At 35.2% G+C, this 127418-nt stretch overlaps 1 protein-coding gene across 2 annotated transcripts; it reads right to left on the minus strand.

Moving 5' to 3' along the window:
* Positions 1-58431: 58431 nt before the first annotated feature.
* ETNK1 (ethanolamine kinase 1) lies at positions 58432-121282 on the minus strand. 2 transcript variants are annotated; one of them, XM_074194267.1, is made up of 8 exons: positions 120977-121282; positions 104511-104770; positions 87586-87726; positions 85765-85907; positions 73973-74056; positions 71514-71674; positions 64603-64676; positions 58432-64267 (listed from the first exon to the last, which is right to left on the minus strand). In XM_074194267.1, the coding sequence occupies exons 1-8, from the start codon at positions 121130-121132 to the stop codon at positions 64195-64197; spliced, it is 1092 nt and encodes a 363-aa protein (XP_074050368.1). In that variant the 5' UTR covers positions 121133-121282; the 3' UTR covers positions 58432-64194. The 2 variants fall into 2 exon arrangements, with proteins under 2 accessions (XP_074050368.1, XP_074050369.1); XM_074194268.1 differs by lacking the exon at positions 120977-121282 and adding an exon at positions 120493-120759.
* Between the last annotated feature and the right edge of the window lie 6136 nt (positions 121283-127418).

A 127418-nucleotide genomic window follows, 5' to 3' on the forward strand; every position in this document is an offset into this window, starting at 1 on the left:
GTTAAGCGTTCAGAAATGACTTTTATCTTTCTGGAGGCAGCCCAAAGCTAACTGAGATTGTGGCTCATACAGCAGCATTGCTACATTTAGGTATAAACTTGATGGAACCAATCTTCTGTTGAAACAGCCAGAAGTTTGAGTTCACAATCCCTAGAGATTAAGGAATAGATTTAGTGGAAAGCATTCCCCCAAAGTCTGCATGAAGAAGAGATGGGGAGAGTGTTTGTACTTCTGTTCTTAATTGTTTGAAATAAATATCCCTTTTGTAAAAATATGAAAAAATATTTAATAGATCGATGAATAAATTATGGAAACAATATGAAAACAAAATGATGAGACTAGATACCAAAATTTCAGGGATGTAGTCAGTCAGTAACCAGTCATCAAGCATTTACCAAATTATTTACTAAATACTAACTATAGGTACTATATAAAGTTCTGGAAATAGAAAGCTAAAAAACAAAACAATACCCTGTCCTCAGGGAGTATTCATCCTGGTAGGACTAGAAACATAGAATTTTTGCATAGAGAAAACATTTGAAGTTATGGAAGCTGATTTGAAACCACCGAGAGAGAGAGAGAGAGAGAGAAGTAAAGCAGTCAGGACAGAAATTTAAGCCCATAAATAGGGAGCAGTATATGTATTCTATTTCAATAAAAGAATCCTATAGAAAATGTAGAAACTTAATAAATGTGTATTGAATGAATGAAATGTTTCAACCATGAAAATAATTTCATTCAGACACTTACTATAAGAATATAGTCTGTTCTAATGTGAACTTGGTATTATTAAAGGTTTTGAGAATAAGGGTTTTTTTGTTTGGTTTTGGTTTATTTTGTCCTTCATTTTCAAAGAAGACCATGACATCAGGGAAGTGATACCATGATAAGCACATCGATTGGATTTGAGTGAGGGGTTCTTGTGCTAAGTCACCATACTCACTTCCTCCTCCAGAACCACTTGGGTGCAATGGCCAATTATGAATCAGGGCAACTGGAGATGATCCTAGATGTAAGGCAGAGTTAAGTGACTTACCCAAGGTCATCAGTTAATGAAAGTCAAATGTCTGAGGCTAGATTCAAACTCCCATCCTCCTGACTCCAAGTCCAGTACTCTATTCATTGTGTCACCCAGCTACTATATACTATAGCAAAGTAGTAGAACAGCTAGCTATCTATAGTATAACTAAGTGTGATTTTGTATAAATCCTATTTGATTACAAGTTCAGATGAATTCTAGTATTGCTTTTACTATTAAATAGTGGCATGACCTTGATTAAATTAGTTAATTTCAATGTATCTCAGTTTTCTTATCTATAAAAATTGGTATTTAATCAACCTATTTTAGTATTATCAGAATTAAATATTTGTAAAAATCTTTGAAAGAATATAAATGCTCGAACAAATGCAAGTTATATCCTCAAAAAGAAATTGTTTTTAAATTTTTATTTAGTTTTATTTTCCCTTATTACATGTAAAAACAATTTTAATACATTTAAAAAAATTTTTGAGTTCCAAATTCTCTTCTTTTCTTCCTCCATAGACCCCCATTGAGAAGGCAAGCAATTCAATATGTTATATATCTGTAGTCATAAAAACATATTTCTGTATCAGTCATGTTGTAAAAGAAAATATAGACCAAAAAATACTTCAGGAAAAATAAAGTAAAAAAGCATGCTTCAAACTGAATTCAGACACCATCAATTCTTTATTTGGGGATGGTTAGCATTTTTCATCCTAATTCCATCAGAGTTACCTTGGATCATTGTATTGTTGAGAAAAGCTAAGCCATGCACAGATGGCCATATTACAATATTGTTGATACTTTGTATACTGTACATTAGCTCAAGTAAATCTTTCCAGGTTTTTCTGAGAGCATCTTGTTCACCATTTCTTATAGCATTTCTTATATTCCATTACAATCATATATCACAATCACAAAGCACAATTTGTTCAGTAATTCCCCAATTGATGAGCATCCTCCCAATTTCCAACTCTCTGCCACCAGAAAAGAGCTGCTATAAATATTTCCGTACATTTTCCCTCCTTTTTTTTTTTTTTTTGTTTCTTTTTGGATACAGATCTAGTAGTAGCACTGCTAAGTCAAAGGATATGTATGGTTTTATAGACCTTTAGGCATACTTCCAAATTGCTCTATGAAATGGTTCACAACACTGCCACAGTGCATTAATGTTTCATTTTTCCCAATACCCTCCAACATTTGTCATTCTTCTTTCCTGTCCTATTAACCAATCTAATATTTATTAGGAAGTTTCTCAGAATTGTTTCAATTTGCATTCCTCCAATCAATAGTAGTGATTTAGAGCATTTTCCCACATGGCTACAGATAGCTTTGATTATTTCATCTGAAAACTGTTCTTATCTCTTGATCATTTATCAATTGAGGAATGACTCCTATTTTTATAAATTTGATTTAGTTCTCTACATATAATTGAGAAATGAGATCTTTGTCAGGGATTCTTGCTTCAAAACTGTATTTTCCTACATCCTATTTATCCCTCTGTTTATTTTATCTCCTTTCACTTTGTCCTTCCTCAAAAGTGTTTTGCTTCTGACTACCCCATGACCTAATCTGCCCTCCCTTTTATCACTCCCCCCTTCCCTACTTCTCTTATCTTCCCTCTTCTACTTTCCTGTAGGGTAATATAGATTTTTTTTAATACCCAATTGTATGTGTGTTTCTCCCTTTTTGAGTCTATTCTGATGAGAGTAAGGTTCCCTCACTCTTCCTCACCTTTCCCATCATCCCTTTCATGTAGCTTTTTTTATCTCTTTTATGAAAGATAATTTGCCTCTTCCATTCCCTTTCTTCCAGTGAATTCCTTTCTTACAACTTCATTTTATATTTTTAGATATCATCCCTTCATAGCCAACTCACACATAGGTCCTCTGTCAATACACACACACACACACACACACACACACACACACACACACACACACATATATTTCCATCTAACTGTCCTAAAAATGAAAAAGTTTTTAGGAGTTACAAGTTTCATCTTCCCCATGTAAGAATATAAACCTTATTTTAAGGTTTGCCTTCATTAAGTCCCTTATGATTTCCCTTTCCTGTTTACCTTTTTATGCTTCTCTTGAGTCTTATATTTGAAAGTCAAATATTATATTAAGCTCTGGTCTTCTCATCAAAAATGCTTGAAAGTCCTCTATTTCACTGAATTTCTATTCTATTCCCCCTAAAGGATTATACTCAGTTTTGCTTGATAGATGATTCTTGGTTGTAATCGTAGTTCCTTTGCCCTCTGAAATATCATATTCCAAGACTATCATTTGATGTAGAAGATGCTAAATCTTGTCTTATCTTACTTTTTGGCTGTTTACTGTATTTTTCCTTGACTTGGTAGCTCTGGAATTTGGCTATAATATTTCTCGAAGTTTTAATTTCATTTTGAGATCTCTTTCAGGAGATGATTGGTAGATTCTATTTTACGGTCTGGTCTACAATATCAAGACAGGTCTTTTTGATAATTTCTTTAAAAATAATGTCTAAACTACATTTTTTATCATGATTCTCAAGTAGTCCAATAATTTTTAAATTATCTTTCCTGGGGACGGATAGGTGGCACAGTGAATAGAGCACCAACCCTGGAGTCAGGAGTACCTGAGTTCAAATCTGGCCTCAGACGCTTAATAATTACCTAGCTGTGTAGCCCTGGGCAAGTCACTTAGCTCCATTGCCTTGCAAAAAACTAAAAAAAAAATTATCTCTTCTGGATCTCTTTTCCAGGTCAGTAATTTTTCCAGTGAGATATTTCACATTATATTCTATTTTTCCATTTTGGGGTTTTGTTTTACTGTTTCTTGATTTCTCATAAAGTCATTGGCTTCCATTTGCTCAATTCTAATTTTTAAGGAATTATTTTCTTCAGTGAACTTTTATACCTCCCTTTCCATTTGGGCAAGTCTATTTTTTATAGAGTTTTTTTTTCAATGAATTTTTGTGCCTCTTTTCCCATTTGACCAGTTCTGCTTTTCAAGGCATTCTTCTCTTCATTGGCTTTTTGTATTTCTTTTACCATTTGGTCTAGTCTATTTTTGACAGATTATTTTCTTCAATAGTTTTTGTGTTTCCATTACCAAGCTGTTGACTTTTTTCCATGATTTTTTTGCATCATTTTCATTTCTCTTCCCAAGTTTTCTTCAGACTCTCTTATTTGATTTCCAAAATCTTTTTTGAGCACTCCTATGGCCTAAAACCAATTCATATTTTTCTTGGACACTTTGAATGTTGAAGCTTTGACTTTGTTATCTTCTCTTGAGTATGTTTTGATCTTCTTTGTCAACTGAGTAACTTTATCTGGTCAGAATTTTTTCTGTTGTTTTCTCATTTTTCCAGTCTATTTCTTGACTGGTAATTCTTTGTTAAAGTGGGGTTTTCCTTCCAGGGTGGAAGGTAATATATTCTAAACTTCAGGAGTTTTGTGAAGTTATTTTCAGAGCTACTTCTAGGAATCTGTAAGTTTTCATTTCTTTTAGGGTGGTATGATCTAAGCTAAGGACAGTTGGATTTACCACTATCCTGGCCTGTGCCCTGGTCTGTGAGTAACCACAAGTAACCACTTTTCTGCCTTGGAGCTGTGACTCCACTATGGCTACAACCTCTGGTCTACTAGTGTTCCTCTTCACCTTGAGACTGCTGCCCAGGACTGTGACCCAGATCTGAGTGTGTACAATGCAACAGTCCTGCCCCCAATGCCAGCAAAGAGACCCCTGTAATCTCCTTCTGATTAGTTGTTTAACCATCTTACAGAGTTCCAGAAGGAGCCACTGCCACTACTGATTCAGTGGCTCCCAATGCCTGCTCCTGGTTTTCTGGGGCTTGGTCTGTGCTGGTACAGACGACACTCCACTCTCCCCAACTACAACAGATCTTTCCTGCAAATGTTCTAAGTTGTCTTTGCTTGGAAAACTTATTTCACATCAGAAATTGTTTTATAGTCTTATTTAAAGGTGTTCGGAAAGGTTTTTGGGGAAGAGCTCAGGTGAGTCATTGCCTTTTCTCCATCCTCTCGGCTCCACCTCCTTGCTGAACCTCAAAGAGAAATGGACAAGTCACTTAATCTCTCAGGACCTCAGCTTCTTTACTTGTGACATTAATAAAATATAAAAAAGAAGATTAGTAAACTGGGATGCTCAATTAAAAATTAGAAAGTAAAACAAAATTTAAAAAGCAAAAAGAGAAAACTTTGAAAGCCAGAAGAGAACTATATAACTTGGAACACAAAGATTATAGAATTGATATAATTTAAAGCTAAAACTTTAACCCAATTTAAAAGGAATTGAATGAAAATCACATTTATTTTTTTTTAGGTTTTTTTTTGCAAGGCAAATGGGGTTAAGTGGCTTTCCCAAGGCCACACAGCTAGGTAATTATTAAGTGTCTGAGACCAGATTTGAAACCAGATACTCCTGACTCTAAAGCCAATGCTTTATCCATTACGCCACCTAGCCACCCAGAAAATCACATTTATAAAATGAAAAATGAACAAGGTGAAATGGCAACAAAAAGAGAGAAAATAAAAATAATATCAGAACTTAATATATATATATATATATTTAATAACAATAAAACTAAGACTTTAAAAGAAAGTTATCTATAAAATATAAAATAGTAAAATTAACAGAGCACCAAATAGAAATGTTGAATAACTCAGTTTCAGAAAAGAAAGCTAAACTAGCAGAAAAGTAACTACCAAAGTTGGGGGTGGGTGAAGGGGAGAACTCGGTTCAAATGGATTTCCAAGTAAATATTAGCAAACTTTTCAACATGTTATACATATGATACACAAATTATTCTCAAAAGTTAAAAAGGAAAACATTCTACCAAACTCTTTCTACAGACAAACATAAACAATATACAAATAAATAAAATTATAGACAAATATCATTAATAAATATTAATTTTTAAATAGTAAACAAATTCCTGATAGCAATTTATTCAAAATTCAAAAAAAAAAATCCAACCAAAGTTAGTTTTATACTAGGGAATCAAAGATGGTTTAATGTCAGGAAAACAATTAATATAATCATACTTTAAAAAAATCCCAAACCACAAGATACTATTAATAGATGTAGAAAAAAGCCTTTGACAAAAGCCCAACAAATCTTTAACGATAAAAATCCTACAAAGCATGGGCATAGAAAGATTTTTTTTAATATGACAAAAAAAAGTATATATCTAAATCCAAAAAGATATCATTATAATTGGTAAAAACCAGAAGTTTTCTTAGGAAATAAAAGTATAAATAGAAAATATCCCTTTTCCCCATAGTTAAGCAGCTTTTTTGTTGTTTTTGTCTGGTTGTTTTAGTCTTAGTCACCTCTTCATGACTCATTTGGGATTTTCATGGCAATGATACTGGGTTTTGCCATTTCCTTCTCCAGTTCATTTTACAGATGAGGATACTGAGACAAATAGGGTGAAGTGACTTGACCAGGGTCATACAACTAGCAAGTGTCCAAGGGCAGATTCAAACTCAAGAAGATGAGTCCTTCTGACTTCAGATTTGGCATTCTATGCACTGCACCACCCAGCTGCTCAAAAGTTAAGCAACTAATTTGCACAATGGTTAGAAAACTGGGCCTGGAATCAGAAAGCCCTGAGTTCAGATTTGGTCTCAGACATCTGGTAGCTTTGTCATCCTGGGCAAATCACTTTACACCTGTCTGCCTCAGTTTTTTCACTTGTAAGATAAGAATAATAATATCACCTACCTCAGAGGGCTATTGTGAAAATCAGAGATCATTTTTTTTAAAGTGTTTAAACACAGTTACATAGTACACTAGCAAGCACTTAATAAATATTTGTTTTCTTCCTTTTCTTACTTCCTTTTATGTCATATGATTCTAGAAATTGTTAACAATAAACAATAAGACTAGGAAAAAAATAGAAGGATAAAGACAAGCAAGGACACAAAGCTGTCCCTTTTTTCCCTAATAAGACAATGTTTTCTTTCGAAAATACTAAAGAATAAGCAAGGAAACCATGTGAGGCAATTGGTAAATTCAGTAACATACTGAGATACAAAATACCTGCCCATCCCCCCCCAAATAGGATTATTTTTCAGGTATAAAGAATTCTAGGAGGAAATAATAGGAAAAAAAGAGACAATGTCCTAGAAAATAGCCAGTACTAAGACCATAAATACAAATAACCCAGCTTTAGGCAACAAACAATATAAACTGAAGATTCTAATGTTAGGAGGCAAATTTGATCTGAAAGATATTACTGAGATTTAATGAGAAAATAACCTAGATTTGAAATATGATTCTGAATAGATACACCCAAGAATGTTCTGGATCCAGTTCAGATCAGCTCAAAAGAACAAATTGTTAAATTTTCAGTGTATTGTACACCTTGGAAATTAACAAATGTTACAATTCAGGACCTGATTTATTTTTTTCTTGATTGTTTAGACTTAAGAAAGTGATTGGAGATAATGTTAATAATGCAGATTAAATTTAAGTGTATGCTATGCATACATTTTTCCCAGAGAGCTGGTGTTGACCATTTATTGGCACACTGCTAAATACATCTTATTCAAAAGAAATAGGATCATTGAAGAGCTGGGTAACATTATCTATTAAGAAGATAGACTCATTTGAAAAAATCTAGAATCCACAGAAAAGAATGATTAGTGTGATGACCAACAGCATTAACTTATTGGACCAATCAAGTCTTGGGACAACTAACAGGGAAAGCTAGTCTACAACCTATGTGTAAGAAAAGAGAGAAGGCCAAAAGGCTTTGGCCCTATCACACTTACAAAATGGGAAAAGGCTGAGCAACATGAATTGCTATGTTCCCATATCTGAATCCTGTAGAAGGGAGATTGTTCTGTTTTGTCTCTAAGGGCAACACTCAGAACAATGAGTGAAAATTGAAGAAGCAGTTAGGATTTGTGTAAGGAATAACTCATTAATACTTAGAATATAAGGGACTGTCAAAGGAAGTAATAAGTTCTTCCTCTTTGCAGGTCTTTAATCGGAGGCAGTATGATGAATTGAAGGAAATGATGTCAAGGGGATTCCTTGTTGGGTATGGGTTAAACTAACATACCTTCCAGCTCTAAGATCTATGTAAATTCTGTCTCATCTTCTAGCACAGTACACCATGGATAGAAAGCACTTCATAAATATTTATTGAATGACTTACTAGATGAATGAAATCCATTTTAGGTAATTTACCTAAAAAAGAAAAAACAAATTTAACATATTTTTAAAAATGGGACAGGATGTCTTTGTCATAATGGATGATATACTAAATATGTTAACTTTGTAAATAGTAGAAAGTTCTCTCTTTGCTTAGAGCAGAGAACATATTTTAGAAGGCTATAACTGAAAAAAATGAAAAAGACTGGGTTTTGGAGAGGATCCAGGGAATGCCAATAATGATTGAAATTTAAAATACAAGTTCTAAGAAGAAAGGATAAATGAACTGGCTTTATTTATCCCAGAAAATAGAAGAAACTCAATAAAATTATTCACTTACAGAACAGTATCTTCCTCTAACAAATTCTTCTATATATTTTTGGAAGTGACCCTAAATTGTTATAAAGTCATGATTTTCTACCAAGCAAGGTAAGTATGGAGAGTTTCCTTAGAACAAAATTAAACTACAGCTGAAATGTATACTAGACTAAAAAAATTTCTTGACTCTAAATATTTTTGTCAATAGTGGACACTTCCAAAGGAAGCTATGAAATCTGATTGAGGCATTAAAGTAAAAATATAGATCTCTCTTTTTGAGCTGTTTAAATATAGTTCTAATGATAGAATTGATTCACCTTTTAAACTTTATAATTTCCTGTGAGCTCTGTGACATACTACTTCACCTACAAGTTCACTCCAGGTCATAACCCTACCATTGTGATGGGCCCAATGGCAATCTTAGCACCCAATCCTGGGGAGATAAACTGATGCTCCTATCATACTACAGGTTTGGTAACTTCACTGAACATCTCTCTTCCCTTATATCCTAACTCCTCCATTTCATCCTAATTCCTCAACTGTTCCATATAAGAAAAATCCCATCAGCTAGTAACTAGCATGGAATGAGTTTCATAGTATCACAATTCATAGAATCATATTTTTAAACCTGAAAGGGACATTAGAGATAAGTTAAAGTCCAGAAAAATCACTTTTAAGTGTCTGCGGAAAACTTGGAATTCAGATCTTGCAGACTCCAAACTCTATGTTTTATTCCCCATAATCCCTATGAAGGTCTCTAACCTCAAACTCTAATTTGAGGATAGTAGATCAATGTTTTGTCCTTTTCCACTATCTACCTCCGATGTCTCATGAGAAGGACAGGACCCTGAATTCACAGTTCCTATCTTGAAGACTATACCTGCAAAGTACAAGCTCCCCTTACCCAAATATCAAGGTTAGGAGAACAGTCCCATTGAAGGACTGAAGAAGCATGTCATCACTTGGCTGCATGGTGCTGAATTTTTGGCCACAGCAGCTCCTGAAGATCACCTACTAAGTAAAAGACAGATTGACATCTGGGTTTTTGGAGGAGATACCCAAACAGGTCCTTGAAATAACATTTAGCATTTAGAAACTACTGGACCAAAAAAAAATAACATTTTCTCAAACTTTAAATTGGCAGTTGCAACTTTACCACTGTCCCTGTGTTCTTGGAATGATTCAACTATAGATGGAGGTCTATCCCTAATTCCTCAGGATATCATTTCTCATATTTCCTCCATTAAGTACAACTGGCTCTATTTTTATATGGGATTTCCACCCAAGTAAATAAATAAAAGTAGCCAACAAAAACCCTCAAGAGGTTCACAGGAAGCAAGTAGTTAAATGATAAAAATGTGAAATGTTATGCGGCAAGCTGTGTACAATTAACTAGAAATCAAATATACACCTTGTTCCAATCCAAGCCATTTATCAGATAAAAATAGTCTGCTACAAGAATGTCATGATTAATGAGGTGAGACTCCAGCTAATTACTGTTTCCTCCAGAAGTAATTAGGTTGGCATTGCTAATCAAGATGAATGAACACTCTGACCTGCTTTTTTTAATGTAAAACTATGAGCTGCTATTGCAATAACATCACTTAGTTCAGGCAATGTAGTCTTTATTAGGCTTGTAGTTTGATTAAATTCTTTTGTTACACTAGGCTTTCCACACATGAATAGATGAATGCTGTGATGTTCAAAGAGTTTTTCACTCTTAATTAAAGACTGAAAAGGCTTGTTCAATTCACAGGGCAATACATAGGACAGCTGTAAATTGATAGCTTTTAAGTGGAGAATAACTGAAGGAGTCTTAGGGCTTGCCCAGTTATAAGAGGTTTCCTCCTACTACTGTAATTTTGCTTGTAATGGTTGGGAAATTGATGTGAGATACTTTCATTATATTTTATTAAACAGATTTTTCATTTCATCAAAGCACTTTCCATATACACAAACCATATATCTTTACTTACTTCTTTTTTATAATGCAATCAATACATAGTGTTGGGAAGGAGGACTACACAAGAATTCAATAACATTAACATAATAAGCCACCACTGTCTAGAATCGAAGTTTTATACAAAAGTAAGCAGAAATCAACAATGTAGATATCAGCAGCTTGTGTACATACTGCCAAGGCACACTTAAAACTCAATTACTGTGGTAAATGGAAATCTATGATTTTTCAGGTGCAAGCATAATTTTTTATCCCATAACAGAAGTGGCTTATTCCATTATTCAGTGTGAGATGCATTCACATAAACCCTGAAAATCCTAACTATTCATTATTTTTGCATAAAGCAAAAGATGTTTCCGCACATGAGTGAGTTAACAAGAGTCTTACATTCTGTCTTAATGGTTTGATCATATGTACACACCTAATAGTTTATAGGATTATAGATTTAGAGCTAGAAAGTGTTTTAGAGGTCATCTTATTGGACCCCTTCATTTTACAGATGAAAAAAATGAAGACCCAAAGAGGTAAAATTGGAATTTTTAAACTCAGGTTCTTTGATTCCAAATTCAACATTAGTTTCACCTTACCTTCATTCTCCCATCCAATTTCCATTTTCTCACTTTTTCTATTGTTTTAGGAAGGGAAAAGATCATCTTCTATATCCCATTTTCCCCATTTGGTTGATATTTACACTTGTCAGGTTAGGGAAACCTATTTTTATATCTTCTACATAATTGTATTCCTATGCAAGACTATGCTGTCTCCTCTTTGATTGACATGTTTGAACCTCCTGCTGCTTTGTTTTTCTCTTCAATTTTGTACATAGGGGATAAAAAAAATCTCTAAAATCTGCTACCTTGTCTAGATCTTAAAAGTCAGAATTTCATTTTCTGGGTTTTACTCCATGTGGAATTTTAAGTATGATTTTCTGTTTTAAGGATTCTCCTTACCAGTTTTTTAAAAAATGTTTTTAAACAATTTAGGAAGAGACTTTAGTTGTTCTAGATAATACCTGCTTTCTGTGGACCTCATTTTAACAAGTAACAGAAGCTAGATACTTCAAATCCCAGACTCACAGACACATAGGGGTGAGAAATGGTTCTTAATAATATAAAAGGACTTAATGCCCAAACAAGAAGGAAGTCTTTTCTTTTCCTCACTTCAAACTTCCCTCTTTTTTGATACTCATGTCTTTTTGCTGACCATCCACCTTGCCTGAAATGTGTTCTCTTCTTACTTCTTCCTCAAAGAGCCTCTCTCTTCCATTAAGGAGCAACTCAAGCACTATCTAAAATATGCAATCCCCTGCAACCATTAGTGCAGTCCTCAAACTAATTTGTATGTACATATACATATACATATATATATATATATACATGCATGTATATGTATATATATCAATTTGGCCCATATATTTATGTTGATGCAATAATTATATATTTATATTATATGTATTTTTATCTATACATAGATAAAAATGTGTCCTTTGTCTTCCTCATTAGAATGAAGTTCATTGTGAATATTGCTTCTTTTTTTTTTTTTAGCAAATGCCAAAGAAACCCCAAGGCAATAGCAAAAAGCAAATACATAGAAGAATATATACCAGAGAATAAAGAGAGAAGGAGTTAGTCATTGGGAGTGAGGTAACTCAACTCAAATAAAGAGAAAATCTCAGATCTCATCCTGAAGTCTCTAGTGACTCAAGTCAGGGATAGGGACATGACAGAGACAGCTAGCTCCTCTCATGTCACATTCCCAGAATCTTATTCTCCTTTGGCATCACTCATCTTCTCTCTCAACACTGGAAATCAGAAGTACCTAAATCAATTGAACAGCCTGAAAATACTAAAGAAACCTAAAGTCAAGAGCCTTTCTTCTCTCCACCTCCTCCCTCCTCCCTCCTATAGGGGTAGGGCACTCAGATCCTTTATCATTTTTTATATATTTGCACCCCAACATACAACACAGTGCTTGGCTCAGAGTAAGAGCTTAATTAGTAAATTTAGGTTGAATAAAGCCTGCAATGTCAGAATATATCCCCAATACTCTAAAGTAATTGTCAGAATGTCTTTATAAACAATATTTCATTCTTTTCCCCAGTTTTCTACCCAGGTTTTAAATTTGTCATGATTTTATGTCATTTACTTTGCTAAATCTTCATTTTGTATTGGGCTGCTTTTCAACCAGTCAAAAAACATTTATTAAGTTCCTACTATCTATCTGTATTAAAAAGAGACAAAAGACAGTCACTCCCTAAGTGTGTAGTGAATATGGTGGATTTTGTCCAAAGATTTATCAAATAACTCCAGAACGTTGTTAGACTTGTCTTTTGGGATCTCTCTTTTCCTTGGAACGTCTGCTTAACAAAGAAAGCTGTTAAACCCAAGCTGGTATCTTTTTCCTTAGCTATTGTAACAGAAGACTGATCAATCAGCCCAGTCTTTATGAACCTGCTCAATGTTCAACTGATACAATCCCCTAGTGAATTTGGGGGAATGCTAAAAGTTCTGTAACTGATTCTGGTCAGCTAACCCACAGGTGAAGAGGAGTCTCTTGGATTAGTTGCAGCCAGAATTGGCCATACATTCAAAAGGCACTAGTCCAGATTCTCTTGATTGGACTTTTTCCTGTATGATGATATTTCTGTGAGAGAAAAGGAAAAAACCCTGTAAGGAAAAAGGCCTTGGAACCTCCCCATCAAAAATGTGATTTTGTGAATAGATATTTCAATATTCAACCTTTCATATTAGGTAAAGACTGGAAATGGAAGCTTGAGAACAGAATCCAAGCTGGGTTTGTATTTCATCAATGAGACAAGGACTCATCAAAACTTGGTGATATCAATTCTATGTAAAAACTGAGCCAAGAGGTCGGCTAGGTGGCACAGTGAATAGAGCACTGGTCTTGGAGTCAGGAGTACCTGGGTTCAAATCCGAGCTCAGACACTTAATAATTACCTAGCCATGTGGCCTTGGGCAAGCCACTTAGCCCCATTGCCTTGAAAAAACAAAAACAAAACTGAGCTAACAGTTCCCAAGGATCAAGGATGAATATGGGAGAATGTGCTCCTGTATCTGGGGGGGAAATGTTTGTACCTCTGTTCCTGTTATATATTCAAAGTAAATATCTTTTTTGAAAAGTCAATTGATGTTAATTGATAAATGGAACTGAAGTACTAATCTAACTGGAGGTCAACTGTAGAAGAAACACATTGGAATGATGGTGAAAACAGACAGCATTAGAGAAAGATAACCCTAATTCCTCAGGGGTTTCTCTAGAACCTGAGGGGAAAATGCATTTTATCTCACTCTGGAAGAGAAAGAGATCTCAGTAATTACCATACTATGATATGTTTAATTAAAATGTATGTTTTATTCTGGACTGTCTAGTTCTGGCACAGTAGTTAATAAGAACTATAGATATAATATAGATAGCAAAGGGACCAAATCTAGAGCTCTTGAACTTGATCAAGCCTCTCCTAATCATTCATAATTTATCTTTTATTTGGTTTCATGGCCTTGTTTTCTCAATGCAATGAGAAAATTCTTGCGGGCAGAAACATTTTTATTCTTTTTCTAAAAAATATCACATATAGTTGAAAATACTCAATAAATAATATAACACAAAGCAATGGAAACACAAAATCTGAAGAGTTTGAAAAGGATATTGGAGGCTATCTAGTCCATTCTTACATGAATGATTTCTCTCTACAACATCTTTAATAAGCGGTTTTCAGCCTTTGTTTCAAAATTTCCAGTGATGGAGAATTCATTTCTTTTTAATATGGCCCATTCTCCTTTTGGACAATTTCAATTGTTATGAATTGCCTAAGAGAAAATTCCAAGGAAAGGGCACATTAGCGATTATGTCACCTGTAGATTAATCCAATTATTAATTGCACTATTGATTCACTGGTTTTGCCTATATAGATAAATTGAAGTAGAGAATTGAATAGTTATACAGAAAAAAGTTATACAGTTATACAGAAAACTCATCAAGATAAAAAAGAAAACTGAGACCAAGTACTTTTTTTGATTAATTTTTACTATTTTGCTCAAGAACAAAATTGTCTGAATTATTTAGATATTTGCCTAAATTCTGTTCTTCACTTTATATTATAGAAATGGCCATTTAGGTATAAGTTATAATATGACATATTGTAATATAATATACATTATATTAGGTATAATACAACATGCTAACATAAATAATCTAATATTAGTCTAGTCATAAAATTTTCTATGGTTGCATTCTTTTTTGTCCAGATTTCTTTAATTGCAAAACTATGTCACAATATCTGTCTTCTACTTAGCTATTTCAGTGCTTATTTGAAATGGGGTGGAGTGAAAAGATTGAGTAAATCAATCCACACCACCTTTACAATTAAAAAAGAATTTAACCTAACTATCAATTTAGGAAGGACCAAGAATAGGAAGAATTTCTTTTGCCCATATTTTAATATATATTTGGATAAACAAACTATAGAACTGATCCATCCCTTTCATAAACTCAGACTTTAAAAGAATATATGTGCAAAAGATGAAAAGAATTTAAGTATACATCAAAGTTGGCCAATGAGGACTACAAAAGTTCAAAATCAACCCAAGTTGTTAAGTATCCGTACTTGAAACTTCATTCAACTAAGGAAGTTTAGGGAGTAATCAGAGAAGAATAAAATTAGTCCCTCCACATTCTCTTTGCTCAGAATAATAGCCGACAAAGAAATAAGAAGTTTGTAGTTATGGTGAGGTTTAAAGAGCACTAAATTTAGTGCCAAAGGACCTGGATTTAAATTCCAGTTTTGTTATTATTTATGTGACCTTAAGAAAGTTACTTGATTCTTCCATTCCTAATGCTGTTCTAAATCTCTTCTACCTTTTATGAATAAACTACTTAAATAGATAATTCCTCCACTTTCTCTCCTTTCATTTTCATCATAAATCCTTAAAGCAATTAGACTTCTGACCTCGTTCTGACCTTCTGAAACTGCTCTCACCAGTTACTAATGATCTTTTAGTTGCCAAATCCAACAGTCATTTATTTCTCAATGTTCATTTTTCTTGATCTCTGAAACCTTTGACACTGTGGATCACCCTCTTCTCCTTACTACTCTCTTTTCTCTAGATTTTTGGAGCCAATTCTCTCTCCTAGTTTTCTTCCTACTTATCTAAACATTCCTTCTCTATATCCTTTGAATTCTTAGCCAGGTTATACCTTCTAACTGTAAGACTCTGTCCTGGGCCCTTGTCTCCTTCTATGCTACTTTACTTAATGACCTCTTCAACTCCCATAAATTTAATGATCATCTCTATGCTTATATTTTTCAAATATGCCTATTCTGCCTTAAACTCTCTCTCTGCCAATCTCCTTGTCTCACGTTTTCAAGGAATGAAATGCCTTTTAGACATTTCAAACAGGATGTAAAGTAGACATCTTAAACTCAATATGTCCAAAACTAAATTCATTATTTTTCCCCAACCCTTCCCTCTTTCCCAACTTTTCTATTACAGCTAGGGCACCACCCTCCTTCTAGTCATGTCCAACACAGAATTTGATTTCTTTACCAACAAATTCACCACTCTCCTGAATTTTCTTTGGAAGGTACCATTTTCCTTCCAGGCAGGCAAGTTCAAATCCTCAGGGTCATCTTCCTCACTCTTAGCTTATTCCATATAATTCATTATTTATCAAATTATCATTTCTAGTTCTATCACATTTCTCACATATCTTCCCTTTTTCTCCATGTACACAGTGACACACTCAGTTCTCTTCTGCCTGGACTATTGCAATAATCTCCTAATTGTTCTCCCTTTCTTAAATGTCTCTCCCTTCCAATCTAATCTCCACACAGTTGTTAGTTTGATTTATCTAAAATCTGGATCTGATTATGTTCCTTTCTTCCTTAACTCTAACCAATAAACTCTCACAGCTTTCCATATAATCAAATAAAAATTCCTTTGTATGGTAGGTGATACTCTTGATAGAGTCATTAGATGATGCAGTAGATAGTGCACCAGGCCTGGAATAAGGAAGATTCATCTCCCTGAGTTAAACTTAAAACCCTTGCTGACTATGTGATCCTGAGTAAGTCACTTCACCCTGTTTGCCTCAGTTTCCTCATCTATAAAACGATCTGGAGAAGAAAATGGTAAACCACTTTTGTATCTTTACCAAGAAAGCACTGAATGGGACCACAAAGAGTCTGATATCACTGAACAAATAACCAAGCAACAACAAAACTTTACAGCCTGGTCTCTGTCTTTCTACTATTCTTATACAACACTTTCTTTTACATACTTTATGGTCCAATCAAAATGATCTACTTGCTGTCCCTTAATATACACTACTTACTGGTTGTCCTCCATGTCTGAAATTCTCTTCACTTTCATAGCTGCTTCTTGAACTCTGGTTTCCTTAAAAATTAAGTTCAAACCCTACTTGCATAGGAGACTTTTCTTATTTCCCCCTCACACTATTGCCTTCTCCTCTAAGGTTATCTTTTTTAAAATTTTTAAAATTAAACTTTATTATTTTCTACACTAAAGAAACATCAAATAAATAAACATTCACATATACATAATAGAACAAGAAAAAAGATTGTGAAGCTGAAAATATATATTATATACAGTTTGATTTTCTTTTTAAGTATTTAATTTCAACCTGTAGCTTTCAAAGCTGCTTGCTCATTTGTACTTCTTTTTGGCTTTACAGAATTATCTTCTCTTTACACATTTCCTTTTTATATACTAACATATGTATATATTATGTCTCCCAATAGAATATAATCTCCTTGAGGTTAGGGAGTCCCCTTTTTACTTTTTCTTGCATCCCCAGTGCCTGGCACAATATAAACATTTAATCAATACTTGCTGATTTGATTCCAAGTTATGCCTTGCTTATTACCCAACTATTCTCCACCATGAACTGGGAATTAATATTAAGATGTATGACCTTGAATTGTAGATGCTCCTCATCTGACATCTTCACTTCACTCAAGTTCATGGTACGTCAAACACAAAATATTTGCCCAGTGACCAACAGGTAGACATATTAAAGGAGGAAATGAGACTTATCAATCTTGATATTCTTGGTATAAGTGAAATCAAAATAAAGAAGGAAAATGCTGATAAATGGAAGAGAAGTAAATAGAGGGCTTGAAATAATTGGTTTTATTGTGTATTTAAAGAAAAGAGACATTAATTCATAGGCTATTCTGAAATCATTTTTTTCAGTGCTCTTGATTAGTATGTTCAAAAAGACCATCATAAAAATAATTGCATGTTATGCCCCAACATCTGTTGCAGAGGATGAAAGGCAGAGAAATTCTATGAAGAATTTGATAAGATTCTTTTTATTAAATGAATACATCTTAATATGTGATGACTTCTATGCAAAGGTAAGAATAAGTAAGGGCAGAAAAAAACATTTTGAAGAATTCTGTACAGAATGAGACTCAGGAAAAAAAGGACCCAGACATTTAGAGAGTACCAAGAAGTTTATTGTCTATGCAACATAAATGCTTTCTGTGAAAAAGAATTAGAAGTACCAGACAGGGGGAACACCTAATAACATTTCAAAAATGAAATTGGTTTTATTTTAAAAGGAAGAAAATGATTCATTACTAATGTGGGAGTCATTCCTGAAATAGATGTCTGTGGACAGTATAACCAAAATTCTTTTAGAACAAAATAAAAACTAGAATAAAGAAAAAATTGAGGAAAAGGTTTGGTGTGCAATTAGCTAGAACTTCATGTGTTTACACAAGTTATTGAGAATTATACTTTTTAACTGGGTAACTTCTGTTAAGTCACTTAGCCTGTTTGCCTCAGTGTCCTCAATTGTAAAATGAGAATAATATCATCACTTACCTTGAGGAATTGTTGTGAGGATCAAATGAGATGATATTTATAAAGCGTTTAACATAGTGTCTAGTACATAAGTCCTCTATAAAATGCTATCTATTGTTATTGTTATCATTATCATCATCATCCCACCACTTTCCATTCATTTGTTTAGAAAATATCAAAATAATAATTTCTATAACATGCAACCTGTTCTAATGGTTTATTAAATTCAGTTCCACCAATATACTTATGCCTATTCTATGCAGAGCATAGAGACAGCAAGGTAGTAGCTTTATCAATAAGTCCCATGACCTCTAATCAAATACAAGGTGTTCCCAAATTCTCGGTGCAGCCACATGTAGGTGAAGGAAGAGGTCATTTTGATATGAACCTGCAGAGATAGCTGCAGAGCAGAGTCTGGTTGAAAAGGAATTTCCCTTCTGGAATTTCCCTTCTGGTAAGACTCCTATTAGACCTCACAAGTCTCCTCCTTCCACTGGGAACAGCTCAAGACTAGCACCTGTCTTTTTGGCCTTAACCTGTAATACCCTTCCCTCTCTTCAGTATTTAAAAGATTTCACCTTAGAATACAACCAAAGACCTGATGCTTTGAGGCTAGAAGCAGTACCTTTGACTTCCTCTTGGACTCCTCACAACCTGTCCTGACTTTTCTTAACTTTACTCGATATTACTCTTTTTGTATCACTCTATGCTTCAATCAAACTGGCCTTCACACAGATGCTCCTCCATGGTGAAACCCTTTCCTTTCTCTGAACCTTTGCACTGGTGATTCTGACAGCCAGGAATGCACTCCTTTCTCATTTTCAATCAATTAAACAATCATTGTTTATTAGGTGCTTCTCAGAATGTTGCTAATCTCAGGTTCCACCATCTTAACCCTTCTAAGTCTTATGCAACTCTCTAAGACTATGATTTATTGACAGGCAGAACTCTCCATCAGTGATGAGAGTTCCCACACCAAAAATATCACATGTCCTTGACAATGGTGAGTGTACAGAGCACTGTGCAGAGCCTTTTGGGAGATACTAGTCCTATCGTTCCTTTCCAAGCTCCAGGCTCTTCTGCCTTGTCTAAAATGCATTCCTTCCTCACCTCTACCTCTTCAATTCAAGAGCTACCTTTTTCCATCTCAGTTGCTAATGACTTCCTCACTCCCAAATTATCCTGTATTTACCTTGTATTCACTGTTAGTTATTTTAATCTACTAAAATGTGTGTGTAGTTTATTGTTTCCCCTGAATAGAATGTAAGTTCATTGAGGATAGGACTTGTACAGAATTTTTTGTTCTTAAATCACCAATGTCTAGGACAATGCCTAGGTCAGAGTATGCACTTAACAATTGTTCATTAATTGATTATTGACAGATCAATAAAAGATTAAATGAGACAGGTTACCATCCAATATTCTATTATTCTCATGTAACAATGGTTATTTCAAAACCCTCTTACACATAGAAAACTAATGCTAAATTTCTAACAGACAGGAAGAAACAAATGAAATCTTTATTTTTTATCTTAAAAAGCCAAGTGGATTTAATATATTAGACATTTGGGTCATGAGTACATTTCTAAATGGGTTAAGTAAAATAGCTAAAGGAATCTTTTCCAAAGAGTTAGGAATTTATTTACTAAAACACTAGCATAAGCAATCTTGGGTAATTTCATTCAATGACATACTTCACAAGGGAACCAAAATCCTGATATAGAAGCAACTTCTCTTTATAAATCATTAATACTGTCCTAAAATCAAGTCAATACTTGACCAAATGCTCCTGTAATTTCCTCCACATCAAGGGAACATGCTGAGTAAGGAGACAGCTACTCACTTTTCCCTGAACTGAAGTAACTTGCTGAGTCAACAAAGTGACAGTTATAATTCTGGCAACCAGAATAAAAAGAATTCAGAATAAACAAAACATTGCACCTGCCAGCCAAGATAGGCAAAAGATAAAGGCTTTTGCTCAAGAATAAGTTTCCCTGAAAGGCTAAGTATAATCGGGGGAGGGGGGGAGATAAGGATTTTGAAGTATTCCTGATAAAAACAAAAATCATAACTAAGTAGAACTTTTGAAGTGGAAAAAAAAACAAGTATTAAGACAAATCTAAGAAGGCTGTTCAGTTGTGTCCAATGTTTTATGACCTCATTTGAAGTTTTCTTGATATTGGAGTGATTTGCCATTTCTTCTCAAGCTCACTTCACAGATGAGGAAACTGAGGCAAATAGGGTTAAGTGACTTGCCCAAGATCATACAGCTAGTACGTGTCTTAGGTTGGATTTGAATTCAATGCAGCCACATGTAGGAGTACTGACTCCAGGCTTGGCATTCGAGGAATGCAACTTAAAAAATGAAAATAAAAATGTCAACAAAACATTCTGAAAATGAAAGAGTTAGCAAAACTGAGAGTAACTTCCCTAAATTTTTTTTTAGGTTTTTGCAAGGCAAATGGGGTTAAGTGGCCTGCCCAGGGCCACACAGCTAGGCAATTATTAAGTATCTGAGGTCGGATTTGAACTCAGGTCCTCCTGACTCCAAGGGCTGGTGCTCTATCCACTGCACCACCTAGCCGCCCCCCAACTTCCCTAAATTTTAAAGTAAAACTAGAATCTATTTTTTTACAAGGAAAATAACATAAGTTAAATATATAAAAGTCATTTATAGTCATAGTCAAAGAATACACAATTTTCAGAGAAAGAAATCCAAGCTTTCACTATCTATATGAAAAAATGTTCTAAATTACTATAATCAAAGAAATGCAAATTAATTTAACTCAGGTACTACTTCATACTCATCAGATTGGGAAAAATAGGGAAAGGAAAGGAAAATATAAAATGCTAGATGGGCTGTAGAAAAAAATAGGCACTTAAATGTATTTTTGATGAAAGTATGAACTGATCTAGCTATTTTTGAAAACAATTTGGAAGTATGCCCCCAAAGCTATTAGACTGGAAAATCAGTGTGCCATAAGAAATGACAAAGGTGTTGGATTTAAAGAAGTTTTGGAAGACTTATATGAAATAATGAAGAGTGAAGAAGAGCAAAGAGAAGAATTCACAATCTAAAGAAAAATGATTGTAAAAAGACTTAAGCATTATAATTAGTACAATGACTCATGCCACCTACTTCCTGATGGAGAGGTAATGACTAGAGGTGCAGAATAAGTTGTATATTTTCCAAATGGCCAACGTGTGGGTTTTTGCTTGACTGTGTTCATTTTTATATGGAAAGGGTATTTTGACTTTTTTTTTTAATGGAGGGAGATTAGAAAAAGGCAGAAAGTGGGTAAGGAAAGTGATACCTCCCTCTCCTAAAAAAAATAAAGGAAAAAATGGAATGCCATTGAAGCAATTTTTAGTGCCAAATAAAAGAACAGAAGGTCTAAAGGAAGACATAAAGAAGTCAGGTATCTTTGAAACTAATTTGTTGAATTTATCTTATATTTTTTAAAAAGTATTATATGTGATAAATATTCATGGTTTTATTATAATATTTTCCATTATTTTAATAGAGATGTTCATGGAAAAATTCTGGATAACAATAAAGAATAAAATGTAAAATTAAAACAAACAAAAGAAATTAAAACATCATCACTTAGTCCTCTTTTTGCTCACCTTTTGAAGTTATAATTGCATAACCATTGGGCAAAAGTAGCTCTAAACTCACAGAGACTCAAATTAATGTCTTAAAGATATTAAAATAATCATTATTATTTATTGTTCATTTTGACTTTACTAATGGGAAACAAAAATGTGGTTCATTGTTAGAATTTATATATTTCAGGTACCAAGTTAACTAATTATAGAGCATAGAATAAATTTATTACACATAGTAAAACAAAAGTAGATAATTTTATTAAAACCCCAAATCTCTAAAAAAAATTAAAAAATTAAAACCCTTAAAAAAAGGTCAAAATTTTCCTCACTAATAGGCAAGTACCTTTTTTTCTTCAGATTTAGTTGCTCCTCACTTTTCTCCTACTATTTTAGGGTCAATCCCCTAAAATGGGGGGAAAAACCCCAGCTGATTTAATATTGGGCTTAAATTGGAACTGATTAGTCCAATTGGCCTCAAGCTAAACTGCTCTCTAGGAGTGATTTTGAATGACTTCAGGGCAACAGATTAACCTAAAAAGATTCTTTTAACCCCTAAATGTGTCTAACTTCCTTTTATGAAATATCTTAAACAATTAAGAAAATCTAATTCCTTAAGTAGATTTCTCTGTTCTGTGCTTGTATCTAAACTTTAGACTCTAAAAGTCTTTCAAGCTATAAAATTTGAAACATCCCATAACAAAAATCTGAAATTATCCAAAGTTATCCTTCAAATCTGAGCCATGTCCAAGGATAGAACCATATTAACTTCATCACCAATTTAACTGGGCATTACAACAGAACCAACCCCACCCAAATCCATCTACTCCTATGAAAAACATTCAATATTTCACCTATAGTCACAGACTGAGTAAGTGTCTTAATCATTTGGCAAGAAATTTTGATGGCATTGTAAGCTTGGCTCAGGACCTATCTACTTGTGGTCATTAATAATCCCTTAGTAATGAAATCATTAAGAAGTGAGGTATTGATAATGGCAACCCAACAAAACTTTAACTTGCAAAATTTTAGCTTACTCATCTCAATTTCTCCCAGAATGTGTCATTTTCCAAGAGTCTCTTTCCCTGAAAGTTCGTGGAAAACGGTAGGCAACTATTTTTCTAAGTTGTCTTGAATATAAATGGGACAGAGTAAATGATTTCTGAAGGTTTCTAATAGTTTTATGCAATTCAGTTCAGCAGTATTGTTAATGTACCTACCATACCTGAGGCACCATATGAAGCAATGGAGGCATAAATCTTTAAAAGACAAGTTTCGTGATCTCAGAGAGCTTTCAAGCTAATAAAGGAGATAAGGTGAGAACTATGTAAGGTGCACAGCCATTAGTTTATAAGGGAAAGTAGGACAAAGGCCATTAGCTCCATTCATTTCTTTTGGGTTATCTCTTAAGGTAAAGTTTCTGGACCACAGTTTTTCACCTTCAAATGAGAAACAAAATTTAAAAAATTCTTCTACGATCCCTGGAACATATCATATTTCTCCATGTATAAGACACACCTTAATTTTGGGGCTAAAAATTTGAAAAAATGTATTGCAAAAAGTCATTGAACTTAAATTTTATTCATCATGAAATTGAAGGACCTTCTGCTCATAGCTTTCAGGCATCTCTTGAGCAAGTCTAGTGCATGGATGCATGCTTAGTCCATTCCATTTCATGAACCTGAAGCACCAACTGTGTCCTCCTTTGAAATCAGTCCCTTCTTTTTCATCAGCAATTCTTCTGGCTTCCTGCTGAACCTTCTTTGTGGACACAGGAATTCCAATGGTCCTTTGCTCTTCAATCCATCGCTCTTCAACCCCCTCTCTCACTCAGGCCACTTTGTTACCTTGGCTCTCATGGCCGTCTTCTGCCCGGGAGTTTTCAGTAGGGTTTCTTCCTTCTGTAGCTAGTCTCCCATTGTGTTCTCAGTAGCAGAAGGACCAAACTGACATTCAGCAGCATGATTTCCATTCACTTTTCAAACTGGATCACTTTGAACTTGAATTTAGCACTGTAAGAAAATCTTTTCTAAGCCATTTCTGGGCAGAACATGTCAAAATGTAACAATATACTGGTAACAAATGTGAAACAATAAGCACAAAGACAACAAGGGTGCAAAAGCGAGAAACATAAGTAAAAAAAAACTACAGCCACTATATAAGATGCTCCCAGTTTTTAGATGCCAAATTTTTCAAAAAAGAGTGTGTCTCATACATGGAAAATACAATACATACAGTCAGCTATATTTTTCCCCAACAGATTCTCTGCAACATATAGGGTGATCTGGAAGTCTGGACAAAAAAAAATAATTTCACTCTAATACATGTGAATTTTTTTTCCTAAGGTTGCCTGCCAATTCATAAGGCAATACAAGTGCAGTTCTGATATTGTCCAATGATAGGATGAGAAATCTTAGCTCAAAAAGAAAGAAAAAAAATACAATGAATTGCAAACATATGTCAGATTGGATTGGAATCATCTCCTCAAGTCTTAGATGAACCCCAACTTGTAACAATGGTTACAGGTAAGATGTAGGAGTTGTTTGGTTTAACAAGAAAGTTTACTAGCTTGGATGGTTCCTATACTCATGCTCTGGGAGGGAGAGGAGAGGAAACTTTATTTTTTTTTTCAATTGTGCTTTGAAGGCACTCTATACCCCTCCCATGATAATTTCTCACTTCTAAAATGTCATTTCCTCCACTCTTCTAGATTAAAGGTAGGGTACCTCTGTCTTTTCAGGGGTCCCAAAGGATACATGTGGACAAACTTTAAGACTTGATTTCAGATAGAAAATACTTATCTCCCAAGCACTACTACAAGTAGACATCAATTTCTTTAATTGTTTTTTGTTTTACTAGTGTGCCTTTATGCAGAGCAGATCTTAATACTCAAATATTTGATGGATTTGTGATTTCATTAATTTGCATGTTGCCTCCAGTGATCACAAACTATCTGTGCGTTCCCATCATAGCAGCCTGCTTTTACCTACCATCAATCACTCCAGTGATTTCTATGTGATATTCATTTTCAACTCTTCAGAGCCTGTTGCAGTTCATGTTTTGCAGCCATTCAATTGGTAGAATTTTGGAAAAATGGATGAACCTGTTACAAGAAGAAGTTTGGGATTATTAATTGAGCTTTACAGTTGTTTAAAGACAGTCCAGTCTGACCTCCTCCTATCTAATTCTTGGACCAAATCATTTTCTGTTGTTCTTTTTGACCCAAGTCTACATACTGACTGAAAAATTAATTAAGGTGTCCATCCAAATCATTTGAATAATAAGACTCCATCATGTACTTGGTCCTTCCTGTGTGGATAGCCAGGCTAAAATATTTTAAGTGATATAAATCATTTTCATGAGATTCTAAAATATTCTGGAGCAAATTGAAACCAGTATACCATCCACAAACAAGAACACCTACTAAACCTCACCATCCATAAGAGATCCTCTTCAACTTGGACTTTGCACTAGATTTCCTCCATCATAAGAATCTTTGGTGACTATTCATCTATCTTCCTGTTTATGCCTTAGAGTTATAGAATGAAGTTATGATTCTTGTCATAGTTTTCAAGGAATCTTGAATGAGTTTGATGAATAACTTAATGGGAGACATTGTTGGAAGACAGTCTTTTATGTAGTATTTTGTTCTATCAAATCAAATGCTTTATCAGAAACTCTAAACAATAAATATAGTGAAATCTTGTATTCGCTATGTTCTTTCAGTTACATGAATTGGTAAGGATGAACAGTATCACATATGAAAGCTTGCTTATTCTCTCCTAATTCTTTTATTATGGATATTCTCAATGGGCAAGTTAGATGAGTCTCAGGAAGATTTTGAATAGATGGAAAAGAGATTTATATATTCTCTAATGTTTCTGTTCATACAGAAGACGTCATAAGTTTTTTTCTGAAATAACTTCTCCAACAGTTTGTTCAATTCTGTATTTTCCTTTTGTGTTTTCATCGTTTATTATCCAATTCTTAGAGAAAAGCATTAAATCCACCTAAAATAATCTTTGCAATTTTCAAGTCATTTAACTTTTCCTTTGTAAATTTAGAGGCTATGCCAGTTATTGAATAGATGATTAGAAATGATAATATTTCATTTTCAATGATACTTATATGCACAAAATAGCTTATTCGACACCAGCATCTTTTGCCCACATCTTCCATTCCTTTCCCTTTTTTTCAAGTTGTTGGACAGAATGAATGTCTAATGACTCTTGTGAGGTGAGAGGGGTTATCAGTTTGAATCAATTCCATAAAGAGACTGGTAAAGGACTTCAAAAGCTGGTCCCTTTCGGTGCATGTAATGAGTTGGGTTATGAGGACGGTGAATAAAGGCTCTATTTAAGTTGTTCAATGTTAATTAATAGAAATTTTATTTTGCACAGCATCTTATTTTGTGGATACAACTGAGGTTATTCTACACCTAGTGCATAATTCCTTTTCTTGGAATTTTTGAGTTAAAGAAATTTGCAGAAAATACATACTCCACTATCTTTTTAATCATATATAATCCATAGCATTTTTAAATGATTTTGTATTTTCAAAGTTACTCCTGGCTACCATATCTCTCATTTTGTTTAAATGATTGAGTCTGGTAGATTCTGGACATTTTTTTAACCTCCCTAGGACAACTATTGTACATCACTTAAATTTTCCCAGGAACAGTCATAATCAAGGTCAAAGCATTGATCTTTGCCATTTCTCCTTTCTAGATTTATGCACCAAGGGTTCATTTGAATAGGTCAGGTTGAAAATGTTGTAATTATTCAGTCTTCTTTCCATCTTTAGTCTATGTTGATTTTGACTTTTGCTCTAAGTAGGTGATGGTATGACTACACACAGATATTTGATTATGATAGTTTCCACATCAGGGACTAATCACATTTTTGTGATGTCATTTGATCTATTGTGTTCTTTGGAAAGAAAGGATTTTTAAATAAAATTAATTTTTTCTTCAATCATAACATGGCACTAGAATCTACAAAGCCATGGCAGCAAAGACCAAGTTCTAGTAAATCCTTCTCAAATGGAAGGATTTCAAGTACAGGCATAGAAATGAAGATTATAAATAATCTCTATATTACCCCACTAAATTTGGAGAGGATTATCACCAAAGGTGGTGTATGTGATATTCAGGAAGGTGTGAAGGCTATCTGAGTCCTTTCCAGGGTTGCTCATCCACTGTTGATATCCTTTGGTCTTATCAAGAAATCGCATACATAGTGGCTACACCCTGGTAAAACCATCTCAGCAGACAAGCTAATAGATGAAGAGGCCTCAAACCCACTAGTGAGTTAGAGGGATGTCCACCCTAGCATTATGACTTCCCCTGGCAGAATAAGCAAATAAGAACAATTTGTTCCAACAGCCATGAAGGTGATTGAAGAGAAACTCTGCCTCACTTCAATCCAGTCCGTGAGCAAGTCAAGACATTATCCTGTAATGTTGCTAATTCTCTTCAAAAACATTAACCAGGTGATACATGACTTTGGATATAGCAACTCATAAAGACTTTCTGCTGAGGCAGGGAGGAGATTATGATGGATTATCAACACTAATGAAATCAAAAATCTATGAACAAATTGTTTTTTAAATATTTGTAGCAAAAGAATGTTAATAAAATTACAATAAAAATTCTAAATCACGACTATTTCCCATTAGCATTACTGTTGTTGTTGCTATTGGTCATCCTTTGTTTTTCAAGTTGTCTTCAACTGCCTTCACGACGAGTAGGAAAAAAAAATGTTTTTATGTATGCATTCCAGCAGGGGAATTCTTCATGTTTCTACATTCAAGTTACCCATTAGCATTATTCCTTTCTAAAAGTATAGAGACAGCAAGATGGTTCAATAGATAGCGCTCTAGGTCTGGATTTGGGAAGACCTCATTTCAAATCCAGCCTCAGATATTCCCTAGCTGTGTACTTTGGGCAAGCCACTTAATCTCTGTCTATCTCAGGTTCCTCAAAATGGGGATAATAATAATAACTACCTCCCAGAGTTTTTGTGAAGATGAATGAGAAAATAATTGCAAAGCATTTAGCACAGTCCCTAGAATATAGTAGGTACTTAATAAATGCTTGCTCCTGATGTATATACATAAAAATTATGGACATTGTGCTCATTTATGTATACAATCATGGAATTCCATATACTTGACATATATATCATATCTAATATAGTTACTCACTGTATATTCTACAGCTACATATGCTAGACCATCTGGGCCCAAAACAATATCACAAAATTATGAATATAATTTTACAAAGAGTATACAATTATACATTTAATGTTATACATATAACTATTTTCTGAGTATATATGTATCTGGTTAACTGACTTCATATTTTCTTTACTTAACAAATTACTTTCATTAACAAATCCAAAAATAAATCAAAGTTCACATCTGAATTTGGAATTTTTAAAAATAAAAAGTAATATGGGAAAGTGACTACAACTTGTTTCTTCACTAAATTTTTTATGCCACGAAGCATTTAACACTAGTGCAGCTGTCAATACCCACTCATCTGCTATCGGGCAGCTTTTTCCTTTCATTCACTGTGACATTTTTGAAGTGGTGAAAAAATACAGTTTAAAACAGCATATTTATCATTTCGTTTCCCTATTGGTGACCTTTTTAAGCACTTAAAAAAACACTTTGAAATTACTTTATGCAAGCCAAACCCTTTAATTATTACATGCAGATATTACACAATACCACCATACTTTAAGGTGTTACTTAATCAAATTTAAGAAAAATTAAACTGTTCATATGGGTTGCCATTCACTTAAACAGTCAAAAAATTATACATAAGAGTATCCATTTAACAATAGCTCCTAGCTATGGCAACCATGTAGTGTGATTGTAGTTTATATGAGTCAGAGATAAAAGTGGCGCTTTAAAAAAATTTGCTGAAAGTCAGTAATAACATGGCTACAACCACAAATTGGAAGTGATGAATTCCAGTCATTATCCATGTTGAACATTTATTTCTTCATCTTTCTTTTCAGTTAATATAGGTGGGAGATTCACTTAGTTGTGGTAACAGATGTTACAGGATTTTCCTGCTACATTAGGTAACAATGAAATGTGTAATGCTAGCCAACTGCTTCTTGGGGTACAATATCCCATGCTAACAGTACATACCAGTTTTCTATTTAAAGTCAATGTCCTTTCTAAATGTAGAAACAGCCGTGCTGCTACATCTGTTAGAAGAAGGCTGGTAATTCTGGTTTTCCAGTCATTTTTTTCTTTGTCCTTGTCTCTTTAGATTCGGTTAACTGATTCTTGGTTTTTCTTTATCATTTTCATATAACTCCATATGTTTAAAATCTCTATGATTTTAGTATTTGTGGTCCAAAGTTGAACTGGAATCATACTGACTCAAGTCTCATCTTAGAATCTTCTCAATAATTATTTCTTTTATTTGTTTTGTTCTCACCCAAGGTCTCCTCTGAAAACATAAGAATCATTTCTAAGACCTTCCCAGAGCCTTTAGTTTCCTTGCAAACAACCCACATTACCAAGTCACGGAATTATACAACAATTCTCTTATGTACAGCAAAGAATATAGAAAGAACCTGTACCAAAGTCCATAGTCAAGAAAATTTCCTCATAAAGACCTATAAAGTCATAAAGTATTTATAACAGCACCCTGAGAGTTGAGTTCTCTCCCTCTCTCTACCACGAGATGTGAAAAGAACTTAAGGATACTGATTAAAACATCTTCCTCAGAGCTGAATGGTCCATTTGAGTCATGATGCTAATAAATAATAAATAATACCCTGTCATTTCACTGACACCAGCTTTGGGTTAGAGACTCCTTACAATTATTTCACTGCTGCCATTTTGTTTGGCAATCCATCATGTACTCCTAGGTATCTCTCTATGACTGACACCCAATGCTACTTTTATCTCCATCATTGCTAACCCTTTTCCTTCCCTTACAAAGTGTTAAAGTTCTTACAATGAGATGAATTTAACTGAATATTCTTGCTGTTCCTTATTCAAGACATCGCATTTCTTATTACTTTGTTATGTCCTGGGCATCCTCCAGGTCTAAAATTCACTAACTGCTCACAATGATCTCTAAGAATTCCTAATTTCCTTCCAAACTCAATTCAAGTGCCACTCCTTCCAGGAAGTTTTTAACTGATATTCCAAGTTCCTAGCGACCTCCCCAAATTACATTAAATTATATATATATATATGTATATATATAAAAATATATATACATATATATATGTGTGTGTGTGTGTGTGTATACATCATATGTAGATATATATATATGCATATATATGATATACATACATATGTAGTATATATAAATAAGCATTTTCATGTTGTCTCCCCCAATAGAATGTAAAAAGGGATCTGTTCCTTTTTTATTTTTGTATCCCACAGAGCCTATCATAGTGCCTATAATAGTCCTAGTTGTCACTTAATAATTGCCTGTTGATTTGTTGATTGTTTCATTGGCCAAGATCTCAAATATAAATACAAAAAAGGAATACTGGTAGCACTTTCTAAGATCAATCTGCTACTATTTCTAGAAGGTAGCATAGTTTAGAGAGGCCAGAAAGAGCTGCAGATAAGTAGGATAGCTTTGAAAGTACATTTATTATACATTTATACATTATTATACATTATACAATTATACATTTAAAAAGAAAAGCAAGTTGTATATAAGATGGTTTCATAGACAATATTCTTTCTCTATTCTACTATATCCTTAGGAAAAAAAAGCCTTGATAATCTTAAAAACCACTTAAAACTGACAAACCCCTGGGTTAACTTTCTCTAGACCAAAAACACTTATTTTTGACAGTTTCTGGCCATCAGAGGTGTCAGTATATCAGTGAAATCCATCAAATCTACCCATTTTCCTTTGAAATATGCCAACTGAACTTGAGGGACAGTGGTGAAATTTCAATTCAATTTAATGAAACACTTATTAAGCATCTGATATGTTTGGAGTACCATGCTAGGAAGTGAGAAAGACACAAAATTAGTGCCTACTGCCACAAAAAGTAGAATTTATGCTCTAAATCATTACATATTAGAGAAATGCAAATTAAAACTTGTCTGAGGGACCACCTCACACTTCTCAGACTGGCCAATATGACCAGAAAGGACCATGATCATTGTTGGAAGGGTTGTGGGAAATCTGGGACACTATTACATTGTTGGTGGAGCTGTGGACTCCTCCAACCTTTCTGGAAAGAAATTTGGAACTACATCCAAAGGGCAACAAAAAATGTGCATATTCTTTGATCCAGCAATACCACTACTGGGTCTATACCCTGAAGAGATGATGAAAAAGGGTAAAAACATCACTTGTACAAAAATATTCATAGCAGCCCTGTTTGTGGTAGCAAAGAATTGGAAATTAAGTAAATGTCCTTCAATTGGGGAATGACTTAGCAAACTGTGGTATATGTATGTCATGAAACACTATTGTTCTATTAGAAACCAGGAGGGATGGGAATTTAGGGAAACCTGGAGGGATTTGCATGAACTGATGCTGAGTAAGATGAGCAGAACCAGAAAAAACACTGCACACCATAACAGCAACATGGGGAAGATGATCAACCTTGATGGACTGGCTCATTCCATCAGTGCAATAGTCAGGGACATTTTGGGGCTCTCTGCAGTGGAGAATACCATCTGTATCCAAAGAAACAACTGCAGAGTTTTAACAAAGACCAAGGACTATTATGCTAAATTTAGGGAAAAAAACTGATATCTTATTGTCTGATCTTGATATGTTTTATACTCCATGTTTCTTCCTTAAGGATTTGATTTCTCTCTTATCACATTCAATCTGGATAAATGTATACCATGGAAACAATGTAAAGACTGGCAAATTGCCTTCTGTGGGGGGGTGGGGGAGGGAAGTAAGATTAGGGGAAAAATTGTAAAACTCCAAATAAATAAAATCTTTAACAAAAAGTATAATTTAATAGGGAATATGGCAGATGCACATAAAAAAATTCTAAGGATACTTTATAGTCTGAGAACCTTTGGTTTTCATATTTAATCTTTCTCTGCCTAATAGTCTGCCTGTTCCCTTGAAGCATTCTTCCTTTACCCTCCTATCCCCTTACTTCTGTCCTGTCCCCTTTCTCAGGTGTACATTCCTCTTTGTATCTGAATTTTCTATGTCTGGGAGTTTCCAGGCATAATTTATTTGTGTCTTCTTGACTTTGAGCTCTGGTGGGGAAATCTTTGAGATATACTTTAGTAGAACCACTCTTCTCTCCTTGTGAAATAGTTGAGCTTCTGTCCACTAGTTCCAATCCTAGAGCTGTCATGGCCCTTACTTGAGTAAGTTGTCCTGAAGCATGGACCCAAAGGTTCTAAATCATCATGACCTCCCTTTTCCTGCTATGACCAGAAGAGCCATCATTCCCAAGACTCCTTGTCTGACCCTTTTCTCTACCCCTTCCCAGTCCTTTTTGGAGCTTTGTCCTAACTCCAATATAAGTACTTTGAGGAGCTGCTCTGATAAATATGACAGAAGGGACTTTAGAGATAATTTTACACAAATATTTCATTTTCCCACAAAAGTAGAATTTTAACCTAGGTCCTTTGGCTCCAAATTCAGTGCTTAAGTTTTGTCCCTCCATTTTGGGAGTTGAAGGGCTTCTCTAGTTTGGAGGTGAAGTATCAGTACTGGCACCTGTGGAAAGGAAGATTCAATGGATGGCCTAGTACCCTTCCTTTGATATATCTGAGTCCTCACCCTATAGTGTCTCCATTAAAGCCATATATCCCACTCTTTTGGTCCTTCCCACACAAGCTAATGGAGTCTGCAGTTTTATCAGTGACTGCCTCATTTAATTCTTCTGTGAAGTCCCTTCAACCCCAGCAGTGGACCTTGTTCTTGTTGTTCAGTTGTGTCTATTTCTTCATAACCCCAACTGGAATCTGCCTGGTCGTCTTTCTTTTTTTTTTTTTTTGTCATTTTATCCAATCTAACATGAGTGAGGTGATAACCTCAGAGTTGTTTTAATTTGCATTTCTCTAATCAATAATGATTGGAACATTATTTGGGATCTTCCTGGCAAAGATATTGGAGTGGTTTGCCATTTGCACACTATCCACTGTACCTCCTAGCTGTGAACTTTGATAAAGGGAAAGAGGAAAAGGGAAAGAAGGTATGACAAAGAAGTAATACTGATAATATTTCTCATATAACAATAAATAGATATTCTGTTCTCACAAAATCTTCTTAGGTATTGGTGTTGCCATTTTATTAATATAAAACATAAGGTAATGATGAGGTAAATGAATTTAGTCTAAAATCTAGACCCAAGATTCATATCTGAGAGCTCTTTGTTTTTCACCTGAAATAGTTAAATGTGTTTCTAATATGGAAATATGAGTCTAAGCATCTGAGACACCATACAGTTGACTACTTCTAAAGGCTCAAAGTGATTTAAGGTGGGACAAGGAAGAATAAATGAATTCTAGTTTAGTTGGACTGAATTAAATGTTGGAGCTTTTAGACACAATTTGTATATGTGTGTATGTACAATTTGTTAGTGAGGTATCTTTTAAGTTAAGCTATATTAAATCATTCAAGTCACGCGGTGACATTTATAAAATTTCTGTTTTAGTGCAGTAAGATTTTCTTTTTTGCTGTGTCAAATTTATCAGTATCATATCACATCAATTTTGATGCTGCTTCTCTATCATATCCCCCACAGCATCTGTTCCAAACCTTCTCCTCTTTCTTCAAGCCCTCTAACCCTCGCCCACCATCTCTCAGCAAATGACCTTACCTTCTACTTTACTGGAAAAAAAAATGAGGCCATCTGTCATAGCTCCCCGGCTTGAAACCTCATCATCATCCTATACCATTGCCCAGACTCTCCCCCATTGCTCCAGTTGCTGATGAAGTGATGGCCTTTCTCCTTACCAACTCCTCTACTTGAGCCCTTGGTCTCATCCCCTCCTATTTGTTTCAGAAATGATTACATCCCTCTCCCCTAAATTATTCCCATTCTACTGACTTCTTTCCTGTCTACAAACATACCAGATCAACCTGATAAAGTCTTTGCTCAACTCTGACATTGATTCAGGAAGTCATATTGTAGCTCCACCCTCTCACTTCTCAAACTTTTACAATCTGGCTCTAGGAATAGAAATTTCAGCTCACCAAGTCCAAATTTCCAGTGTTACCTATTATGTCTTAACTATTAAATACAATGGCAATAGAAAGTGACTTTTCTCAGTCATTCTCCTTGACCCCTGTGCAACTTTTGACAGTGTTGATAACCCACAGTTCCTCTTCCCTTGACTTCACATATTATCCTCTCTCTCTTTTTACCTGACTGTATACTTTCAGTCTTTTATACTGATCCTCTGTCCTTTGAGTGTGGATCTACCTGAAAGTTCTGCTTGGTCCCCTATTTTATCATTTCTCTCTTAGGGATTCCATTATCTTCCATCTCTTCAATGAACATCTTTGGCAGATTTTGTGACTAGATTCTGGATTTAAAATCAGGCTTCAGACCCCTACGATATGTGAACCTGGATAAGACAGCTAACTTCTCTCAGCCTCGGTTTGCTCATTTGTAAAATAGGGGTAATAATACTATCCATTTCACAAAGTTGATATAGAAATCAAATAACATATGTAAAGTACTTCAAAGACCTTTGAAGTTTTATGAAACTATTGCAGATGATTTACAAATCTTTATATTTATCCCCCCAAAAGCTCTCCTGAATGCTTTCCCATATTGCCAGCTGTGAACTAGACACCTCTGCCTGGATGTCTGAAGCCATCTCAGCTCAACACATTCAAAACAGAACTCATCTTTCTCTTAATCTAAACAGATACTACCATAAACTTACCTAATTCTATAAGGAGTCATTATCTTTTATCTGTATCCTTAAAGGTTTTCTCATTTTTCTCCCTATATCCTTTCTTGCCATTCAATTACTCACCTTTCACTCAACTGCCAGTCTACCTCCATAGCATCTATCATATCCTTCTCTCCTTTTGTACAATAGCTACTGTAGCTTGGATTCTCATCGCCTTTCATCTGAATTGTTTTTAAATCCTTCTAACTGGCCTCACTGATTCTACATTTTCCCTTCTATAATCTATCCTCGATAAAACTACCAAAATAATCTTAAAACACAGTTGCTGTATCTTGCTAAAAGCCTTATGTACCTATCGCTTCTTGAATAAATTATAGACTCTTCAGATTGGTTTATAACTCATCCCCTCAACTTGTCTCTAATCTACCTTTCCAGTCTTATATCATTTTATTCCCATAATATATTCTGTGAACTAACCATTTGACCAAGTCATTCCACAAGTCTACAATGCACTCCCTTCCCCATCATCTCTCAGAATCCTTAGTTTTTTCCCAAGACTCAGTTCATGGGGAGACCTCCTATTAGAAGCCTTCATCAACCCTTCAACTTTTGGAGGATACCTCCTCAAATTATCTTTTATTATTCTTTTCTGGGTACAACTTGAATGAATCCTCAAGATAGACTTTAGAGCCTTGAGATCAGGGACTCTTGTTCTCAACTTTTATCACTTGGGTTTAGCCCAGCTCTTTATACTATTTTATTGTTGGTGTGGAGGCATTTTAGTCATGTCTGACTCTTTGTGACCCCATTTGGGATTTTCTTGGGATACTGGAGCAGTCATTTACTTCTCTAGCTCACTTTATGGATGAGGTTACTGAAGCAAAAAGGATTAAGTGACTTATCCAGGATCACACAGCTAATAAGTGTCTGAGGTTGAATGAAATCTTTCTCATACCAAGTGTAGTACACTACCCACTGTACTACCTAGCTGATCATATTGCATAGTTCAATGTGAACAGTTTAATACTAGTTGAGTTAAATTATTTCCTTTCATTGAGGCTGATATACTATGATAATACTGGAAATATCTTTCTTATATTAATTATAATGTAAGAAGCAAAATTATAAAAAAATGACAAAATCTATATCTTCTTCAAAAAGAAAAAGATTATTTTATTGAAATTCAATGCATATCATATGAATATGTGTATGTATGTACCTCTACATTAACGGAAAGGTATAATTCAGCTAGGAGGTACAGTAGATTGAAGAACTTGGGAGTCAGAAATCCTGAGTCATTCAATCATTACATATGCTAGCCCTACAAATACAAAAAAGAAAGACAGTCTTCTGCCCTCAAGGAACTTAGGGGCAGTCTAATAGTTTAATAAGGAAGTTGAAAAAAAGTGGGGGGAAGAGGGTGGGTGCCTGGTGTAGCTGATGGAGATGTCCAAAGGGACTGGGTTTAATAATTGCACCTATCTCCAGGGTTATTGTGAGGATCAGATGAGTCAACATATGTACATATTTTTTTTTTTGCAAATCTTGAAGAGCTATAGAAATGCTAGCTATTATTGTTAAGTTTTGCATATATTTCTACTTTGTGGGAGAAAAATGTAGAACTTTTTTTTCCCTTCTAGACCACTTCCCACCAGGTAGCTGCTAAATTATCAATGTTGCCAACACATTTACCTAGATTTATTTGAGTTTTAGACTAAGCCTGCAGGGTTTTGGTTATAAGTTATGTAGAATCTACTTGTTGGACATGCTTAACCCTCCCCCAAACATCATTCAAACGTTGGTCTTGATGAAGCTATTTATTCTATTGTAGTTAGTATTATGGTTTGTATAGCCTTGCCCATGATCATGCTCAGGCCAGGCTGAAGGTTCCTTTGTAATCCTGGTCACAGTCCCATTCCACTTGCACATCCATGCCTCAAACCAGCCTCGGGCTGTCTTCACTTGATCTCTATTGGTAATACATAGACATATGTAGAATTCTGTGGTTTTCATGTAATTATCTCTTCCTTTTAGTATCTGGCATAAACTGTAAATCTTAAAAATCATGGGGTCAAAATAAAATGACAGAAGATACAGGTTAAACATGAAGTTTTATTCTCTAGGAATAAGCAGAAAACTGACAGGTGGAGACCATCTATCCAAGGTGACCCCAAACCAATAAAGAAGGGAGTATTAATCCATAAACAAATGATAAAGAAAATCATTAACCTCCCTGGAGGCCTGACTATGAAGTTGCACAATATTATTATCAAATTGATAATCAGGGGCAGCTAGGTGGCACAGTGGATAAAGCACCGGCCTTGGAATCAGGAATACCTGGGTTCAAATCCGGTCTCAGACAATAATTACCTAGCTGTGTGGACTTGGGCAAGCCACTTAACCCCGTTTGCCTTGCAAAAACCTAAAAAAAAAAATAATAAAAAAATTGATAATCAAAGACATTCTTATATAATATTATTTGGTCTAAATAAGAATGTGTTGTTATGTCTTCCTGAATTTAAAGTATAAAGAAGACAGGACAAGTTTTCCCGGCTTCCTGATTTTTGTCTTTCTGAGTTTGTAATTAATATATGGGGAGATAACATTCTTTTCTTTCAGTAAAAAGAAATCAGCCTTTTTTTAAAGACAGGACTATAGTTTGAAATACATATTAAACTTTCTCAACCCCAAGCATCAGACCTCATGCCCAAAGGCCCCAGTCTCTTCATCTATATCCTTAAGGTAATATGCTTACAAACAGCATATTCTTAAAACAACATTAACAGAATTACTGTAATTATCATTGAGAAGTCTTTTTCTTAAAAATTTCATTACTCCAGGTTTATCCATTTGTTTCCATAATACTGCCCTACCTTTTAACAAACTGACATAATAGCATTTTAAAGATAGGATACTTGACATAGATTCAGGAAGGTTTGGGTTCACATACTACTTCTGGCATCTCACCTGCTCTGTGATCATGGACAAATCACCTAATCTCTCTGGGACTCAAGTAATAGCCTTAGACAATAATTTGCCAAAAGTCTATATCCATACTATGCTCAAAGGGCAATAAAACTTCACCTACCCTTTGATCCATCAATACCACTACTAGGTCTATATCATAAAGAGGGGAAAAGGATCCACATGCACAAAAATATTTATAGCAGTTCTTTTTTGTAGTGGCAAAGAATTACAAATTGAGGAAATGCTCATCAATTGGGAAATGGTTGAACAAGCTATGGTATATGAATATGATGGTTGTTCTGTAAGAAATCATGAATGAATAGACTTGCATGAATTTATTTGGAGTGAGGAGAACATTGTACACATTAAGAGCAACATTATGAAATGGATCAACCATGATGGATACAGCTTGTCCCAACAGTTCAGAGATCAAGGACAATGCTAGGAGACCTGCTATGAACAATGCCATCCACATCTAGGGGGAAAAAAATAAAAAAAAAAACTATGAAGTCTGAATGCAGAGCAAAGTATACTATGTTCGCTTTGAAAAATTTCTTTAATGTTCATTCTTTCTTTCTCATGGTTTTGTTTCCCTTTAGTTCTAATTCCTCTTTCACAATATGACTACTATGGAAATATGTTAAACACTATTATAAATGTACAACTTATACCAAAATTTTTGCTGCCATGAGGAGGGAGAAAGGAAGGGAGGTGGTTGAAAAATTTGAAACACAAACTTGAAAATAGATGAATATTGAAAACTACTTTTGCATGTAATTAGAAAAAATAAAAATAAATATTTTTAAAAGGCTACCTCCAAGTTGGTGGACTTCCCACAACATCAATCACAAGTCCTTTATATACTGATATAGCACTTAAAATTTGCAATAGAATACATATTCATTTACATATAACTTTACCTCATTGACAAGAAGCAGAGATGAAATGGGATGTTGCATTACAGTCAGGAAGTAATGGGTTTAAGTCCTAACTCTGGTATGGAACATACAGTGTTCCTCTGGGTGAATCTCAGTCTTTCTATGTCCCTCAAGCAACTCTCTAACACTCTAAGTTACAATTTAATCTTCACTAATTGGAGGAGTTTCTACCCTGGCACTTTTCTAAACCCATGAAAGTAGGCATTTAGATAGGGAAAAAAAAAGTCTCACCCCCCCCCCCCAATTCATTCTTAATGAAAGTAAAGCAGATAAAACTGAAAGGCTATTTTCCAAATGAAGAAACTGGGCTTGTTAACGTCATTTACTTTAGGGTCAAAGGCAGAATTTGAACCTGCCTATCCTGACAAAGTTTTTGAAGCAACACTAGAGAGATTAGTCTTCCTTTTCAGGTGGTAAAAGAGTTATTTACACATACATGTCTCGTGATGGGACATCTCATCAAGGAAATATGTTGATAACTCTGCTCTATGGCGGTTCATTCTCTAGGAATATCCTAGTGGAAGTGATCTGAGGAGCCACAGAAATATTGAGAATGGGAATGGCATTCCTAATAGTATGTCGCAACCTGCTATTTGTCTGGAAGACAAGAGAACAGACTGAATGTTCCCCTAACTCAGGGGCTCCCCAACTCAGTGGACATCTTAGAGGAAATAAAGATTGGCAACAGTAGAATGAACTTCACCAAATAGAGGAATGCAAAAGGAAACTAAAACTATGAAAACACATGTTCAAGAACATCGAGAGAAGGAAAGATGCAGAGTACAACCTGCACCTATGACCAAGAACAAAATGAGCTAGAGTCTGAATACATTCCTAAAAGTCTAAGTGATGGGTCCCTGTGACCAAAAGGCTGATTTCCACAGGCCACACAAGGAAACATTTCATTGTTTTAGTCACACCTGTACCAAGTACATCTGAATGTGTAGGTAGGTAGGTGTGCAGTTATATGCATAGGGACAGGTAAAGAAAATCCAAAAAAAGTCTGAAAAATATTCACAGTCTGGAATCTTCTGGGGCTACTTTTATACCATATGTCTTTAAAACATAGAGGATTAATTATGTTTAAGTGAAGTGAAGGCATTCTCTTAACATTTCTGATCTCAACTATCTACTTAAAGCTGAGTTGATAAATACATTTCTCTTCAGCCTACAGGTATTTACAGAAGCCAAAATATCTTCCCGAATGTGGAGTTGTCAAGAAAATATATTAATACTTCTAAATCAAGAACAAAAATAAAATCACTCAGAAATAAAGTTTAACATTCCATATTTTTGGCACTTAAAATACTCTTCTATTTGTGCTATCCTAACACAAGCATATGACTTGCAAAATGAAGTAGCCATAAATCAAACTACCCTAACACCCTCCTCATAGACACTTGTCATAAGAAATGAGTACACTCACACTAATACAGAAGTACATTTTCTTTCATTTCAAGTTCTAAATTTGCAGAGTTCAAAGCATAAGACAAAGGAAGACATAAAAACATATATCTCTTGCCCAGCCTTATTAACATGGCTCATTTCTCCACACTGACAGATTTCTTAGTCTGAATTTGTATTCTTGAATAGTTAATCTTTTTTCATCTTTGACAAACTTATCCTACCTAAAGGGAGGACTTGGCAACTTGGTATGAACAGAACAAACAGGTTATAAAAATAATATTTAATAAGTGTGTCTGTGCACCATCATTGCACTAGGTTCTTGGGGATCTGCAAGGTTTTGATATAACACAACTCCTGTCCTTATGGAGCTTATAGTCTAGAAAGGAGATAGTGCACATACAAAAAAGTGATAATTGATGCCTAAGAGGTGTAAATAAAAGAAGAAAGGTCTTTATCTGGGAAGACTTTGTAGAAAAGGTAGCATTTGAATAGGGTTTTAAAGAGTGTGAGAAAATTTGATAGGTGGGGATGGAGAGGTTGTAGGTACCAGGAACAGAACAAAGGCCCAAAGACAGGAAAGTACAATGATTGTAGCAGGATGATGAGTAGTCCAAATTGACTAATATTGTAACTTAGATTAGAGGAGAGTAGTATGAGATAAAACTAGAAAGGGAGGATGATCCTAAATTGTGCCATAAAAAAATGAGTTTAGATTTCACTTGTAGACAATACAGAATAACCACTGATGGATTTTAAACCTAAGGATTTGGCAGTGGTATGAAGGATGGATTGGATTGAAGTGAGCAAGGAGCAGAAGTGGGAATGCCTCTTAGGAAAGTATTGCAATAAGCCAGAGAACAGGAATGAAATCTTGTACTATTGGGTAAATGGTAGGAAGAAAGGGTTGGGAGTGAATAAAAAGAAATATATTTTATTTCAATGGTACAAGGGGTAGCTTGGTGGATAGTGTGCCAGACCTAGAGTCAGGAAGATCTGAGTTCAAATATGGACTCAGACACTATTTGTGTGACCTTGGGTAAGTCCTATTTTCTCATCTGTAAAATAAACTAGAGAAGGAAACAGCAAACTACTCTAGTATTTTTGCCAAGAAAATCCCAAATGGGGTCACAAAAAAGTCAGAGAGACTGAAATGACTGAACAATAACAACAAAAATACAAGACATGATAACCAATTAGACATGAGAAGTCATGCAATAAAAATGGATGTGGGTTATCCCTTATTAGAGGTCTTTAGTCAAAGACTGGGTAAGCAATTGGCAAGAATATTATAGAGGGGACTCTTTTGGGATTATGGGTGAAACCAGATAGTTATTTAAATCTTTTCTAAGTCTGAAACTTTGTGATTCTGCTATATCCCCACTGGATCTGGAGTCAGGAAGACCCAAGTTCAAATCTAGCTTTCAGACATTTATTAACTATGTGATCCTGAATATAATTAATTTTTTTCCCTTGGTTTCATCATCTGTAAAATGACAATAGCACTTCTCAGGGTTATTAAAAAGATAAAATGAGATGGTATTTGTAAATACCTTTCAAACTTTAAGGTTCTATAGCTGAAATCAGGGAAATAATATGAAAATCTGTATGCTTCCTCCCTTAGTATTTAATTTGTTCCACCAAATATTTTTGGAACATGGAAGGGATAGAGGATGGACAAGAAATTAAGGACTGATGACTACAGAGAACTAAATAGAAATGTTTATAGTGACAAAGAAGGTAAAAGGACATCAAGCTTGTAGAGTAACAGTGCTTTTTATTCCAACTCCTGCTAAAGAGAATCATGTTATCTAGAAGACAAAGGAAGAGAGGCATTCCTTTTCCAATGGAAGGAATTAGTACCAGACTTACTCAATAGCTACTGGAGCAAGTTATAGAACAGTCCATTATTTTTTCAGAAAAGAAAATAATGTTGATTAATTTCTAAATTTCCAACCTATTCCTACTCCCTTAATGTTCTTATTTAAGCTCTAACCTTCCATTGTCATTTGTTCTAGTATTAATGAATGAGTGAAGAAAGAATATTATTATTAGAAGCTATTTTACCAGTAATAAGTTAATGAACAGACAACTTAAACAAAACAGAAGAATATTTACCAAGCTTGTAAATGCCCAGTTTAACCAAGCAAAAAATAGAGAATTTCAATAATCCGACCTCAATGAACACATCACAAGGAGAGGGGACTTAGACCCAGAAACAAAAACTGCTGGAAAAACTGGAAAATAATCTGACTGAAATTAGTTATAAATAAAAAACTCATGGTATCTACCAAGATAGCTGCAAAAGTTTGTTCATCCTTCATTTTTGAAGAGGAACAACAATATCATGGAGATGTCTTGACTTGCATGTGAATTGGATTTAAGGGAGGCAAAGTTGCACAAAGTTGTCAGCCTCACTCTCTTCTACAGTCATCAAAAACCAGTGACTGGACAAAAGTCAATGTGACCAGCAATGGTCTGAAATGTAGTGGATGACCTTGGTAATCTGATGTCTGACTTAAGCTCTAAAGCTTCAGTCACCTTTAAGGCTACTGGAACAAATTGTTCTCATTCATCCATTCCGCTGAAACTCCTATCTTCACAAGCTAGAGGTTGACTGACAGGTTTGAGGCCTTTTGGTTACCCTCGACCTGATTAAGACCATTTGCCAAGAAGGTTTTTCTGGGATGTAGCTGTGGTGTTGCTACAGCTTCTTGGAACCAGAGGTGAAAGTTGGGTGTCAGGTAGATGAGTAGAGTAGAAGCCTTGACAAGGGTTAGACAAGACCTCATACCAGAGGAGCTAGTTCTTCTTTAATAACCCATATACCCCTCCAAAAGGATACAAGACTTGGAGTGAAAAGGTGACACTATAAACAAATTAGAGGAGCAAGGAAAGCATATCTATATAAGTTCCAGATAGGGGAAGAATTCATGACCAAATAAAGAATCAGGAGGATCAAAAAAAGATAAAATGGACAATTTTGACTTCATAAAGTTTGAAAAGTACAAAGACAAAATTGATGTAGTTAAAGTTAGAAGGGCTACATTTAATGGGAAAAATCTTTGTGGCAGGTTGGAAATTGAGGGGATGTTCAGCATTTGGGGAATGACTGAACAAGTTGTAGCAAAAGATTGTTGATGAAATACTATTGTACTATAAGAAATGATGAGCAGGATGATTTCAGAAAACCTGGGAAGGTTTATATGAACGAATAGAAAGTGAAATGAGAAGAACCTGATTATACACAATCACAGCAATATGAATAACTGTAAGTGATTTAGCTATTTTCAGCAATACAATGATCCAGGATAATTCCAAGGTATCATGAAAAATGCCATCTACCACCAAAGAATGCAGATCAAGAATGAGGGATGATGTAAACAAAACATAAAGAATCACAGGCTTATTCAGTCATCTCCAACTTTTCATGACCCCAGTTAGAGTTATCTTTTACAGATGAGGAAACTGGGGCAATCAGGATTAAATGTCTTACCAGGATCAAACAGCTAATGTCTGAAACCAGTTTGTCTGGAAAGATGGGGAGTGATATAGTTAGCATTAATGACTAGAGAAAGTCATTTTCTCTCTGGCTGATTACTAAATATCTTTTAGTCCTTATAACTTCCAGAGAGAGACAAATGCTATGAGGAGAGGTCCTGTGCTCTCTCCCATTTCAATCTGCATTCATACATCAATTCTTTCTCTGGGAGTAGACAGCATTTTTCATCAGAAGTTCTTTGGAATTGTCTTGGATCACTGTATAGAGCAGCCTGCGGGTCATATTGGTCTGGCAATGCCAAGGTAACCACAAGTAGGACTCAAAATTCAATAAATCTAGGAGCTTTTTAGGGGTGAATTAATTAAATTATTTAACCAAATATAGCTTGAGAACGATATTATAAATAGCCAAATTGCCCTTGGCAAAAAAAATACCCCACTCTGATATAGCATATGAGAAGGGCAATAAAATGGTTTGACTAGCAAGTAGGGCGGTGATATATTTCACCTTAAATTTTTTAAACTACAAAACTAAATGATTTCATGAATTCAAAGTAATATATTTCCCTAAGAAATTTAGTGGTGATCTTTGTTCCTTTGTAATAAATATAAATGTAGCCATCATTTTTTTTTTCTCTATGAAGAAGGGAAAATATCTAGAAGGAAGCAACTTCTCATGGAAACACAGAATATTAGTTATGGAAGGGTCCATGTATTTCACACACACACACAATCCTTTTACAGAAAAAGAAACTGAGGCCTTGAAGAGCAAAGTGACTTCCTGAAGGTCACTAGAAGTGAAACTAGCATTGAACCCAGGACCCATGACTTAAGCACAGTGGTCTTTCAGCCTCCCTTAGTTCAAGAATCTTATCCTGGTTCATTTTCAATAGGTTCATTTCATTACCTATCCCTTGTGTGACTTCTGATTCTAACATAATTATAACATGCATTTAGAAAGTGCTTTAAGGTTTACAAAACACTTTTTTCACAACAACCCCATAAGGTAGGTAGTGCAAATGTGACACTTTGGCTCAGCATTGCCTCCCTTACCCATACAGGGAGCCAGCTGTCACTGTGTTAATTATCCAGGCAAGTGAGTTTAAATTAGCTCCAAGTGCAATATCTAAGCTAGCGACCAGGTGGTGCTCAAATGACGGAGTCTATGTCCTAGCTAGTCACTTTCTAGCAGGACTGGAACTTCAGCAAATTGCTGGGGGTACCCCTTGTTTCTACATGGCAGTAGTAGTCTCCCCTTTGGCTCTGAAGTGGCATTTATTTTAACCTCTTGCTGGTCATGTTCCAGTTTAGACAAGGAGACAAAATGAATTGCTAATCAAATGTTTTAAAATGAAATCCACCATCTATCGGTTCTTCAGAGTTCTTAACCTCTTACGGGGTCCTTAACATTTTTTGTTGTCATGGATTCTTGGGCAGGTGCATAAAATAAAATGCTTTGGATTCCATATTAAAATTACACATTAACCATATAATTTTCCCATCCAAACCATGGACTTCCTGAAATCTATCTCTGAGCCTCTTGGGAGTCCCTAGACCCAAGGCTAAGAACCTCTGAGTGGATATTCCACTCTCTCAAGTCTCTTTCCACTTCTCTCATACATTTGAAAACTGAGTATGCTGTGACTGCATAGTTTTTAGTAAAATGGAAGTGGATGCAAAAGAAATATATAAAAATATCACTTGCATGTCTGTATGCTCCCAGATCATCTTCACAGATCTCTGGTGTGAATAAGAAAACTTCTGGCATACATACCTATGGGTACATTGGGAGGAAGGGTATCTTCCACCCATCTATCTTCCTCTCACCTCATTCTCAGGCTCACTCATAGATTAAAAGGGAAAGTGGGAAAGTGGTATTTCCCCAGCTCAGCAGTCTGTAAACCAAAAGTAGTCTGCTGATACTGGGTGCTGCTGATTTCAACTCCAATTGTCTTCTAACCCCCACCTCCTCAGCCTGAGTGCCCCAAAGCCTCCCACTTATGATAGATGCTCTCATGCCTTCTGCCACTGTCACATCATGTCACGTCACATGAACACAAAGAGAAGAAAAGAGAGAACGCTTCTTTTGATCTTGTCTCCCACTTCTGTTCCATTCACGAGAGAGAATACTGAGATTCCTCAAAAGGAAAAAAGCAATCTTTTTTATTTATCATCATCAGAAGTCATTATGCCAGTCCTTTGTGAAGGGATACAAATTAGTTTTACTTTTTATTGCTATTGTATTGATTTTATAATGTAATTAATTTTATGCTGTATTGATTTTTTATAATTAGTATGTTACTATCTGTTTGAACTCACTTCATTCAAAAATGTGATCTGTCCTAGTTAGAGTTTAAAGTAGTGGTTGAAAAGAAATGCTATTATCGCTCATTGTAACTAGCCCCTGGAACTTTTGCTTGCTGTCTATAAGCCTCAACCAGCTTAAGCTGGGGCATCTGCTTGTTGTCTGTAAACTTAGTTTAACCTGGTGCCCCACCACCCAAAAGATAATTCTTCTGTCTTTTTCTCTCCTTAGGCATTTTGAGGAGGTTTGATCTGCTCTTGATGGAGATCAAACTGTATGATTCTGGTCTCCTAGCTAAACTCACCAGAGGCAGGTGAGTCCCATAATATAATTAACATTCTTTAATTGTCACAGAGGGGCATGATCATCCACACCTGAATGCCAACCCACTTTCTCCAACTGTAGCCAATTGTAATTACAATTTCACTGACCCTTTCCTTTCCTATGTATTTATAAACGGGTTCCCCACCTTCTCATAGGGGGGTCACTGACTTTACTGAGGTGGTCAGTTTTACTCACTTTGTTACCTGTTATATGCATCACTATTAATAAACCAATTTTGCTTGGAGAATGTATTTCAGTTTACCTTTATTGCAATTTACTCGACACACTCTTTACATCATTTTCTTGAGTTCATAGGAATAAGATTCATAGAAATAAAAAGGTCAGGGAGCACTGTTTTGGCTAGATTACCCAATAGGAGACAGGACCTGACAACAAATAGAGGATAGTGTTGCTAAATTCTTGCTTTCCATCTTTTTTCTCTTCCAAGATCATCAAAAAAGATACAACAAAACTGGCTAATAAAGAAATTATTGATATGAGGTTTGAGATTATCAATGGCATTAATGGCTGTCTAAAATAAGTATAAAGATCTGCTGACCCAGAGGAACTGGTGAGTACCCTCTCTCACTGTGGAACCCCATTTTGGGCTCATATAGACTGGGTTCCATCCTCTCTAAAGAGAGAGGTCAGGATTTTGTCTTGTTGACTCTACTTCATCTTTCATCCCAGAATAGAACTCTGGGGACAATCTCTTAAACAAAACTTAGATTTTATTTATATCTAACTATTCCCAAAAATGGATTTTTAAAGTTCTTTCACTTTGGATTTGCATTTCATTAATAGTCCATATCTTTTGGCCAGCGCAGCATACCTAATTCTCTTAGTGGTCATCTCCTTTGAGAAGTTCTAACTATAGGGAGCACTTTCCAAAGGGTAGTTAGAATTGACTGTGGAACCAGGAATTCCTAAACTCCTGAGGCTGAAAAATGGATGTCTCAATGATCATTAATCTGTCACTTGAGCTCAGGGAAACACATGTAATAAAAATCTCTAGGGTTTCTGGAGCCAACCTACTTGACCTACACAGGACCTACTTTTACTGCCATTCAGCCTTCGTGACTGCTGGGATATCCCCTTTCTCTCTTTTCCCCTCTATCCAACAAAGAGAAATCCAAAGGAGAGCACAGAAGCATTCCAAAATATTCAGCTGATTAAAGAAAAAAATTCAAGAGGTATGTAACTTCTTTTAGCTTATAAAGTGTCTCTCTTCCTGGCACAGTGGCCAAATTTTGATATAACTCATACCCACTCCCATTGTGGGGGGACTAGAGGGCCAACCAAGGAATTGCTGTGTGGTAAAATAAAAATCCTAAAGGGCTAAAGCAGAGCATAAATCACTGCTAAGTGGTCAGGAGAACTCAGCTTAAAATATGAAGAGTCATTTTATTTTTACCACAAATCCAAGCAACTGACTAAAGCTCCATATAGTCTGGTCAACAGGAACAATATATATGTATATATATTATATATATATATATGTATATATATATATATAATATATATACATATATATATTCCATTGAGCATGTTCTAGCCAGAGCAGATGGAGGTAGACATTCCCTTCTAGTTTCACTAAATATTAGGCAAGCACCTAATTGCTCTAAGAGTTCAAAGCAATTGCCCAAATGAAATGTTTTCTTAGATACTAAAAGAACTGATAGGTTTCTTGAGCAACTGTAAGTGATCTGAAAGACTGGCAATCAGATTAGAAAAAGGTAAAATTTATCCCCAAAAAAGATGTTTAGGCACAGTGGATAGAGTACTGGCCCTGAAGTCAGTTGTACCTGAGTTCAAATCTGGCCTCAGACACTTAGTAATTACCTAGCTGTGTGGCCTTGGGCAAGCCACTTAAACCCATTGCCTTGCAAAAACCTAAAAAAAAAATGTTTAATCTATATCTAGAAAAGGATATGATGCTCTCAATGAGCCAATAAAGTATCATCAAAGACAGGCCAGTCATACCAGACTAACCATATTTCCTTTATTTTGAAAAAATTACTGGCAAATCATAGAGATTCTCTAGATATAGTTTGTCTATATACATGAGCAAAGCATTTCAAAAAGTCTTTCATGCTTTTGATAAGATGAAGACAGAACTATTAGATCCAGAGAGTATGTCAATTGCTAAATTTTGGGTGTGTTTATACCTTAGAAATAGGCAAACACTATATAACCAGGCTTGATTTATTTTTTTTATTGATAAATGACTTAAATAATAGTAAAAATGTTAATAATGCAGATTAAACTTTAAAATATATATCCATTTGTTTCAAAGAAATAGTTGTTAAACATATAAATAACTTCCTGGTTCAATTAATCAATCAATACACATTTATTAAATGCCTATTATTTATCCATGATAGCACAATTTAGGGTAATTCAGAGCTTGTCAAATGACCAGACATAAAGAATTGTCATTATATTGTTTGATGCAAACTTGGTAGCCAAGGAAGGGGGTGGGGAGAGGTCCTCTACTAGAATTCCCTAGACATATGTGTTGGGTTCTAGGTTGTTAAAATTTTTTTTCTTAAATACTTACATAAAGACATTGATGATGTAGTGGCAGAAAAAGGTCACTGTTGTTTTTTGTCTTTCTTCACATAGGTAATGTCATTTTAGAATAAGCCACTATCTCAAATATAAATATGCAGTCATGTCTATTCCTTATGTTTTGCCTTCCTTTACCCCAGATCTTATGCAAGGATAACCAAAACACCAAAAGCATAAAATCCTGGATCTCCAAGGTCAATCACAGACTATCATTCCCAAGGTCAACAATAAATTATCAGATTATACAGCCTGAAACACAGAATATTACTGGTCTCCAAGTCTGGGGACTGACTAGCTCTTACTTAGTTGCTGTATACTACCCATAAAAGTGACTCATTCAGAAACCGACATCCAATAGAAACAAACTTTTCTCATGTCAATATAAGGATAAGGGAAGGATCTTTATCTTTAAAGATTTCACATGATGTGAAATTGGGTTAAAAGAACTAAGAATGTTTAGCTTAAAATGGCAAATCAAAGAGCATTTGACAAGTATATGAAAGGCTGCTAATGTAGAAGGAGGATTTACATTTGCTTTCCTCAGTCCAGGTGCTGAAGTTACAAAAAAAGGAAATTTTTGACTTGAGGTAAGAAAAAATTTCCAAACAATTACAACTATTTTAAAATAGAACCACCTTCAAGATCTTCAAGCAAAAAAACTACTCATTCAAAGGATATGAGTCATTTATCAAATGAAGACTTGCAAATCTTTTACTACCAAAGGAACAAATGAGCCAAATCACTACTAATACAAGCAAATGAAAATCAAAACAACTCTGAGGTATCAACTCACACCCAGCAAACTGGCAAAGATGACAAAAAGACAGCCAGGCAGGTTGGGGAAACAGTTATACTAATATCTTGTAAGTGGAGCTATAAATAAGCATAACCCATCTGTAAAGCATTTATTATTATTATACAAATAATGTGGCTAAAATATACATGCCCTTTGGACAGAGATTTCATTTTTAGGCTTAACCTCAAAAAAGGTGACTGACAAAAAGAAAAATTTCATATGCAGCATTGTTTATAGCAGCACTTTTTTTGTGGTAGCAAAAAAAACAAAACGAAAAAAGAAACAAAGTAAATGCCCAATTGAGGAATGGCTAAATACACTGCAGCACATGAATGTAATGGGATATTATGAGCTAAAGGAAATGAGAAATGTGATGAATATATAGAAGTATGAAAAGGTTTTCTAGTTTAGGAAACTAAAGTTTAAATGCCAAATAAAGCAAGCTGAGACAATTTTGTATACAACAATGTAAATAGGCAAAAGTTGAAAGTAAATATCGTAAAATTATAATCTTCCCCCTTATGAAAAAGATAGGAGAGGATATCTCACCCTATTTTTGTAGAGTTGGGGGGGAGAGGATCAAAGTATGGAACATTTCATATGGTTTGATAGGTTTAGCTGAAATTTTCATTTTTATTCATTTTTTTTTGAAAAATTCTTAGGTTCAACTAAACTTTTCTTCTTTCCTTTTTTGGGGAAAAATTTTTTGTTATAAGGGATGGTTTTTTTGGGAAGGGGAGGGGAAAATCTAGGTGACATAAAAATAAAAGTTAAATAAAAAAATCTATTTAAAAAATGAATACTTGTTAGGTATATTGTAGATTTTTTTCTGATATGAATTTAAATAAATAGCTACTAAGGTTTCTTCCAACTTTGAAATTCTGATTCTGTGAACAAACACTGAGGTGTCTAATGTATATACAAAATAACTGTGCTGAGACAAAATATTATACATTCCATATCCTCAAAGGGTTTATAATCCCCTGGGAGTATCAACATCAGTAACATGGATAATTAGAGACAAGATAATTTGAAGGGCAAAGAGGGACTAATAATTGAGAGGATCTGGAAAGCCTGGGTACAAAGAGGCATCTGAACTAGCCTTGAAGACAAGATTTATAAATTCTAGAGATTAGGGCAGAGGGAATTCATGCATGGGGGGGGGGGGATATTCTGTAGAAATAAATGTATAGAGAAAGAAGACAGAATTTTGAATTTGGGAACAGCCAGTAGGTTAGTTTGAAAGATAGATCGCATGAACATGAAATGTCTCAAGTGGTAGGTTGGAGTCAGATTTTGAAGGGTTTTAAATGACAAGCCAAGAAAATTTTATTTTGTTTTAATTTTATTTTATTTTAATCTATAGGGGGAGAGCAGACAAGACAGGGGTCCAGACAGGGAAGTGCTATATTCAGATTTATCCCTTAGGAATACAAATTTAGCAGCTCCTGCTTGGTCTTCAGTCTCCACAGGGAAGAAGAGAGGAGTAGGGACAGAGAAGAGAGAGAAGGGAGGAAAGGAGAGGAGATGGGGAGGAGAGGAAAAGAGGGGAGGGATGGTAAGAGGAAGGAGGGAGGAAAGAGATGGAGGGAGAAAGAGAAGAGGTGAACACCTCTCATTGTACCCCATACATATTTTGTCTGACCTCCAGCCTCCTATGACAAGTACCATTCATCACCCACTGGCTGGGTATGTGTATGTGTATCCACTCCCACCCTTGATGTAAAGACAATTTCCAGACTGGTGCCCTGCCTTAGGGAATGAGAGTATTTCTACTTCTTATCCTTCAGTTTTTTCATTCCCTCATCTGAACAAGGCTCTGAAAAGATTCTACCCTACTGTCATACCACCTTGACTTCGACAATCTCATAAATTTTTTTACTTAATAATTAACTATCTGGTCATAGTCTCCCAATCCCAGTGAATCTGAACCTCTATAAATCAAACCCCATTACTTATCCCCAGTATGTGATTCCATATTCCCATTCCTCTTTTATTGAAAGTTTAATGGTAAAATTCCTGACTTACCCCTAAAAATGACTTTGGCTAAATCCCACCAATTTTGGAATGTCTTGCCATAAGTATATGATTTGTTTTCTGACCCATCTGTTCTTTCAGATTGTTATCTCCAATTAATTGAAATCCTTTCTTTAATGGTCCTTTAGTGAATAATTTTTATTGTACTGTTATCATTAAAGAAAGTTATTACTGCATGTTTGTAAGGTTTGATATCCATATGCATGATCAATTTTTATTGAAATATCCCTTCCTGAATATCTACTCTCTTTTATATCCACCCTCATTTCTGTGTGTGTGTGTGTGTGTGTGTGTGTGTTTTGGTGGAGAGGATAGAGCACTAGCCTTGGAGTAAGGAGTTTAAGAGTTAGAATCCAGTCTGAGATACTTGCCACTTAGTAGCTGTGTGACCTTGGGCAAGTCACTTAACCCTGATTGCCTCATTCAGGGCCATCTCCAGTTGTCCTGATTCATATCTGGTCACTGGATCCACATGATTCTGGAGGAGAAAGTGAGTCTAGTGAGTTAGCACAGCCCCCTGCCCCCCACTCAAATCCAATTCATGTGCTTGCCATGGCATCACCTCCCTGATATCATGATCTTTTTCAAGAATGAAGGACAAATATCATCTTCCCTTTGGTGTTCATTGTTTTTCAGTTGTGTCTTATTCTTTGTGACCTCATTTGGGTTTTTCTTTGAAAAGATACTGAGGTGCTTTGCCATTTCCTTTTCCAACTCATTCTGAAGAGAGGTATAAATGACTTGTCCAGGGTCACAGTGTCTACTCTGCTTAGACTAATGCAAATGAAAGTTCAGGTGATCTATTTGCACTTTATTCCCTAGTATATTCCCTTCCCCCTTTTCTTTTCAAAATTCCTCCTATTTAAATTCCTGTATGATCCCTGATGATTTCTCCCTATTAGACTAATCTTTGTATAATCCCTTCAGATTTCCTACTTTTGTTTCTCTTGATTTATTTTTGTACTTTAGATTTTCTACCCAAATCTTTTCTATTCTTGTTTTTCCATCAGGAATACTTGGAATGCTCTAATTCATTCATGATCCACTTTTTTCTTCTGTAGGATTATACTGTTTGGTTGAAAAAATTTTTTGTAACCCTTATTTTCCTTTTGAAATATTATGTTGCAAACTCTCCTTTCCTTTGCAATGAAAACTGCCAAATCATACTTCTCAGGATGGAGCTCATTCTGGCTTTTTGCGACAGTTTTCTTTGAGTTCATCTCTGAGTATTTTCATTTGGAGTTTCTTTTAGGAAACGACTGACAGATTCTATTTTTACATTTCCTTCTAATTTTTAATTATCTGGGAAGATTTTTTTCCCCATGATTTCCTTGTGTTCAAAAAAAAAATCAATTTTGGAGTTATGCAATGGGAGACAGTCTCAAGATGGCAGAATAAAAGAAAGTCACTTGAGCTCTCCCATAAATCACTCCAAATATCTGACTCAGAAGACTGTGGAGTGATAGAAACCACAAAAAGACTGAGTTAAAGAATTTTCCAGCCCAGACAACTGGGAAGATCAAGGGGATCTGCTGCGCCAGTGTGAGCAGCAGAGAGCAGAACACCGGCGCAGAAGCAAACCCACCCCAGCAATTCAGGAGTAGGAAGAGAGACAACTGGGTCGGTGGCAGGGGTAGTGGCTTCAGACTTCTCAGCCCAGAAACTGCCAAGGAAAATTGGAAGGTTAGCAGAAAAATTCTGCTGTACTGGGGTGAGAGTGGAGAACAGACTGGCACAAGCCTCAGTAATGCAGACCAGACCCCAACAGACCAGGAGCAGGTCTCAGGAGCATGAATCAGCAGAGGCTTCACAGATGGTAAGGCGGGTTCAAGGGTCTTTCTACTATCATTTGAAGCAGGACTTTGTTGCTTTGCCCATACTCAGATCCAATCTTGGCTCCAGGTCCAGGAAGAGGAGCAGAAAGGGACTCACCTCATGGTTGCAGAGCAGTCACCCACTGACCAGAGCACAAGTCAGTAGAATAGTCATAACCTCTCTGATCATAAGACCTTAGGAGAATTGGAAATTTGCAGGTCCCTAGAAGTACCTCTGAAAACAGCTGCAAAACATCCTAAAAGTTTGGGATACTGCACTCTCTACCTGGAAGCAGAGCCCCACCTTAACAAAGAGTTAAAATCAAGTCTTAAGTTGGGGAAAGGAGCAAACAACAGAAGATAAAGAATCTAACCATAGACAAATACTATAGTCATCAGAAAGATCAAGATATACACTCAAAAGGAGATAATACTTCTACAATGTCTCCAAAAAAATATGAATTGGTTTCAGGCCATGGAAGAATTCAAAAAAGATTTTGAAAATCAAGGAAGGGAGATGGAGGAGAAATTGGAAAGAAATGAGAGTGATGTAGGAAAATCATGAAAATCATGAGTCAGTTTTGTGAGGAAGACATTAAAAAATACTGAAGAAACTAATATCTTAAAAACCAGACTGGGACAAATTTTTAAAAAGTCAATGAGAAGAAAGCCTTAAAAAAAAAAAACCAAACAACAGAATTGGCCAAATGGAAAAGTAGATACATAAGCTCACTGAAGAAAATAATTCCTTAAAATATGGAATTGAACAAAGGGAAATGAGGACTTTGTGAGAAATCAAGAAAGGATAAAAACCAAAAAATGAAAAGCTAGAAGAAAATGTGAAATATCTTGTTGGAAAAACAACTGACCTAAAAATATATCTGGAGAAAAATAATTTAAAAATTATTGGAATACCTGAAAACCATGATCACACAAAAAAAGAGACTAGGCATCATTTTAAAGCAAATTTCCTAGGAAAACTGCCCTAATATTCTAGAAGCATAGGTAGATATTGAAAGAATATCCCAATCACCTCCTGAAAGAGATCCCAAAATGAAAACTGTCAGGAATATTACAGTCAAATTTCAGCACTTCCAGATCAAGAAGATCTTGTAAGCAGTCAGAAACAAACAATTCAATTATAGTGGAGTCATAGACATAACAAGATTTAGCAGCTTCTTACATCAAGGGATCATAGGACTTAGAATATGATATTCCAGAAGGCAAAAGAGCTTGATATACAAAAATTAACTACCCAGAAAAACTGAACAAACTCTTTCAAGGGAAAAGATGGACATTCAAAGAAATAGGGGACTTCAAACTTTCCTGAGGAAAAGACCAGAGCTGAATAGAAAATTTCATCTTCAAATATGAGACTCAAGTGAATCATTAAAAAGGTAAACAGGAAAGGCAAATCAGGAAGGACTTAAAGATGTTGAATTGCTTATACTTCTGCATGGGAAGATAATATTGATAATTCATATGAACTTTCTCATTTATCAGGGCAGTTAGGAGCATATATAGACAAGACACAATAGGAGTTAAATATGAAAGGGTAATAAATGAAAAAGATGGGAGTTAAAGGATTAAAGAGGGATGTACTGGGAGAAAGGGAAAGAGGGAGGTAGAATGGGGTAAGGTATTTCACACAGAAGAGGCAAAAAAAGCTTTTACAGTGGGGGCGGGGGTTGAGGCAGAGGGAATGAATGAAATTGGCTCAGTGAGGGAAAAACAAACATTCAATTGAGAATGGAAAATTATCTTACAGTAGAAGAAAATGGGAGAGGAATGGGTTAGGAGAAAGGGGTGGGGGACGTGATAGAAGGGAGGGAAAATTGTAGGAGGTAGTCAGGTGCAAAACATTTTTGAGGAGAGACAGGGTTCAAAGAGAGAGAAAATAGAACAAATAGGGGGAGGAAGAGGATGGAGGGAAATAGCAATAGTAACTGTGGGGAAAAAATATCCAAACAAGTTTCTCTGATAAAGACCTCATTTCTCAGAGAACTGAGTCAAATCTACAAAAAAAAATAAAAGCCATTCCCCAATTGATATATGATTAAAAGATATGAACAATTTTCAGATAAGGTTATCAATACTATCGATGACCATATTACAAAAATGTCTTTAAAAAACTCAATTTTGTTTTACTTTTAGGTCTACATTCTCTACCACTTTCCCTCTAGCTTAAAACAAAATCTCCAGTAGAGTCAAGCAAAACAAATTCCTACAAGGGCCATGTTAAAAAATATTTTTTAGGGGAGGCTAGGTGGCGCAGTGGATAAAGCACTGGCCCTGGAGTCAGGAGTACCTGGGTTCAAATCTGGTCTCAGGCACTTAATTACCTAGCTACATGGCCTTGGGCAAGCCACTTAACCCCACTTGCCTTGCAAAAGAAAAAAATTTTTTTAAATGCCTCTGTGCATTGAATCCATTACCTCTTTGAGGTAATCCATTACCTCATCATGAGTCCTCAGGAATTATGATTGGCCATTATGTTGCTAAGAATTTCCAAGTCTTTCAAGGTTGTCTTTGCAATATTGCTGTATGGGTCTCTGATCCTCGTTCTATTTACTTCACTTTGTATCAGTCATACATTTTCTTTGAAACCACTCCCCTTTTTCATTTCTTATAGCACATTAGTATTCCATCATATAATATAAACTATAAATTGAGTCATTTCCTAATTGATAGGCATCCCTTTGTTCCATCAAATGGGATTAATAAGCTTGTTTTTACTCCAGTCTCTCCAGCACTTGCCATTTTTTTTAACTTTGCCAATCTGATAGGTGTGAGATGAAACTTTTGAGTTGCTTTGATTTAGTTCGCCCAATTGCAGGCACACCTTTGTTACCAAGTAATACGATGGAGAATGCTTTCTGCACTTAATTTCACTTCAATAATTAATTCAGCCAAGCTCTTGCTCAAAAGCATTACAAGCCCCACAAGTGGAAAATTTCTTTAATCTGACCTTTAACTTTCAGTCTCATGTTCACAATTTTTTTTATACATATTCTAAAAACTCAGCATTCTATTGCCCATCTCCTGTTAGGGGAAGCTGCATGGCCCTGTGGATAAGGCACTGACCTTGGAGTCAAGAGGACCAAGGGGAAGCTGCATGGCCCTGTGGATAGGGCACTGACCTTGGAGTCAAGAGGACCAGAGTGCAAATCTGGCCTCAGACACTTAACTTTCAGTAGCTGTGTGACCTTGGGCATGTCACTTAATCCCAACTGCCTCACACCCAAAACCATCTCCAGTTGTCCCAATTCCTATCTGGCTACTTAGACCCAAATGGTTCTGGAAAACCTAAGGCTGATGACTTAGCACAGCCTCCCTTCAACTCCAATTCATGTGCTTGTCATAACATCATCTCAAGAATGAAAGACAAAACAATCCTGTGTCCTGTTACTAGCTTAGAATCCTTGTGTTTCTCAGTTTAGGTGATGAACCCAAATGAACCCATCTCCTTAGATAATTTAAATTCTTTGAGGGTAGGGGGCTATTTCTGTCATATCTCCAGTACAAAGGCATGGCACCTTGTACATACTGTTTAAGGAGAAGCAGCCTGATTCCATGGATAGAGACCCTGAAGACCTAGATTCAAATCCCATCTAACATTGACTTTGTTACTTGGTGCCTAATCTGTACATTTGGAATCTATATGAAGTCAGGTCTAAATAAAACAAAGCCATGGAGGATTCATGCTATAATTTTAACATTCAAAATGCTTCAATCTATAAATGTCTATAGCACTGTTTAATGATTAGAAATCTGAGGTCTATGTACCTGAAAATCCCTTGATACCACCAGAACAAACGAAATGATCTATTAATGATCCATTAATTTGATTAGTTTTCTTTTACATTTCCAGATAATTATTTTGTTTTATATAAAATATTGAAATACTTTATTAGGTCTGGGAAAATTGTAGAATAAGGATTAGAGCAGGAAAGGGCCCTAGAAGTCATGTTGTCCATCCCCTTTAGTTTACAAATAACTAAGGCTCAGTTTTAAGGACTTGCTCAGTCATAAAAGTATAAACTGAATGCAAAGAAAATCATTATTTACCCTCAAGGAACTTACATAGTACTTGAGGGTAGAAGTGGCAGGGAGGAGAAGGTCAAAAACTGATACAATAAATTTATGCAAAATAATATACATATTACATACATACATAATAAAACATATTTTCAATAGAAGATCAAAAATTGTATAGGAGGTGGTATCTAAGCTACTTTGAAAGAAGGCAGGCATTTCAGTCATGAACAACCAGAAAAAGCATAAGGATGAAAATGAGAAGTTATGTACAGGAGACAATGCCAGTTTTGCCTGGACTGGCAAGAACGTGAATATGAGAAATGTTTCATAAAGGGGTCAGAGACATTATAGAAGTATATATGTTGCCACACAACTAAAAACTATACTAGTTTGAGGTATATGATCAGTATTATCAATGAAATAGTAATTATTAACAGATTTATAAAGTTATCTTTCTAATGAAAATTTTTAGGCTACAAGCTTTTAGCTTCAGGGTAAATTTGGAATTTTTATTCATTAAATCTTTTTCTTTCTACTTCCTATTAACCTCCCTTACAGTAGAACTTGTCCTACACTCAGCCCTAGGTGTTTATGTGTACACTTTATCCCTTCCATTAGATTCTAAGCTCTTACAGGTATGGAATACATCTCACTTAGCTTTGTAACTCTCTTCATAGTTCCTTATCTGCCACATCACAATTTTAAACTATGGCAACAAGATTTGAAAGCAATTACAAAATGATGGCTTATTTATGGTTTCTACTTCAATATTCTATTTTCCATATGATCTCTAAGATGTATTTTTTCCTATTATCTGCTAAGCAGGGAAATTATAAAATGAATGAGAATGATTAGTTCAGAAGACTTTCCAAAATCATATTTGCTTTATGTATATTTGTTAATTTGGATTATTAAATGCATATTTTAAGTGATCTAGAATAAAAAGTATCAACAAAAATCAATGAATACATGGAAGTTAGAACCTAACTTTATTGTTACAACCAGTTTTTATTTACAGAATATAAATCTCTTCAAAAAGATACATTCCTTCATTTAATCAATCGTAAAAGGATTTATACAACAAAAACAAAGTTTAAACATCACTTACTTTTTAAAAAGAAATACAATCAACTCCAAAATAGCTTATAAACATATAGCCAAAACATATGAGGTTAACTTCTTAAGTTGTCTTCACCAGCAACCCCACTGTAACCACAGAACACACCGACAAATAACAGTAGTAAAAGGATAAAAATTAAACTTTAAATTAAGTGAAACAAAACAGGAAGTATCTTCAATTCCAAACAGATTAACAGATTCTCAGACACGCACATTACTGAGGCATATCAAAACACCTACACTTCAAGTTGAACTCATTTGAGAGGTATCAATACAGTTTCAGTGCTGAGACTATGTGTAGCACTTACAGTATATACAAAGCAGCATCACACTACTAACAGTTCACATTCAATAAATACAAATTTAAGCCTTATGCCACAATTTCCAAATCTAACTAACACAGCTAATACAATGACTTTGAATCACTCAGATTCTCTTTTTCCATCTGATTCTAAGGAAGTTGCCATTTAAGCTCTTGAAGCAATAACTTTTCTTCTTCCAAAAATGTGTATTTTAAATTTAAACAATACTTAAGATATTATGGAAAGTGACTTTGATGTACAAAGGCTTTTGAAATTTAGCACAGTCAAAAAAAAGTTTTGACTTGGGCTTAGTGGATTTAATTTTTCTAGAGTTGTAAAACTCTAGGAACAACTCATTCAGAAAAAACTGCTTTAGATGATCAGAAAATACAATTTTCTGTGTAGCACCATATTAACTATATATATGGCAGCACACAACAGATAGGTGCAAAATAATTTTAAGCATTTTTGTTTTTCCATTCCAGGATCTTTTCCAGGCTAGAGGCCAATCCTCTTAGTTGGTTTATGCCTTATAATTTACAATTAATAGCCAATAAAAGTTCAATGTCAAAAGTAAAGAAAGTAATTACAGCATGGGATATCTCCTACCTGCTGAAATTATTCAATATTGCAAAATGAAACATCACTATCACAAATTGTTACATTTTTAACAAGGAAAAGAGTGCAAGTTCATGAATAATTTTTAATAAGTTTGTGGCTAAACAAGATTTTTAGAATCAGAACTAAAAGGGAACACATCTTGTCTCAATCTAATTCACAGGCTATCATATTTTTAATATGAGGAAAAGGTCAAAGTAGATCAGGGTAGAAATTAGCAAACATGTTAAGTTTATACAAGTTCATTTTCTACCTGCAATTTCATCATTTTTCTTTCAGAGAATTGGAAAGATTCAAGTAATGTTTAGTTATTTTTAATAATTTAAATTTAAATCTTTAAAAAAAGATCTCTAATGAAAAAATGTTAACTAGTAGAAACAGGGTTATTTTATTTTGCCCTCTGTTTTAATACATGTTATTGGTTTCTTCAAGTATTAAGTAGAAAAAAGTTATTTTTTTAAAATTTCACCAGATTCTGTGTCAATTAAACATGATGGTAAACGAACCTTCATAACTCTGCTATTCCAACTCTATCTGAAAACCAATGGTGATGTAAATCAAAGTACTTTCTTTGAGAGCAACAAATTGAGTCTGAGCTTAAAATATTAGGAAAATTTCATGTTCTTGGAAAGTAAATATTATAGCTGTCTATTCACCTAAGTTTACATGATATATGTAACACATATATACACGTTTATTTATATTCTAATCTTGTGGGAAGTACTTTTAAAAATGACTAATCACACTATGAAATGGTTGGCCAAACACTATTCTAATTTCTTAATAAAATGCCAATTGCTTTAAAATGTGGCATAGGCTTCCACATAGTCAAATGACATTACAATAGCTGGTAACCATAAGTGAAAATGGAAAACAAATGAGAAATACAGTACATAAAATCCCAAAAAGCAACTTTCAAAAGAAGATGTGGCTCCTGTAATACTTTCACATTGGCTTATAACTCCTTCCTTGAGGAAAAATTATTTCCTTTTAGTTTAAAGCCATCAAAGTTAATGCCAACATCACCCTTTCTCTGATTATTTTCAAAAAACTTACTGACTAAAGTCAGTTTTTCCGCCAAATAAAAGCTTGTCATAAAGATTTAAATGCTATCAAAGGCAGTGAGGAAGTAGAAATTAAGACAACCAAATTGCATTCTGAACAAGTCAGGATCTACAAAAAGTTAGAGAATGAGAATAAACTAAGAATAAACCAAAGGAATAAAACTACGTAGAAACTTAAATGGAATGGTTTCTGTTTTACCTGACACTCTAGAGTTAATTTATCTTTAAATCAGGCAATACTTTAAATGTTTTATTTAGAAGATTGGACTAACATCTTATTCTTTTCTACCATCTTAGAATGAATAAATCTATTTGTGACATTAAGATAGATGGCCTATATTTGTAGAGACAAAATTTTCAAAAAGATATGAATATTAAACTCCTTTTTGTGTAAAAGAACTAAATCCCTCTAAAACAGACCAGAGTAATAAAAGCTTCCAATCATGTTTAGTATTTTAAACTTATAATCAAAACTAAACTGTATAATCAAAACTAAAAAATCAGTTCTATTTACCTAAGATTATATTGAATTAAATCATTTTTTCCAGGAAATCTTTATTTCACAAAGGCTAAGTGCCAACTTAAAGTTAATAAAGGCTATAAACAAGGTAGTGAGAAATTAAATAAGTACTACCCTTAATGTAACAGCAATGAATTATAATTTTTCATAAGTTTCCAAATCTCTTAAACTTCCCACTGTATAGACATGGTCATAAAATATGCCAGATTAACAAAAACAGCAGCAAGAAGGATGTGAGGAGATAAGGAGCTTGATTATTTATAGAGAAATTTCTACAAAAGCATAGAATACAAGGCAATGCACAAAGCTCATAAGTGTAAGATACAATTCACACTAATTTACACATGTTTATTTACACTGCTTTATATACATGGCCAGACCTGGTTAATTAATTTTATGCTCCAAGTAAACTTAAATAAACTTACTAAAAAGTATGTATCTTATTACCACACCTTTTAGGTTTCCAGAGATTGGTGATAAAGGATCAGAAAAAAATTAAATATAATTAACCAGGTCTGATTTTACAAATAGTGACAGAAAAAAAAATAATTTATTCAATGTTGCTTTTTAAAGCACCCAGGCCACTATGGTCTACTGACTAACATTGTGCATACATGAATGTCACTTATATATAACCCTCTTTCTATTTCAAAACCAGGTTAACTACAAGTTGAGTTAGTATGTATGACATTCAAGCCCCTTAACTTAGCATAGAAAAAAGGCAACAGAATGGCATCTTAGCAAGTCACAAAGAAAAAAAAACCCTTTTATAAATGTATCTAAAACTCTGAAATTTTTCTTTTTTGTACAACTGCTTAAATGGTTATGAAGGAAATGTTTCTAAAAGTGTAAGCCCTAGCTACACTATGATCCCATAAACCAGTAGACTAAAACAATCATAATACCCCATCCCCACTTCCTCCTTCCTTTCTTAGATACAATATATGCCTACTCTGCCCTCTATCTATATACACAACAAGATATGAATTAGGCATATCCTTGTGGTTGAAGTGATTGTCTCCTCAACTCCTTCTTCCCTAAAAAGTAACTAGAATAGAGAAACAGCTGGTAGTTGAGGTTCTACTTAGTTTACCAGCAGTGGCTCAGTGAGAACAGTCAAGTCTATATTAACCAGCTTGAGAAGACAATCTGAGAAAAAGAGAAAGGTCATTTCCTCCCATTCTCAATGATCTAAAGGGTACAAATTGTTATTCCCCATTTGGCCAGAAGGCAAAAAAAAAGTATTTTGTATTTTCTCCATAGTACTTTTCAAATATTCCCTATGTAGATGGAAAAAATCCACCAAAAGAACTTTCATAAACTCAAACATCCCTAATAGTATAGAAAAACTTTTTTTTCCATTTTCATAGATATTTTTGAGTCAAATGAGAAACTATTGATTCTATTATTTTGTAGGTTTAAAATAAAATAAAACCAAAATATGATTATTTGTAATAAGATTGAAGGGGAAGTAGAAAAGTGAATCTTGGTCTAATACTGTTATGAAAACAAATTCATTTTAAGAAACTATTTAATTTTACAACTTTTTTCTACAAATTGCTTTCAAGAATCTTGAAAGTGCTTGTCTGAAGGTAAGTACTCTGAAAATTAATGTTCTTGAGAGAATGAGAACAAGAAAGAGAGAGCAAGAGTGTTTCCCTGCAATATTTATTTGTAGGATATGTTTGTGCTTGCACATTCTGAATATGCAGGCACAGTATGTCAACTTTACATGGGCACTTATGTGACCAAAGTGCAAAGCTTGTCAGACTAACTGTTAAAAAGTTGACTATTAAACCTCACACAGCAATTTCAAGGCTTAAAGAGTAACTCCTACTTTAAAGAAGCCCCTTCTTCCCTTCCCCAGGGTTACCAGCCCCCACCCTCTATATTTTTTTAAAAAATAAACATTCTAAAAGACCAATACATGTCACATTTTAGAATTCAAAGATTTCTTGCCATAACAATTTAAGGGTACAATGATCAAATCCTCAATCTTATCTCAAAAATATTTAATTCTTCACAGCTTCCACATATCACTTTGAACTTTAATAGACATTCATCAAACCACAACCCTAAGTCTGTATTTTTTCTGATTTTTTTCCCTAGTACTACTAAATCTAAGTGCTAAAGAAATGAAACCAAGTTAGGAGCATTGAGGCTGAGTGATTGATTAAATGTTTTCTTTTCCATTCTTTTTTTTGGAGGGGAGGAGGCATTTAGGGAGGAATTGCTCATTGACTCACTATACTTGCAAATGGAAGAGTAGAATGTTTTAAAAAGATTATAATGCTGTTCCATACATAGAATTACACATAATTTAGAAACAATTTTATGTAGCAATTTTTAAAAATGGGAACAGTGAAAAATATTCACATTTCAGATGAGAAAACATCTTCTATTATAAAGATTTTGCTAAGATTCAGTCAGCAAATCTATTCCAGGATTAAAATGGGAAGTGAAAAATTTCTATTCCCAGTCAATGGAGAATTAAAAAAAAAATTCCCAGGAGCAAATTCATTACAGTATTCAACTCAGAAAATGTACCATGAAATGAAAGGTTTTATCTCCTAGACCAAAATTAAAAGTAATAGTCTAAATTTATTATACCTGTTCCTGACCTTTCAAGAATAAATGACTCATCTTCACATATAGTACAACAAGATTATTTATAATGAATACCCCCAAAAAACATTTACCTAAATTAATGTGAAAATTTTAAGTTAAAAAATGACAATTTCATTGCCTACACTCAATCCTTATACAGAAACAGATGAAAGCAGCAAGGGAATCATGTTAACTCCATAATAAATAATTCACATATAACATAGATGAAATGATCAAAGAAAGGATTATATTGCCATTTCTACTGATCTTTGCAGATTTAACAAATTTCTAATCTATCTCATACTGACAACAGGTACATTTCTGAATTAGTTCTAATATTTAAATATATAAGTTGGCTGTTTAGAGGCATTATTTATAAAGCAAGATAAACAAATGAAATTACAGAATTTTAACAAATATTAGCTGTTCAATATCTGTTTTCAAAAAAAAGATTCACAAGGATGCTTAGTCATATTGAGATTAACTAAATATCCTTCCTTTACTCAGGTAATTTTAATGCAGTGACCTCAGGCTTCATTTTGAAATACTGCTTAAAGCGAACAATTGCATACCTAGTGAGAAAAAAAGAATTTTGGCAAAATTAGCAAAAGGTGAAAACATGTAAAATCTTTTATTTCAAAAATCTGAAATCTATACAGATTCTATTTTTTAAGAAAAGGTTTCAGGACTTAATGAGAGATTTTTAAGTTTATTGTGCCATCTACTGGATTTCTAAAAAATTGCATCTCATGTTTAGGGAAAGAGACACTCATAAGATTTCTTTCACTATCCAAAACCTGTATCATCAATTTTAAGAAATATAATGTCTATATTTTACATCAGTTCTAAATATTAGTCTAAAGCAAACCTAAACAAAAAAGGAATTTTTAACTAAATCAAAACTTACCCAAGGAAATCAAAATCAATGGTAGAATATTTGGCTTGAATTAAAGCCCACAATCCCCAAAAGAAATGAGAAGCCTAAGGAAAAGAAGAATTTCATGAAATTTAACAAAACATTTTTTATGAGACAAGCAACAATTTTTTTTTTAGTTTTCCCATCTTTATAAAAATTGTTTTTGCTTCTACAGTTATCTATAGTAATATCATGGTTTTATATCTTAGCTTTATGAATGTAAATTCTAAGCACTTGAAGATTATGTCTATTTCCTTTTATTTTCCTTTTTCAGCATCAATTGTTTCCTTAGAATGAAGGGATGAGAAAGCAAAACAAATGGCTGAGCTGGACTGGGTTTCAAGAGATCTGATTTTGAATCCTGGCTTTACCTGTGTGGTCTTGTATAAATCACTTCTCTCTGGGCTTTTTTCTGCTAGAAGGTGAAGAGGAACTAGATTAGTCTAAGATTCCAACCAGCCCTAAATCTCAGTTTCTAAAATCCTGCTTATTCCAAGAAATCTTATCTTTTTTCCAACTTGGCCCTAGAAGTCAAAACTAGGAGCAATGAAAGAGTAGAAGCTGCTTTGTGGGTAAATTCCAGATTCACATAACAAAAAAAATTCTTAACAGTTATTCCAAAATGGAATAGACTTCCTTGGAAAGGAATGAAATTAACATTCATCATTGAAGTCGTGATGACTTATCTAGGATGCTTTGCTCTATGAAGTTTCTTCAAATTCAGATTCTCAGACTTCAGAGGAAGAAGAAAAAGGAGATCCCTAAAGATAGATCCCTATCTTGTTTTAAAAAAACAAGAGTTAGATGCAGTCAAAAGACTAGGGTGCTAGGCATAGCTCTGCTATTGTGTGAACCACAGATAAATCCATTTCTTCTGATACTCCGTTTCAGTAATGACAGAGGTGTACTGGAAATAACTAGTTGTTATCATGTGTACGTGTAAAAATATATCTTCCAAAGTTCTCTTCAAACCATCTGCATGCACCAGCCATATTCCTCTCTCTCAGCCAAGAACCACATATCATACTTCACTTAAAAAAAGTAAGGTCTCATGTCTCTAGTTCCCTCTTCTCAATTCCACACATAAAATATTTCAGTACCATTCCTGTTCTCCTTTGTCCTTCTTGCCAATTTTTGTTTTTAATCCCTTATCTTGTCCTTTCATCCATTCTAATTTACAATTATTTCCTTATCTACTGGTTCCTTTCCTGCTGTCTAAAAAGATGCCCAGTTTTCTCCTATCCATTAAAAAATTTCATTTGATCTTTCTACTTTCTCTGGCTATCATCCAATATGTTTTTCTCCCTTTTATGATCAAAATTGTCCTTGTCTCTACTTGTACACTTTCTACTCACTTCTCATTCCCTTGAAATCTAGCTTCTCGGCCTACCACTGGACCTACTGTCCTCCCCAAAATTACCAATCTTTTTTTATTGATAAATTGTTCCCCACTCCAGCTGACATTGGTGATCACCTCATCACCTCCTCCTCCTAAAATACTCTCTCTGAGCTCTAAGGACCCTGTTTTTTCATGCTTCTTGCCTTGTACAATCAATCATTCTTGTACAATCTCAGTCTTTTTGGAAGAATCACTACCCCTTTGTGTAGGCTTAGAGTTCTATTTTGAGCCTCTTCCTCTTTCTTTCTACACTTCCATATTTCTCTGTGATGACTCCAATATCCAGCCTCTTCTTCTGAGCTCTACACTTCTGACATTTCAACCTGGATGTCTTGTAAGCAGCTCCTACTCAGCATATCCAATATAGATTGCAAAGAAGATTTCCTCTAAATTTCTCCTCCCATATAGAAAAATGGGAGGGGAAATTTAGAGGTTCACTCTTCCAGCAAACCAGGTTCATGACTGTAGTCATTGACTCTCCCTTCTTTCTCTCATCTCTAGTATTCAGATAGTCTTTGCTCTCCCTTCTTCAATTCATCTTCCATATAGCTGAAAAAGTAATATTCCTAAAACCTAAGTCTAATTATGTCACTTCCTTCTCAAAATGCTTCAGTAGCTTCCTACTGCCTTTAGAATAAAACACTCTTAAACAAAATGACTTCATATTAAATATCCTTTATGCACAGTACATTCCATTCAAACTTCTAGTTCCCAATCTGGCATTCTACATTCTATCTATGCCTTTGGATTGGCTATCTGTCCATGAGGTTGAAGGCTCTACCTCCACACTTGTACTTCTGACAAAGACTAAGGTCCAGGGCTTCCTTTATGAATACTTTCCTTATTCTCCCAGCTATTGGTATGTCTCCATACCTCAATAGTATCTGCTTTTACAATGGGTATTCTCACCATACAGTGGTGAATGTAAGCTCCTTGAGGGTAGGAAATTTAGTTTAACTTTGGTATTTGTATGAGAATTTGACAACGTGGTATTTAGTAAATGCTTATTGAACTGAATTAAAGAATTCATTCAGCAATGACATTTATGAAGGATTAATATTAAACTGAATACCTCAAAGAATTTGTGACTCCATCATCATGGATCCTCATCCTTCTACACTTCAGTGGATTACCTTCAAGTGTCTCCCAAAATTCATTACCCAGTGGTCCATGATTTTGGAATATGCTTTTCTCTAAGATTAAGGACCAAAGAGCTTTATTTCCTAGCATAAGCCTTACTCAAATGTATATTGGGATATCAAAATGCCAAAAAGCAATGTGTATTTTGGTATATGCATGAAATGAGTGAGGGGGAGGGGAGTAAATAAGAGAACTGAAATGTCTGATAACTCACTGCTAAGAGTATAATAATTAGTCTTTTCAGTTCACAAATATAATTTTACAATGAAGCAATATAATAACAAGAATGAACATTCACATAAAATACTTCACAGTATACAAAATGCTGTCCTTGCAACATTATAAATATAAAAACACTATTAAATCTATTTTATAAATGAGGAAAATGAAGTCACGGTCACAAAGCTAGTAATGGGGCAGCTAGGTGGCACAGTGGAGAGAGCACTGGCCTTGGAGTCAAAAGGACCTGAGTTCAAATCCAGCTCAGACACCTAGCTGTGTGACCATGGGCCAAGTCACTGAATACCACTGTCTTACCAAAAAAAAAAAAAAGCAATTTTTTTTAAAAAGCTAGTAATGAAAATTTTTTTGTCAGAAAAAATGAAACAAGAATTTTAGGGAACAAATCAAATATAGATATGAAAAGATTATGTAGATACATAATACTCAAGATTACAAAAATTTTTATATATCAACTATGACTTTATTATTATCACCAAATAAGTTTGCTTCTACCTAAAACATCATCATTCTAACTGAAATTCATCAAGTACCCCCTTATCTAATAGTAATCTCTAATATTTTCTTCCACCCTACCTTCTAATCCTTTTATTTTGCAACTGTCAAAGAAAGTTTCTTCCTTTACCTCATAAACCTTCCCTGTTACACATCCCTAACCATATACCTACATCTCCCATCCCAAAAATGCAGGTTCTTTCTGCTTTTTTCCTGGCATTATCCTTAATGGCTTCAAAAGCCTTATCTGACTTAATCACTTCATTTAAACAGCTCTCCTCTACAATCTGTTTTTCCACTTCTGCTGTGTATTCCTCCCTTCATTTCTACTCTGTTCTTCGTCTTTTTTTTTTAAGGTTTTTGCAAGGCAAATGGGGTTAAGTGGCTTGCCCAAGGCCACATAAGCTAGATAATTATTAAATATCTGAGACCAGATTTGAACCCAGGTACTCCTGACTCCAGGGCCAGTGCTTTATCCACTGCGCCACCTAGGCACCCCCTTCTTTGTCTTAATATCACTTTTACTCTGTCCTACTCATGTTTCTGTCTACCACTACCAATTCCCCTAGCTTTTATTATATTCACATTCACAGAGCTCTACAAGTTTTGAACTCCTAGCTTGTTTTGGTTATTATATTATATTACATTTCTGACTCATGGTAAGCATGTAGGCCTTGAAAATCCAAGATTATTTTCAGATAAATTCCTATTAAACTATACCGCTCTCCCCATAATGTGTAAAATTGACTTCTGGAACCCAAGACTTTATATTTATTCCTATTAAAGTCATTATTTAGCACCCAACATCCTAGCCTGATTATCTTTGTTTGGAGCCTATCTTTGTCACATAACTTATTAGCTCTACCTACAGTTTTCTATCATTTGCCAATTCAATAAGAATTTATTTTAGGCAAATCACTGATTAAAAAAAATCAAATAACACAGCACTAAGCACATAACAGGGTCATTCTTCTGGAGATCCTTTCAAAGAAGACAATGAACTCTGGTTACAGAAATTCAAACAGGTCCAAATTCATCTAATTATTCTATAATATAATACAAATCTACCCAACTTTTCTCTACAAATCATGAAAGTCTTTTGACAAATGTTTTACTAGAATCTAGGAAAATTATATCTACTAATCTATCATGCAAATAGCATGGAGCTCTGGGTTGTTCCCTGGGCACAAGAGAATAACAAGCAAGCTGAAAAAAATCAATGGATCTGGGGACTTCAAAAGAAAGAACTGGCTATCAGGAGAGCAAGATGGTGGTTCTGGAAAGAACAATTTCAATGAGTAACAAAGGGTACAAATCAGACTTCTTTTAGGATGTTCTGGGGGGTTCTATTCCACATAGACTCATCTTGTAACATTTTATGTCATATAATCCTGTCTACTTTCTCTGAACTCCGAAATCTTCTCTAATGAAATTATGTCCAGCTCAGACACCTAGCTGTGTATCAACACATTTAAGGGAATGATCACATTTTCCCAAAAGATCCCATTATTTCCAACCCAGGATAGATTTAGAGATGGAAGAGACCTCAGAGTTTACCTAGACCAACTGCTTCATATTTCAGATGATGAAACTTGAGGCCAGAAAGTGACATGCTTAGAGTTACACATTTGAATTTGAACCCAAGTCTTATGAATCTAAAAATTAAGCTCTTTTCTATTCTACCATTAACAAGTTGCCCTGTTAATTAGAATTGGATTTATATATTCCCTTACTTCATTTCTCTACCTTTTGAATAATGACATCATTAAGGAATGTCAATAGTTGTTCTATGTTAGGCAGAAAGAGCTCTTGGGATTGAAATAAAAAAATCTTTATCACTACTGAAATGTACCTCCCTCCATGCCAAGCTTATGGCCCGTTTTCTAAACTTGAAAATTATTGCCACTTTCTATCTAGGATGCCCACAAGACATAAATAATCCAAATGGGGTTAAGTGGCTTGCTCAAGGCCCCACAGCTAGGTAATTATTAAATGTTTAAGGCCAGATTGGAACTCAGGTACTCCTGACTCCAGGGCCAGTGCTCTATCCACTGTACCACCTAGTTGCCCCTATTTTTCACTTCTGAAGTGGAGAAGAAACACAAATCCCTCTTCTCCTGCTGAATTCTCCTGTTTAGCAATCTCAATTCACTTACATGATTGCAATTATCTCTACCCTATCCAGAGTTCCAAATCTGAATATTCAGGTAAATACAACCTACCCATACTCAAAGCTCACAATATCTGAAAATGAATATCACTCCTCCCCCCACTCCAACAACTTTCCTATTCTAATGATGAGAACACTATCCTCCTAGTCAACTGGTTTAAAACAATAAATCATATTGACTTTTCCCTCTACTATCTCCAACATTTTTCCCTCCCAAAAGTTACCAAAGTCTTGTGGATTCTACCTTGGCGGCAGTTCTCATTTGACAACACCTTCATATTTACACTGTCATGTCAAACTTCTTCTTAAACTGCCTATCTCTCAAAACCGATCTCCCCATTTCTAGTCTTACTTCTAATCCATCCTTCACACTGCTGCCAAAATAATCTTCCCAAAGAACAAGTATGACTATACAACTCTTCTTCTCAAAAGCCTTCAGTGACTACCTTTAGGACAACATACCAACTTCCAAGCCAGGCATTACAGGCTGCAATATATTTTATTTTATACCCTTCCGTGACACACTAGAAAATGTATTAAATGCTTGCCAATTTCATGTTACCCTTAACTACCATCAATATATCCACAAAAATCATATCCTCAATCAGATCCCATGTTCTTATCTATAAAATGGACTAATAATTACACTGCATCTATCTCTTCAGCAGGCTTTCTACATTACATCAGTCCTAGGTATCCTGGCTCTGATATAGGCAAGCTTTTACCTTCTTTTGTCCCACTTATCCTACTCTCACATCCCTTTCCCAAGTCCCCTTGATATGTTTATGTCTCCATTATTGGAACAATCTTCTAAAGAACGAGGAAGGTCTGGCTGGCTTATATTTGTGTCCTTAAGATGGTGCATAGTACTAAGTGCTTGATATATATATATATATATATATATATATATATATTCTCTTTCTTTCTGTTCACCCAGCTCTAAATGCTACAACTACGACTAAAATTGAATTTAGTTAAATTCAACAATAGCTTTATATATGCCTACTAAAGGCACCAAGAATTTAAAAAGTGAACAAAACTCATTCCAGTCTTCAAAGATATTACATTCTACTGGAGGATAAAATATGTGTACATGAAAGTATATACTGAGGGGGCAGCTAGGTGGTGCAGTGGATAGAGCACTGGCCCTGGAGTCAGGAGTATCTGAGTTCAAATCCGACCTCAGACACTTAATAATGACCTAGCTGTGGGGCCTTGGGAAAGTCACTTAACCCCATTGCCTTGCAAAAAAACCTTAAAAAAAAAAAGAAAGTATATACTGAGTAAAATATACAAAGCATGCTCAGGAAAGGAATAGGACTGCTACCAAGTGGGAAAAAAAAAATCAGGAAAAGTTTACAGCCAATCTACAAAAGAATTATTAGCAAGATAAAAACATTTACAACTATTAACTATATCTGAGAAGAATCATTAGCAACTATTTATATTTAAACTTACCAATGCAAACTGATTGACCTGAATAAATAATACTTCAACTTCCTTCTCTGTAACATCTGTCCCAAATCCTTTGTATTCCTTATAGGCTTCAAGATAAGACCTTAGCCACTGGCTTTGTAGTTCTCTATCTGGATAGAGATTATAGTCTACATCACTTACACCTAAAATGGGGAGAGAAAAATAAAATATTAAGATAAAAGAAAATTTTATTCTGCCCACCCTATTTTTTCCTCAAGAAAACTTTTAAATGCCACTAAATTTTCATTGTCAAATAGAGTTGCATTTAGTGACTGGTAAAACTCTAGAAAAATTATTCAAGTACTTCATTTAAATTATAATAATTTACACTGTGCCAGAAATGCCCTCTAGCAACTTTTATTCAAATCCTACATATCTTTCAAATGCATCTCTTCTACAGCAATCTCTCCCCTCCTTTGAATTACTGGTGCTGCTCACCATCTATGTCATTTAGTGAATGACATCTCTCTTGTCCCAGACAAGGCATGTTAATGGGTTATGCCTTATGGCATATGCATTAATAGGCATATTAGAAAATAGGGAATGTAAATAAATTGGGTGATAGGAATACAAGTGAAAACTGAAAAATCACTAATAAATTTTATAGATTAAATTTCTCCCTAGATTAATTCCAAACTACTAACAGTTAACAAAAACCAACACATCTGGAGCACATCATAATTTAAAATTTAATGCTGACAAACACACCGGTTAACGTTATTTATTTTCAAAGAAACGACTCATTTGGGAAAAATTGTTGGCAGACTACCCTTTTAAAGTTCTTAATTTCTAAAATGGACACTAAGGTACTTCTTGTAGAGTTATGAACTGATCCAATCATTCTGAAGAGTAATTTGGAACTATAAAACTATGTAATCCCTTTATCAGCAATGTCACTACTAGGTCTGTACAAAAATATTTATGGCAGTTTTTTTTCGTGGTGGAAAAGAATAAGAAATTGAGGGGATGCCCACAGACTGGAGAATGACTGAATTAGTTGTGGTATATGAATGTAATGTGGAACACTATTGTTTTCTATTAAGAAATCATGAGCAGGTCCATTTCAGAAAAACCTGTTAAGACTTTAATGAGCTGATGTTGAGTGAAGTGAGCACATCTAGGAGAACATTGTATATAATAACAGTAACATTTTGTGATAATCAACCGATTGATCACTATTGTTCAGAAAAGCTAAGTCCAAGACAATTTTATGAGACTTGTGATAGCAAATGCCACCATACACATCAAGAAAAGAAGCATACTCTTCCATTTTTTAAAAATCTATTTTGTTTTGTCTTTCTTGTGGTTTTTCCCCTTTGTTCTGATTTTTCTTTCACAAGATGACTAATATGGAAATATGTTTAACATGATTACAACAATCTATTATCAGGTTGTTGCTGTCTTGAGGATGAGGAAGGGAAGAGGAAGAGTTAGAAAAACTTGATCTCAAAATCTTAAAAAAATGAGCATTGAAAACTATCTTTACATATAATTGGGGAAAAAATAAAGAATACTAAACATTTAACTTCTACTAGAATAAAACAATACTCATTTCAAATCCCAAAATAAGTGTTTTACTTGAGGGAAGAGTATCCAAAACCTGAGACCACTAAAACTGTTTTAGCATACACTACACCTTTTAAAATTAGTGTTTCCTAATATAAAAGTTATGTTGTCAATTTTTTTTTAAGTTTTTACAAAGCAATGGGGTCAAGAGGCTTGCCCAAGGTCACACAGCCAGGTAATTAAGTGTCTGAGGCCGGATTTGAACTCAGGTACTCCTGACTCCAGGGCCGGTGCTCTATCCACTGTGCCACCTAGCCGCCCCTATAAAAGTTATGTTGTCAATTTTTAAAATTTGCCCAAGTTCCAAAGTCTTGCTTTAATTTTACATTAGAAATAAATTGTATGTTTAATATTTTCTCATAACAGGTATAAAATAAACATGAAATTCTAATATTTTCTTCAGAAGCTTTACAATAAGAATTTGTAATCCTTTTGTAATTGTAAATTAAGTCCTTTAAAAAAAAAGGAGCCAGGGGCAGCTAGGTGGCACAGTGGATAGAGCACGGGCCCTGGAGTCAGGAGTACCTGGGTTCAAATCCGGTCTCAGACACTTAATAATTACCTAGCTGTGTGGCCTTGGGCAAGCCACTTAACCCCATTTGCCTTACCAAAAAAAAAAAACAAAACCCTAAAAACAAGGAGCCTGCTGCTTTTTACCATTATGATGACCCCAACACATACACACACACACACACACACAACGTTGAAGGAAACACAGGATAAAAAAAAAATCATTACTCAGAACCCTTGGTTCTGTCTTTTACTTTTAATCAAATACTAAGTAAGTCTGGGGTCAGTGAACTATTCCATCAGTCTGCTAGATGCTAATTTTGTTTGGAAAGAATTATAGTGTTAGAAGTTAAATTCAAATTTACCTGCAAATTCATTGAAATGATTTCCAATATCATATGCCAGGTAGTTGTAGCCAGAATATTCATAATCTATGAATTGCACATCACCTATGTGAGACACAAAAACAAAGACATAAGTAGTCACATATAAGAGGTACAACCCCTATGCTATTTGTGCCTAAGTATCCTGCAATATTTGTCTCATTGTTTGTGCTCAGTTACATGCAGCTGAGACAATACCAGGTTAAGGCTGTGAATTTTATGGCACTGAGCTTTACATTTTTTTTTATTATTTATCTTTTCTAGTCAATAGCATATTTGTTAATGAGAGCATTTATTATGTCAGAAAAAGTTCAAATATAAACAGAATAAATGAAATGATTCTAAGTTTTAAAGAAAGATAGGAATTATTTTTCACCACATGAGGGCAACAGATACTTCAAAAAACAGCTCTAGCTAGAATGTTTAATTCCATGGATATTGTTATTTGGGAATGGTATTCTTTAAAACTACCAATGACCTTTAACTTATTTAAAGAATGTTATTTAATCCAGTAATTTAAAAAATAAGTTTAGTGAACAAATACTAAAAAAGTGCAAGAGCCATTTCTCAAGGAAAATATTTTTCTAATTATTCTAAAATTCTTTTGGCTCTAATTCCTACATCAAGGCTTCTTGATTTTTAATGGTGTAAGAAATCCCAATATGTAAACTTTGCTGCAGATCACAGCCTGTGTGTGTGTGTGTGTGTGTGTGTGTGTGTGTGTGTGTGTGTGTGTGTTTGTGTATGTGTGTGTGTGTATAAAACTTGACCATATATAATTATGGTTATAGGAAGTCTCTAAGAGCTCTAAAGTTATATGGGATTGTGCATGTTTTTAACACATACATATAAGAAGTGAGATTTGATTCCCACATCTTATTGCCCCCATCTTCAGTATTTTATGTCCTATGCCATACTATCTCTCCATTGATTTCAATTATAGATTTGCATATAAAAATAAATTCTAAACTAGATCTTCCCAAAATTATTGAGCTAGTAGATCTAAAGAATTAAAGCATCATAGATTTAGAGCTGTAAAACACCTTAAAAGACCATCTAGTCCAACTCCCTCATTCATTTTACATATAAGGAAACTGAGGGCCAAAGAGGTCAAATGACTTGCCCAAAGTCACAGAGGTGGTACAAAGCAGAGCTAAGGTTGGAATTCAGTTCCTATGACTCCAAATTCTGTGCTCTTTCCACTGTACCACAATAACTTTCTCCAATATATTAAAGACAGAAAGTTTTTAAAGTAGGCTGATTAAAAGATTTGTTATTTTTGGAAGCCTATTAAGATTTTGATCTAGAGGAAGCTGCTAAGAATTCCTTAGTAATTTTCTATTTTATCATTCATTTCTACTAAGTCTACATGATGGTTGTTGAAGTGCTTTTATCATTATATAGTTCTAGGAGTCTAGATGTAGAAGTGTTAACCACTGCAGTATTCCCTAAAGTTTAAACTTGTTGCACAAGATCTTTACAAAAGATAGCTATTTATGTACAAAATAATATTTAGTATATAGCATATTTCATTAATGCTTCTCCATATAAGAACCCACAAAGGTACTAAGCTCCTAATTAGAAATTTTATTTTTCAATACTGAAATAGATACAGCTTTAGAAAGCCCCCAAAGGGCTACTTAATAAGGCCAGGTCAAAAAATATCAGCCAACAGTTTGACAATTTAATCAAAACAGTCAAGCTACACTGACACAAACCATTCACTGCATTTTCCAAATAGCAATAGATTTAGCAAATCTTGATTTGTGTTTAATGTTGTGAAGCCTCTCTTATCAAAGCCAACCAGAGAAGCAGAAATGGTAGGACGAAAAGTTTCAAGGCAGATGGCAGTCCTTTAAACAAAAGCAGAAAAAAATTTAATTCAAATGCATTTAATACAAAAATTGTGACCTTATTTAAGCAATAGTCAAGTCTAAATTCAAATGCTAACTCAAGAGTAATTTACACTATGAAAATTCAATATCACAATTCATATTAAATGTATACTTTCTAGATTCAATGTATAAAAATCAAAATATTGTGTGAATCTGCTACAAATGAACTAATTTTTCTACTACACATTATATTCTTCAATAGGTTAAATATGCCAGAAAAGTTGTAATGCTTAAGCAAGTTTAGTTTTATATTCAGCATTTTTCTGATAAGCAAGAGAATGGATGATCAAAAGAAGTTTAACAAATCTCCTTTCCTAAAAATAAGAGGTTAAAACAGTACAGTGTAAAGAGCATAGGACTTGAAATTAGAAGACCTGTGTTTTAAGTCCTGCCTGTGACATCAAAGAGTTGTGACTTTGAACAAATTAATTTCTTTGCACCTAAAATTTCCCCATTAGAAGTAAATAATATTACTTATTAATAGTAATACTACTTTACAATTTGCATGTCATTTGATCCTAACAATAGTCCTGTGAGGTTAGATCTCTAAATATATTATCATTCCAATTTATAAGTGAAGAAACAGACTCAGAGAGATTAAGTTACTTTCCCAAAGACACATAGCTAGTAAATGGCAGAACTGGGTTGGTCAAATCCAGGTCTTTTCATACTCCAAATGTGGTGCTTCTCCAACTACACCACAATATCACTAATATGAACTTTTACTGACCTACTTCACAGAACTATTGTGAGGAAAATACTTTGCAACACATAAGAGTGGAGAAATGAATGTGAGCTATTAGCTAAAATACTAGGGGTTGTATAAAAAATGATTTTGCTGCCTATAATGGTTTAGATTAACCCGTTTGTAGTGAAGGAATCAAAACAAAATCAAAGTACCTTTTAACTCTAGCATTCCATAATCTGGGTAAGTTATAAAATTGAATCAACAGGTAAAATAAATGTTATTTTTTTATGCAGCTGTTGATTGCTTTTAACTTTCAAAGCACAGGCTATTCTAGAGCTCATTTAACTGTTTCATGCCAATAAAAATACACAGCCCAGTCCTGACGTTTAATTTTGCCACAAGTGAATTAACTAACAAAAAACAATTTCATACGTGTACTCAAAATTTGGCATGTAAAGTTAAAAATGGCAGGTAAAAAAACAACCCCTGCTTCCACAGTGGATACAACTTAATAATAAAAACATCGATAATTTAAATAAAAGTTAAAATCTATTTTGATATGAAAGTTTTAGCATTGACTTGTTGTAGTGGCATTAATTCATTACAATTAGCCTTTATTTTAAATGCTATGTTGCTTACAATTAATGCAATAAAAATAAGAAAATGAAGCTAACAAGATACAGATGAGGCTGTTACCAGGCTCCGTGCATGTGAACAAGTGATGCGATAAACCTCCAGTCAGTGCGTTTAAGAAGCACGGTGTGCGCCGCCACATGGCAGCAACAATGGCATACCTAATCTGTAGCAGATGAAGAAAATTTGGCAAACTCACATTTTACAAGACACAAAGCTTAAAAGGAAAAAAAAATGTAAAGAAAAAAGTCCGCATTAACTATCTTCTTTTCAAACTGTCACAACCTCAAGTGGAACTCAACTTTAAATTTAATCTTTTACAAAAGATTAAAATTGAAGAGGTCTACTTCCCTTGTTTCATGTGCCAGAAAATCAGAGTACTGTACTGGAAAATGTATTCCCAATAAAAAGTTGTACTAGATTTCTACTTTTTTAAAAAAAATCAACCTTCTTTATATTTTTACATTTTCAATAGAAAACACCTATCCTTTTGGAATTTATAAGTCATTTTGTTAGTGAGCTAAGAATTATTGGTTTATATAAAATGACCAACATTGAGATTTTCCCACACAAATGGTTCTAAACAAAGGACTCCGAATTCTTAAAAGTTATTTCAAATTGTATTTTATATACTTCATGCTTTGAAGAACCTATGAAAAGCTCAGAATAACTTAATTGAACTCATTTGCTCTAGGAATATTACTTTATTTCAAAACACAGAAAAATTTTAAAACCACTAAATTAGAATTTAGTCATTAACTGTATAAATATAGTTCCAGGTTTCCTACCCAAAATAAGAAAAAAAAATAAGCCAGAAGAGGAACAAGTTTAAGTAGGAGGTAATATGAATATTTTAGCAAAGAACTGAAAATCAATGAAGTATTAGGATAGATTCAGTGGAACTGTACACTCAAACTTATAAGATAAAACTTAATGGAGGAGTGATGTGAAAATAGAATTTCTAACTTGAAAGACCTCCAGTGGTCACACAGTCCAGCTCATACTTGAAAAAAGAAGCCTGTATTACATAACTGCAAAGTTGATTACTCAATTTTTGGAGAAGTCCAAAATTTAGGTTCAAAAATCAAACAGCACAAGTACAGGAAAAGGGGATTTAATTACAAAGCAGTTCATGCTAAAAGTAAGAATTCTACTGAAATTATAAGGGCAATGAGCCACAAAAATAACTTAATATGAACTTAGGCTGAGTGTTCCATAAGAGAAATAATGGTTTCACTACCTGACCACAAGACATATCAGGTATTATATTTACAGGCAAAACATTTTAAGGATGACTCAGAAGCATTTACAGACACGAGAAAGTGTCTGTAAAGAAAGAAAACTGAGGGTTTATCTAGGAAGAAGAAAACTTGACAATCTGGAAGGACATATAAAAGCATTATTCAAATATGCAAATAAATTATCAAGAGAAGGCATCAGATTATGGGGAAGAACTAAATGGCAAATTTTAGCTTAACCTAAATAAAAACTTGCAAATAGCTAAAATGCAAAAATGAAATGGGTTGTTAAGAAATGTTAATTTTTCTACCACTAGAGGTCATCTTCAAGAAAAGACTAGAAGAGAACTTGTAGGGAACATTGTAGACATGATTCAAGATATATGAGGTTGGATTAGCTACCTCCTGAGCTTTCTCCCAATTTTAAAAATTCTTTAACTCACTGCACATCAGTTTTAAAAAGGTGTTAAGCTTCTTAGAGAAGTACAGAATAGAACTGAGGAATGATATAAAGAGACTGAGGAATGATATAAAGAGACTAGTGAACACAGAAATCATAGTACCTTGTTAATAAGTAATTACTTCAATTTCCTAAAATATAAAACACATGGAAGTAATATCCTGCAGCATGGAGATTTGGAAACAATCCTGAACAGGAAATATGCAACAGGCATAATTTTCCTGGCTACTGATTCATCAACTAAAAACAAAAGGATACTTTTAAAATTGCTAATTATATATTTCAAACTACAGAGTATAATAATTTAGAAATGATTGCTCAATTATAATGATTCTAATTTATTAGTTAAGTAGAAACAAATAGAAACACTAGAACTCATTTCATTAAGTACAAGAATGATAGTATCTGTTTTCTCATTTCTAAAGTCTATACACCACTTATACTGTATCTTTCTCTGTTTTATGATGATGAATAGCTATTCTAGAATCTTATTGGGATTCTGAACAATTGTGAGATATGGGTTGCCATTGTTTTTACAAAGGATGGTTCTTTTCATCGAGATGGCATTTAAAAATAATTTAAGGTAAAATTAATTAACCAATTAATTGTTAACCAGAAAAATGTAATAATTCAAGTCTCATCTCCATTTTCTATATACACTGTTGGAACCTAGAAATGTGATTATCTTTTCCTGGCAATTTTTTTTATTTTATTTCACATATATTTTCCTAATACAAATGTCTGGTGCAAATTAAGTGCTTCGTGATGTTTTCTGGTTTGAATTGGAATTAAAGATACTTGCTCTGGACATGGTATTGTCAAGAAAAAAATTGAGGTAAAATTTTCCAAAAATTTAAGTTTCTGGATCTTCTAACAGTATCAGAACCCATCTCTTCATTCTGACAATATAGTTCAGAATAACTGCAACAACAATCAGTAATTTATGACTTGTCCAGAAAGGAAATGTTTTTAATGGGAAAAAAATTTGAATTGGGAGGCAGACAATAATCTTCATTTGTTAGCTATACAAGCCTGAGAAAGTCACAAAAGTATAGATTCAGAGTCAAAGGGAACCTTAGAATCATCTTATTTTACAGATGAGAAAACTGAGGCTCCCAAAATATTTAAATATTTTAAATATTTAAATGACTTAAACATAGAAGCACCAGTAAGAACAGGCTCTTTTTAACTTTAATCTTCAGTTACCTCACCTATAAAATAAAGAGGATGCTCTTATACTATCATCTCAGAGATGTTGCTAGCTAGTAAACAATGTAAATTCAAGTTAGTATTACTGTTAGCAGTTAGGCTGAGCATTAAGGATATTACTAGAGTGGCACAGTATGTCTGTCAAAAAAAACCTCAAAACTAGGAAAAATAGGCCCTAAGTAAATCAGGAATACAATAAACAAAATGATTATAGCATGTCTAAATGCCACTTTCAAATGTGATCTAAACAACTAAATTAATTTACTTCTTCAAAAAGGAAAAATAAGATCAGTACACAACTAACAAGGTATTGATTAAAATGGTCTGGTATTTATATAGAACTTTGTCTGCAAAAGTTCTCATATGCGTGCACATAAAAATGTATAATTTAATATAATATAATGTAATGTAATGTAATGTAATGTAATATAATATAATATAATACAATACAATACAATATAAATCTCATTTATGTTTTGAAGGGGTTGGTAGGGTTATCCCCATTTTATAGACTACGAAACTGAGGTTGAGGTGTTAAATACCTTGAACCAGGATCATACAGATGAATGGCCAAGGCAAGGTTTGAATCTATTTGCTATCATTGTATGCTATGTTGATTGTCTCTCAAGTCCTAATCAACTTACTTCCTACTCAAGAAGCTCCAAAATAAAACAAAAACTATTATTTCCTAATGTGGTTCTTTTCTTGTCTGTTCTTTAAGACAAATGTCATAATACTTCCCTATCACAAAATCTGTATTCTGACTAAACTGTCCTTGCTGTTCCCTGCCCATGACATTCTGCAGTCAGCCTCAGTACCTTTGCCTAGCTCATTGTCCTCTCATGAATACAATATTCTCCCTCATTTCTTGGAATCCCTAGATCCATTCAAGGTCGTGAGGCTTTTTCTGATTCCCCTAGTTTTTAGTGATCTTACTTTGTTTTTACATATATTTTCTAATTATTTTTTGTATGCATGCTATATCCCCTCCAAGAATGTCAGGTCCTTGAAGTCAGGAACTATTTCTATTTTTATCTTTGTATTCCCAGTATACATAATGCAATGCCTAGCACATTGCAAGTACTTAATGTTTGTTGAATTAAATTATACGTCATCCTCTGACTTTATACAAAAAAGGTTTGGTAATATATTTAGACCAAAATGGCACTTCTAATTATCACATTAATAAATGAATAAGTTAAGTATGCCTATCTTACCTTTTCAAGGAAGAGAATATCATTTAATAATGACTTGCTAAAGTCTTTGGGGGCAAGGCAACAAATCTTAAATCTCATCATTTTTCAATGCATTTTCCAAGGGGGGGAAGATCTCCCCTTTTATCAAATCCCATAGTCATTTTTCATTACTCATTTTAATCTTTTCTAAAGCACTCAACAGTGTTATCTTTAGCCTCAGTTTTCAATACTCCATACTCTTCAGGTTTTCCTCCTAACTTTCCATCCTGTCTCATACATAGATTCATTATTGATGCACCCTTAAGAGTCTGTCTTTGGTTCTCTTCAGTTGTCCTGATTCATATCTGGCCACTGGACCCAGATGACTCTGGAGGATAAAGTGAGGCTGGTGACTTAGCACAGCACCCCCCTCACTCAAATCCAATTCATATGACCTCCCTGATATCTTCAAGAACAAAGGAAAAATATCAACATCATCAACATCATTACTTTGCTTGAATCCTTCAACTCTGCCTGTTATGCTAGACAAGTCACTTGATCTCTGTGGGGCTTAATTTCCTCATCTATAAAATTAAATATAGGGAATCTGAAGACCTCTAAGATCCACAATTCTACAGTTAAAATCTTAAAATAATTCTACCTCCAAGATCCCCTCCCTAGCTGTGAATGCCTCCCAGGCTCCCAAAACTTCTTTGTCATTATTTTGTACCAACATTTCTATTGGTAGATGTTGTTTCCTCTAACATAATATGAAATAAATTGAGAAAACGAACTACTTCACCTACCAGGCAAGCACATAGATTTAACACCCACAGACTGATTCTCCTTTCCATCATACTATATTAACTCTAATCTAAACTCAATCTTCATTATTATGAGAGTTCATGGCAGCATGATATAATAGAAAGAACACATAAGACTTGGGAGTCTGATGCTTCCCCACAAATAACTGTAGTGTCAAGTCCCCTAGTACTAAGTTTCCCAACTGTAACCTAATTATGTTAATATATGTTCTGTGCTACAGAGTCCACTTTTGAGGAAAGTGTTTCGTAAATCTTTTAAGTTTTATATAACACCGAACTATCATTATATTTACCCTGAGTCAGACCATAAGTCTAAACCAATACTTAAGGGCACAGCCAAGATTATCAGATGGCAATGCCAGACTGTCTTCCCTTCTCAGTCATCATCTCTATTGCTACTACCTTTTCTTATACTAGGAAAATTCAACATGCCATGTTCATATTCTCAAATCTTAGTTCCTCTATCTCACCAATCACTGATGACATTCTCCCCTTCACCTCAGTCACACATCAAGAATAGTCAGTTGTTTGATCTCACCACCACAAGTATTCCATTTCTAAAACCATAAACTCTAATAATCTTAACTTCATTCCATCTCTCTTTCTCTGCCTTGTTACTCCCTTCACGTATTTTTAATCCTCATTGTGATATATATTTCTTCTATTCTTCATGACTCTTTCAAGTCATTATTCTTGCCCTGAATTTTCATTTTCCATTTTCCAATCCTGACCTATAGAGTTCACCAGTTCAAACCAATAACTGCTCTCTATCCTCAAATCCCTTAATCCATCAATCTATACTGTAACTGCTCATACTCTGCAAAATGATCTACATCTGATGCCCCTCCTTCATGCTACTAAATAACTAGAGGAAACCATTCCACCAAGCTGATCAGGTCAGGTCCACTAAATTAATTTATAACTGAATCTCACCTGGGCCTTCACTGTAGCAAAGCCAATACTTTCATTTCTAGTCTTCCTCCAAACTATCTCTTATTTTTTCCATTTTTCCCCTCATGCATTCTTTATCCAGTCATACTAATTTATTGACAATACCTTGTATCCAACATTTCATCTCCTATCTTGGGATGCCTGTGCATAGGACATTCCTCAGATTTAGAATGATTTCCCATTTCATCAAAGTTGAATTCAAGGCTCAAATCAAGATCAATTTCCTAACAAACCTTTTCTGACCTCTTTCTGCTCATTTCACCCCTCACCATTCACCCACTCCCATTACCACTCTTCCCCCCATCTACTCCAAGTAAAATTATTTGGCAATTGTTTTGTATTCATTTATCTGTATGTATTTTCCTCCTTAAAGATCAGAACTACTCTAATCTTTGCCTTTTTAATCCATAGGGTCTTGTATATTACCTGGCACAAAGAACTTACTGCTTGTTGAATTACACTGGTAATGTTAATCTATAAATTTATCACATAGAAGATCATAAATGATCAATAATGTTATAAGGTACTCCATCATTCCTAGTATCTAGAATTCCCAAACCCTGTGACACTTTGTTAAGGACAAAGTAGACATACCTTTAGATGTAACGCATTAAGACATGCAACAAAACAGGAGAGAGAAAGGACAACTTTTGTAGCAGGGAGATGGAAGGGAATTTTAAAATGGTTATATACAGTTCTGTTGCTAGTTTGTACTGTGAAAGTTTTATTGCTATATAAAAGAAGTAAATAAAAATATTAATCTAGAGTCTTTTGCTTGTGAGAGAGGAAAATGGTCTCATACTACTAATCTTGAAATTCATCCTCAAGGCAAAGTTGTAAGTATACCTTCAGAGTGATGCCTAAAGAAAACTTTATTCAAATCTAAGAGTTTTATTATTATCTGGCAAATAAATAGGGACTGGGTGTTTAAAAAAGCAAGGGAAACAATAATTTAGTATATAAGAAAAAGTATTCTGATTTTTAGCTCAGTTATACTTAATTTTTTAAATTTGTTTTGTGGAAAGAATATGCAGCACAAGAAACTTGGAAAATAAAAATACAGAAAGGTTAAAATAAACCTCTATTTAGAAACAAATATTTTTTTTTCAGTTAACTTGTAGTTAAAAATAAAGCTGAGTTTCCACTTCAAATGTTAAGATGAAGTCCCCTTAATGTAAAATCTACTATGTAAAGTATGGGTTAACAGACCTTGCACTAAATTTAAAAAGATAAGACACTTTCATTGCTTTCAATGCATACCAATGTTCTCATTTGCAAACAGCACTGAGATCCGATCATTAGCATAAAGTGTAATATAGGTGTAATATATACGTGGTAAATAGGCAATATAAAATTTTAAAGAACACTGTCAGGTGTGTGTGTGTGTGTGTGTGTGTATATACATACATACATATATATATATATATATATATATGTATGTATGTATGTATATATGTTAGAAACACCCCTCTCCCCCTAGTAAAACTGTAATTTCATTTTCCCATTATAATAGCTACCAGAATATTTTTTAAAGGTAAATATGTACCTCCTCCCTCCTTCAAGGGAAAAACTCCATGTTTAGAAGAAACAAGAGTCAAATATCTACTTTGAAAACTATGTAATAGTATCAACTAACCTTGACAGTGTTCCTTTGATTTCTTTTAAAATTATCTAAACATCTTTAAACTTTGGATTAGTACATTCCCAACTTTAAAATGACAAGAGATGGAAAGAAATATTTTTAAATTGATGACTTTTTTATACATACAGTTAATATCATCTTACCAGGAAGGCTCCCTAGGTTGGCAGTTTCTGACAACTAAAAAGCAAAGTAGCTATCTTCAAAGACATTCTTTTTAATAAAAAAAAATGCAATTAACTGCATCATTACCCAATATAATAAAAATATGATCAGAAAGTTTCTTTTGCCTAAAACATTTTATTTTAAAATACTAATTCCAAACAACATGGTTCAAACTATATGATAAAACTATACTATATCTTGGAAGTTTTGTATTCAAACTTCCATATTAGCTTTTAAAACATAAATATTATAGGAGTTGGTTTTTGTGACAAAAATACAGCAAGAACCAAAACATCCTTCACCTCCAAGAAGTGTAATGTCAACCTCACATATATTCAAAGGGGGCGGGGAACTATCAAATATCTTTAATGAGAATACTTCAGAAGATGGGAATAAAATGTTCCACTGCCAGAAGCATTAGTGAATTATTTCACTTCTGACGACTCTTTTCCTGGCATCAAATTAACTGACAAATCAAAACAAAAACTGATAACAGAAAACCTGAGGAGGCATTTGCTCCTGAGTCAGCTGTCCTTTTCCATTATTGAAAATAAACATCCATGAATTAATACTAGGCAATATTACATTTTCAAAAACCCTCTTTACAATCATAGACACTTCTAAATCATGTATCTAACAAGTTTTACAACTAAATTTACAGTATTAAAGATTTAAGTACCTCTTAAATTTTAAAAATCTGACTAAGATGCAAATTAATTATTAACTCAGTTCAATTCTGATTAAGATATTATATACAAATATAAACAGAAAGATGCTAATCAACTTCTTGTGTTTTATATCCATGCATTTCAATTAAAATCATGTGCACTGGTAAGAAAGTCAAAGAATCAGTCTATAAAATAAGTAATTTTACTTACTGCTAGGTCAGATACCTACCTTGTTTCTCATTGTAGATTATATTCTTACACAACAGGTCATTGTGACAAAGCACAACTGGTGAGCCTAGGTTTGAAAGTATCTCTTTCATCCATGTCATCTCCTCCTGAAGAACATGAGGACTTGGCACATCCTTTAGGAACCTTTCATATTTAAAAGACATTTATAAATTATATCTATTTTATCCTTTTATTTTCAAAATTTAAATTTAATAATCATTAAATATATTATTAAATTTTTTTCTGAGCACACATGAAAATCTATTGGATAGCAGTTTAGCAACTCCTAAAATATGTACAAAGGACAAGAAAAAAGTAGACTTCAGTATGAAATACAGCACTATTATAAAATTATACAAAATGGGAAGGAGTGTTTAGATTATCTAGAAAACAAAAATGTTTTTAATCCTATGACATGCTATATTTTGTTAGCTATAACACAAAGTCAATGATGGACAAAGATTATATTTATACAGTGATTTGAGGGTTGCAATGTGTTATATATAATATTGTATTTAAGTCAATTAACAACCCAGTAAATAAAATCCTGAAATTAGATAGCATTATTCCCATTTTATAGCTTGCCTCTGAAGTTATTGACTTTAAGAGATGATGAAACTTTCACTCAAGTAGGTTATGTAGCTAACCATGAACAGAAAGTTCTGGGAAGAGGAATTAAAGCCAGATCTCTCCCCTACCATGTTACAGTTGTCTCTGTAAGATATGCTGTTAATAAACACACACACACACACACACACACACCCCACAAGGTTTTTCTGAAGATGTGAAAAATAAAATAAAGGTTTCATTAAAGTGATTACAAAATAAAAATATACCAAGTAAAAGAGAAAAGATGTTTTATTATTATATTTCATTTTAAAGAATCAATTTCATATCTGAATTTTAAAACTCCAGCCTTATATCTTATTCAGATTGTATTTTGTATGAACAGTATGCATCTATTCAATTTTAATACTTTTGAAAGAGAAAAATATATTTCTTGCTATTAACCATAAGGTTTATTACTCTGAAATATGGAAACATAAGTCAAAATAGTAGATATAAATTTATATTTAAATTCAATGCAAAATTTTCTGAATTATTAATATTACTCAGAATGTCATTAAAATATTTGTATTGTCTTCTATATTCTTTTTTTTTTTTAGGTTTTTGCAAGGCAATCGGGGTCAAGTGGCTTGCCCAAGGCCAGATAGCTAGATAATTATTAAGTGTCTGAGGCCAGATTTGAACTCAGGTACTCCTGACTCCAGGGCCGGTGCTCTATCCACTGCACCATCTAGCCACCCCTTATCTTCTATATTCTTGATAAAAATAAAAATATATAGAAAAAGTGGTTTTGAGAAGAATATTTTAATTCTAAAAAAAATAATACAACCAACTGAAAATTAAGGAAACACTTCTGTATCACAGTGATTGGGTACAGTGTCTCAGAGTAATTAAATCATTATGGAAAACTCTCTATTCCTAAATATCTTTTATCATAAAATATTGTATTTTGCTTATAATTATACACACATACACACACACACACGTATATGTAGTATATGTAATATATATATATGGTCATGTCACTTTTTCTTCCAAATATATTTCAGTATTTCTATATTAAATCATTGCACCTAAGTCAAAACAAAGAGAATGCAGAACATCTAATTAGGAATTACCATTAATCTTTCTTAAAAGCAAAAGATTTCCTCTGTGGGACACATAATATTTACTTTTGAAAAATTTGTCTACTACAGGGAAGCCAGCACAAAAATCAAAGAATAATTACCAAAATTTTAAGGACACCACTTTTTACCTTTGATTAATATCTTCATCAGCAAATTCTGTGGGAATAAGAGAAAAATATTTCCCCATCTTTAGCCATAGATTAGATTTGGGGATCCAGCCATTGTGTGCATGTATAGCATGAATTTTAGCGAGGTGACGAGCAATTAACCTGTTTAAAAATAAAAAAAAATTTACACATAAGTATACAAAAGCTTAATAGAGGATTTGTTTTTAGACCATTCTCACTGTCTTTCTGCTTTTTCAATATGACTATTAAATATTTACATATATACCTACAAATTCTATGGGCTAAAATGTTATAGATTATGGTAAATAAGTGACATATCTCATCACAAGTAACTGACTTCACAAGACAAAAAGTTTGGGCTGGTGAAGAAATGGATCTTTTTAATTGTCCAGATCTTAGGCAGATGCTGTGAAAGAAGTAGTGGAAAAGAACACTAGAATCAAAGTTTGAGTTTCTGCCATTAACTTGCTAAATATTTTTAAGGAGTATATGGAATGTTCAGGGAGGGCTAGCACCTCTGGTCTGAGAGCTTGTTAAATCCTTTTCGAGGATGCTTAATCACGTCTCATCCGTGGCCTCCGGAAACTAACGTTAAAGTGCAGAGACGATGCTAACCCTGGTTGAAGGTAACTAACAGGCCTCAAAACCTGTCAGTGAATTAGAGGGATAGTCTACCTCAAGCATATGAAGACTTCCCTAGTAGAATGGGTGGATGAGAACAATTTGTTCCAATAGCCATGTAGGAGAATGAAGTAGGTGTCATTTGGTCAGAAAGGGGCAGAGCCAAGATAGAGGCATGAAGGCAGGAATTCCCCAAAACTTGTCCCCCTAAAAACTCCAAAAGTCAAAATTTAGAGGGGCAGAACCCACAGAAAGATCAAGTAATACAATTTTCCAGTGCAAAACAACTTAGAAGATTTGCAGGAAAGGTCTGTTTCATAGGGACCAGAGCCCTGGCCCTTAGAGTAACCCTGTGATGGGAATCTATGGAGCCTCTCAGCACTTCCAGAGCACAGCCAACAGAAGGTAAGGGGGTGAGGAGAGACTGCAGAGGTCTCTCTGCTACACCTGGGGTAGGACTCTGCCATTTGCCCACACTCAGGTCCAGTTTAAAAGTCTGGGCCCCCATACTACCATAGCCAAGCAGGACCTCTCCTCACAGCTCCAAGGCAGAGGGGAGGGCCTATGGTCATCCATATACCTGAGCACAGGCAAGAGAACACGTCAGAGCCTCCCATAAGACCTTGGAGGAATTAAGGTACCTGTGGGGCATCACAAAACCCCTAAATGAGGGTTTGGAAATGAGGAAATGAGCAAACAACATAAAAAGAAGAATCTAACCATAAAAAATTACTTTGGTCCCATGGAGGATCAAAATACACATTCAGAAGATGACAAAGTTGAAGCTTCTGAATAAGGCCTCCAAGAAAAATAGGAAATGGGTACAGGTTATGCATGAGCTCAGAAAAGACTTTGAAAAAGATGTAAGGGAAGTAAAGGAAAAACAGAAGAGAAATGAGAGAGATGCAGGAAAAACATGAAAATCAAGTCAGCAGCTTGGTGAAAGGAATACAAAAAAAAAAAAAAAATACTGAAGAAAATAATATGTTAAAAACCAGTTAAGGCCAAATGGAAAAAGCAACCCAAAAAAGCAAATGAAAAAGAATGCCTTAAAAAGCAGAATTGGCCAGTTGGAAAAGAAGATTAAAAAAGTTTTCTGAAGAAAATAACTCCTTCAAATGAAGAATGGAGCTAAAGGAGGTTGAAGACTTTGCAAGAAATCAAGAAACATTGAAAAAAACCAAAGGAATGAAAAATTAGAAGAAAATGTGAAATATCTCATTGGAAAAACAACTGACCTAGAAAACAGATCCATGAGAGAGAATTTAAAAATTATTGGGCTACCTGAAAGTCATGACTAGGAAAAGAGCCCAGGTTTCATTTTTCAAAAAGTAATGCAGCAAGATTGCCCTGAGATCCTAAAAGCAGAGGGTAAAATAGAAGTTGAGGAAATCTACCTATCACCTCCTGAAAGAGAATCCAAAAGAAAGACTCCCAGGAATATTATAACCAAATTCTAAAACTCCCAAGTCAAAAAATACCACAAGTAGCCAGAAACAAACAATTCAACTACTGTGGCTCTATAGGCAGGATCAGACAGGATCTGGCAGCACTCATAATAAGGGTTTGTAGGGTTTGGAATATGGTATCCCAGAAGGCAAAAGATTTTGGTTTACAATCACAAATCAACTACCCAGCAAAACTGAACGTTCTCCTCAGGGGAAAAGATGGACTTTCAATGAAAAAGGGGACTTTCAAACTTTCCTGTTGAAACAACCAGAGCTGACAGAAAGTGTGATCTCCAAATACAGGACTCAGGTGAACCGCAGAGGGGGTGGATAAGAAGGACGAACTATGAGAAACTTAATGATACTGAACTGTGTACATTTCTGCATGGGAAGAAGATACTGATAACTCATGAAACTTCTCATTTATAAGAGCTGTTAGAAGGAGCATATATATAAGGTACAGGAAGGAATTGAATATAAAATATAGTATAAAGATAGAGTCAATAGATAATAAATGATAAATAAAGGAAAGCACTGGGAGGAAGGGAAAGAAGAGGTAGAATGGGCTATAAGAGAGCCAAGAAAAAGCTTTCATAATGGAGTGAAGGGGGGGCAAGGCAAGGAAGAATGAGTGAGCCTTCACTCTCATTAGATTTGACTCAAGTGAAGAAATAATACACACACTTTAAATAGAGTATAGAAATCTATTTTACCCTAGGAAAAAAAAGAGAGGAAACGGGATGGAATAAAGGGCACAGGGGAGAGGAGGGAGGGATAGGTCAAAGAAGAAAGGGAAGATCGTGGATAAACATACTTCTGCGCAGGGACAGGGTGAAAGGGTGAATAGAGAGTGGAGAGGAATAGAATGGAGGCAAATAGTAATAGCAACTGTGGGAAAAGATACTGAAGCAACTCATCCCAGAGATAAAGCCTTTGGAATCTGAAGTACAATAATACAATAGAAGACTGAAGTACACTTTTTTTCTCTCTCACTTCATTTCTCTTGAGATTTCTCTATCTTTTTTGGGGGGGGAAGGGAGGTTTATGTTTACTTTCACAATAAGACTACTGTAATGATATAAAATAAATAAACCATAAAAAAAGAGAAAAAAAGTTTGGTTAGACATAGAAGATGCTGAAGTCATCCACTGCACCCTGGGCCACCCCTAGTCACCTTGATTTTTGTCTTGTGATGAGATGACTTGAGATAACTCTGGAAGCAGAGGCTTAAGACTTTTGTGTGACTCTGCCTTACTTAAGTTAATACATTCCTTGTGTGAGTTCTCTTTAAAAATGAACCATATAATATATAACAATATAATCTTATGAAATTAGGCATAGGCCTTAGCCTATCTCAAAGATCCTAGGGTTATAATGTACCTTTCAGATGATTCTCAAAGGTACAATTTAAAATTAAAAAGACATTCTTAAATTTAGTCAGTGTCTGAGACCAGATTTGAACCCAGGTACTCCTGACTCCAGGGTTGGTGCTTTATCACTGCGCCACCTAGCTGCCCCCATATTCTTTCAAAAATAGCTACTTTAAGTGAATCTTGTATTTTGAACCCACACCAAAAAATGTTCGATTCATAACATTATACATTGCCACAAACTACAGAAGGACCAAACACAAACTAGTAATGAGAAAAACTATCATCTCATCCTGTATGTGATCAATGTAGGCAAACACATGATCATGAACATTTATTGCAAAGTATGAAAAACTAGAGAAGAGTCCCCAAACTGAGTCAACATTAACCTTGATATTTATCAATGTTTACATAAAAAAAACATGATTCAGGATTAAGAAATGAATAAGGCAAAAAAAAAGTTACTGAGAAATATCACTCCTGTTTATTATATTTACTTTTTTCAATTTGAGAGCTGGTAAGTACTGGATGTGGCAAGTACCTAATTTCATAAAAAAAAATAGCTTAAAGAGAATAGTTAGACCTTTATGTACAAAAATATTTATAAGAGCCATTTTTATGGTGACAAAGAATTGGAAACCTAGGGGATGATCATCAATTGGGAAATGGCCTATGATAGTGTTGGTGTAGAATTGTGCTAAAAGAACTGATAAAGTGAGGAGGAGGTTTCAGAAAAACATGACAAGAACTATATGAACTGATGCATAGTGAAGTGTTAAGAACTGGGAAATCATTGTACCCAGTAATGGCAATGCTGGAATAATTGTGGAACAAGATAGTTCCAAAGAACCCATGATGAAAAAATGCTGTCCACCCCCAGAAAGAGAATTGATCAGCTCTGAGTACAAAGTGAAGCATAATTTTCTCACTTTTTAGAAATATGGATAATAGGGAATTTTTTTTGTATTATTCGTAAGTATAATTGATATGATACTGCTTTGCTTTCTCACTGAGTGTGGAAGGGATTTGGAACTCAAAAATGTTTAAAATGTCTAAAAAAATAAAAAATTTAAAATAGGGAGAAATATAAAGTCATCTTCACTAACTTCAAAAAACAAAGGTAAAAACCAAATTAGAATCATTTTGAGACTAAGAAAAAAATTCAGATACTACTGTTTATTCTTAATTGCTACTTGTCAAAAAAAAAAAGAAATAATACATTCTTCCAAAGCCCTAATTCATGAGCCTTTACTAATTTCTAACTTGTAATAACTTGGATAGAGCTAAGCTTAAGTATATATTTTCATGACATATGAAAAAGGAATGTGTCAGGAAGCTAAATGACAAGACTGCAAGGATGTTTAGCTACACAAAAGAACAAAACTGCTTCTCCTCCTCCCCTTGCTCCACAGCTCTTCATTAAGTAAATACAGCAAGATGTTGCAAAGTACATGTAGAAATATATATAAAAAAATGAACGAATGAATGTTTGAATAGGCATTTACCATGAGTTAATAATGCACTAAGTATAAATGGAAGACTACCTGTTCTAAAGGAATGCATTCTAATTGGAGAATGCAACACACATAGGAGAGTTAAACTACAGAGAAGTAAAAAACCTAAGATATCCTGAACAACAGTTTATTATTAGACTGAGGGCTGTGTGAAAAATGGCAGTGAATTCCTATTCCTCAAAAAAGCTTTAGTGAAGAGCTAAGCCAAATCAGACTTGCTTATCTAAAACAGCTGTTGGGGGGGGGGGGTAGAATCACAGTTCCAACTCATTCAACATTTATCTAGAAAATTTCAGAACTCAAAAAGAGAAAATATTTACCTCATGAAGAAGGTAAGAACACCAAATCTTATTTACGTTAAACTACCATGCAAAATATTTAATATGAAGAAATTAATGGTCTATTTAAGCAACTACCTACCCTATTATCTAGATCATTTCCATAAATAGAACACAAAAAGATTATACATATAAAGTCATAAATCTCTATTTCACATAACTGCTTTAAGACCCACAATTTATTTTTAAAACCATAAAACCTTTTGAATTTTCTTCAGGTCTCTAGGCACATAAAGTTATTTGTTTTTCTGGGTTTGTTTTTGCATAACTCTTACTACCTTGTTCTCAAATCCTTAACCCCATCCTCTAATTAAAAAGAGAGAGAGAGAGAGAGAGAGAGAGAGAGAGAGAGAGAGAGAGAGAGAGAGAGAGAGAGAAAACCCCTTATCCTTCCTTCTAAGGAAGAGTTAAGTATAGTCAAGCAAAATGAATCCATGTGGTGACCATGTCCAAAATATATATCTCTTTATGCACCTTGAGTCCATCACCTTCCAAGGAAGAAATTTGTTTCGTCACAAATCTTCTGGAGATATGGCTGGTCTTTCAAAATAGTTTTTACATACAATATTATATAAAATACACTCTCAATTCTTTCTGCTTATTTTACTTTGCATCAGTTCAAGATTCTCTACTTGATTTGTGAGTATCAGAACCCAGGTTATTTCTCTATCTTCCAGGAAGTAACAGCCATATTTTTTTTTATTATGTGCAACTGAAAGCCTAAAATCTCTCATGACTACAAATACAATTTTTAAAAAAGTAAACAGCAAACCTAAACTTTTGGAACATATTAGACAAGTAAACTTTACTCAACTAACAGTCCATCATACTTGAAATAATTTATTTTTTTATGATCCTTTTAAGATCCTGGGAAACAGTTCCATATTGCTTTCTAGAAAAGTTGAATCAATTCATAGTTCCACCATTAGTGAATAAATGTGTCTCTACCATGACCTTCCATAACATGTCTTTTTTCCTGTTGATCATCTTTGTCAATTTGTTGATACTACCAATATCCTTATCAATTTCATTCCAAAAATGTTGAGAGAGTGAAATAATATAGTGAAACGATTATCTTCCTAGTTCTGGACAATATTATGCCCACTTTAATGTAGTCTAGGATCAAACTAGTCTTTTCTGGCATCCATATGATATTCTTTACTTTTATGGCACTATAAATCATTGAAGATATAAAGCCATGCTTCCTTCTCATCTCTTATTTATGTGGTTCATTTCTTTTTCAAACTAAACTAACTTACATCACTCAAACCACCAAAGAAGTATTTTATACAGCTAGATGGTGCAGTGTCCTAGAGTCAGGAGGACCCGAGTTCAAATTCAGGCTCACATACTTAATGATTACCTAGCTGTGTAAGCTTGGGCAAGTCACCTAACCCCATTGCCTTATTAAAAAAAATTTTTTTTGATGGTTTTTCAATACCTGATCCTAAGTTGTACAACCAAAGTAGTAATCATTAAAAAGATTTGGTCTTGATTAAAAATAGAAGTCAAGCAACAGAAGAGATCAGGCTAAGGAGTCACACTATTTGACAAAAACTGCTAATGAAACCAGACAATAATCTGATAAAAAAAAAGATTTAAACTATCATCTCATTCCATTTACCAATATAAGCACCAAACGAAAACAGGACTGACATAAAAGGTTATACCATAAATAAAATTATTAAAAACAATTTTCAAATCTATGTAACGGGGAAGAATTCATGGCCAACAAGGAAAAGGATCATAAAAGATAAATTTCAATTACACAATTTAAACTATTTTTTGCACAAACAAATCCAATGCAATTAAGATAAATAGAAAAACTGGGAAAAAATCTTAATAGTAAATTTCTCTAATAAAGATCTCATTTCCAAGATATTTGAATTAACTCAAATTTATAATGTGATTCCCCAATTGATAAATGATCAAAAAAATATGAAACAAGTAGTTCTCAAGGGAAAAAAATTCAAGCTAGTCAAAATATATGAACGAAAAAAGTTCCAAATTATTAATAATTAGAGAAGTGTAAATTAAAACAACTCTGAGATTGTACTTCAAACTTAACAGATTGGCAAAGGTGATCAACAGGAAAAAAAACATGTTGGAGGGTCATGCATGGTGAAGAAGCATATTTATTCACTATTGGTAGAACTATTAATTGATCCAACTTTTCTAGAAAACAATTTGGAACTATTTCCCAGGCCATACACTTTTGATCCAGGGATCAGTGTGGGAATACTGGGCTTATTTCTCAAAGAGATCTAAGAAAGGAAAAGTCTTATGTACAAAAAATTTTGAGATAGCTCTTTTTGTGGAGATAACAAAGTGCAAATTAAGGGGGTGGCCATCAATAGGAAACAGCTATATAAAGCATGAGTAGCATGCAATATTTTCATGCACTAAGAAATGATGAGAGGTTTTTCCAGAGAAATCTCTTAGATTTGCATGAACTGAAACAGAGTTAAGAGTAGAAGATGGAGAAAAAAACTATTACAACATTATAAAAATTAAATTATAAAAAGACTCAAGGAATTCTGATAACACAATAATAAACCAAAATTCCAAAGGATACACAATAAATAATACTAACCACCACATGGCTATGCAATGAGGTGATGGATAAAAATGCAAAAGAAGACATACTTTTAGACATGGCCAATACAGAAATTTGTTTGGCTGGACTATGTATATTGTTTTCAAGATTGTTTCTTTATCCCCATTCCACTCACCAATCCCAGTTGTTCTGTGGGAGAGAAAAACTAAATATCTGAACATTAAAAAAAAAAAAATTAGAACATAAGAAATTCGAAAGATCACAGAGACAAAATGATAGGATAAGGTCAGAATATCTTGGTTCTGCTTCAGCGATTAAAGCAAACTACAATCTGCAGCCACAATTGAGATTAGTGATTTGTATGGGGGAAACTTCCAATAACTCATCTTGTAATATTTGAAGACAACCGTTTTTTTGAGTTGGCAAAGGTAATCAACAGGATTCTTTTACAGTACCAATTTAATAATTTTTGAATGTCTATTAGTCAAGCATTGTGTGAGATGTTTCAGATACATAAGAAAAAATCTCAACTGGGTGCTTTGCCACTTGAAAGGAGCCTAATGGCATTCAAAACCTCTTCTTCAGTTGGAACTTCAACTAGGTACTGATTGACTTCAACTTGAGGTAAATGGTCAATCGCTTCTGCATTGATTGATGAAGGTCTGTTAACAACACTATGGAAGTGTTCAGCTCGTCTCTCTAGGATCACGTCCCAATGTGGATCCATCAGCACTGAGTAGTTGAAATGCACCATATGTCTTTGGCCCAATAAATAGCCTTCAGGGCATCATAAAAGCATTTTGGTTTGTTATTGCCTGCATAAAATTGAATTTTCATCTGCCTTCTTACTGAGCCAAGAGTCCTGCATCTAAGCTTAGCTTGGACTTTACTTTTGAGGAAATTAATTGCTGCCTTCTTAGAAATGGATGAAGGATCCTGCTGGTAAATCCTGTGGAGTTCTTGTTTTTCAGTTAGCAACTTCTGTATATCCCCATCATTTTCATTGAACCAGTCTTGGTGTCTGCAATTGTTCTGTCCCAGATGAGCAAATGCAGCAGTGCACACCAGATCTCTGAAAGCTGCCCATTCCTTTTCTGGTCCACTGTTGCCAACTGTGTGTTGGTTCAGTTTTCCCTCCAAAAAAACTGTCCCCATTCAGAGAGACACTCTTAATCTCTTGACATTAATTCTTCTAGTATCCATTTTGCCTTGGGGTAGTTGCTTTGAATGAATGTGAATATTTAGCTTAGAGATAAGTCTGTAATCAGTCCAGCACTCTGCACCACACATCGCCTTTGTCACTCTCACATTCTGTCTCCTCTTTCCTCCACCTCCCTTAATTGCTTTCCAGAGTCTTTTTTGAGCTCATCCATAGCCTGAGCCCATTTTCTATTTCTCTTAGAGGCTCTGGATACAGAAGCTTCGAATTTCTCATCTGAATCTTCCATGGGACCAAAATAATTTTCTATGGTCAAATTCTTTTTCTTTTGTTAGCTTATTTCCTCTGCCTAATTTATGGCACTTCTAAGACTTTGGATGTTTTTTTGGGGGACATCCCACTGGGACCTTTATTTCTCCAAGGTCTTATGCTCTCTTGTCTTTGTTTTGATATATAGATGACCATAAGGTGCTCCCCTGCCCTGGAGCTGTAAGGAGGGTCCCTGCTAGGCTATCTTATAGTATGGAAGCCTAAACTGCAACCTGGATCTGAGTGTGGGCAAACAGCAGACTCCTGCCCCTGGGAGAACAGAGAGATTTCTGCAGTCTAGCCCCAACCCCCTTACCATCTGTGGGCTAAGCTCTGGAGGTGCAGGCTGGTTTCCCCGATTCCTGACGCAAGTTCTCAATGCAGAGCTTTTCTGAGGCTGGTATTCCCGACTTTGTACTCATTCTGGAGCAGCAGAGTTCTCTCACCACCCCCTTCAAACTGTTCCCGGTAATCCCTGGGCTGTGCTGTGCTACAGCTGCAGCTTTTTTCCAACCTCCAGTCCCGGTGAAACACACTTTTCCCATGGAACTTCTAAGTTATCTTGGACTGGGAAGTTGTATCAGTCTTTCTGTGGGTTCTGCCCCTCTAAATTTGGGCTAGAGTCATAATTTGACAGCTTTTGGAATTCTGGGGGAAAAGAGTTTCTGGGGAATCCTGCCTTCATGACACCATCTTGGCTCCACCCCATCGTGGCGTCTTCTTTGAAGAAGTTTTTGACCGTACTATGGGATCCCTGCCTCCTATAGTAATCAGATGATTTTTGAGGGCAAATTTTTTAGCCCCTTCCTCACAACAGGAGGTGAGCAGTATGATCCTTAAAAGGGTTGCTCAGTCACCCAAGGGGCTGCTGAATTTCATGGCTGCTTTCAGTAGGAAAATGACCCTATGACCTAGACCACCTGTATGCAGGGTTGTGATTACAGCTCCCAGTGTATCTGCACCTGCTGCTTAGTCACTTCCATACCCGACAGGACTTTTAGGAATAGTTTAATTCTAAGTGCTCACCCAAAGCACTTGCTTCAGTTGGCTTCATGGAAGTTGGAATGAATTGTTCTCTTCTGCCCATTCCACCAGTGCCCACTCACCAATGAATTTGAGACTCCCTCAGTAACCTTCAACCTGGTTTAGCCTGCCTGCCAAAATGGTTTACTGGGGTGTGGCTGCTGTGCATTGCCACAGCTTCGTGAACCCACAGGTGAGAGCTAGGTGACTCAGGTAGATATCAAAGGCGGAAAGCAGCCCTGAAGAGGGTTGTGTAGCTCTCACACCAAGGTATGAGTCTTCCTCCAACACACCTTACAACCCAGGTTAAGGTAAAGAAAGCAGGAAAAATGCTGTGAGACAGAGGTAACTGATAATGTTAGGCAATTTTGAAAAACTTGGGGAAAGCCTTTATGGTAGGATTTGATTCAACATAATGAACAAACACAACAATTCCAGAGGGCTCATGGTGAAACATGTTTCTCACCTGCCAATAGAAGGTTGATAAACTCAGAATACAAAAAAAGGTCTTTTTTTTGGGGGGGGGGGGCTAAGGATAGGAGAATGGATATGACTAATACAGGACCATGTGTTTTGTTTTCCCCCCTTTTTTCTCAATGGGGAATGGGAGAGTGGAAGACAAAATAATTCAGAGCTGAAAATAAAAAATGCAAATTGAGAATTCTTGGGATATTGAAAAAGAATTAGTAATTGGGATAAAAAGAGAACCAAGGTTAAGAGCAGAACCATATAAACCCAGAGGAGAGGCTATCTGTGAGAAGTGAGAAGTAAACAAAAGACGATGGGATTTGGCAAGTATAACATTGTGGGTAACCCTAGAGAAAAGTTTGAGCCAGAATGTAAGGGTCTGAGATTAGGAAGTGGAATGATTGAGTTTTTTTTTTCCCCTTAATAATTTTGCAGTATGCAAGGCAGGTAGGTGGCACAGTGGATAGAGTACCAATACTAGAGTCAGGAGTACCTGAGTTCAAATCTAGTCTCAGACACTTAAAAATTACTTAGCTGTGTGACCCTGGACAAGTCACTTAACCCCATTGCCTTGCCAAAAGAAAAAAGAATTTTGTAGCAAAAGGGAAAAATATAAAATGATAGCCTTTTTAAAGAATATGATAAAATAAAGGTTTCTCAAGATATAGAGATTGGTTGCAGAGGGAAAGACCACAAGTCCCACTTAAGGCCTATTAGTTCATGGGCCCAATGCAAGGCTAACTGTTAAGGGTCCTCCCTGTGTCTTGAAGTTCTCAAGAATACTCTTCTTATGGCTCAGAAATGCTAGTCAAAGTACTAACTCTCACCCCATTCCTAGTAAAGACATCTATACATACTTGACTCATTGCCGAGTCTTCACATCCCATTTCATAATTTCCTTATGCCCTGGCTTCACTAGAAGTAGGTATTATCAGGGAGATTACACTAGTAAAGGCTGTCCAACTCTACAGGACGCTATGGACCATAACACAACAGACCCTTCTATCCTTGATTATCTCCCCAAGTGTGTACAAAGGCATGCCCACTGCTTTTATGACACTATTCATCTCATCCTTTGCTGTCTACTTCTCCTTGTGCCTTCGAATATTTCCTAACATCAAAGTCTTTTCTAAAATGTCCTGTCTTCTCATTAAATTAAAATATTTAAGCTTCAGTTTCAGTATTTGTCCTTCAAATGAGTAATCTGTATTAATATTAATAAAATACTCTTAGCTACTTGACCAAGTTATGAAACTTTTCTGTGTTTACACATGAACAATATAGTCAGAATGAGTAATAAATTTTAGAAGCTAGGTGACCTAGATAACCTAATTTTTAATATGCTCCTTTAATAGCATTGGGGAACATAAGGCATTGAGCATAAGACATTATCTTCTAGACCAGCAGGAAAATTAGCTGCATATTCACATTAGGACAGAGTTGTACAAGTAGCTTATATCTGGAGCTATCTCATTAGCATCACAAATTTGAACCAAAACTTTTTTCTGTATAATGCTCAACAACTTTGTTTAGCAAACATACAATGCAATGATGTATCTGGGTTTTGATAGCTTGGAGGATACCATCCTCTTCATACAGTCTAGATTCTCCTGTATTTCCTCCAACCTGACAGTCCATATATCTAAAAATAACTGAACTTCAATTGAGGCATTTTAGAAATGAAAAGTTTCATCATTAAACTTGTAGTTCTTAGACTTAGAAATTGCTTTTATTTGCAAAAAGTGCATTAACTTGGGGCGGCTAGGTGGTGCAGTGGATAGAGTACCGGTCCTGGAGTCAGGAGTACTTGAGTTCAAATCCGGCCTCAGACACTTAATAATCACCTAGCTGAGTGGCCTTGGGCAAGCCACTTAACCCCATGGTCTTGCAAAAAACCTTAAAAAAAAGTGCATTAACTTGCATTTGTCCTTAATGAAACTTATCTGCTTAATTCAAATTCCATTAATTCAGAAACCACAAAAAGTAAGGTAGTCTGTTTTACCTCTGCACTATAAAATGATTTCCAAAGGCTTTCAACCTATTTGGAAAAAAAAAAAAACATTTTCCAGAAAATTAGCAGGAACCCATCTTATTGTCAAGGACTCGTTTATTCTTTTTTTTATTTTTAAGGCAATGGGGTTAAGTGACTTACCTAAGGTCACACAGCTAGGTAATTAAGTGTCTCAGGTCGAATTTGAACTCAAATACTCCTGACTCCATGCCCGGTGCTCTATCCACTGTCCTAGCTGTCCCCTGAACTCATTTATTTCATTAAAATAGATACAGCATGACTTGCACAGATTCATAGATAATCAGAAGGGAAGAATAGCTAAGTCCAATCCTTTTATTTTAAAGATGAAAAAGTTGGGACTTAATGCAGTCCAAATTATTTGTCTAAGGTTTAGAACCTAGGTCTCATGGTCTCCTGGAATTCACTGCTCATTCTAACCAAACTTTTCCAATTCACTTTGTTTTGTTAAAAAACCTAAAAGTTTCATTGCCCAGCCAAGTAGCTGAAGTGATCAATTACTAACTAATAGAACTGTCCACTGCATTCACATCCATACCATATCAAGTGATACAGAGGAAAGGTCTTCTAGTATACATTTGGTAGATTGCCTACTAAAGCATTTATAAGAGAAATGGGCACAAACTGCAGATAATTTAGATTATGGCTTAAAGTATGGTATATATCGAAGATATACATAACTATATTTCTTTTTAATCTATAATTCACTTCCTCTAATTTATGACATGCAAGGGGGCAGCTAGATGGCACAGTAGATAAGAGAACTGGCCCGGGAGTCAGAAGAACCAGAGTTCAAATCCAGCTTCAGACACTTGACACTTACTAGCTATGTGACCTTGCAAGTCAATTAACCCCAACTAGCTCATATAAAAATAAAATTTTTATGACATACTGGATGTATAGCCTTACACTGTTTAAAAAAAAACTTCAAAAATACAATCTGGAGAGAACATAGCTGGTACTTTATCTGACAAAAATTTGTGGGGTGGGAGGAAGGAGATCAATGGAAGGAAGGAGAACAGCAAGACCTATGAGCCAGAACTGTGCTATGGCAAACAAAAAGAAGCTTGCTTTGAGAGGCATAGCTTCTAGGCCAAGGAAAACTGTGCTAACAACAGATTATGTTCAGAACATTGCATTCTGTTCTGGGGTACAGTTGAGGAAAGATGTTAATAAGGTGGAAAGTGTTAAGAAGGGCAACCAAGATGGTAAAGATCTCAAATTCCTATCCTATGACAATCAGCTGGATGAGAATTTTTACCCTAGGAATAAAAGACCCAGAGAGACATGACAGCTATCTTTAAGTATATAAAGAGTTGTCATATGTCAAGATCTTTCACAACATAAATAGAATTAGGTTTAACATAATTATATATGTAAAATTTATAACAGATTACTGGCTATCAAGGGGAAGGGGGAGAGAAGGAAGAAAAATGTGAAATTCAAAATCATAACAAAATACTAATGCTGAAAACTATCTTGGCATGTAGTTGGGATAATAAATGAATTGAAATAAAAAAATAAAGTGGAAAAAATACAAGATTTGCTCTTACTGGCTCCCAAGAGCAGAAACAGGAGCTAAGGAGAGAAATTGCAAGAGATTAGAAATTAGAAATTAGGCTTGATGTCAGGAACTTTCTAACACCTAGAGCTGCTCAAAAGTGGAAACAGTTGCCTCAGGAATTAGCAGTTTTAGAAGTTGGATGACTACATTGTCAGGTTACAGCAGGAATTTCTTTGAGAGCACAGATTACATTGGATGGCACTTAGGTCCCTTCTGGCTTTAAAATTCAATAGATCCAGAATAAGACCAGTATGTGTATAACCATGTCTTTCAAACATTTCAATTTTTCCAATTAACTAATATGATACATTTCTCTACAGAACTGGTAAAGAATGCAAGATATTGAACTTTAAGGTTTATGATTCTCTTATTTTTTATCTCAAGTGCATCTCTTACACAGGTCACTGATAGGTGTCTGTGGAATGAATTTCTTTTTCTTATTAATAAATATAAAATACATAGGTTGAACCAGACTTGCTGAGTTCTGACTTAAACAACTCATTGAGACCTTTAACAAAGATATCTAATGTCTGTCCTTCATTTTCAAAGAAAACCATGACATCAGGGAAGTGATGAAATGACAAGCATAAGACTGATTTGAGAAAGGGAGCGGGGAGCAAGGCACCAGCCTTACTTTCTCCTCCAGAGTCATTTTCAATGGTCCAATGGCCAGATAGGAATCACAATGCCTGGAGGTGGGCCCTGGATGTGAGACAATCAGAGTTAAGTGCTTGTCTAGGGTCACATAGGAGCAAGTGTTAGGAGTCTGAAACCAAATTTGAACTCTCACCCTCCTGACTTCAAGACCAAGTGCCATCCACTGTGCCACCTAGCTGCACAAAGATAACTCATGAAAAAATGTTCTTGGAAGGCTCAGTTTAAGCAAATACTGTCAGATTTGAGAAGTAAATATCACGTCTGAGCTAACTGCCACAGTATATATCTAAAAATAACTGAACCCCAACTGAGCTACTACAAAAAAAGCAAAGTTCCTTCTTTTTCTAAGTTGCTCCAAAAATGCTGGGAAAAAAGGGTTACCACAAGAACATACCTCTAAGATTTAGCAATTATGTTTACTTGCCTAGGTGTGTTGATTTTTATAATGTTAAACGTTGGGGAGAAGGGGAAGGAGAGCAAAAAGTAAAGAATTCTTGTTTTGAACACCTAGTAATGATTTACTAAATTAGAGTAGTTGGATGTAATAAAAGAACCCTAGGCCACAGTAAATAAATATGCATACCAAAAGAAATGAGAAAAAAAGTTAAGTAAAGCAAAGAAACAAAAAAAAAAATCAGACTAACAGCAACTATTTAAATAAGGACAATTCTTCCACATTATCTTTGATTTTAACATGTCACTGATACCTCCAGACAGTAATTGCCCCACTAAGTCCCTTCTTCTCTGTTCTTCTCCTTCCAATTGAATCCTTCCTTGTAATAATTTTTTTTTTAAAGTTAAGCAAAGTGTGTGTAAGGAACTGGGTGACCTAAGTTACATCACTGGGGTGGCTAGGTGGTGTAGTGGATAAAGCACCAGCCTTGGAGTCAGGAGTACCTGGGTTCAAATCCAGTCTCAGACACTTAATAATTACCTAGCTGTGTGGCCTTGGGCAAGCCACTTAACCCCATTTGCCTTGCAAAAACCTAAACAAAAAAAAAAGTTAAGCAAAACAGAGCAATTATGACTCCAGGGTCCCCACCTCCATACAGGATCAAAACTGGTAACTAGGGCAGCTAGGTGGTACAGTGGATAGAGCACCAGCCCTGGAGTCAGGAGTACCTGAGTTCAAATCCAGCCTCAAACACTTAATAATTGCCTAGCTGTGTGACCCTGGGCAAGTCATTTAACCCCATTGCCTTGTCAAAAAAACAAAAAAAATGGTAACTACAATAGTCCTCGTGTATCACTAGTTCAGCTTAATAATAGCAGCTAAATTTTTGTGATTTACAAAGAACAGGAAACAAAGGCTATATCAATTGAACAAGTGCTAAACAAAATGTGATGCATATGGTTAGATTCTTTTATAAGAATATTAATGTCATAAATGAAGTGAATAACTCAGAGAAGCATGGGAAAACTTGAGATGTTGATGAACATAGAAGAAAATAGAACCAGGAAAATATATATACAGTATAAAAGGAAAGAACAAAAAAAAGAAACTGAACACCTCTTTGCAAAAGTGAGGTTTGGGGACCTACAGGTATAACCACTGAATATACTGTCAGAGTAAACTGCTTTTCTTCCTTTTATTATTCATTAAAAGGGTTAGGGGGAGGAGGGACAATGATATACATTCTGAAATTTATGTAATGTAAAAATCACTAAATCACTAAATATTTATTTAAAATTCTTCTTTTAGCCAAGAGGTGCTAAAAAAAACATGCTAAATTAACCCAAGCAAGGAAAAGCATTTTTTAAGGAAACATTTATATAGCATGCTTTGAAATATCCTTGCCAAAATTTTCATAACAATCTCTGAAACTAAAATATTTTCTCAGTCATTTAATTCTAACAAAAAAGCATACCTGAATATAGCTGGATTGCAAACATGCTTTGGATCCAATGCTTCTCCCTGTATGAACTCGTAGCACAGCCCATTATTGAATGTACAGTACAGTTGTGGTGCACAACCATGAGCCTGCAACACTCGAAAACTCTTCACTTCTTCATCTCGGTCAACTAGCAATTCCGTTTTATTGCCATAAATTCTCACTAGGACCACGTCATCCATTGTGTTGCCCAGGTAACAGCCAATAAGTTTATTTGTGATCCCATCTGTAAAAAGCTGCAATGTAAGAAAAATTAATTTTTTAAACAAATATCATTTGGTTGTTGGTTACAAATGAAAAATGCAAACTAACACAAATTTAAAGGGGAAAACTGAAAAAAACCATTTTTCTAAATTTCCTAAATCTAATAGAGGAAAACCTCTTTTAAGGATAGAATTTTAGGGTTAGAAGGGCCCTGTCATCTGGTCCAACCTCATTTTTTTTTTCAGAGGAGGAAACACAGAAGCTCAAAGAATTGTACCTTAACTAAAGGCAAACAAACTTGAGGGGAAAGGCATAATTTGAATACAAATTTTCTAACCCCAAATTCAGTTCATTTTCTCCTCCATCATACTCTTTGGCGATAATTTTGCCTACTATATCTGAAGTATCAGTGTCTACTTATCCATATATAAAGGGATGAAGAGTATGTTTACAGAGGACTAGTACCTTTCATGTGCGAGCTATCTAGTCCTTTTCAGGGCTGCTGTCTATCTAAGACATCTGTAGCTCCAAGAAACCAGTGTGGATCACCGAGGGGGGTCTCAAACCTATCAGGGAATTAAGGGGAGTGTCTATCCCAAGTATGTGAAGTCTTCTACTGGTGGAATGGGTAGATGACAAAAATTCATTCCAATGGCCACGAAGCAAGCGTTGAGGAGTGTTTGGAGCTCAGTTAGACATAGAAGACATCAAGGTCATCCACTGCAGCTACAGCTATCACCAGTTAGCTCTGTCTTGCCACTGGATCATAATGACTTTGGAAGAGAGAGTGAAGTTAACAACTATGTGCAGCTGTGTTTCATTCAAATCCAATTTACACACAAATCAAAAGCTATCACCCACATAGCGATGTCATTTTGGTCTTTTTTTTTTTGATAACAAAGGACAAGAATCATAACCATATATCTCTATCTACTTATCTTCCCTTCGTTAGAATATAAACTTCCAAATAGGATTATTTCATTATTTTGTACTTGTATCCCCTAGGGTTTAATACAGTATCTGGTACATAAATACTAATCTAGTGATGGACTGAAGAGGATTAATGGGAACGCATAGATAAATATGATGTGGAACTAACAATTAGCAACTTCAAAACACTAATGATGATTACAAGAATATGTTCTAAAGAAATATATATATGTGAAAATGTATGCATATATCTCTTTAGATCAAATTCTTTCATGTACATATATGTTTTGTTATAGTAACAGTACAAAATCTAACAATCATTATATTATAAGGGGTATTATATATATATACACAGAAGGTGTTTCAAAAGTGTAAGTGCAGTTTTAAGTTATTAAATATCAAAACTGCTCTAAGATTTTTCCCTTTATAATCATACCTTTGTGCGTACATAAATTTATTGCTAATGATTATATATAAAACGGAGCTTACATTGCTTATTGAGGGAATTTCTATACAATTCTAAGGCAGTTAAATAAAATTATCTGAGAATTATCTTCATATGTTCCACCTCCCCTTACAAAAGGCTGAACGTAGAAACAAAGTAAAATAGCTAACATTTCACTAAGCCCAATGTTCCAATGCTTTTTGTCTTCCCATAAAATATTGTAACAATTTTTAACCCCTCAAAAATGATATAAATTCTATGACTGATATCTGAAGTACAAATACTTTAAAACACTATTAAAATAAAGTATTTTGTTATGGCATTTATAGTATTTTAATGAGACAGATTCAAAACTATTAAAAGAACTAATTACAAGGAAATAAATGCATATATATATATATATATATCTCAAAGCAAAATTTATTTTAAAACATATTTATAACATTTCTGATCAGACATAATGCATTCCTGTCCATAAAAACCACTTAAATCCAAGGATAAATGATGGTAGTATTCCTCTACCATTAGTAGGTTATTTTTTCACTCTAAGTAATGTCACTAGTTTTAAACTTATAGAAGAAATACACTATATAAAGCCATTCTTCCATTCAGAACAAACAAGGTCAATTTTGCATGAATATTATTAGTCTGTTAAACTTTAAACCTCAGAATCCCTGAGTTTAATTATTCAGGACCTTAATCTTCTAATAACTTGTTTAATCATTAACAACTTTTAAAATGTAAGGTCAATAATTTACTGGTTTTTAACATTTTTATGTATGGTCATCAGGAAATAAAGAAAATCCAGTCAAAAATTCAAAAGATTCCAAGCTAAGGAAGTTAATAAAACTTTTCTTCCTCAAAAACATTATTATGTGTTTGATCAAAGTGCCAAGAAAAAACTAAGAATTAAGTAGCAGAATTACAAAATAGAGTAAATGAACAAATGTTATGAAAAAATATATAAAAGTACCTACGGTGTATAACCAAGATTGTGCTAACTGCAGGGAAAATAAACACAAAAGTAGGTAGAACATCTGTCCTCAAGGACACTAACAGAGCAACAACACTAACTGGGGAGCAAAGGGTAAAATCAGTTTGGGAAGTAAGAGGGATAAGTGAGTGCATGAGTTGAGTCAGTTTAAGCTGACTGGCATGCACTGACTTGATTCAGAGTCCAGAACTAAAAAGGAAGGTAAGCAGGAGGCCAGGAACATCAGTAGGGTGGATAAGCAAGAAGTTATTCAGAATGGCAAGAAGTGTGAAACATGACCTATCATCTAAATCAATAATAGGCTTCTTCATATTCCCATGTATTTTCCACAATTAAAAACATTACTCGAGAAAACGTTCGGACTGCCAAAGGGGTTCATAATAATACTTTCACTCATGAAGCCCAATGATCAGAACAGGTTTGAAAACAACTTTAGAAAAATTAAAATGTTTTCAACTATGGTCCATGATTTTTCTTTAAATTCAGACCAGTTGTCTCTTTTTTAAGACCCTATCCATGGAGAGCAAGTACTTACCAGAGGCTCATTTTCCCCAACTATAAGATGGATTAAGTTTGCATATTATTTTCCCATGGGTTATACTCATATTGGAAAAAAAGATTCAAGTTGTAGAATTACTGCTATTTTAGTGAAAATTCCCACTGTGCTAACAGAAGGACAACTAATCAGCAGTGGTTTCTAAAAATTTAGACTTTCAGTTGAGGATCACGCTCAACTAAAATATTTCAGTTGATACTGTGATGTAATTTAGCTGCCTGTTATTTAAAAAATGTTGCTATAGAGTACATTTTTAAAATTATGACAAAAAATATTTTTCTGTATTCCAAAGTTATTTGCAACATCATTCTAAAAATCTGACATTCCTGATAGTGTCTAATTCTTGAACATGGGTATCAATAAACTTGCATATAACCATTTATTCATTCAATCTAACATTTACTGAGTATCTAGGGGCAAAAGTAGAGGACTCAAAAATCTCTACTTTGAATCTAAGCGGCATGATAGAAACTGTCTCAGCAAAGTGAAAAAGCTTTCCTAAAGTCACAGTGACAAGGTTATGAATAGACTTAAGGTCCCTAATTACTAGTGCATTACTTTTTTTTTTACTATCCCTCTTTAAACTCCCCCAAGAAGCAATAAGTTATATATCAGTTATATCCAATCAGCAGCCCTCAAAGCTCATTCAGGAAGCAATTATTACATTTTGTTTCTGTACTCATTGGCAATATGGGTTGAATTGCAGTCCTAAATATTAACATATACAAGCAGCCCTTGACAAATCAGGCCATGCCACCCAGAAGAGCCAAAAGGTTGGCCACCCATCTATCTTATGCATGAAGTTGAAGACCAAAGTTATCAAAATGGGCCAAAATAAAACAGGAGAAGGGACTTAAAATTGGGCTTTTAAGAATAAAAATTTGGATAGACTGAAATAAATGAAAAAAACAATTCCCAACAAGGGGGAAAAAGTATACAAACTTGAGAAAAGGTAAACCATGCTCCAGATATAGCAAGGAAAAGAGTCTTGAAAAAAAAGTAAAGATTCCTAATGGAGAACAATGGAATATAAAAGTAATTTGAGGGAATGTAATCCCAAGTCAGAAAAGTATGAATTTATTTGCATAAATAAATTTATTCATTCAACAAATGAAATCCTATCATGTGTACAACACACTCTGCTAAACTTTTAGTAGTCAAAGATGAAACAAATGTCCTTGTCCTTACAGAATGTACAGCTATAAGAGAGATGAAATATACAAGTAACTCTGAGAAAGGACAAAGTATAAGAAGAAATGGAGCAAAATTGTCAAAAATTTTTTTTCTGGTTAGGCTAGAAAATAATGAAGATTATTAAAACTTGTCCTTAAATAATTGGTAGGAGTTGGAGAAAGTTACAGTACTTACTGTAGGCAAAAACATAAGCAAAGCTAGAAAGGCAATAAAGAACATAAAGTGTGTCTGGGAGGACCAGTAAGTAATTTAGTTTGGGAAGCTAGATAGTGGATAGAGCACTGGCCTTGGAGTCAGGGGGGGTGGGAATTCAAATCCTGCCTCAGACAGTAACCCTGACTGCCTGAACTGAACCCAGATGGCTCTGGAGAAGAAGAAAGTGAGGCACAGGCCCCCCACCCCAAATCCAATACATGCGTTTGTCATGGCATCACCTCCCTGATGTGGTGGTGGTCTTTGAAAACGAAGGATAAACATCATCATTAGTTTGGCTGAAACAGGGTTCACAAAAAGGAGGGGGAAGACAAATAGCTGGAAAGAAAGTATGGGATCAAATTTTGGACAGCTTGATAATAGTATTGTGTGCCACAGATACACAGATTCAAGAGCTACAGTTCTATCTACACATAGAAAGGAAACATAATTGAGCTATAAGACACAGACAGTAACACAATACCAACACTCAGTCTCTAAGTCTAAAAGAAAGATAAAATCTAGAGCTTAAAAACTTATGTTTTTAATGGAATAGTAAAGTAGATGTTTCTCTCAGCAGCACATGGAACTTTTTATAAAAACTGACCATATTTTAGGATACAGAGATATTAAGAAAAAATGTAAAAGGGCAGAATTAGTTAATATAGCCTTTACAGACTATATAATACAACTAAAGCTATTGGTCCAGGGACCACAAACAAAACACAGGATCCAAACGGAGACTTAAAAGTGAAATTTTTAAAATGAGGTCAAAGAATAAATCATAGAAACATTTAATGGTTAAGTAAAAGAAAATTTTAATGATGAAATGACATACCCTTATATACATTAACAAAAATGAAAAAATTAACGTGCATTTTTAAAAATTAAAAAAGTCAACAAAAAAAGCCTAAAATAAGCAATACTAAAGAGAAATTAAAAACTATAGACGGGAAATAAACTGGAAACAAAAAAATTGAAATGATAAAACTGAAGGCTAGTTCTTTGAAAAGACTAAAAAAATTGATAAAGCTTTAGCTAAATATGCTTAAAAAAGGAAAGAGCAAATCAAATCAAGAAAGCAAAGCCAAGAACAATATTGTAAATGGAAATACATACACTCTCAAAAGTGAAATTTTAATAGAATTACAGACCAAGCAAGACTGGAATGCAGAGATGAGAGAACACAACCATCTTCTTCCTGAAGGCAGAAGTTCACAGGTGTTACCTAAGTGTTTTCAGTCTTTTTCAATGTACTGATCAGTAATACTAATCTTTCCCCCCTCTAAATTCTCTGTCTCTGTCTGTCTGTCTGTCTCTCTCTCTCTCTCTCTCTCTCTCTCTCTCTCTCTCTCTCTCTCTCACACACACACACACACACACAGAAACAGAAGTCATAAATAAAACTTATTTTAAAAAAACTTTAAGATCCCCCCTCATTAGTCTTCAAATAAAAGGATGAATAACTATGTCTAGTCGGTTGAGAGGGGAGTGTCTTTTCAGGTCCTTGTAATACCGATTTCAGGTAAGTTAGGTTTATTAAGAAAGACATTTCTTCATCTCTCCCTTCTGATATACAGGAAATAATGAACTTCATCTCATTGAAGATCTTCACACAAGAGATAAAAACTTTCTGGTCACGTTAGATGTACAAATTTTCAGTCAGGTGTGGTTTGGATCAGATTGCCTAAATCCTTTCCAATTTACAGATTCTGTGATAAGGAGTTTGCACAAGATTGAACCATCAACAAGAGTGAAAGAATGGAAAAATAAGAGTCTGAATGAACTCAAAATCTTAAAGTCAAGATTACAAATGACAATAACTATATGTGGTTAGAAGCATATGGATGGGCTAAATGTGAGTGAAGATGAAGAACAAAAGAATTATAAAGATAAAAATATGATATATGATAATCTCTGTTTTAGGAGAATTAAACACCATTAGTTGTTAAAATAGATTCAAATAATTAAAACAATTACAGAAACCTGGGACTGGACATGCATCAGGTAGTGGCAACAGAAACAAAGGGAGCTATGCCTTCAAGACACCAGGAATCAACAGAATCTGGTGACCAAATAGTAAAAAGGAAATTAAGTAAATACAACTTTCAATTAATATCCTATGGAGTGGGGACAGGGAATCTAGTTTCTTGTCCAAACTTTTTTTTTTGTTATTATTCAGTCATGGCTGACTGATGACCCTATTTGGAGTTTTCTTGGTAAAGATACTGCAGTGTTTTGCCATTTTCTTCTCCAACTCATTTTACAGAGGAGGAACTGAAGCAAACAGGTTAAGTCCAGGGTCATATAGCTACTGTCTGAGACCAGATTTGAAACTCAGGAAGATGAATCTTTGTGGATCCAGTCCCAGTACTTCACTCCCTTTATCACACTGTTATAAGTATATCTGTTGCCCTGTTATCATATCTCAGATAAACCCAATGGATGAACAACAAAATGAACCCAGAAATGAATAAAGAAGAGAGTGAGGGGTGGTTAAGTGGTGCAGTGGATAGAGCAACGCCCCTGGAGTCAGGAGGACCTGAGTTCAAATTTGGCCTCAGACATGTAATAATTACCTAGCTGTGTGACCTTAGGCAAGTCACTTAACCTCACTGCCTTGCAAAATCAAAAAAAAAAAGCTTATGGAAAATTAGGCAACACAATTCTAATGCATACAAATTTTTCCCTGAAATCAAAACCCTTCTTTTTAAAATCAAAATTATTCCAGAGATGCCATGATTGCAATATATGAAATGCCACAATACTGTTAGATCTCTGATTGAAAGGACAAAGTATATGACAGACTCAAGTAGGCTATTAACTACTACCAATGAAAAACTTGTGTTAGAAGCATCAAAGATATGATTAAGAAAATATATGACCAGAAAAGGTCATGCACTAATTAAAGTGGGTGCAAGTAATAACTAAATTGATAAGTGTGATACATGCACTGTTTTTCCCTGATAGTTGTATAATGTCAAGAGATCTCAAGATATGCCCCTACCATGTTGGGATGGATTCTCTGTGGAGGATTTAAGGAACATGGACAAGACAAACTAGGTGGCACAGCGGAGAGAGGGCCTAGCCTGGAGTCATTAAGATCCGAGGTCAAATCCAGTCTCAAAGAATTTCTAGGCAAGTCAATTAACTATCTATTTGTTTCAGTTTCATCATCTGTAAAATAAGCTGGAGAAGAAATGGTAAACCACTCCAATACCTTTGACTCAAAGAGATCACAAAAAATTAGACATGACAGAAAATGATTAAATTAAAAAGAAATGCAATAAGAATTCTTGGATGAGGTATTATCTGTTCTACTGGAAGAAAAACCAACATCAATGAGTTCATGGATCCTTCAATGAATTTCTTTTTTAAATACTGAACATTCAGCAAGAATTAAAGGAAAGGGGCAGCTAGGTGGCACAGTGGATAAAGCACTGGCCTTGGAGTCAGGAGTACCTGGGTTCAAATCCGGTCTCAGACACTTAATAATTACCTAGCTGTGTGGCCTTGGGCAAGCCACTTAAACCCATTTGCCTTGCAAAAACCTAAAAAAAAAAAAAGAATTAAAGGATAATTTGCTGGTAATTTAAGTGATGATACCATTAGGAAAGTTCACTTTCAAGTAAAATTTTAGTTCAAAGTACTTCTTTTACTAGGTTTTCAATCATATTTTCTGTTTTGCTCTTAAGCAATGTGATTACAAAAACAATTATGAAGCATTACTACTTCAACCTAGTCAATAAAATGTTAAGTATTACACGACAAAATACAGAGATCATGTGAGAATACACTGAAGAATCACTAATTTGTCTTTAAAAATTGAAGTTGCTATTTGATGATTTTAGTTCAATTTTAAAAGGGATCTTGAAAGATTATCCAATTTTCACAATACAGATGAGGAAAGGGATCTGAGAGTTTGATTAGTAGCTGAAGTAGGCCTACCTGAGCTTCTTCTTAGTTCAAAGTTCTTTCCATTACATATCATATTACCTTCTTACTCATTACATCTATCATTTTAAAAGTCTTCACATAGCTTACAAAAATTAATAGCTCATAAAAACAAAACACAGGAAAAGGAAAGAAAGGCTTTTCTCTGGCAATACCACATACCCAAATGCAGCTGAATACAAAGATATGCCCAGGTCATTTAAATATTTAGGATTTGGTCAATGTTTCTTTAAATCTCAAACTGTTGGGGGGCGGCTAGGTGGCATAGTGGATAAAGCACTGGCCTTGGAGTCAGAAGTACCTGGGTTCAAATCTGGTCTCAGACACTTAATAATAATTACCTAGCTGTGTGGCCTTAGGCAAGCCACTTAACCCCATTTGCCTTGCAAAAAAAAAAAAACCTAAAAAAAAATCTCAAACTGTTGAAATACAAGTAAAATACTATTCTACTTAGAAAAATTTAATCTGCATACAAATTTGCAAAAGCTTCTATGCTTTAAAAAATATTTTTTAAAATAAATCATTTATATTGCAAAAGTTCTTGTCTCCTAACTTCAGAAGAGGCATAGGCAAGTATCTTTATATCCATTTTACAAAGTGAGATTCAAAAATATTATAAAGCTTTTCCTTTTAAGTGCCAAAAACAAAGCTTGAATCCTGGAAAAAAAGTCTACTTTATCATTAATGCCTCTATTTAAAAAAAAAAAGTACTAATGAACTGGAAATGTGTGACCAAACAATACTGTTTCTCTATTTTGCCCTAATAAAGTGAATTATATCAAAAGATATGCAACTAATTTAAAAAAAATCTATTACTATATTGGGAAAATAATACACCATGAAAATGGCTGCAAAAAAATTTTTGAGATTAAGTTGTTTAAATTCTTTATTTTTGTTCTATTAATCTGGGAATCTTATATTTTTGTTGTTTTGTTTTCAAAAAAACTCTCCTAGTCTTTTTTTGCTTTCAATTTTGCTATTTTTTTATTTTTATTTTTTTAGAATTTCTATTTTAGGGCAGAGCCAAGATGGCAACAGGAGAGGACCTTCTCTTAGGCGCTCTCTCTCTTAAAACTAAGAACTCTAACTAAATTTTCAAGAGACAGAACCCAAAGAGGGATCCAGTAAGGCAGTTCTCCAACCTAAAGTAACCTGAAAAAGAGCTCCACTCCATGGGGTCAGAGGGGTGGCTGGACAGACTAAAGGAATTTCAGCCTCCTGGAGGCAGCCCCAGGGAGGTGGCAGCCTCCACTCACAGGAAGAGAGGGCAGTTTCCTGACCTACACCCTGGGGAACACCAAGCACAATGGGGGACCTCTGAGCGAGCAGCCGAGCCCTCAGGGAACACAGCTAGCAGTGTGGCCCCACAGCCTAGATCAAGGAAAGGGAAGTAGGCAGAGCTGGTAAGCAGGAGCCCCCAAGGGCATGAGTGCTGAGCCTAGGGAGGGGAGTGGAGAGAGAACTGCCCAACTCTGTTCTCTGTCCCTGGAACAGGACTCTGGGGTTCTGACCACATTCAGATCCTGATCGCAGTCTAGGCCCCCCATAGAACACCAGGGCCCCATGGCAGAGGGGGGCGCTTATGGTCATTCACAGACCAGGAGGGAAAATGGAGCCTCACACACAGAGATCCTTGTTGGGTGTGTATGTGTGTGTGTCCCAATAATACTCAAAAGCTCAGGAAGCACCCCAAAACAAGGCTCAGTCTGGGAAAATGAGTAAGAGAAAACAGAGGAACACCATTGAGAAATACTTTGCCTATGATCAAAAGAAGGATCAAAACACTTAATCTGAAGATGAGGAAGTACAAGCTCCTGAATCTAAAGACTCCAAGAAAAACAGAAATTGGGCTCAGACTATGACAGAGCTCAAAAAAGACTTTGAAAATCAAGTGAGGAAGGTAGAAGAAAAATTGGGAAAAGAAATGAGATGCAGGAAAAACATGAAAAAGAATTCAGCAGCTTAGTCAAGGAGATCCAAAAAATGCTGAAGAAAATAACATGTTAAAAACCAGCTTAGATCAAATGGATAAAACAGTTCAAAAAGTTATTGAGGAGAAGAATGCTTTAAAAAGCAGAATTGGCCAGATGGAAAAAGAGGTAAGAAAGATCTCTGAGGAAAACAAACCCTTCAGACAAAGAATGGAACTGAGGGAAGTTGCTGATTTTATGAGAAATCAGGATACAATACTTCAAAACCAAAAAAAAAATGAAAAATTAGAAAAAAATGTGAAACATCTCATTGAAAAAACAACTGATATGGAAAACAGATTTAGGAAAGATAATTTAAAAAATTACTGGAATACCTGAAAAGTCATGATTAGGAAAAAAGCCTTGACATCATTTTCAAAGAATTACTACAGGAAAAGTGCCCTGATATCCTAGAAGCAGAGGGCAAAATAGAAATGGAGAGAATCCACCAATCCCCCTGAGAAAGAGATCCCCCCCAAAAAAACCAAACCCCAGGAATATTATAGCCAAGTTCCAGAAGTCCCAAGTCAAAGAGAAAATATTACAAGCAGCCAAAAGGGCACAATTCAGATATCGTGGAGCTGCAGTGAGGATCACACAGGACTTAGCAGCAACTACATTAAGAGCTTGCAATATAATATTCCAAAAGGCAAAAGAGCTTAGAATACAACCAAGAATTAACTACCCAGAAAAAACTGAATGACCTCTTCCGGGGAAAAAGATGGACTTTCAATGAACTAGGGGAATTTCAAATGTTCCTATTGGAATGGCCAGAGCTGAACAGAAGGTCTGATCTTCAAATACAGTATTCAAGTGAAGCACAGAGTGGAGGAGAAGGGGAAAATATGAGGGACTGACTTAATGATGATGAACTACATGTATTCCTGTATAGAAAAATGATATTGATAATACTTATATGAACCTCCTCATTTAGTAGAGCAGGTAGAAGGAGCTTTTATAGATGAAGCACAGGAGAAAGCTGAATTTGAAGACATAATGTATAAAAATGGAGTCAATAGATAAAAGGGAAATGTAATGGGAGAAAGAAAAAAGACAGGAGGGAACGGGCTAAGATATTTCATATAAGATTTTTCTTTATTACAATGAGCTATTGCAATGATATGGAAGGGGGGAAGGCAAGGGGGAATGAAGGAATCTTTGCTCTCATCAGAGGTGGCTAGGAGAGGAAACAGCATATATACTCAATGGGGTATAGACATCTGGAGTAAGGAGAGAAGGGGGACGTGAGTGATGGAGGAGGAGGATGGACCATGGGGGGGGAGGGAAGAGTAGTCAGATATAACACATTTTTTTTATTTCTTGCAAGGGGCTGGGATTGGATGGCCTGTCTGGGACCATAGAGCTGGGTGAATGCTGGGCCTAAGGGGTGGTATGTGGACTCGGGGCCTCTTGGCCCCAGGGCTGGGGATCTTTCTGCTGTACCACTCAGCTACCCTACAGCAGAATCACAGTGAAAGGAGAGAGAAAATATAATACATGGTAGTGGAGAAGTACGAATGGAGGGAGTTGCAATCAGCAATGGCAATGGTAGAAAAATATGGAAGTAACTTTTGTGATGGACTTATCACAAAGAATGTGATCCATCCGTGACAGAACTGGTGGTGTTGGAACACAGACTGAAGCATATTTTATTATTATTATTATTTTTTGGGGGGGGGGTGCAGGGCAAATGGGGCTGGGTGGCCTGCCTGGGGCCACACAGCTGGGTGATTGTTGAGTGTCTGAGGCTGGATTTGGACCCAGGTGCTCCTGGCTCAAGGGCCAGTGCTCTGTCCACCACCTGGCCGCCCCTACTATTATTATTACTATATTATTTTATTTGGGGTCTTTTTTTTTTTTTTTTGCTTTTTGCAGGTTAATGGGGTTGGGGTGGCTTGCATGCGATCACACAGCTGGGTGATTGTTGGGTATCTGGGGCCAGATTTGGGCTCGGGTGCTCCTGGCTCCAGGGCCGGTGCTCCGTCCACTGTGCCACCTGGCCATACCTACAATTATTATTATTTTTTATTTTATTTTTTTCTCTCCCCTTTATCATTTATGCGGGTCTATATTTTTTGGGAGGAGGGGGTATTATGTTTACTCTTTTTTTTTTTTGCAAGGCAATGGGGTTAAGTGGCTTGGCCAAGGCCACACAGCTAGGTAATTATTGTGTCTTGAGACCAGATTTGAACCCAGGTACTCCTAACTCCAGGGCCGGTGCTTTATCCACTGCGCCACCTAGCCACCCCCTATATTTACTCTTAAACAAGAATATTTTAGTAATGTATAAAAAATTATTTGTACAAAATAAGAATGGGAAAAAATTTTAAAAAAAGAATTTCTATTTTAGCTTTTAATTGGAAATGTTATTTTGGTTTAGTTTTCTAAATTTACTGTTATGTTTACTTAGATAAATCTCACCTAACTCTTAATTGGTTCAGAAACAGCTTAGGAAAAGGGGTGTGTGGGATAGGAAACAGAAAAGTTAGCACCAACTTGGTGAAATGCAATCTGGAAAGAAAGACCTACCATAAACTAAAGTTCCATGGGTGATACATATTAATATCACTGTTGCTAGTGACAAGTCATTTCTCATAACCCCAGGTAAAGGAAGTCTACAAGTTAACCAAGAATTTAAAAATCAAGAAAAAAAAAGTTAAGGAACTCTATTTTCATCTTGGAAGAGTAGCTAAAAGCCAATGTAGTGTTGGGTTTAATCATAAAATTAAAATAACCTCAACAAAATCAGGGAAATACAGCATTCATTTTTTTCTGTTCAGTCCAGTGGTGCTCTCTTTTGGAATTTACTTGGCAAAGTGGAGGGGTTTGTCATTTCCTTTTCCAGCTCATTTTAAAGATGTGAAACTGATTAGTCCAGGGTCACACAGTTGTTAATAAGTGTCTAAGGTCATATATGTAATCGGGAAGCTGAGTCTTCCCGATTCCAGGCCCAGTATGATCCACTATACTGCCTGACTGCTCTGTACAGTATTCATACTACGTAGAAAAATAATGATTATTTTCCAAAATATTTCTTGGGGTTTCTCTATATAATCTAATGTGCTTCCAAAACAAACATATGGCATATGAAAGGTAAGTTTGTCTTGTGATGACATCTTGGCATATATGGACAAAATATTCATATTCATGTTAATAATTGCACTTATTGGTATCCACAGTCACTAGTCTTTGGAGACTTAAGTCTTAATACTTACAAGTAGCATACTATCATTCTTCGAAAGGTCAGCAACAGTATCCCTCACATGGCATACAGAGGAACCCTAGTACTGAAAACAAGGGAATTCCAAACCATAATCTACATGGTAGGAAGAGAAACAATTCATTTTGTGTTCTATATAGCATAACTCCAGACAAATGACCTGTAATTAAGAGGTATAGGAATATGAATTAAATCAGAATTATATTTACATTTATTCATTCAGGAATCAAAGAGCCCCGCCACCATGAGAGAAATAAAAGGACTGAAACAATTTCCAGAGGTTTAGGAATTTCAATAGACTAACTTCTAACTTGATTAATATCCAGAGTTCTCCTAAATGCACTGTCATATGGCATGTTTTGTTTTGTGTTTGATAAATTTTTTTAATTAAATGAAATTAAAATTAATTGTTTTGAGAATTTCCTGATTCCCAATGAGATCACTAAATAAATCCCAGAGTAATGCAAAAGGAGGGAAGAGAATAAGTAAGCACTTATGAAAGCCCTATTCCATGTACAATACACTGTGCTTAAGACCTGATTAGAAGAAAAATCAGAGTGGCTAAGACCAGATTTGCAGAAATGGGATGGTTGATGAAAAGTCAATGGTTATTTGATCCAGGTTTTGCTTGACCATAGATGAAGATTTCCCAAGTTTAGGTAAATATCCTTCTTATAAACAATTAGGTTGCAAACATTTGCCTTCATTTGCAACACGATTTCTGAACTCTGACATTTTTGTATTGCTTATACAGACAACAAATTCCAATTTGCATTAGTTACTGTTGAAATCACCTAATATACTTCCCATACTAGGCTACAGACTCCTTGAAAGCCAAGTTATTGATTTACTTTTATCTTCTTCAGTCCCTAAAATGATGAAACATCCATATTGTTGTTGTTCATCCTTCCTTTTCAAAGAGAACCAATAATATCTGGGGGAAGGGGGAATGGGGAATGGGAAATGACTAAGTAAGCCACAGTTGCACAATATTATCAACTTCAATCTCTTTTCCAGAGTCATGAAAATACAATGGCACAACAAAAGTAAAGATAACATCAAAGGCCCTGGATGCAGTGGATGACTTTGGCATCTCTGAAGACAGACCAAACTGTTTCAGCCTACATGGCCATTGAAACAAACTGTTCTTATATGCCCATTCCACTGGAAAGTCTTCACATGCTTGGGGTAGACATTTCCTTAATTCACTAATGAGCTTGAGGCCTATCCTTTACTCTCAACCATCCATCACCCCTGGGGTGTTGGCCGATTCAAGAGCTACAGCTTCATTGAGCCACAGTAAAAGCAGGTTACAACAGGTGGATGAGCAGCCCTCAAAAGGGTTTGTAACCCAACCCGCCCCCCCCCCCCCCCCCCATCAAAGGTACTAGTTCTTCCTGAACACTTCATAAAAGGTCTGGAAAGATGAAATGCAACACCATTGTTTTCAAGTATATTGAGAGGTATAAATTTACACATAAACCTCTAGACCAGTTTATTTAAAAATAAAACCTTCAAAACAGTGGTGATATTCCAAAATGGAATAGAGAAGGTTAAAAGAGCCATGGATTCCCTCTACCTCACCTTTTGAGATGTTCCAAGGAAGGTCAGGTAACAACTTGTTGAGAATATTATACTTGGGATTCTTGATTAGGAAATAACTGGGACTGTTTGGTCCCTACATTTGCTTAACTCCCAAGTTTCCCTAATTGTGTCAAAGCACCAAGAAATCAACTTACTTTTTTAGTTTCAAAACAGGCTGGATTCTGTTTTCTATTTGTGCTTAACTTTTTTTTTATATATTCAGACATAAAGCCCATTTATGACTCACAGATTCTATGATCCTCAAATACTGATGCAAATCCCAGGCCAGAGTTTTCAATTACTGAAGCCAGTACTTTGCTATCCCAAATTACCAGCACCAAAACTTACTGGGTAATTAACAGTAATACAATGGAACAATTTTTCCACAATACGCAAAAATTGTGTAAACAGCTCCCCACAAGAGTTGTTCCTCTACAATTCTAAAAATAAATTCCTTGACCATTAGGTGCTTATTTATCAAAATTTCAGGGGGCTGGAATGTTCTTGCTTCTGATATAAACTTCGATAAGCAACATTCCATTAGTCTTAATTTTTTATTTTGGTCTGTATTTTGGTGTAAAACAGATGGATTCAGTTATCTGCTAGGAGACTTTCATCCTTTCCTCAATATACCCGCCTGTTACTCTTATGTTTGTTGGACCTTATGGTGCCAAATCTCAAACTTCTTGGACCGTTTAAACATGTATTTGCTTACCGTGAAACATTCTTGAAAACCTAAGACTTTAAAATGAATAATGGATAAAAAAAAAGCAAGTTGGAGAAACCATTTTCCACAATTAATGCTTCGACACGGAAACGATTCCAACTAACGGAGCGGGTGAAAATGGGCATTTCTGTAGCCTCCAGGTGGTTAAAATGAAGTGGAAAAGTCAAGTGGCTCAAGGAGAAGTCGGCGGGCCGGTGGTCCCTGTCACCCGGATGACGGATTTTGGAAAACTTGGCCACGCTGCGGCCGTGGCCGCCACCAAGCCCGGCGGGCGCTCCCCGGGGTGCGGGAGCCGGACTTTCCGACGGGAAGAACGGGCAGCAGCGGGCACGGGGGGCCCGCCCGGGCGGGGGCGGGGCGGGGCCAGGCGGCCGTGGGGGAGGGGCGCTCCCAGATGTTGCAGGGGGAGGGGAGCGGGCATCGGGAGGGCGGGGAGCCTAGGCCGAAGCCCCCCGCGGGGGATGGGCGTTACCTGCAGGGTCACCTCCTGGGGGTCCCAGTGCGGCCGCAGGTGCCGGAGGAGGCTCAGGGCCCCCTCCCGGCAGCGCCGCTCCTCCTGCTCCTGCACCGTCACGTCCAGCTTCGGGACCTCCGGGGACCCGGGGGGGACGTGGATGTAGTTCGCCATGGCCCAGGCGGCGGCGGAGACGACCACGACGGCTACGGCGACCGCGACGAGGGCGGCGGGGGCCGACAGGCTGAAGCCGGGCGGCGCGAGCGGGGCGGCTGAGCGGTCGCCGGGCGGCGGTTGGAGCCTGGCTCGCGGCCGCCGGGGAGGGGGCGACGGCGGGGCGGAGGGAGGGTCTCGGCTCCGGCGGGAGGCGGCAGGGGCGGGCGGCTCGCAGGGAAAATTCCACTGGGCTGCGCTCGGCTGCCGGCGGCCCCGGTGCATGCCGGGACTGGCCTGACGCTGGCGTCAGGGAGGGCGGGGCCGGCGCCTGACGTCACGAGCGGGGCCCGCACCCAGGCTGGGCTGTGGGGCTGCAGGTGGGGCTCCAGGTGAGGCTCCCGTCGGGGCGGCCCCGGAGACCCGGGAGGCAAGAAGCTGTGGGGACGCCCTCAGAGGGGGCCGGAATGCCAGCCCCGAAGGGCGAGGCTAGCCCGGTGGCCGGGAAACAGTCCGGAGAGAAGCGTGCGTGCCCCACCGGCCCCGGCTGACTTCGTCTTCACCGGTTCCTTAGTCTCAAAGCAATAAATCAAGCCCTGAGGCATAAATAGGTTTTCCATTTCCCCAGTCCCTTATATTGAAAATTTAACCACCCGCCCAGAAGTCAGGTCGGGCACGCTCCAGCACCAGCACCCACTAATTATCTAATTCTAGCCCGCTCTGGTTTTACAGGTGGAGAAAGGAGTCCAGGGAAGCCCAAGGTCACTTCTGGTGAAGTAATAAAAGATGAGACGCTGAGAAACGCCTATCTGTGAAAGAAAGCGGTTGGACTAGAGAGCAAAGGTCCCTTCCATTTCTCACATTCCATAATTGTGACTACAAGGGGATCTGCTGACTCCAAATCTAATGATCTCACCTTTGTACTCACACGGTCGGCTATGACTCATTATCTTTGCCTTATCCTCTTATGTCGAGGAAGGCTAAGGAGATTACATTTTCCTCTGTGTTCCAGGAATAGTGCTGCTAGGGTGTTATGGGGAGGAAATGTAGTAGACTTGGAGCTGCTGTCTATTTAAGAGTTGTTTCACCTTTCTGGAGAGAAATTTGGAACTACGCACACAAAAATGTGCATACCCTTTGACCCAGCAATACCGCTACTGGATCTATACCCTGAAGAGATGATGAAAAAGGGTAAAAACATCACTTGTACAAAAATATTCATAGCAGCTCTGTTTGTGGTGGCAAAGAATTGGAAATCAAGTAAACATCCTTCAATCGGGGAATGGCTTAACAAACTGTGGCATATGTATGTCATAGAACACTATTGTTCTATTAGAAACCAGGAGGGACAGGAATTCAGGGAAGCCTGGAGGGATTTGCATGAACTGATGCTGAGCGACATGAGCAGAACCAGAAAAACACTGTACACCCTAACAGCAACATGGGGGTAATGTTCAACCTTGATGGACTTGCTTGTTCCATCAGTGCAACAATCAGGGACAATTTTGGGCTGTCTGAGATGGAGAATACTATCTGTATTACGATAAAGAACCTTAGAGTTTGAGCAAAGTTCAAGGACTATTCCCTTTAATTTAGAGAAAAAAACCGATATCTTATCTGATCTTGTTATCTCTTATACTTTTTTTTCTTCCTTAAGGATATGATTTCTCATCACACTCAGTTTGGTTCAGTGTACAACATGGAAACGAATTAAAGACTGAAAGATTGCTTTCCGTGGGGGAGGGGGAGTAAAATTGGGGGGAAATTGTAAAATTCAAATAAAATCTTTAATAATAATAATAATAATAATAATGAGTTGTTTCATAGGGCAGTCAATCAACAAGCACTTCCTTATTAAGTCTATCTGTTCCAAGCCACTACACTAAACTCTGGGGAAATAAAGACAAAAATAAACAGTCCCTGCCCTCCATGAGATTCCATTCTAACGGGAAGGAAGACATAAAGGATACATTGCATATCTAGGTGCAGTCTATAAAACAAAATAAAGAGCTGATGTTTTGGGATAGAGGACATAAGTTATGGAGAGGATAAGTAAAGGATGCTTCATACAGGAACTGGGGTTTTGAAGGAAACCAAAATTCTAGGAAGTGAAGTTGCTGGACATAAAGGAAAGCAAGTACAACTGTGGATAGTCACATGTGAAAAACAGCAAGTAGGGGTAATATGATTAGACCGTGAAATGTATGGCAGAGTAATACATAAGAGGCTGGAAAAATGGGAAAGGGCTGGGTTGTAAAGAACCTTTAAATGCCTTTTATATTTTTATATCTGATCCTAGACACAATAGGAAACTACTAAAGTTTGTTTCAAGACAAGCATTTTTTAAATGTCTACTATGTACCAGACACTTTGCTAAGCTCTAAGAATACTAAAAAAAAGTAAAAAGCAGTCCCAAATTTTTAAGCCCAAAGGCAAAAAGTCAAAACCAAACAAAGAATTCCCAATCTAATGGGGAAGTCAGCTTGTAAAGCAATGTACAAATAAACTACATACTGAATCAAATAGAGATAATCTCAAAGGAAAAGACACTAAGATAAAAGAGCACTGGGGAGGGAATGCATCTTGTAGCACATAAGACTAACTAAAATTTGAAAAAACTAGGAAATCGAGCATTCCAGTCTTAGAGGGAAACCAGTAAAAATGAGTTGAGAAATCGAGTATCTTAGGGGAGCATCAGGGACACCAATGTCTGTAGATCACAAAATTCAAGAAAGGGGAGTAAGGTATAAGAAGTTGGAAACGGTAGAAAGGAACTGTAAAAGAAGGGTTAAAAGGTCAGGTTTTGAAGGAATTTAAAAGCCAAACAGGATTTTGCTATAACATGGTCAGCTCTATGCTTTAGAAGGGATACTTTGACAACTGAATAGAAGGGAAGAGATGTTTGCGTAAGAGAAAGCAAATGAACAAGAACCAATAAGCACCAAAACTAAGGCATTAACTTTATAAATAGAAATATACTTGAAATAGATTGTGGAGACAGAAACAGGATTTGACAACCTATTTGATAATATAGGGCTAACTATGTGGTCCAGTGGCTAGAGTGCCTGATCTCAAAGTTAGAACACTCTTTTTTAGTTCAAATCTGCTCTCACATACTTACTAGCTATGTGACCCTGGGTAAGTCACTTAGACCTATTTGCCTCAGTTTCCTTATCTGCAAAATGAGTTGGAAAAGGAAATAGCAGAACACTCCTGTATCTTTGCCAAGAAAACCCCAAACTCTCATAAAGAGTCAAACATAACTAGAAAATGCATGAATGTGAGGGAAAAGTTAAGAGGACAAGGCACTGAGTCTTTCTGAGCCTAGTTTCTTTATCTTTTAAGTATGAGTAATAAAACTTGTCACACCTGTTGTCAAGAAATTGTAAATTCCAAAGCCCCAGATAAATATCAGCTATTGTTACCAATATTATGTCTGCGGCAAACTTAAACAAGGTTATTTTTAATTAACATTTTAGAAACCTTGTCTGAGTTTATCTTAGTAATAATTTGGGTAATAATATAATTCAGATTGTAATAGACCATATTTCTCATCAACCAATGTAGGGCAATCAAGAAGGAAAGTGAGAAAAAAGAAAAGAGTCACTCTGATATGCTTGGCTTGGTAAATACTACTGTCTATTGAGAGTTTACTGTCACAATTTATTGACAAGTGTGGCAGATACCCAGGGAACTCAACCTGAGGTCAAGGTTTCCTGGTAATGTCTCAAGGTTAAGTTCACCATAGCAATTATTTCCACAAGCTACCTGGGGGAGTGAAGGCAGAAGAGGTCAGACTGCTTAGCCTTCTAACTTAGCTAAGCATTCAAGCATTTATATTAAGACATAATTCTTTAATCATTTTTGTGAAAGAATGTAGGACAAACTACTAAACTGAAATAGCCTCAATTGTTAGCTTAATGGCATTAATGCTGAGTGTCTAAAACTCCCAAACAAAAATTTTTAAAAGGACCTTGCCTTAGAATCTGCCTTTATAAATTACAAAATGAATATCTCACCATAAGTAATGTTAAGCTTCTTCAATGAAAAGAGGAAAAAAGTAAAGATCAGTTAATTAGGTAAGTTTTTATCAACTCCCTTTTCTGTATCTGTCACTAAACTAGTAACAAAAATGAAACAGTCGTTGCCTTCTAGGAACTTACATTCTACTGAGAGAGATAACATATAAATGAATAAATACAGTATCCCCTCTGGGAACCACCTCCTCAACTTTGTAATTACTGATTTGCAGATTGAGTCCCCCAGAGGGATGATTACTTTTGTAGTATTCAAGAAATATTTTGTGGGTGTAAACTAAATAAAACACATGTATATTTAGCTTTCTTGGCAACCATTAGAAAAATTAACTAAAAGAAACGTCTCAACTAAGATGACAGAGTAAAATCAATAGTTATAAAACATTCTGCCCATAAACCTAGCATACAAATTAGCTCCCATAAATATAGTATCTGGGGGGAAAAATGAAAACAGACTTAAAATGCACAAGCAGTGCAGTATACTCACATCATACATCTAAACATACTTATATAAGTATATATATATATATATGTATATATATATTCAGAATACATGTGGCCAAAACAATTCATGCCACCATACTATAGGAAATATCATTTGTCTTTTTGTGGTATTCTTGTTCCCTGCAAAGCTGAAACTTCTCTGCTGATAGTTTGCCCTGCTAGACATTTTATTTTTTCAACCTGAGGATGGAAGTAGCTGAGGAACTGCAAGGAGCTTACTACCTAGTTACAACTTCCTCTTAGAGCTCAGAGAGAAACAATTGATAGTTTGATGCCCATGTTAATTGGCAGGACCTTTTACAAGAAGAGAGTTTTGCTGAGAAGTCCTGACATTCTTATGAGACACAAGTGGGCAGATTGATGAAAAGCAACTCCATCCCTCCTTCCTGAGAGTGGTCAATCTACCCATTTACACAGGATAACCTTAGGGACTGGCAGGGGCCCAGTAAAGACAAGTCACTGCAAGCATTAATAAACTACAAGAGAGTTCCTTGGACCCTCTAGCGAGAAGGTGGAGGCAGTTGAACATTTTTCTCAGCAGAGTCTAACCGAAAGAGACCATTTAGTTTTATGAAAACTCTGTGAACCACACAGCTGATCAGAAATGGATTGCTTCAAGTTAAGAAATTGTTTAATGTAACCCAACAACCCAGATGAGATGGGAAAAGGATAACCCAGAACTTCAGCTAAAGGGATTCCTAGAGAACAGAGACATGTGACAGCCAGCCTAGACCTTCCATAAATTTAGGTCTAGGTTTGCAAGGTTATAGATCTAATGAAGGTTATGAGCAGGCCACCACAATCAACAAGCTTTGATTAATTACTTACCTCCTTTGAAGCACTGAGATGTACCTTGGGGATATAAAGAAAGGTGAAAACATGGTGCCTGACCTCAAGGAATTCACATTCTAAAGAGGAAGATAACATGAAAAAATGAATACAATATGATAAAAAAGACAATAGTATCTAAATTAATTTGCTTATTCAGTGCTATACCAATCAAACTATCAAAGGAAGTTATTGAGCTAGAAAAAAAATTGGTGAAATTCATATGAAGGGACAAGAGGTCAAGAATATCAAGAGTTAGATGTGGAAAGGAAAAGAAGTCTATCCATAATTTAATTACACTACAAAGTAGTCATCATTAAAATGATTTGGTACAAATTAAAAATGAATCAGTCAGGGAGATTAGGTACACACCTTATATAAGCAAACGGTCTCACAACTGAAAAAACTTGAAAAACTAAGCATCAACTTGACAGATATAGAACAATACACACTACACACCAAAATAAGCATCAAATGAATACATGACTTAGTCATAAAAGGTCACATAAACAAATGACAATTAAGGAGGATATTATCTTTCAGATCTTTGGATTAATTCTATAAAAATAAAAAGTTTTCACACAAAAAATGTAGTTTAAATTGGAAGAGAAACAAGTAAACAAGTAAAACCCCGGTTATTGCAACAAATTTCTCTGACCAAGATCTCATATCTAAGATATGTAGGGAATAGATTCCAATTTGTAAAACAACTGCAAGCTATTTCCCAATAAATAAATGTAAAAAAGATATGAACAAGCAGTTTTCAAGGGAAGAAATAAACTATCAACAAATATATGAAAAAATATTCTAAATCTAATATTGCAAGAAATGCAAATTAAAGCAACCTTGATTTTTGTCAGAAGTTTAAATAACAAATGTCAGAAGGGAAGATGAAAGATCCATACATTGGTACACTGTAATGAAGTGGTACACTGGAC

The sequence above is a fragment of the Macrotis lagotis genome, chromosome 7 (assembly GCF_037893015.1).
Source record: "Macrotis lagotis isolate mMagLag1 chromosome 7, bilby.v1.9.chrom.fasta, whole genome shotgun sequence".
Lineage (NCBI taxonomy): Eukaryota > Metazoa > Chordata > Mammalia > Peramelemorphia > Peramelidae > Macrotis > Macrotis lagotis.

Excerpts from the sequence above, each read along its gene's own strand:
- ETNK1 (XM_074194267.1), bottom strand. The coding sequence starts at position 121,132 with ATGGCGAACTACATCCACGTCCCCCCCGGGTCCCCGGAGGTCCCGAAG. Across the intron at positions 64,677-71,513 it reads AGGTCAATCAGTTTGCATTG|GCTTCTCATTTCTTTTGGGG; the intron begins GTAAGTTTAAAT and ends TCTTTTCCTTAG. Across the intron at positions 64,268-64,602 it reads ATTGATTTTGATTTCCTTGG|GTATGCAATTGTTCGCTTTA; the intron begins GTAAGTTTTGAT and ends TTTTCTCACTAG.